This window comes from Mytilus trossulus, chromosome 1 (genome assembly GCF_036588685.1).
Source record: "Mytilus trossulus isolate FHL-02 chromosome 1, PNRI_Mtr1.1.1.hap1, whole genome shotgun sequence".
Taxonomy (NCBI): Eukaryota; Metazoa; Mollusca; class Bivalvia; order Mytilida; family Mytilidae; genus Mytilus; species Mytilus trossulus.
In genome coordinates, this window is record NC_086373.1 from 43134242 (window position 1) to 43278420 (window position 144179).

Below are 144179 nucleotides of genomic sequence, written 5' to 3' on the forward strand. Positions count from 1 at the left end.
TTTTTATTCCAAATCAATTGATATATAATGTGTGCATAAGTTTATCCTATCCTGCAGAAACATTAATTATCAACGTCATATATAAAAAAAATTCCAAAAACCTAAAGGGAGCTTATGTCAATAGGTATAATCAATTCACCAAAGTTTCATGAGAACTGCTGTAAGTGTTTTTGAGTTATTTTCCAAAAACTGAAAAATCCCCCCATTAAACCCAATAACTCAGAAATGTAACAACTAAAATTTACGAAAAAAAAAATTGTAAGGATTCGTCGGAACTCAGTGTCTCGCTTACTTTTGCTGTAAATCGCAAGCTCAACAAAAATGATGAAACAATTATTCAAAAAAATAAATATTCCTCTCGATACTATCTTTAAATTTTTAAGATCTTCTGTCCAAATTTGGTACAAATCGAGATCGATAGTTTATGAATCTTATAATTTAAAAACTTTAACTGCAGACAATGTTAATGTGAACTGGACGAAAAATCTAATTCCGTCTATAAAACAAGAGTGCACACGCTAAAATGTCTCGCCTTCTTTTCTTATTATTGATATTATGTTGATAGTCCTTAATATGATAAACTTGAGAATGGAAATGGGGAATGTGACAAAGGGACAACAACCCGATCATAGAACAGACAGTAGCAGAAGGTCACCAAAATATGCAATCTTAAATGACCTGACAACAGTTAAGTAACTATATCCCCTCTTAATAAGTATATTTAAAGGTTTTATTCTATTCTATTCTATCCAAATAAAGCTTGATTACAATTGTGGCATAAACTTAACATTTATCTAACAAAGAAAACTAAACATTGACCAATGAACCATGAAAATTAGGTCAAGGTCAGAGGAACCATACCAGGCAGACATGAACTGCTAACAATTATTCCATACACTTAAACTTGATCTGAAACTCATCATGGTTAACTGCCACACCAAAAATCAGCCCAATATCTGAAGGCGTTTAGAAAAAAACCTCTGTATAATGGTTTGTTACGGAATGACGGAATGACGGACAAGGGTAAAACTATATGGCGTGTAAAAATATATGGCACCAACAACTTCGTTGCGAGGCCATAGAAAGACCAAAACTCAAAAACTTAACTTTGACCACTGAACCATGCAAATAAAGCCAAGGTAAGATGACACCTACCAGCTAGACATGTAAACCGTTCAATCATTCCATGCACCAAATATAGTAAATATATTGCATACAGTATAAGAAAAACAGACCAATATGCAAAAATTTAACTATAACCACTGAACCATGAAAATAAGGTCTAGTTCAGATGACATCTATCCAGGTGGACACTATCCCTATGTCGAGCTTTCTGCAACAAAAGTCGCAGGCTCCAAAAAAAATAGCGATTAATAGGTGACCAGTTTTAACAAAATTTCCTTCTAGATACTAGCTTTTAATCATTAACAAGCCTCTGTCCAAGTTTGGTACAAATCCAGGATAGTTTAAGAAAATTATTGAAATTTTAAAAACTTTACCAAAAGAGTGAATGTAATGTTTCTGGCAGAAAAAAACTGATAAACATTTATATATATATAGTAGTAGTCTCCCTTGTATTTGTTAACGTCAATCAATTGTTTTATTTATATACAAGTCACATTACCTGCGGAAGCAGTGAAAGTACTAGTAAAAAAGTGATGCATTGAAACCGTTATTATCTTTTAATAATTTTCTTATATGTTACCAGCATACGGACTTTACTTAACTTTTTCTTATATATATATATATAAAACTTATTTTTTCAATCATTATAAGACTGCTATTCGTTTGGGAGGCTTAAATGTGTAGTTTCTGTTGTACCGTTGTCTAATTTATACCGTCCTGGATCGGTTAGGACATTTTTGATTTTTTTGTTTCAGGACTGCTCTCAATGCAGTTATAATATCTCAACTGTCACAACCTTTGGAAATCTAGAGTTGTACCATTTCACATCGTAAATAACTATTTTTATTTTTGGAATATTTCTGTAGTCTTTGCGGTGTGTTTGGAAATTTTAAAATTGTTCCATACACCAAATAAAGCAAAACTCAAAAAACTTAACTTTGACCATTGAACCATGCAAATGAGGTTTAGGTCAGATGACACCTGTCAGTTGGACATGTTCACATACACCAAACAAAGAAACACAGACCAAAACATAAAACTGAACTAATAGTGAGGTTAAGGATGACACAGGCCTTTTGGACATGTACACCTTAACTACAATCCCCTTCCCTTTCATGAATGAGACCTACCGAATTAGACAATTTACCGGATTTGTTATCACATCAGCAACACGACGGGTGCTATAGGTGAAGCAGGATCTGCTTACCCTTCTGGATCGCCTGAGATAACCCCTAGATTTTGTTGAGGTTCGTGTTGCTTATTCTTTAGATTTTTATGTGTGCTATTGATTGTCTGTCTTTTTTCATTTTTATCCATAGCGTTGTCAGTTTATTTTCGATTTATGAGGTTGACTGTCCCTTTTGTATCTTTCGTCCCTCTTTTACAATCATTTCATACACCAAATACAGTATATGGACACCATAACGTAACATGGTTCACTGATCCGTGAATTGTGGTCAAGGTCATGTACAAACCATCTGACAGGCAGGAGGACCTTGCAATTTTCCCACAAACCAAATATAGTTACCCAATTACTAAAAATAAGAGAGAAATTAACATTACAAAAAAACTTAACATGTTTTTCAAGTTGTCACTGAACCATGAAAATTAGGTCAATGTCAATGGAAATTTGAGAGACGGAAAGTTCGTAACATAATGCATCTGTATACAAAGAATGAAACATCAATGTCTTCCACTTTCTAAACAGATAAAGCTTTTAAGTAGTAAGCTAATTCACCAAAGTTTTATGCAAATTGGTTAAAGTGTTTTTGAGTTACTGTCCTACTAGTGGATGCTGGATTGACGTCAGACGAACAATAGTATACCATTATAAATCCCGTAAACGGGCGTATAAAAAGAACTATTTTTTTTTAAATTTTCAACTGAAATGATATTTTTCTCTAATTCTTATACAATTTATTCTTTTCCTGACCTGTTGATAAGTTTTATCTAATCAACTTGTAGTTTGTTTGATCTCAGTTCATCATTGGCTAAAATTCAAAGATGATGTAAAGTTTTCTTGCTTTTCTCTAAGTTTTCTATTTTGACTCATGAAACTTGGAGCTGTCAAGAGCCTCAGAGTTGCTCACCTGATTCTACTTTGGTTTTGGAAATCATGTAAAATATATGTAAAGATATCCTCATAATGATTGAGGCCAAAAATTGATTTAAAATTGGCCCTGTTATTTAATCAAAAGCAGAAGACTTTTGTAAAGTTTACAGAAATAATCAATAAATTCATTGGAATTGTAGAAAATGACAAAAACAAGTCAGCTACAAAGTAACAACACTTGGTTAGCACCTCGTAAGGAACAATCATGCTATGTTTGGATTCATTCGATTCAGTGGTTCTCTAAAAGAAAACATTTGTATATATTTCTTGAGGTCTATGTTAAACAACTTCCCACCTGGCGGCCATCTTGGATGATTGATCACCTACAAATAACAGTTAGGACTGACAATGATAGATGAAATATAATCAAGAAGCTCCTGTATTACTCTTTATAATGGAACACAACTCTTTATCCGAATGAGAACAAATCCTACCGGTATACATGTATAAGGCATCATTTGGCTATTTCCAGCATTAAAAATATCATTCAAAGAATATTAGATATTTATTAACAATAGAATAAAAAGTATCTCTCTCCATATATGAGAACTTCATAAGAACTGAAATCTATCATCATGAAAACCGCACTTCATATATTTTGGCTTTGCAACTACTGTTTTGAAGTGTTATACATCCAGCATAAGTTTGACCTGATTCTGTACTACAAAAAGAGCGTGGATATATTATTCCAACTTTACTTGTTTCACACCACCCAATATAATTCCCAGCACTATTAAGAAAGTATATATTACTGGTCAAGCTAGCAACTACTATATTGTCAAATTGAGTAGCGAATACTAGATTTGGTTTGAAAGATATTTCGTCATCAGAATGGCCCTCGAAGATATTCAAAACATCCCCATTCTCAGTTAGTATCATCACCCTGCCTCTGTTATCTTCAAATAACTTGTCTGCTACACATATATTACCGTTCATTGTTCTTGTTATACTCTTAATATTAGTAAATATTGGATTGCCATGTGTGTCATATTCATAAGTAGATTCATGATTCCCATTACTATCCATTATTATAACAACTCGTCTAAATCCTACAGCTGGGTAAACTACTTTCCCGCTATAAGCACCTACAATTACTTTTCCATCTGCATTAACATGAACAGCTGATAGGGTAAAACCATTTACTTTATACTTGGAATCAGTCATCTCTCCTGTTAGGCCACAGATCTGCTTTAATGCTGATCCTCCAGCAACTACAAGCAGATCTTCAGATGGAGTTAATGCAATACCATAGATTTTGATGTCTGTTTTCTCAATTTCTATCCTCAAACTCCTGTCTTCTATTTTAATTTTCTGTAGTGTGGCATGGTCAGCAATCCACAATGTATTGTCAGAATACGCTGTCATAAAATACACATGTGGAATTTCAGTGTCAAATTGTTTAATAATCTTGATTTCACCCGTTATAGAAATATTTTCTAAAGAACCTATGTTATAAGCAGTTATTTGTCCAGGGAGAAAAATTGGAAGATAATTAAACTCTGTGCACGATGTTGAAACTTTCTCCTTGATTGATTGAACTAACCCTAAACCATCTACAAATACTTTTTTAGCATCCTTGGATTTGATAATATCATCAACTTCTGTTTCTTGAGATTCCAGATTTTCAATTAACATGGCTACTTCTTTTTCTTTCTTTTTAGTAGACAGGTGAAAGGCTTCCCATCTATCCACTATTTCAGATTCTAGTATATCTATGTGTTTATTGACCTCCTTCATTAACAAAATTTTCTGAGTTATAAGTTTTTTCAGGATATTGTCTTGTTTCAAATGTTCTCTCCTATCAACATTCTCTACTTCTGCTTTATTCTTGTTCAGTTCTTCTATATTAGTTCTGATATTCTTTTTTCCCATCTTTAAACTATCAATTTTTATTTCAAATCCCTCTCTGATGGTCACTAAGCCATGACCATTATGGGTTTCAAAGATGCATAGTGGGCAAACTAAACAGTCACATGATTTGCAAAACATGAAACAAATCTGATTTAAATGCTTTGTACAACTTATATTGGAAAAATCTATTTCATCGTCATGTAGGCCAACTTCCTGAATAGAAACAACTTTATGATCCTTAGCAAACTTGAATTTCACATGAATTTTCTCTTTACACTTATCACACATAAGCATGTCACAATTCAGGCACTTCCATTTTATTTTAGAGTCTTCCTCACAAAGATTACAGACAACTGGAATCTGTTTCCCTCCACAGGCCATAACTAATATGAAAAATTCCAATATGTCTGCTTAAATTTACTTCCTTATTTTAAAAAATTCTAGACGTATACCTGTCCTACAAGGAAAAAGTTAAAAATAGATTTAAAAACTACATTAATTATACCATTTAACCAGGCAGAAATCATCAAATTCAAATATTTACATTTGTAGTAGTGATTAAACAAATGAAAAGAAGACATACAATAAAAAAATTGAATGCTTGATTCTTAATTTTATTGGACTTATAAGTAAGAAAATCATTAAGGGTATACTGTCTCTGGTCTGTGACTGCTGCTGTAAGTGTATAAGTGCAATGCTGACTGATAAAAAACGAAGTTTATTTATAAGTAAAATACAGAAAAAATATTTAAAAAGAAATTTCTCCACATGCTATAACTGGATCATGCAGATAAGCTTCTTCAAAGAAGAATGAAACATTCTATAAAGATTTGAAAAAGTTAATGTCAGATGAGAGAATACTTAAATGTATTCTCTTAAAAGTATAATATAAAATAATAATTCAATTTTGCCTTATTCATGTTTAGAATTGCTTTGAACATATGACTTGCTGAAGAAACTAATACTCTTTGTGTGTGCGCATATTAAACAAAGGACACGGATGGATTCATGACAAAATTGTTGATGGTGGTCTTACTTTACTGAACATTCAATTATCTCTATTTAATATGAACTTGGCTCAGTAGTTACAGTGGAAAATATTTTGTAAAAATTTACATTTTACTAATATGAAAACTGTTAACTAGAGGCTCTAAAGAGCCTGTGTCGCTCACCTTGGTATATGTGAATTAAACAAAGGAAGCAGACAGTTCTTGACAAAATTGTGTTTAGGTGATTGTGATGTGTTTGTACATCTTACTTTACTAAACATTCTTGCTGCTTACAATTATCTCTATCTATAATGAACTTGTCCGTGTAGGTTCAGTGGAAAATGTTGGTAAAAATTTAAAAAATTTATGAAAATTGTTAAAAATTGATTATAAAGGACACATGACTTCTAAGGGGGTCAATTGACCATTTTGGTCATTTTGCCTTATTTTTTAGTCTTAAATTGCTGAACATTATTGTTGTTTACAGTTTATCTCTATCTATAATAATATTCAAGATAATAACCCAAAACAGCAAAATTTCCTTAAAATTACCAATTTAGGGGCAGCAACCTAAAAACGAGTTGTCCGATTCATCTAAAAATATCAGGGCAGATAAATCTTGACCAGTTAAACAATTTTACCCATTGTCAGATTTGCTCTAAATGCTTTGGTTTTTGAGTGATAACCAAAAACTGCATTTAACCTCCATGTTCTATTTTTAGTCGTGGCGGCCATCTTGGTTGGTTGGTCGGGTAAAAAAACACAATTTTTAAACAAGATACATCAATAATGATTGTGGCCAAGTTTGGATTAATTTGGCCCGGTAGATTCAGAGGAGAAGTCATGGAGATTTACGAAAAATGGTTAAAAATTGACTATAAAGGGCAATAACTCCTAAAGGGGTCAACTGACCATTTTGGTCCAGTTGACTTATTTGTAAATCTTACTTTGCTGAACATTTTTGCTGTTTACAGTTTAAATCTTTCCATAATAATATTCAAGATAATATCCAAAAAAGGTAAAATTTCCTTAAAATTACCAATTTAGGGGCAGCAATCCAACAATGAGTTGTCTGATTCTTCTAAAAAATTCAGGGCAGATAAATCTTGACCAGATAAACAATTTAACCCCTTGTCAGATTTGCTCTACATGCTTTGGTTTTTGAGTTATAAGCCAAAAACTGCATTTTACCCCTATGTTCTATTTTTAGCCATGGCGGCCATCTTGGTTTGTTGACCGGGTGACAAAACACAAATATTCAACTAAGTACATCAATGATGATTGTGGCCAAGTTTGGATTAATTTGGCCCGGTAGTTTCAGAGGAGAAGATTTTTGTAAAAGAACATGGAAATTTACGAAAAAAGGCTAAAAATTGACTATAAAGGGCAATAACTCCTAGACGGGTAAACTGACCATTTTGGTCCTGTTGACTTATTTGTAAATCTTACTTTGCTGAACATTATTGCTGTTCCCAGTTTATCTCTATCTATAATAATATTCAAGATAATAACCAAAAACAGCAAAATTTCCCTAAAATTACCAATTCAGGGGCAGCAACCCAACAACAGGTTGTCCGATTTATCTGAAAATTTCAGGGTAGATAGATCTTGACCTAATATACAATTTTACCCCTATGTTCTATTTTTAGCCATGGCGGCCATCTTGGTTGGTCGGCCGGGTAACAAAACACAAATTTTAAACTAGATACATCAATGATGATTGTGGCCAAGTTTGGTTTAATTTGGCCCAGTAGTTTCAGAGGAGAAGATTTTTGTAAAAGTTAACGACGGACGACAGACGCAGGACGACGGACGACGGACGCCAAGTGATGAGAAAAGCTCACTTGGCCCTTCGGGCCCGGTGAGCCAAAAATGAACTATTTGATAATGTTGACATATTTTTAGGTCTTATTTTGCTGTACATTATTGCTGTTTCAAGATTAAAACAAGAGGCTGTCACAATGACAGCAAACCGGATGGATTTATTAACATTTATTTGTGTCCTGCCAATATCACAAGAACCATAACTGATGAACGGTGAAAGTGAAAATCGTCAATATCAAATTTGACCTCCATTTTGTCATCAGTATCAACATATTAAAATTTGAAAAGCGTAAGTTGTATGGTTCATGAGTAAATGCACGGACACGACTGGAAAAGCCATTTTTCAATCTTTCAAGAACCATAACTCCTAAACGGTAAAAGTCAAAAACGACATTATTGAACTCCATTTTGTCATCAGCAACAACATATTAAAATTTGAAAAGCTTTGGTTGAACAGTTCATGCGTAAATGCACGGACATGACTGGAAATGCCATTTTTCAATCTTTCAAGAACCATAACTCCTGAACGGTAAAAGTCAAAATCGTCATTATTGAACTTGACCTTCATTTTGTTGTCTGTAACAACATATTACAATTTGAAAAGCTTTGGTTGAACGATTTATGAGTAAATGTACGGACAACATTTGGTTGCCACCCGCCCGACCGCCTGACCGCCGTACATCCCCGAATCAATAACCGACATTTTTGTCACAAAAATCCGCTTAATTATCAATTCAGGGGCAGCAACGGAACAACGGGTTGCCTGATTGGTTTTAAAATTTCAGGGCAGACAAATCTTACCTAATGAACAATTCTATCCTCTTCAGATTTGCTCTAAATGCTTTGGTTAGAAATTATGAGCCAAGAACTACATTTTACCCTATGTACTATTTTTAGCCATGTCGGCTATCTCGGTTCGCGAGCGAGGTTGTCCGACACAATTTTAAAACTAGATACCCTAATGATTGTGGACAAGTTTTGTTTAAATTGGTCTTATTAGTTTCAGGAGAAGAATTTTGTAAAAGATTACAAAAATTGTTGAAAAAATTGTAAATTGACTATAAAGGGCAATTACTCTTTAAGGGGTCAACTGACTATTTCAATCATGTGGACCTATTTGTAAATCTAACTTTTTACAGTTTATCTCTATCTATTATAACCAAAAATGGCAAAATTTCCTTAAAATAATCAATTCAGGGGCAGCAACCCAACAATGGATCTGATAAACAATTTTACCCATTTCAGATTTGCTCTTAATGCTTTGGTACAGAGATATAAGCTAAAACTATACATTCTAACTCTCTGTTCTTTTTTTAGCCATGGCAGCTATCTTGGTTGGTTTGCCAGGTAACCAGACACATTTTTATGACGAGATACACCAATGATGCTTTCAAAGGTGCATGACTTCTTGAAATTAGAGGTTCTAAAGAGCCTGTGTCGCTCACCTTGGTCTATGTGAATATTAAACAAAGGAAGCAGATGGATTCATGAAAAAATTGTGTTTTGGTGGTGGTAATGTGTTTGTACATCTTACTTTACTAAACAGTCTTGCTGATCTATCAGACTGGGTTAGCCAGTAATAATCTAATTCCAAAATGAAAGGAGTTTGTGGAATCAATGATTGTGGTTGTTAAATTTGAGAGACTTTGTTGTGCTTCTTTGTAAAATATTTGCTTGTTTTTGTTCTAATTGAGATTGTGACCAAGTGAGACTGGCTGTATTCCTATTTTGACCATTATACATAATATGTCTGTTTTGTTCAGGCATCGTTGTTAATATTATAGAATTGGATGTGACAGTCATACAAGGTGAGAGGTTTAGCTTTAAAACCAGTTTCAATCTACCATTTTCTACACTTGAAAATGCCTGTAGCAAGTCGGGAATATGACAGTTGTTGTCCATTCGTTTGATGTGTTTTATTATTTAAATTTGTCACTTGATTAGGGACTTCCGGTTTAGAACTTTCCTCAGAGTTCAGTATTTTTGTGTTTATTTTTTTTTGGGGGGGGGTGGGGGGTGGGGGGGGGGGGTGAAACAAAACTAGAGGCTCTAAAGAGCCTGTGTCGCTCACCTCGGTCTATGTGCATATAAAACAAAGGACACAAATGGATTCATGACAAAATTTTATTTTGGTGATGGTGATGTGTTTGAAGTTCTTACTTTACTGAACGTTCTTGCTTCTTACAATTATATTTTATAATGAACTTTGCCCATTAGTAACAGAGAAAAATATTTGGTAAAAATTTACATAAATTTACCAAATTAATGATAATTGATAAAAATTGACTATAAAAGCTAATAACTCCTTAAGGGGTCAATTGACCATTTAGGTCATGTTGACTCATTTGTAGATCTTACAGTTTATCACTATCTATAATAGTATTCAAGATAATAACCAAAAACGGCAAAATTTCTTTAAAAATTACCAATTGGAGGGCAGCAACCCAACAACTGGTTGTCCAATTCATCTGAAAATTTTAGGAAAGATAGATATTGAATTGATAAACAATTTAACTCCATGTCAGATTTGCTTTAAATGCTTTGGTTTCAGAGTTATAAGCCAAAATCTATATTTAACCCCTGTTCTATTTTTAGTCGTGGTTGCCATCTTGGTTGGATGACACATTTTTTAAAACTAGATACCCCAAAAATGATTGTGGCCAAGTGTGGATTAATTTGTCCCAGGAAGGAAGATTTTTGTAAAAGATTACTTAGATTTATGTAAAATGGTTAAAAATTGACTATAAAGGGCAATAACTCCTAAAAGGGTCAACTGACCATTTCGATCATGTTGACTTATTTGTAAATCTTACTTTGCTGAACATTATTGATGTTTACAGTTTATCTCTATCTACAGTAATATTCAAGATCATAACCAAAAACAGCAAAATTTCCTCAAAATTACCAATTCAAGGGCAACAACCCAACAACGAGTTGACAAATTCATCTGAAAATTTCAGGTCAGATAGATCTTGACCTGATAAACATTTGACCCTAGTCAGATTCCCTCTAAATGCTTTGTTTTTTTTTAGTTATAAGCCAAAAACTGCATTTTACCCCGATGTTCTATTTTTAGCCCTGGTGGCCATCTTGGTTGGTTGACCTGGTCACGCCACACATTTTTTAAAGTAGATACCCTAAAGATGATTTAGGCCAAGTTTGGATTTATTTGGCCCAGTACTTTCAGAGAAGATTTTTGTAAAAGATTACTTAGATTTATGAACTAGAGGCTCTAAAGAGCCTGTGTCGCTCACCTTGGTCTATGTGAATATTAAACAAAGGAAGCAGATGGATTCATGACAAAATTGTGTTTTGGTGATGGTGATGTGTTTGTACATCTTACCTTACTAAACAGTCTTGCTGCTTACAATTATCTCTATCTATAATGAACTTGGCTCAGTAGTTTCTGTGGAAAATGTTAATAAAAATTTACAAATTGTTAAAAATTGTTAAAAATTGACTATAAAGGACAATAACTCCTTAGGGGGTCCATTGACCATTTCGGTCATTTTGAATTAATTGTAAATTTATTTTGCTGAACATTATTGCTGTTTACAGTTTATCTCTATCTATAATAATATTCAAGATAATAACCAAATAAGAAAAATTTCCTTAAAACTACCGATTCAGGGACAGCAACCCAACAACAGGTAGTGTGATTCATCTGAAAATTTCAGGGCAGATAGATGTTGACCTGATAAAATTGTTAATCCCCTGTCAGATTTGCTCTAAATGCTTTGGTTTTTGAGTTATAAGCCAAAAACTGCATTTTACCCCTATGTTCTATTTTTAGCTGTGGCGGCCATTTTGATTTGATAGCCGGGTTACTGGTCACATTTTTTAAACTAGATACCCCAAATATGATTGTGGCCAAGTTTGGATCAATTTGGCCAAGTAGATTCAGAGGAGAATATTTTTGTAAATGATAACCAAGATTTACGATAAATGGTTAAAAATTGACAATAAAGGGCAATAACTCCTAAAGGGGTCAACTGACCATTTTGGTCGCATTGACTTATTTGTAAATCTTACTTTGCTGAACATTATTTCTGTTAACAGTTTATTTCAATCATGTTGACTTATTTGTAAATCTAACTTTGCTGAACATTATTGCTGTTTATAGTTTATCTCTATCTATAATAATATTCAAGATAATAACCAAAAACAGCAAAAATTTCTTAAAATTACCAATTCAGGGGCAGCAACCCAACAACCGAATGTCCGATTCATCTGAAAATTTCAGGGCAGATAGATCTTGACCTGATAAACAGTTTTATCCTCATGTCAGATTAGCCCTACCTGCTTTGTTTTTTGAGAAATAAGCCAAAAACTGCATTTTACCCCTCTGTTCTTTTTTTAGCCATAGCAGCCATCTTGGTTGGTTACCTGGGTCACCAGACACAATTTTCAAACTAGATACCCCAATGATGATTGTGGCCAAGTTTGGTTTAATTTTACCCAGTAGTTTCAGAGGAGAAAATTTTTGTAAAAGGTAACAACAACGACGGACGACGGCCGCAAAGTGATGGGAAAAGCTCACTTGGCCCTTTGGGCCAGGTGAGCTTAAAATGGTTGAAAATTGACTATAAAGGGCAATAACTCTTTAAGGGATCAACTGACCATTTCAATCATGTTGACTTATTTGTAAATCTAACTTTGCTAAAAATTATTGCTGTATATAGTTTGTCTCTATCTATAATAATATTCAAGATAATAACCAAAAACAGCAAAATTTCCTCAAAATTACCAATTCAGGGGCAGCAACCCAACAACGGGTTGAATGATTCATCTGAAAATTTCAGGGCAGATAGATCATGACCTGAAAAACATTTTTACCCATGTCAGATTTCCTCTAAATGCTTTGGTTTTTGAGTAATAAGCCAAAAACTGCATTTTACCCCTATGTTCTATTTTTAGCTGTGGCGGCCATCTTGGTTGCTTGACTGGGTTACACCACATATTTTTTTAAACTAGATACCCTAATGAGGATCGTGGCCAAGTTTGGTTCAATTTGGCCCAGTAGTTTTAGAGGAGAAGATTTTTGTAAAAGCTAATGCCAGACGCCGACGATGGACGCCGGACACCAAGTGATGAGAATAGCTCAATTGGCCCTTTGGGCCAGGTGAGCTAAAAAAATGAATTCAAAAGACTCCAAGTCAACCTTGCTATGGATAATTTCTAAGACCAGCTTTATCTTAGGTGAACAGGAGACCACTGAGATGCTACAACATACCTTATGATTAACTTATAATAATAATGCAAACTTAAACCAAGGTAAGGATGATTTTTTTCTTAAATGACAAGCCTGTTTTCAATTTTATTGTCCTTGTGAAATGTGAAATGAGTCTACATTGCAGACTTTTTGGTGACCTTCTGCTGTTGTTTTTTTCTACGGTTGGGTTGTTGTCTCTTTGACACATTCCCCATTTCCATTCTCACTTTTACTTTGGTAAAAAAGAAAATATGAATATGTCTGAGGACAGGCTCAAACTTTACAATATTACAAGTTAAAAAGGAGCATAACTCCAGAACAGTAAATGAATCACTGCCAAATCTCTGTTTTTGTGTTGCAGTTGTTTGCATTGTGTAGGGGTTTCATGAAATAAGAATGAGCAAAACTTAGTAAAAACTGCATAAAGAAAACATTGCAATTTTCCAAGATAAATGGGCACAACTCTAAAATGGAAAGTGACTAGCTACACATATTTGATTCTGCAAGTTTTTGTTTTTTTCATAGTGTATTTGTTTCATAAAATATACATGAAGTAAACTTATCAAAATTAGAGTGGAAAAACAAGGATGAATGAAAAGACAGATAGAAGGATGGATAGATGCCCCAGTTGCCTGCAGCTGGGGAAGAAAAACTCAACCTTACTTCATTATAATTTTGAAAGAATTCAAACTACCCGTAAAGGGCATAGGATGCAGTTTTTATCCCATATTGAAATCTTGCAGACAATTTGCATATAGGCTATTTTTTGCCTGATTAAATCAAATATGTAATAACAAATATATCTTCATATGCTACTTTTTGAGTAAAATGAGGTCCAAATTTTATATATTTGCCAAAATTTGGTTATGTGGACGTATTTTTCCTTTCAACAGAAATACATAATTTTTTTGTTTTAAAAGATAAACACAAGCTGTTTTTTGTTAAATTATTTGTAAATTCTTTTTTATATCAATTGACTTTAAATTTGTGCAATTGGTTTTTTCAAATAACTTATCAAAAATCATGAATGTAAATAAAAACATCATTTTTTGGTGCATATTTTTCAAAATTAAAAAAATTGCACTATTTACGTTTTAATGAAAATTGGCACACATAATCTTCATATGTAATCAAACCAAATGGCATTTTAAAACAGAGGGGTCCATGAAATAGTTTTCAAGTTGGATAAGTTTGAATGATAAAAATCAGTCGAAAAACTGATTTTTTCCAGATAAGTCATAGTTTGACGTTGTGAAAATAACAATTATGTTAGCAACATCATTACCTCCCCTGTATCTTATGCCCTAAAAAGCTGAATAAAATGTAAAATCATAATAGACCTATCTTTTACAATGATTGAAAACTCTATCATATGACACCTACATTTAGAATTAAAAACTATAATGTTTTTATCATGGCAGTCAGTCTTTAATAATATTTGTTGAAGTCAAATATTAAAAAAAAAAAAAAAAATGTGTCCAAAGTACACGGATGTCCCACTCGCACTATCATTTTCAATGTTCAATGAACTGTGAAATTGGGTATTAAAATTAGAAAGATTATACCATAGGGAACATGTGTACTAAGTTTCAAGTTGATTTGACTTCAACTTCATCAAAAACTACCTGGACCAAAAACTTTAACCTGAAACTCCCACTTTCATTTTCTATGTTCAGTGGACCATGAAATTGGGGTCAAAAATCTAATTTGGCTTTAAAATTAGAAAGATCATATCATAAGCAACAAGTGTACTCAGTTTCAAGTTGATTGGCCTTCAGCTTCAACAAAAACTACCTTGACCAATAATTTAACCTGAAGCAGGACGAAGGGATGGACGGATGAACAAACAGACGGACGTACGTACAGACCAGAAAACATAATGCCCCTCTACTATTGTAGTTGGGGCATAAAAATAATACCAATATATTCAGTTCTTTCTATACCTAAAAATTGATAATAACAACAACAAAAAATACATTATGTATTTTCAAACTAAAATATTTAACAATGAGTCTAGTTTAGTATCAAAACAGTTAAAACTGAATTATTCATACATTTACTTGTGTATAAAGAATTGCACATTTCAGATTCAATGTATTCTGTCCTTTGAAATGACAAATAGTCACAAAATTGTCAGATTTGTTGTATAACAGTGTGGAAGTATTTTGAAACTACATTCTGTTTTGCTGTTTATTTTCTGTGCCTGTTTCCATTGGGGTTCTGAAAAACAAAATAAGAATGAACTGCAATTTTTAATATTTCTTGTGTCATCATTATGTACAAACTTGTTTCATGTGTCTGTATCATAGTTAGCAGTAAAATAATGTGAGCATTAGAATTAACAATTCTGTTGCTTACAATTTCTCTCTATTGGTATATTTTTTGCCAAAAAAACATAAAAACTAATGGGTATTATTAACTCTGTTGAGGAGTCGAGTGACAAATAATAAGAACTTGTCTGGCAACTTGTCTGGCTCTTTATTTTGGGTGTTTTAAGACTTTCTTTATCTTGTAGTTTTCTGATCTTGTCTTGTTAGTTATTTATGCTGTGTACAACTTTCTCTTCATGGACATTAGCTTTTGCCAAAAAAAGGAAATAGAAAAATCATAATTGAAGGGAAGTATTGCCTGTAAGGAGTTGTCCTTAGACATCAGCATTTCTGACTTATTTATAGAGATTGTCTAGCTGAGCTTTTGAATTGATGACCACAATTTAAAAAGATTGTATTATTGGTTTATGCAAAATGACATAATTTTGCCTTCTCAAATACAATGAAAGATTTTTATATTTATCAGTGTCACCATCTATTTTCCCTTTTAAAGAAATTTGTATATACCTCTATCTTTCAATTTACCATTGAATGTTATATTCTAATGAATATCTAATATAATAACAATGTGAAACAGTGCCCTAAAATCTGCTCAATTGAACTTTAAAGTGCCTTTTCATTCAACTAGTGAAACTACTTCTCAATCTGATTCAGCCCGCCCCTCCCACGCATTTTCCAAAAAATAGAAAATGAAATACATAACCATAGCTTAAATTTAACTCATCAGCTTTTTTAAAATAGTAACTTCTAAAAATAAATTGACAACTGATCACCTCAAAACAAAACAACATTTCTTTATACATAATTTAAAAGCAGTGTAAGGGAGGTAATTGTCAATGTTGTGATTGAATTAATTCCTGAGCAATTTTGGTATCAATCCTATTTTTTTAACAACTCTAGATAATTGCCCCCTGGCAAGTTTTGTTTTGTTTTGTATGGAAATTGCATGAAACCTAAATATAATTTTTAACTACAATGGTATTTTCACAAGAATTAAAAACATTCCCCCCCCATTATACACATATTTTCCTACCCCTTATCTTCATTCATATGTTGATATAATTCAGCCACATTATCTTTACTTTCCAGTCGCCCTGCAAATTCCACATGTCTTTTTGAGTGGATTGAAGCAATTCTGTTTGTCCATAATGACAAGAGATTCTGTGGTCCTGAAGCTGAAAAAGTATAAATAACCACTTTGCAACAAACAAACAAAAATGTGTGGCTTCAAAAATGAACAGCAATTCTTGACACTAGAAGTAGCAGACGGTCATTTGTATGAACATGTGATGTATGGATGCTTATAGAATTACTTTTCAAATTTCCAATTCACATTTACATTCCAATTTTTAACTGACGGACAACAGAATTATAGATAGCGATCATATGTTCCCAACAAAACTGTCTACCCTCAACATGCTCAATGCAAATCGACAAATTCTTTCAACAATATATATTTATGGTTTGCATATTAAAGACCATGGACAATCATCATTTATTGTTCAACGAAAAAAGTACAAACTTATATATGTTCAAGTATAAGAAGTTGTCAACTATCTATTACATTCTATTGTATGTTTATATAAAATACTATAAAAAACATTATACATTCTGAAATAGCATATTGTTTGTAAACTGGAAGACAAAAACTTGAAAGAAAATATTCTGCTTATATCTTATAATAAATGATAGGGAAAGTACATTTTCATGAGACAACTTCATATAGAAAATAAGTAAGATTGGCACGAAATAGTTCAAAATAACTTTAGTATGTATGGTAGATTTTACAATATTAAAAAAAAATGATATCATGAAAATATTGAATCCCATGAAAAAATCTTAAAATGATACTTTTATAACTTGTATAAATAACATACTACTTCCTGTGCTGGCTGTAGGTTCCTCCAACTTGGCTCGTTTTGATGGAGGACCAGAATCACTTTTGTTGTAGTCTGATTTCTCCCTTTCTGTCATTTTCTGGAATCTAGAAAAAAACAAAATACAGATGAATTTTATTTCATTAATAAAATACAGAGGAAAATTAAACAAAATTTGTCGACTCAATTTTAAACATATCATGCATGCCTCCTGGTGCCTTAGTTTTATAGTAAAATAAATTTGGTTACTTGAATTTCAAATTTGTGTAATTCCATATATTTATTAATGTAAACATGGTTTTTTTATTCCACCTTGACTGATATACCAGTTATATTCTTGTCTAAAATATGAGCAATACTTTCATTGTAAATGAAGTATATTCTTCATGTTTCTTTCTTATTTACATTTAAAAAAAATAGTAAAGCCAAAAAGTTGAACAAGGCTTCAGCAATTTGCACTGTTTTATGTTCTGGTAGTCCTATGCAGATGTGTTTTCATTCAGGTCCATCCACTTTGCAGCACTCACTTGCTGGACTTATTTTCTAATTTGTTCTTAAACTGATAGACATAAAATGTGCACTTCAGTCAACATTATGAAAAAATATACATTTTGTACAAACATCCAGACTCTTGTTCTTCACCTTTCATATTGACTTATTTTCAAACAGGGTTACTTCCCTTACTTCAGTCATAAAAAACATATAGATGCATGTTCATCTCAATAAAAGAATAACAAAACATTCTGTTTTATCAAATATGGACCCTGCTTTTTACTAGTCCAACATGCTCAGGCAGATTTTTACATGGTAGTTCACAAGGTAACAGTCATCAAGAAGACATGTCATCATACACCTACACATGTTTTTTACACCAAGTCACTTTTAAGGAAGCTGGCTTGTCATGTTTTGGAATTTTGGTCAGATTTTCGGAATCCTTTGGTTTTATCCATTTGAATGCATTAACAAATTTTGCCCGGTAACCCGTATTTTTCTTTTTATAATTCTTTTACATGTTTAGTAATAAGCTGTCTGCTAAAATCTATTAAAATTGTAATTACTCTTTAATAGTTTTTGAGGACTTTAACTTGTCAATGATAAAGCTATGAAAAGTCCAGAACATTTTCCCGCCAAAATTTCAATGGCTAATATATCAAAAACGAGCATGGTGACCTTTATATTTATTTTACTCTTTGTATTCCTTTATTAATCCCCTATCAATATTAACAAGTGTTTTGAAAAGTTAATTACTTTGAAACTGAGAAGCAAACTCCCTTAAGTCAGTAAGATAAATTCCTGAAATTTGACATGTTCTTTAAATTCCTGACATTTCACATGAATGATTGATTAATTCCTGATTTTTCTCATAACTCAACCTAGAAAATAGGTACAATGTAATGTAATCTTACTTATCCAGAGTTTTCCATGACTGTTCAACCTGAGAATCAACATCCATTTTTTCCTCTTTTGCAAAAACTTTATCCCCTTTCTTTGGAGATTTATCTTCCGCCGTTGGTTTTTTACAATCTAGGAGACATTCTAGAACTTTCTGGTGGTTGGGTGAAGTATCAGCATAACCTTTGATTAACATCTCTAATTCAGACCACATCTGTCTATATTGTTCATCCCTGTTAAAGAACACACAGCATCGTTTAGTTTAAACATAACTTTAATGCAAAGGTAGCAAAAGGGATTGGACACATGTTATAACAACATGAATGATGTCCTTTCCCTCACACAATGAATAAATAAACTAAAACTGTAGTAGAGAAATATATAAGAAAATAATTCATGGCTAATACATGGCACACTTTGATGTTTCTACTGGTATTTATTGAATACAGCTACAATTATTACCCACAAAGTAGACCTACAGAGGGCTAATCTTGAAACAAGAGTGCACACTCTATAGTCGCCGTCACGTAAAATTGGCACCATGATTTTCGTCAAAATTTTCTAAAATATCGACCGTGTTTACTCGAGATCATGTTTTTCAATTAGCGGGATAAAAATCCAATCCAAATATATACTACTGTCCTACCTTTTATTGTGTTTGCACTGTATAATCCTGACCTTCACATTTTTCAAGATTGTTTTCATTGTAAAACCGCCATCTTGGTTTCTATGAGGATCCCTTACTACATAACATTCGTTACTCTCCAGGTAATATCATTGTCATTGATGATACGATTTCCCGCGCTTTTTACATAGAGATGACGCACAGCTCTGAGAGACACAAGAAAATTGAGAGCACGTGGACTCCACGGCAACACTTCCGGTAATGACAATGTCGGATTCCACCATACAAAATAATCCTGGATTTTGTGAAGGTCAGGATTATACTGTGCAAACACAATAAAAGGTAGGACAGTAGTATGTATTTGGATTGGATTTTTATCCCGCTAATTGAAAAACATGATCTGGAGTAAACGCGGTCGATATTTTAGAAAATTTTGACAAAAATCATGGTGCCAATTTAACGTGACGGCGACTATAAATGTCTCGCCTTCTTTACCTATCAGTGCTGTTATGTTGATAGTCCGCTAACATGTTTAACCCCACCTCATTATTTATGAATGTGCACGCTATTTTGGATTTTTACCAAACTTGGACAGAAGCTTGTTTATGGTCAAAAGCTAGTATCTAGAAGGAAATTTTGTTAAAATTGTGTACCTGTGTATCTGTATTTTACTAATAAATGGACTTTTTCTTCTGCAGTTAAAGTTTAAAACATTTATTACGATTCATAAGCTATTTTGGATTTTTTCCAAACTTAGGCAGAAGCTTCTTACAATCAAAGGTAGTATCAAGAGGAATAATTTTATTGATTTTTTCCCTCTTTTTTGTTGGGCCTGCAATTAACAGCAAAATTAGGCAAGACACTGGGTTCCGCAGAACTCTTACAAATTTCTATTTAAATAAGGCATGTAATTTCCTGCCATGAAAGATTCTAGGTTAAGAAGAAGTTGAAGACATTAAACTGTCCTCTCTCTTATATTTTCACTGCATTTTTTTTGTGCTACACACCTCTTTGGTCCTTTCCCACGAGAACCAGACAACTGGATGGGTAAAGCTTCATTTCTACTCTCCATACCAACCACATGGTAAACAGCTTTCTTACATTCCATTACTTCTTCATCGTCCAGAGTATCCTTGATTATCAGTGATGGTAATGGGTCTATATGCTATAAAAAGTATATATATTTACATTGGTGACATTAAATGGTATTCCCTTTTTATCAGTTTTAAATCTTTTACTATGTTGTAAGGATAATCAAGGCCGTAACTACCTATGAGGCAGAGGAGGCAACTGCCTCCCCTGAATTTTCTACACCAAATTTTTTTTTGAAGTAATAAAATAAAATATTGACAATATGTACACGAAGAACTTGAATTTATATTATAAACAACACAAGTTTACAATTTTAACAGTGTTATCATGAAACGTGATATGTCTGTCATTTTTCTGATTTTTGATCGAAAGTAAAGAATTGAGATATTCTGACAAGATCACGTTTCATGATAACACTGTTAAAAGAACCGTTTCAGTATTTCTTTTTTTTTTTCGTGTGGCCCTCCGTCTGTTATTCAGTATTGATGGGGTCAGTATTCGGACGAGAACACATATGAAACTTTGCTTTCGATAATTTTGAATAAAAACTTAACTATTCACATTTATTTGGGGGCTCAATACACCTTATCGCTATTTGTCCGCCATTACTGGATATCACACAGGTTCCCGTAAGATTTTGACGTCATAAAACAAAATATCTGACGCCACAATGGAAAAGTGATTGTTGTATGCGTCAAAAGTTCAAGCGGCCGGGTCAGCCGGCCGATAAGGCTAATAGCGATAAGGTGTATTAAGCAGAGGAAGTTCCTTTTGTATTGTGAATCTTTTAAGGTATCAGAAATTCGTTACCGGCTGAATCAGCTGTTGGATCGTTCTTTTAAGTCTCCCGATCGAACGAGAACATTATGGTCAATGCCTTAGTAGATAAACACTCCCATTCGTTGTAGCAGGGACTTTCTATACTAAGTATATACTAGACTAGTATAGAAAGTCCCTGGTTGTAGTTATATAGATGTCTGTTCAGCTTTCAACAATATTGAAATTCAAGATCCTCGATAAAAAAAAATATCTTGCGTTCTATAAGCTTGCTTTATATGTTTTTTGAACTTACCAGTTTCTAAAAAAAATATCTTTAAATACAGATAATAATTGTTTGCATGAAAATTGCTCAGAGGATCCAGCAAAACTGATCTTTCTTAAAGTAAGGAAACCAAAGGAAAACGGGTAATTTTTAGCCATATCATTTGAGAAAAAAATCCGCGGTCACAATGTATTTAATGTTAACAATTATAGGTCAAAGTACGGCCTTCAAGATGGATCCTTAGCTCACCCCGAACAGCAATCTCAGCTTGTTTTTGCATAAAAGTTGCATCCAGGTTCAAGCAATACTGATGTTTCTTAAAGTAAGGAAATCGAAGGGAAACGGGTCATTTTTAGCCAATGACTGAGAGAAAAAAATCGGCGGGGGGCTGCGCCCCCAACCCCCCTATCTTCGGGGCCTCAATCGCCAGCCCCGAAACCCCTGCCTCCCCTGAATTCGAACCCTAGTTACGGCCATGATAATTGGGTTGTATTGTTTGTCGTTCAAAAACAACAAGGCTCACAAAACAAGAGGCTCTCAAGAGCCTGAATCGCTCACCTTAATTCTTTTGGTTAAATCTCTCATCAATGATTATTTTGACTTTTCAATTTATTTAAATGTTTTTTGGATCGTCCTATTTTCTTCAAAAGCCAAAAAAAATAATGTTCTATTTTAGCCATAGGAGCTATGTTTCTTGACATACAAGGAAATAAAATATAAAATTTTTACTAGATACTCTGAAACTCATTTAGCCTAAGTTTGGCTGAAATTGATACAGCAGTTTCAAAGGAGAAGATTTTTTAAAGTAAGTCAACATGATGAACAAATTGTGAAAAAAAGTCTTTAAAGGGCAATAACTCCTTAAGGGGTCAATTGACAATTTTGGTCAAATTGACTTATTTGTAGATCTTACTTTGCTTAACATTTTTGCAGTTTACAGTTTATTTCTATCTATAATTATATTCAAGATAATAACCAAAAACAGCAAAATTTCGTTAAAATTACCAATTCAGGGGCAGCAACCCAACAACGGGTTGTCTGATTCATCTGAAAATTTCAGGGCAGATAGATCTTGACCTGATAAACAATAATACCCCAGTCAGATTTGCTCTAAATGCTTTGGTTTTTGAGTTATAAGCCAAAAACTGCATTTGACCCCTATGTTCTATTTTTAGCAATGGCGACCATGTTTGTTGATAGATCAAAACTTCGGATACAATTTACAAACTAGATACCCTAAGGAACATTCAGTTAAAGTTTGGAAGTATTTGGCCCAGCAGTTTCAGAGGAGAAGATTCTTGAAATAGTTTACGACGACAGACGACGACGGACGACGGATGACAGACGACAGACGACAGACGACGGACGACGACGGACGCCAAGTGATGGCATAAGCTCACTTGTCCCTTCGGGACAGGTGAGCTAAAAATCATTTTTTTACAGGTATATCAATGATTTATATATATTTTTCTATAAACTTATACAGATCAAGTTAAAATTTCATAATACATATCACATGCTTGTATGTCTATCTATATCTATATTTATGTTTGTACCAGGTTATAGTATCATCAGGAGCAGTCTTCTGGTGTTATCTCAAGTCAGGAGCCTCTGGTCTTTGTTAGTCTTGTATGATTTTTAATTTCAGTTTCTTGTGTATAATTTGGAGTTTAGTATGACGTCTATTATCACTGAACTAGCATACATATTTGTTAAGGGGCCAGCTGAAAGACACCTCCAGGTGCTGGAGTTTCTCACTACATTGAAGACCCATTGGTGGCCTTTGTCTAATGTGCTCCATGGTCTGGTTGTTGTCGCTTTGACACATTCCCCTTTGCTATTCTCAATTTTATAAGATGCGTACGATTTCCTGTACACTTTAAAGAGTTCATACATCGTAAATTGTTTGGTTTGTTTGTACTTTTTGTAATTTTGATAATATAAAAAATAAAACATAATAATAAATTTAACATAGAAATTTGGATCAAATCTTAGATCATAAATTTGACAGCTAATTTCCCTTTAAACTATATATGGCATATACATTTCTAGAAAGATGTTGACCTTTCCATGTTTCCTTGACAATTTTTTGCAGTCCAAATACCTTTTTCATTTCCGAACTTTTTGTTATAGAAAACCTGACTTAATTCGTCTAGAGAAGTGATAGGAATACTTGAGATTAGCATTTGAAACATTAAAGTATATAGTCACAATTTGCCTTTTCAGAATCTAAAAGATTATGGGTAATCTCATTGATATTACACTAAAATGAAAATAATATTAAGTCATTGGTTAAATTTCCATTGTTTATTACCTTTTTAACCAATCATAACATGTTTGGGTAAGCTTTTGATAATATTACCCATGATGCGTTAGATTCTGAAATGGCCAAAATGTTGATGTTTTTACTCTTACAGATGCCATGTTGAATATGATTGTTTCATTGATAACCATTGGCCAATATCTACTCATTCTCTCCAACCTTTTCTTAGCTGTTGAAATATAACAAAGATTATATTATTGTTTCATTGATCTCAATTCAAAGCAGTAGGCAAATGTGATACATATTCAGCCCAAAAAACAAAATACAAATTCAAAACTTAACATACATGATCTTAAATTTGTGCTATCATGACTTTGATTTATACGGGAGTCGCACGTTAGACGAGGGCGAGCTACCGTGGGTCTGTCTACCATCGAGGCAGGCAAACTTTACCCTCGGTAAAAAAAAAAGTTTACGTAAAAAGATTATAGAAAAAAATCTCAAATATTGATATGCACCCATGTCAACAAACCTTGAATACACATTAAACAAACTATCATTTCAACTTGGAATTATTCTTAATTATGGATTTTGCTTAATTTCTTGTGCTTGAATTGAAAATATTTTAATGTTCTGTGCCAGGCACAACACTTTCTATACAAAAAGCGTTGTAAGGAAAGTGTTATATATATGTGTAGCTCAAAACATTGTAATACAGAATAAACATCCAATTTATTAAAATTTCAAGCACAAGAAATTATACAAATTCAATAATAAAAATAATTCCAACTTGAAATAATGGCCTATTATCTGTTATTTGTAAAATATCTTGATTTACCTTTGTTTTTGTCATTGTCTGAATATATTTTTAATCTATAATTCATAATTTTAGAAAGGCTGTCCACAATGTTAATGCAAAGAAAATATGGATAGAAAATTTAATAAATTCTGCATGGTTTTTCTTTTTTGTGAAATAGGTGCATATGTATGAAGTTATTTTGACATCACAACATTAGAAATCTTATCAATTTAGTTATTTTTTTCATTTTATGCATTTCTTTAAATTGTGTTTAAATTTAATATAGTTCTTGAAACAATGAAGATTCTTTAATGCTATTCCTTTTTACTGCAAATCATTTGATATGTATTTACCCATCTGTGCACTTTCAACAGTCCTTGTGCATAAACTAATCTTCTAGCAGAAACAAGTATCTAGCATTATCCTTGTAGGTATTTTTTTTTTAAGAAAGTGTAACTTAGAAGATAACTGTATTGCATTTTAAGCTCCTATGGCATCAACTGATGATTTGATGGTTGCAAGTTAAGTTTTTCTGGCGACATGTTAGCAGATTCAGTAAACAGGTATTTGCGACCATCAAATCACAAATTGATGCTGTCAGAGTTTAAAATACAATATTGTTATCCTCATTCTAATGAAACTGACAGAAAAAGCGTCCAATCATATATCTAAAAACTGTCATATGTCGTCTGCACTTAAGTGTGCATATTTTCATAGCATCAATTGTGAATTGATGCCATGAAAATTAGTGACATTATCCAATCAAAATAAATGTTACAAACTATGTAGCCTTAGAATTATCAATACCTTTTAATAATGGTACTTCTGTTTGATTAGCAGTCATTTCATGTGTAGCTGGAGCTAGTCTGTTTTCTTTCATAAATTCTCCAAAATCCTGCAATAAAAGGAAAATTCAAATACAGAATGAAACCAAGACAGACTTAAGTTTGAGAAAATTTTTAAAACTGGTGAAAATCTTATCTTTTTTTAGGAAAACAAAAAATAAATAATTGTAATTCAAGTAGAACTTCTAGATTTGGCTGTTCATATTGACAGCTTTATACTATAAGTTATATGGTTCGCTACTGACCCACTACAGATCCATAGAGGGTAAGTAAAATCCATAGGGGGTGAGGCCGGAGGCCGAATCCCCTATGAATTTTATTCACCCTCTATGGATCAGTAGGGGTCAGTAGTTAACCGTATAACGAATTTATCGGACGCTGGACTTTTTCTGCAGCGTTTTGTTGAAAAATAAACAATGAAGCACAACAACATTAATAGATGACGTCGCCATTAACACATCATGAACCCCATATGAAACTTACTTACCCCATACGGTCTCATAGGGGGTCACCACTTGACGGTGTTTAACTAACCACAACGTGATAATTCATCTGTGGTCCGATAAAGTACTTTAACTGTAGTATCTTTGAGTTATATATGGTTTGCTACTGACCCCCCTATGGATCCATAGAGGGTAAGTAAAATCGTTACGGAATGAGGTGGAACTTTGTACGGATATTACTAACCCTTTATGAATCACTGAGGGGCCAGAAGTGAACAGCATAACAAATTTATCACTTACAGGACTTTTCATGTTCATTTACTCACCAAAAAAAACGATGAATTACAAAAACATTCATAGATGACATCGCCAGTAATAGTAAATATGACGTCATGAACACCATGTGAAATCTACTGACCCAAAACCAACGGATAGGGGATAACCATGTGATGGAGTTAAACCAATCATAATGTCATAATTTATCTGAGATGTGATATCGTTAAATATTGGTTCTAAGTATTCATATTTGGGAAAATCATAATGAACTAGATGATATGTATGTATCAAAGAAAAGGATCAATATGCATTCTCCAAACAATTATTTTTGAAGGACAGACAAACAAGAATGTGTCTCTAGTACACGGATGCCGCATCCGAATATCATTTTCTATGTTTAATGGACCATGGAAATGGGACAAATCTCTAAGTTTAAACTACCTCAACCAAAAACGGACTGATGGACGATTGGACACACAAACTAGAAAACATTATGTCCACAAATGAGGCATAAAAATATTAAGCCTATTGATTATTAATATCTAATACAAGGAAAGAAACTATTTTTACCAAAATGACACTTTTTGTAGGTTTATGTGTATAAATATGTTTAGACTCAGATGTACTTATAAATATAATTATTTTCTGTGACTGTATCTTACATTAATTTGTAGGATCCTTTACTATAGATAATTTAGCTGATCTGTTAAAATAACATCTCCATGCCTTATATATCATGTACTGTATTACGCCGCTAGATTAAAACTGACATGGAAAGGTAACACTTGGCCAGCGAAAGCTTCATTTTTATGAGGTCCAGGTGGTCATGTGGTCTAGCGGGACGGCTACAGTGCAGGCGATTTGTTGTCACGATATCACAGTAGCATGGGTTCGAATCCCGGCGAGGGAAGAACAAAAAATTTGCGAAAGCAAATTTACAGGTCTAACATTGTTAGGTTGATGTTTAGACGAGTTGTATATACAATATGTTTAGGTTGTACACACATTTTTAGTTCAGACTTAGATTTACTTTAAACTGAGTTTTATTGTCTGTACTGCTGTGTTTTTGTTTATTCCTTATTGACCATAGCCTATAGGGGAGGGTTGAGATGTCATAAAACATGTTTTACCCTGCTGCATGTTTGACACTCTCCATAGTGAGGAACCTAAAGCCTTTATTAATTCTATTGTATTTTTTATTATTTTGGTTCATTTGTATGCTTTGAAGTTGAATGTGGCATCTGTTTCACTGAACTAGTAGACAATATTGTTTTAATACGGACAGCTAGAGCCTTTCTACAGGTTGTGGATTTTCTTACTGCATTGACAAGATTCCTGGGCTTACGCTGCTTTTTTGCTCTTTTGTCTGGTTGTCTCTTTGACATATTCCCTATTTCCATTCTCTACTCTTTTAAAATTTTTGCATGTTTCTCTCTACAGTTAATAATGATAGATACTCCTTTACTCCTTTTTGCTGAGTCTTTAGTTTTCTATGTTGTGTTTTTGTATACTGTAACTTAGGTTTTTTCCATGGCATTGTTGTTTTTTTTTTTGTCAGTTTGTTTTCAACGTATAAGTTTGAATATCCTTTTGCCATCTTTTTCCTCTCTCCTTAAAATCATAACAATCAATACAAGATGTTACAGAGAAATGAAAATATTAAATGTAAAATTGCTAGTTCAACTAACTAAAAACAAGCTACTGTGCATTTAAAACTGGTGATTTCTTACGTTTATCCTGTAATCAGTTACTCTACCCCCACACCCTTCACTGATAGAGGGTGGGTCTTCTAGGAGGGATCTGGCTGTATTTATGGCATGAACAAAGATTTCTCCTCCATGACTGGCCAGCAGATGGGAGATAACTTTTGTACCAGATTTTCTGGGCTGTTCAAGCATGACAGCTCTACCTAAAATGACAACAAAGACATTTATAATGACAACACAGACATTTATAATTCTACAATTTCATATTAGAATATAATATATTATTGCATAGCAATATAATATTTCCAACAGAAAGTAACCAAAAGTTAGGGTGCAATAAATTTCAATATTGCATGAGTGCAATAAATTTTCAAAATTCATGACGTCATCAATGACAAAAAACTTAGTTTAAACCAATTTTTACTTTCACATATTATATTGCTATACAATAAAAAGGTTTTTGCATGAATATTTGGAAATATTGTCCCTCGTTAAACATATATTGCAATCGCAAGCTCGTGCAATATAAAATTCTACTCGGGACAAAAAAAATGACAGTTCTTCATAATATAGATATATAAGAAGATGAGGAAATAGTGCCAATATGACCAACTCTCCATCCATTTCACAATTTGTACAAGTAAGGCCACACCAATTTGATTCCTTGTTCGACGGACCCGCCCGCACCTATTTTTTTTCAAAACAGATTTTTTTTATTTTTATTATATTCCCGCTTCCCGCATCCGGAAATGAAATCATGTCCATTTCCCGCATCTTTTTTTTGTAAATATAATGTAAAGATCTCAACATTTGTTTTTTAAAATCACAGTGTAGCCTTTATATAACGAATTTAAACCTATCAGCACCCCACAACACTGTAAATATCTGCGAGAATGTTTCAGAATGGAGCCAATTTATTCCAAGCGAGAGTGCTCCGATATAAATAGAAATACCAGTACAGAACAAAACGTTGGTTTCTTTCCCCCTAACTTATATTCCCTATAAAAAAAATGTTTGTAGTTCAAAGAACTTCTGAAGGATTTGCCTTCAACTGCAATTATAATGTATGGTGACGGTCACACCCGCTGCAGGTTTGTGCACCTGTCCTGGTTGATTCAGAGACCTGTCGTTCAGCAGTTATCGTTTGTTGATGTGGTCATTGGTAAATTTTTCCCGTTTGGAAATATAATTTTGATCGTTGGTTTTCCTGTTCGAATTGTGTACAATACTAAGTTGTGGTCCCTTATAGCTTGCTGGTTGGTCTTGATCAAAGCACTGTGTAAAAGGCCGTACTTTGACCTATTATATGTTATTATCAGGTTGGGACTAACCCTCCCTCAGACAAGGGCCTTGAAGGGGTCATTTTACCATGTTTACTGTTCAGTCTGTTGTAGAAAAGAAAATAGAAATACTAAGGATTTGTACAGTGCTACTATACAAAACCTTTGACAACTTAGAATTTTTTACTCAAAAAGAGGAGAAATACATTATATTTTAAACAACTTTTCTAAAAGAGGGATGGGTCCACTTATTTTGAATAATATTAAACTGTTAAAGTAAATGTGTTAACATGGTTAAAGTCCAGGAATATAACAAAATTCTTGGACATGTTTTTACCATTTAATACCAAATATTATAGTTCTTTGAGAAAATATAAGCCCTTTTGTACTTAAAGTGTTTTTACAAAAATATATATTTTGACTTTAATATTTTGACCCGCATAAAAGGGATATTCATAACATTAAGGGGTTGTTCTGAACCTGATTATGACTTGGATGGAGAATTGTCTCATTGTCAGTCACACATACATAGACCAAATTTAATTATTCAATTATTTCTTGTCGAACAGGGAAAAAATACTTCATAAATTAAAGAAATGTCAAGGTACAAGTGATAAATCAAGTTTTAATATAGTCAAAACCTACTATTTTATGTTTACAAAAAAAAATGTAATCGCTCGCCTTTACTTTTTAAGCTTCGCCTCAAAAATTTGCAAATTAAATATTTTTTTATTAAAATTTTCAAATCGGTCGCTCGCCCCAATTTTTGGAGTCCAAAAATCCGTAGAACAAGAAATTAAATTGGTGTGGCCTAAACCACTATATAATAAACCTATATGTCTGGCTGGAAATATAAATGAACATATAAATGTATATAATAATATGTCACTTCTGTTTGAGGTGTAATAAATTATTAATTCTTTCATTCATGTTACAGTCTGAGTTATTTAATAATTTGAAGGTGCATATTCAAGGCTTGCATTACAGACTAATATACAGTTAACTCTCGTTGTCTCGAACTCGGTTGACTCAAAATTTTGGATGAGTCGAAGTTTTCACTTCGTCCTATACTTTAATCGATATAAATATATGTATTTTGACTCCTGATGAGTCAAATTTTGATGAGTCTAATTTTGATGAGTCAAAATTTCGGATGAGTCGAACTAAATTTACTGTCCCAAGGTTAACAAAAGCATTCAAATTCATTATCTATCTCGAACTAATACAAATATGTCAAAACATGACCTCAGGGATTTAAATGGATTGAAGAGTTAATCTGACACACGTGTCATTTAAAATCCGGTCACTGACCACTGCAATTGATTTATGACATGCTTTTTCCACGAGTGTTTACCTGAGATTATCTTTTATAGAATTTTCATAAATAATAAGTGATACATTGTTAATGTTCATGACAAAGTATTTAAAATGTTGACAAAACAATTAATTGTGATTTGCACTAAAGAGCTTGGGTGTGTATAAAGTGAGGATTAATACTTCCGTTGATGATCACCTAAAAACAACTCAATCGGCGTCTTTTATCTTGTTGTATTTTCTATTGAAAAGAAAAAGTGAGATGAAACAAAATGAAGAGAAATCTAAATTTTCTAAAATCTATTGTATCGAGATTAAAAAAAAATTGTCACCTTTTAACGACCTAAATAACTCTAAGATCGATTGGAAATTACTCTTTCGAATAAAGGCCATAGGAAAAAATTGTTACTGAAACAATTGAATAAGTAAAAATAATTTTATTATATTAATGAAAGACCATCGATCTGATACCAGAATATCGATCCCCTACCATATCCATCAGGATTTCTTTCAGCTTTAACAAGCTAAGCATGAGTTGTGTCCCTTGGTCTGTCAAACTTCCGGTTTTCACTTGAGTCGAACTACGTGTATCTCGAAATAATTCTCTGGTCCAACTGACTTTGATAACAAGAGTTGACTGTATATCATTACTTTTGCTTTGTTGGAATGGCTAATTGAGTCTAGCAATAATTTTAAGTCCTCTAAAATATTAATTTGACACTTTTTTCATAGAATACATTCAGGAATCTACATTTCAGAATGAACACAATTTAAATTGCCCAGTATTTATGAATGCTGAAAATATTTTTTTTTACATACATTCAGCTATAGTTTCAGTTTCGTAATTATATATTTCACAATAGGGAAAAAAATTTATCAACAATTTTCTTACCACTGAGTAAAAAGTTTGTTAGGCAAGATGAAGGTCTACTGTTGACATCTACAGGTGTGATTCTGTAGGCTCCTGTACAGTAGTTCAGTTCTGTAAAATATAATTAATCAGAGAAATATACATTAAATATTTTAATATGAAAACAATTCATCATTTCTTTGAAATGTTAAGAGCTTGAGGGGGGCAGTTCATAAATTCAATTTAAAATAACTAATAGAGAAAGGGTTTTCAGTCCAATCCTATAAAGGTTACATTAAAAATACTGTAATTTTTTGTATTATTTTGTTTTCATGAAAAACAGGTATGATCTTGATGTGCATTGTTTTTATTTATAATAAAGTTTTTTCTTATTATAACTTTCTATTACAGCAAACCATTAAAATACTTTTCAATCTGATAATATTACAATTTTGATGGATAAAAAATGAAATGAAATCTACATTATATGTTCATATATTTTACCTATAATATTTGATTTTGGTGTACACCATTTGAGCGTAATAGTTTCTGTAGGTAATCCTTCTTTTGATGGAATGACCAAACCATCTGAAGCAGCTAAAATATATAAAGGTAAGCATTAGTATGTAATAAGATATTAATACTATTTACTCAACTGATTTTCTCCTAAATTAGGATGTCTTGATGACTTTGGACTTACTTGTGATTATATTTTTGTAGTCTTTCAGGATGGTCCAACACAGAAAATAGCAAGATATAGAAATTAAAGTTACTGGGATGGATTTCTAAACATTCCCTTGCAGAAATAAATCCTGACATTTTTTTTAATCAGGATATCTCAAGATTATCCTGGGATATCCTGAAAATATCCTGTAAAGCATTTAGCCCTTTTTCTAGGGAAAAAAATCATGGGAGAATTTCAGGAAATGTCAGGACTTTCAAATCAAGCAGCTTTAAACTAGGGGAATTCTCAGGATATCTCAAGACTTTAAAAAATAAATATAATATAGACCAGGATATGTCAGGACTTTTCCTTCAACATTCATCCAACTTTCAGATACTTTACAAATTCTTTCTGAATGCAAAAAAAAATTAAAGTCCTGGATGATTCCTGGTATTGAGACTTAAGAAATAATATAATCAATATCACAAATTCAACTCAATAAGAAAGAAAATCTTTGGGATTAAAATTATCTGTTGTTTGTTAAAAAAAGTAAATATTCACATGAAAATAGTGTTTTAGGCAGGATTTGTGTAGGGTTAGAGAATAGTCATTAGTGGGAAGAAACTAAAACTATTTTGTCAAACAATTTTGAAATACACAAGTTATTAATGGCATAGTGCAAAGATTATTGGTGTTAATTAAAGATATTAAACATATTTTGACAGTTAACTTATTTACACAGTTACTGCTATTCTTCCTGTTCATCATCACTGGAAGCATAACAAGGACAATATTCCAAAGTAATAGATTTTTGCAATAAAAACAGCAGGGTGTCCAGAAACTCCAAAGCTTGTCTATCATAACAGCCAATTTACTTCAGAGTAATCATTGGTCTATTAGCCTAAGCAGGTTAAGATTATAATTTAAATGACACATCAATAATAAATCACATTCCGAACTATTTTGGAAGTGTTGAAAAACACATAATTTAGTCATTGCCGTATATATGCAAAGTGTTGGTTTTATTTACAATACTGGTGGTACATTTTATTGTTTTAAAACTGGTAACACTGCGTGTGGGACTGTCACTGCCGTCACTGGTTTGCTGCAAGAAGTTTTTTTTACTCTTCCTTTCCCTAAACTGCTAAAGATGTAAATTCTGATTTTCTCCAAGTTCACATATGTGCCTTTCTATTAATTGTCGTCCGGCATATAAATAACTTAGAAAAATATCAGATCAATGATAGATAGGTCCAACGACAGACGTTTCTCAACGTATGTACAACGTAAACAAACCTTGACCTCGTGGTTTTAATCGTACTGAACAGTTCGGCCCTAAAAATACCTTCCAAGTGAGTCCACTTGTTTATTCACATGCACCATGTGCCGTTTAAACTAAAGATTATTTTTGTTATTATACTTAATAAAACTGCATATTAATAAATATTTGTTTGCGACACCCTTGATTTATTTTCATACTTCCGTTACGGTACAGATCAACTTCTGGCCGATATTATCTGGGGCAAGATTGTCACAGTCTCAACGTCAGCGTAAGTGCACTCTTGGGTAATACGTCACCAAAATGGAGATTACGCTGATGGAAACACGGAAAAGACATTTCCAGGCAGAAAGATTTCAGATAAGTGCATTACAAATTTAATTTAACATGACAGACATGTGTATATTATTATAAAATATAATTTGTTGAGGAAATATGATTTTTTTTATGGTTTCTTTGAGCAAAGCAACATCAGAAAGTCTGAAAGCATATTTGAAAATTTATTTTTAATTATATAAACAAAATGAATAATTGTTTCCACATATGATTATTGGTAGTTACCTAAAATTTATAGTTTTTGAATTGTTTGAATTGTTCTTTTGTGAAAATAATAAGTAGCCAGTTTTTTTTAATCTTCAGGGGATAAAAAGGGGGAGGGTTTTGAAATGAATTTGATTCCTTAACAGCTTCCGATGTAGTGTATAAACAGGCAACAACATTTCAATTGAATTTTATTGCTTTAAAACATCTAGAACATTTGATTCTTTGTAGAATTTTTTTATACTTTTAGGGGATTGAATGATTAAATATCAAAATGGAGCTGCCAGTTTTGATAGTAAGACAGATTCCGTGGAGATTTTAGTTACATTTATTCAGCGATTCTACTTGGAAGAACAGAGACAACAAAATATTACAGAAAGAAGCAGAAACTTTACATGTATCCTTTTATATTATTATATCTGACGCATAGTTACTTTAGTTTTAATATTGGGTGGGTACAGGTGCAGATCCAGCCATTTTAAAAAAGGTGTGGGGTTCAAACTATGTACTATAAACCCTTTCATATGCATTGATCTTGCTAAAAATCTTAAAAGGGTGGGTTCCAATCCCCCCCAGAATCCTCTCCTTGACAGTAAAACCTCGTTCGACTCACTAAACAAGCCCCTGTGTACCAAGGCAAACATCTATCTTATCAGTGGCATAATCAGGGGAGGGTTCTAATTTTTTTTTGATAATCAATGCATTTGGATAGGGACATATAGCTGGATTCCCCTTTATCATGGGTTTGAACCCCCCTTTTTTAAATGGCTGGATCTGTCCTTGATTAGAATAAGTAAATATGGATTTTAAATAATTTAAGAAAATATTTGCAACAGAAAAAAATGTGCATTTAAAAATGATACCAGGGCAAACACCTACCTTATCAGTTGTGTATTCAGGGGAGGGTTCTGGTTTTTTTTTTTGTGGACAATCTATACATTTGAATAGGGACATATTGTTGAACCCCCTTTTATTATCCAGGGTTGGGAACACCCCTTTTTGAAATGGCTGGATCTGCCCTTGTTTAAAATAAGGAATATGGATTCAAACTAATTTAAGAAAATATTTGCAATAGAAGAAAAATGTGCATTAAAAAAGGATTTTACTCAAATTTTGTAATTTCTTATAAATAGAATTCATGCAAGACATTTATTGGTCCTGAAGTAAGGACATTCTAAGGATATTCACAGGATATTCTCAGGATATACCAGGACCAACTAAATGTAAGCAAATCTAATCCTGACAAACTAAGGACATTGTCAGGATATTCACAGGATATACCAGGATTATCCCAGGGCTTACTCAATGCAAGCAAATCTGTAAATCCTGACATCAGGATAATTTCCTGAGACCAGGACCTGAGGAATCCTGAGCACAGGATTATCACAGGATTTTCTACTAGGATATTTATGGTCTGGACTGTCTCTGGATATCCCTGGAATATCCTTGTTCCAATACCGTCCCATGTTTAACCCTATCTCAGGATCAGGATATCTCAAGATTGCCCTGTGATTTTTCTCAAGATTATCCTGAGATATCCTGGGGATATCTTGTGATATCCTGCACCATTTTCACAAGGGTTCTTTGAAAACAACATAACATAAAGTTTAAAAGAAGATAGTTTAAAGTGTGTTGTTGTGTGTTTTGAGTATTAAGTTACTTTCCTATCATAAAATATACTCTCTATAATATGTGATTTTGTTTGTGTTGCAACATGCCAATTCACTGCTGTTTTGTGCTCCCAATTAAAAACGTGGATGCATTATAAATGCAATATGATATTGGGTAACCTTCATAAAGGTACATAACATTTTTAAGAATATATCATGTACAAAAATTAAATGCACTGCACAGATAACATAACTATTGCTATACCTGATTTAAGTAGGTCATCATGAGCTTCTGATGGATGCAGCAATTCTACATCATAGTTAGCTGAAGAACTGGCATTTTGTTCTTCCTACAGAATACAGATTTCTTTTTAATTCAAATTTACATTTCTAATATATAAATATGTACAAAATTGATATAATTAATTTTAGCAGCTTAAATTAAACTATTAACAACAGTGCATGTTTTTGCATGCATTTGTATAAACTATTACGTCATGATTTATTCAAATAGCTAGAACGTTGTTTAAAATAATATGCCATCTTTAAAGGCGCACTACGTTTGTGCGCATTTGGGGATTAAAATGTTTTACATTTGCGCGCAGCTTTTGATTACATTTGCACGCATTCATTTTACAGGTGGACTCAAGTAAAAAGATAAATAAAAACTTAATCAAATCATGATTTACTATATTTTCTTTTATTTTTATAATAAATATGACTATTAATTTTGAAAATATTTGTTCATTCAAATTATATATTGTTATTCAAGTTAGTTTGTAAAGTTACACCAAGGCACACACATAGAGTTCACATAGAACACTGAAGTCTGTATCTTGGAGATGCAATGTTAAGGATTGCAAAGGCAGAATAAAAACTGACGAACATTCAACAGTCATTCTTAATGGTAACTGTGAACATAAACAAGAGTCCGATGCTAGAAAACTCGGGAGGCAAATTATCTGCACAGAGGAAAAGATAAAAAGCGACAGAAGACATAACTGCCAGACCTGTAGTCAAATAGTCCGTTGTTCAAAATCCCACTTCCACCTCCTCATTGGTGAGCAGGGGGGACGTAGACTAGAGGAAGGGGTACTTATACTTGCAAATAATTGAACAAATCAATAAATAAATAAGTGTTATTTTCTGTATTTTACCAGAGTTAATCTGAGTTTACCTGTCAAAAAATGCGCGCAAATGTAATCAAAAGCTGTGCGCAAACGTAATGATTTTTTCGCGCAAACGTAAATTACATCATGCCACTGAACTGAAGACCATAACTAGATAGGATCACAGTGTAAATCTCAAAAAACACAACCTTGTCATCAGTAACAACATATTTTTTCATGTGTATTGGGTGAACAGTTCAAAGTTTTGCACTGAAACAACTGGTATTAACCACCTTCCAGTCAATCCACCAGATAACCAAAAATAAAAATGTTTCCTGGTTATTAATACAACATACCTTCATAGGAATACCTGTGACTGTTGTGGAGGCAAGGTCATATTGCTTCTGGCAAAGATGTATCAACTTATTATATAGAGGTGTTCCTGATGGAGTGGCATGTAATTCACAGGAAAAAGAGGTAGAAACCTGTTAAAACAAACATTCTAAAATAAGTAGGGACATCAATAATTCACAAGATATATAAAACATCTATTTGTTCATGTGTCTGTCCCATTCCGTCCAGATTCAATCAGCGGTGGTTTTTCCTTATATCTATATATTTCAAGCTTTTTGACATTTTGGGAAATTTGTGTTGATGACAATTCTTTGATGGTTCTCATAATCTCAGAATAATTCAGAGTTTGATGTTTAGATTTCTTTTGTTTTACTTGAGTTGTTGGCATGCATCTTTTCTCCTGACTTACACCCTAAACTTCTTTTATTCCTATCAAATACAACAGTATTCTTGTAAAACAGACCTGAGAGAACAGCATGTTACTTTACAGGATAGTTAGCCATCTGTCATAAACAACCATATAGTTATGACATAGAGGTGCACCTGAATTTCATTAGGTAATTGTGTATACATTTTGACATAGGTACATCTGCTTTACTTATCTATCTTTTGTGGTCTGTCAAACTAAAAGACATCATTCCTTTAATTAAAACCATGAATAGAATTATATTTCTTTGTAGGTTAACTTCTTTTCTTTGGTTGCTTTCTCATTAACGTTCACCCAGTATCTCCTTTTATTCTTGTTTGCATTGTATTTACCATATTGTCCACATGTGGAGCAGGATCTGCTTACCCTTCTGGAGCACCTGAGATCACCCCAAGGTTTTTGTAGGGTTCATGTTGCTCAGTCTTTAGTTTTCTATGTTGTGTATTCTGTACTATTGTTTGTCTGTTTGTCTTTTTCTATGTTAACCATGATGTTGTCAGTTTATTTCAATCTATGAGTTTGACTTTCTCTTTGGTATCTTTCGTACCTCTTAACGACTTATATGGAAACAGTTATAGATGTTCAGTATGCACTAGTAATAATGTTACCTGTCGAAGGGGTTTATCTGCAATTTTACTGTCATCTCCGAATGGAACAATGTGTATAATGACTAACTCACAATGCTGTATGGGAAGTAATCTGAAGAAGACAAACACAAATCAGTGATTAAACCAATAACTGATGGTTAGGAATTTTCTACTCTATACATTAAATTCCAGATATACATAAATTATCATATTTAAAAATTATCTTTTAATAAATCTAAAATTAAATATTATTATCTACTGCTCAATTCTTGGTAACAAAAGTAGCAGAATAGAACAGTGGTGGATCCATAACTTTTTGTAAGGGGGGGGGGGGGGCCTGCTCCAGTCAAGCTTCAGCGATGCCCTATATTATCAACCAATTTTTTCCCACGAAAAGGGGCGGGGTGGGGGAGATCTGGTGGTGGTGGTGGGGAGGTGTGAGTATTATATAACACAATAATAAAGCAATGGCACTAGATCAAGACATTTCAACTAGTTGATGTTTTAAACCTCCCCTTCTTTTATTTTATCTAAAACAAGCTTGTGTTTAATATTCAGACCAGCTAGAAAACGACATAAAGCAGCAAATACTATATACATGTATGTCATCTTGCCATGAAACTATTATGAAATAAAACACTATTTTGTAGGCAAACTTACCATAACTATTATTTCATGTGTTCTGACTTAGCATTTGTGTTTCAATACTATCAAGTCTTTTTTCAAAAGAAGAAATTAAGTCAATTGTTAGAAGATGTAAAGTAGGATGAGTGGTCTCTGCTGTGAATCTTGACATTTATGTATGTTTCAAAATATTTTTACAAAATACAATAAAAATCATTTATAATAATTCTAAAATCTTATTTCATTTCTTCAGTCATATATTAAATATCATGTCCCATGTGTTTTAACAACAAATTCCATGGTGATATAATAAAAACAATTCTTTAAGTAGGTCTATAATAGGAATAGACTGTTATAAGTTTTGAAAATATATATTTTACTGGAAAATACTAATTGAATCCTAAGAAGCTTTTAGTATTTGTCTCAATGTCTTGATATTTTACTATGGATTAAACTGAACAAACATGTGGAGTATAATCATTTTTAAACAAATTTCAAAGTGCTTTTTCCAATCAGTTTGCTTAAATTTTAAAGCTGTAATTTTAGATTGCTTTCAATAACTGCAATTGTGGGAGGTATCATTTCAACCAATTGACATCTGTATTATATAGATCTGACTCTATTAACTTCTGTTATTCCATTAAAACAGAATTGAAAGGGGAAAAGTATGACAATCAACAAAACCAGTTCCAACACACACATACATACATACACACAGTCTCTCTCAAGCCAGGGGTTGCTGTTGTTTATATTTTAAAGTTATTTGTCCATTAAGAAATTTGGTTTTTGATACAAATCTCTGCTTTTTGCTGTTGAATTCATTCATAAATTTTCTATAACTGTCTGCCAAATTTTTCTTTGAAATTTTACAAACTAAAAATAGTTGTACAGTTTATTAATGCTTTGTGAAAAGACATATGGTTAACAGGTAATCTTTTACAGTTTTAAAGGGAAATAACTGTGTGCCTGATACAACTTTTTTTTTTTTAAATCAATCATTCTTCATCTTTTCAATTATTTTTAATCTACTAATATATCATATACAAAAACTAGACAATGAAGTTATATACATGAATTTCAAATATCTGATATAACTAAAAAGAAGCAATGCAACAACTAAAACACGTGTCTTCAGAGATATAACTATCTTGTTATATCTTCATTCCTTTAATTTCTATTTGTTTCATGACAATTTTGATAAGAAGGTTAAGTTTTTATATTCCCTATTCAACAAAGCATATTAGGATACTTTTTATCATTGAATGAGAAATATTTCTACTTTTGAGTGATTGATTGATAGCTAAGCAGCTGTAATCAAGATATTAGTGTCAATAATAATTCAAATGGGATCAAATATTCCTTTAATCTTTAAAGAAAATTGACATAAAAATAATTTGCTGGTTCAAGAAGGAAAGTTAACTAGATGATAGTGATTATGGGAGACATCACTGTGAGAGGGCCTACTGCTCGGGTTAACAATATAAAAAAAGAAGAAGTGGTATGATTGCCAATGAGACAACTATCCACAAAAGAACAAAATGAAACAAACATTACCAACTATAGGTCACAGTACGGCCTTCAACAACAAGTCTTCAATGTAACGAGAAATTCCAGCACCCGGAGGCGTCCTTCAGCTGGCCCCTAAACAAATATGTACTAGTTCAGTGGTAATGAACGCCATACTAATTTCCAAATTGTACACAAGAAACTAAAATAAAATAATACAAGACTAACAAAGACCAGAGGCTCCTGACTTGGGACAGGCGCAAAAATGCTGCGGGGTTAAACATGTTTATGAGATCTCAACCTCCCCCTATACCTCTAGTCAATGTAGAATGACTTTTTGGAATGAGCAAAGTTGGTTTTCTAATCCAGAATGATGAATGATCAGTAAGATCAAGTAGATAATTATCATATATATAATATACAATTAGCATATTTTACTTTTTAATTTTCTATGTCTTTATGTATCACAATGCTTGGTGTTTTTTCAGATAAAATAAAAATAAATTACAAACAAAAGTTGGTTCTGCACAGTTGGATGACCATGATGAAAGTTGGAAAATTGAGACTGCCACTGGAAAACTAGATTTCATTGAGATGGGAGCCATCTCTTTGGGCCCCGCTGTCAATAATGTGGGGTAAATAAGTTGTATGGATAATCTGATATGAAGCAGTATTTGGAAGTTATTACATAGTCTCACATGTGATTTTAATCTAAGATTTTAAGTTAAAACTGATAAATATTCTCAACTTACTTTCATAGTATAATAGTGATATGACTGCATGATGTGAACTCATTATTGACTACTCTAAGGTGACTTCTGGATATATGGATTGATGTTTGAACAATGTTTAAAGATGCTGCCCAATTGATATTTGTCACATATTTTTAGAATTATGCCTTCAATATATTATGACCCACCAAGTATAAAGTATGAAATATTAACGGTTCTCGAGAGGTAAAGCGGACACAATTTGTTAAGAACAACGAACGGATGGACAGACCAACGGACTGACCTTTGACCTAGGATGCATACATTATGACACATTTAATATATATGTTAAGTTGAAAATGTTTGTCAGGTATAAAGTATGAAATAATAACAGCTGTCCTCTCAAAATATAGTGTGGATCAAATTTGTTAGCGATGGACAGACCAACAGACAGACAGACCTTTGACCTAGGAAGTGATACATACATCATGACACACCCTCTGGTGTTGGTTAAAATGGATGTCAAGTATAATATTTGAAATCATAATGGTTCTCAAGATATAGAGCGGACACAATCTTCACAACAGAACACAGGGTTGTCAACTGAAACCAAAGTTTTTTTGACGTTGACCTTTGACCTAGGAAGTTGTACATACATCATAACACGCCCTCTGGTGGTGGTTAAAATGGATGACAAGTATAAACTTTGAAATCATAACGGTTATCTAGATATGGAGCGGACACGATCTTCACCACAGGACACGGGGTTGTCAACTGAAACCAAAGGTTTTGACCTTGACCTTTGACCTAGGAAGTTGTACATACATCATGACACACCCTTGGGTGTTGGTTAATAATCATGTTAAGTATTAAGTATAAAATCATAACGGTTATCTAGATATGGAGCGGACACGATCTTCACCAAAGAACACAGGGTTGTCAACTGAAACCAAAGTTTTTGACCTTGACCTTTGACCTAGGAAGTTGTACATACATCATGACACACCCTTTGAAATCATAACAGTTATCTAGATATGGAGCGGACACGATCTTCACCACAGGACACGGGGTTGTCAACTGAAACCAAAGGTTTTGACCTTGACCTTTGACCTAGGAAGTTGTACATACATCATGACACACCCTTGGGTGTTGGTTAATAATCATGTTAAGTATTAAGTATAAAATCATAACGGTTATCTAGATATGGAGCGGACACGATCTTCACCAAAGAACACAGGGTTGTCAACTGAAACCAAAGTTTTTGACCTTGACCTTTGACCTAGGAAGTTGTACATACATCATGACACACCCTCTGGTGGTGGTTAATATACATGTAAAGTATAAAGTATGAAATCATTATGGTTCTCTAGATATGGAGCGGACACGAAAGTGTTACGGACGGACGGACAGACGGACGGACAGACGGACGGACGGACGGACGGACGGACAGACTGATCACTATAGGGCGACCCGCCTTTTCGGCGGGGCCCTAATGAGCAAAGCCAATACCGCATAGTCAGCCTAAAGTTTAGTTTAATGACTTTTTCTATTTGTGTAAAGCTTATATGAATGATTATGAAAGGCAAAAATGATGCACCACTAATTAAAACCCTAAACTGCAATGGGGTTTAAAGCCAAAAATCTTTTGTACATCATATATGCACATCAATGGGTTAAAGTTAAACTATATTTTATCCATGACTTTTTATGAATTATTATAATGTTTCTTCCTCAATGACTCACTTTAATTTTTAATGAAAATCAAAACGGACTATATTTGTGAATAATATGCATCTCCTGGAACAACTACATATTTGTTGGAGAAAGAGTATACACGACCAAATATGATATAAAAATTTCCTCATTTTCTTTTATTTACTTATAACATTGAAATTCTCAATTTCTCCATTTTTAATGATAAAAATAAATTGGAGATAATGCCCCTGCTGGTATATCATATAAAAATATAAAGGGACATAACAGATGATCTGTAATCAAAGAGATTGTAAGCACCGAAGTGAACATTGCATTGTATAAAACATTGGTTGTAGTTGATTTAACTTAAATAATGGACAAAGAAAGATAACTCCAATTTTAAAACTTACTTTTCACAATTCCATCATTGATATTTTTAGAACAGATATTAGATTCCTGCAAAATTTTCAGTTATAAAGGGGTATAACACTAACACTGTTAAAGTGAGGCCACAAAATTCAAACTTTATCTGTGGTGTGTGGTTATGATCATTGTGTATAAGTTTTATAACATTTGGTTGAGACATACTTAAAACTTTACCTTGACCTATAATGGTTTACGTTTAATAATTGTGACTTGGATGGAAAATTATCTCATTGGCACTCATACCACATCTTCCGCTTTGACTATATTTAAGAGAATGGATTCTAAAACTTCTGCATTTTTTTTCATTTAGAAAGGGGCATAACTCTAAAACGGTTAAAGTGACGCATCCAAAATTCAAACTTGATCTAGATCTCTCTTTTATAACATAATATAACAGTTCTTTGAGGCAAACTAAAGTTAGAGAACAGAAACCAACTTTGGGACGGACAAGGGTAAAACTTAATGCCCCCTTTGCTACAGTGGGCCATAAAAAATATGACATCTATGATATTATTCAAAACTTAAATTTTTTTAATGTTTTTTTGTCACATGTTTTTTTAAATCATACAAATCAATCTCCTATTTAGAATGGTTGTCACGAACAAGAAGATTATTGTCAATGAAAAACACCATCAATTTCGCAGCAGTATAAAACATCCATGATAACCAACAGTCTATCCTTCAAGTTTGTAATTCTCTGTAATTCTGTACAAAAATACTTCATGTATGTCTGATAAAAACCAATTTACAATGTCACTAAGTTCTTTCTCCTTATCAATGTATTTTATGTCACTTTCAGTAGTATGGAACTGATATAGTCTTCTTGATGATACCATAATACAGATTTCTTAAGTATTCCATAATAGTCATGTTCAAAATTTACAAAATAAACCGTTAATTCGAATCAAAGTGAATTTTGGAAATACATCATTGAGTCAGCAACTCATTGACACAAAAAGACTAAACAAACAACAATATACATGTCAATCTCTTAATAATCAGGGCAGCACTGCATTGAAGCAAAAATGAAACATCATCTATGTCAACTAACCAGCCTCTGTAATTGTAAGAAGATTTTTGCATAACAGCAGAAAAATGTAAAACTTATGTACTTTTAAAAATTGGTCAAGATATAATGGTTCTTCTTGTCATGAATACAATAATTTCAACCTATAAAGCTTTAACTGTTTCCAATTTTGTAAATAGTTATTGCTATTATAGAACTGATGCTTAACTTGTTTTGTGATGAGATATGTTTTTTCTTACAATAGGTCATATATCCTTTCACTAATATCCCTACATTATGTCTGATTGTTGCACAATAAATAATATTAATGTTAAGCATTCTTTATACTTTAGGTTGGCCAAAATGACATTGATTTTTTAACCGAATCTGAATGAAATTTCATAATAGGTTCTTACAAATGACAGCTATAATATTGCAATTGACTACATTTCAGAAAACAGGAAATTAAATTGATTAACATATTTTGAAATATAACAACATAATTGCATTATATCATCAACATTTTTAGAACTGTAATTAAATTATCTAAAATTTTTAATGAATTATCTTTTTAATTGGTTCCTTATTTTGAAATGCAGTTTGTTGTCGTTAATCTTCATTAACTCATAGATATAGTTATTAATTATGGCTTTCCTGTGTTTTCTAAAACGTAAAAATAAATCCAACAAAATAATTCTATGGTATTTTGTCTCTTGCACTGGTGAAGAGTTGTCTCATTTTTTGGCAATCATACCAAATCTTCTAACTTTATAAAGGAGTTTAAAAAAGTTACTGACTACTGATAAAAATCCAAGTTATATAAAGAATATATCTAAATCATGGAAATATCTTATTTACATGTGGAATTAAAATGAGAGTACACAGTTCAAATAGATCATCAGGAAGTTCCAATAAAAGTAGAAAAGCACCAAAGTACCAGTAAGTATATTTATCTAATTTCTCATTATCAGCTCAAATTATGTTTAACTATCATTTCAAAAACTTTCGTTTATTCATTTAATCCTTCTTTTTTTTTTTCTTAACTTTTATCTAAACCAATTTTCTCCCTTCATTCGTAAATGAAATCAATACTCAAGCATTGATAAGGTTAATTTTTAGTATGAGACATGTATCTTTGACGTACACTAGACTGATAATTTAAATGTTCAGTGGCAAATATTTCATTATTTTCTTAATGTGAATCTAAGGCATGTTTTCATTGATAATTAAATTATATTTTCAAAATTTAATTTCTTAACTGATGATATACACATTAAGAAAAACTTATGTAGAAAACAAATCTGTGAAATTCTTTGTCATGTAGAATAGCTTTATTCTGTTTACCATGAACTAATTTCTTATTTCTATTTTTTTTTTAACAATTTTGGTTGTATCTATGTATGATGGTTTTGCAAAATTTTGCTTGAACCTTTTGATCCTATTTTGTTTCATTTAAGATGTTGTTTGTTTTAGTCACATCTTAACAGATTCCTCAAATTCAGATGCAATTTCATAGACAACAAAATCATAAGTGTCTGATACTAAATGAGCAAAAACAATTTCAGTCATGGATATATTTTCTAGTGTGATCTCCAGTTTTTAACAGAAGGGCAAGAACTTATCAAAAAGTTGCATCAGAATAGTACAAAACTAGATATATATATATATATAGATGTGATCTAGTAATACAGATACTGATCCTGTCTACAGCTATTGCATGAGAGATCATATTTTTTTTCCCCAACATTCAAGTACCATAACTCTGTAATGGTTAAAGGGAAAACAATTAAAATCAAACTTCATCTGTCTTTAGTAAATTCAAAATATTCCATTGAAATTTCAAAAAGCATTGCAGTTATTTATTTATTTGCAAACTGAAAGGTACTGAAAAAATCTGCATTGCGCCTATAAAACTATGTTTTTTCTAATCACAGTTTTTAAAGATATTATAACATAAAAGTTTCAAATATTATAGTGAACATATATATATATAATTGCTCCCAACTTGAAGCCAACTGCTTTGCATTCTAATAATATGTGATGATTAATTGAAATATCTTAAAGATGGAAATTTCTAGCTTCAGGTATTGATAACTTTCAAATGTTTCTGTATTCTAACACCAACCAAGAGTTATTGATGTTTTACCTGGCTTGAGGACATTGACAGGATAAAAACAGACATCCAGTCAATAAACAGTGACACCTTGAAAGAGCTCAAGGGAGACAGGATGTTTAAGTACATCTGTTACCCAGAAACATTTGATACTCTTGTGATTGTCTGTTCCAAGAATAACAACTGGTTAGGATGGCCATTCTGAGCAAAATTGCATCATTACTTCCTTATAATCATTCAAAATTCAAAAATAGGCAATAAGGATGAATGATCATGGAGAATTTCTTTAAAATTGTCAAATGATATCAACTTAAAAGAGAGGCCTGATATATGACAGGGATATTCAAACTCATAAGTTGAAAAACAAATTAGTACTTGTTTCCAGACAAAATCACTATTAGTTTGAAAATCTTGTATATCAAATTACAGTCATTTAACTTGCCTATAAATGGTAAATTCATTATATTATAAATCACTGGTCACCATCATCTAATTATAAGTCAATCTTAATCTTGCCTGAAATTCATTGAGATCTCATTTCTTTTTCATTTTCATTAAAAAAAAAATTCTAATGTTTTGCATTGTGTTACTTTGTGTGTCATGTTTTAAAAAAAAAATCTATACATATTTTTTATATAGATTAGACAGTTGGTTTTGCCGTTTGAATGGTTTTACACTAGTAATTTGGGGGCCCTTTATAGCTTGATGTTCGATGTGAGCCAAGGCTCTGTGTTGAAGGCCATACATTGATCTATAATGGTTTACTTTTTAAATTGTTATTTTGATGGAGAGTTATCTCATTGGCACTTACACCACATCTTCCTATATCTATATATACATCTGAAAAATACAAAAATAAAAATATTATTTTATCCATTAAAATAGCATCCATCTTTCATAATAAACTATGTACATTTTTGTTTAGGGGCCAGCTGAAGCATCATCATCTGCCTCCTGGTGTTGGATTTTCTCGCTGTACTAAAGACCTATTGGTGACCTTCATGGTTGTTTTCCGCTCTTTGGTCAGGTTGTTGTCTCTTTGACACATTCCCCATTTCCATTCTCAATTTGATGCTTTAGTTATATAGAAACTTTCTATGTTTAAGAAGGGAACCTATTTTGTTTTGAACTCAACGATAAATAACTATACAATAACAAATTTTTCAAGTCTATTATTCTAAAGTATCCCATAACAGAATTAGATCATTAGCAAACAATACAGAATTTCAAATCCCTTTGGAACATATTGGAAGCCAACCATTATTTAAGTCTTCATAAGGATCTATTTAAAAGAAATAAGAAAGCGAAAAATTCAATATTTTCATCTCATGATACTGAAACTATCATTGATCATTTCTATGAGGTCAGATATTAGTTTTCACATGTCAGATGTGAAATTAACACTTGTAGTATTCTATCAATAATAATTATAATGTCCCATGAACTAGTTTAATGTGGTCAAATATTATTCAATTTATAGCAATTTGGTTGTTTTACAGACTATTTACATTTGTCTTTTTTTTCCATTTTAGAAATTGGTATCATTATATTTTAATTTTTTCCCTTTGGAGTTATTCCATATTGATAGATATTAGGAAGGTTTTTCTATATTCATTTGATTTTGAATGAAACATGCAGCATATACAACTGAGGAAAAATTATATTCACTGTGCAAAAAGTCCAAGCTTTTTAATTAATCTGTACAAATAAAGCAAAATTGTTTGAATTACAATTGGTTTTGGTAAATTTCTCTCTTGAAATTCTGAATAAAACTATAACTGTCTTTTTGGAGGGTAAATATGTGGTTAAAAATTGATATTTATTTTGGCTGATGGCCTCAGTGTCAATATCAGTTTTCCAAAAGTCAATAAAACCACAAAATTACCTTATCAAAAGGCACTGCAGTAGTTTTATATATATCAATGAGACATAAACCTAACAATACAAAAAGCCAAAAAGACATCTACTGTCTAAATAATGTGGTACTAAGTTCTCAATGGACCCAAAGCCTAGGGAAGTTATGAATAAATTCTACAGATACCATTGAAGATTGCAGCGGGCAGCCCATCAACAGAAGAAGAAAACATAATTAAAAAAAAGTTACAAAAAAGAATTACTGTATACACATAAGTATCACAATGCTACTGGCAATTTTAATTAAAATACTATATTATAATCTAGAGACTATTATATATAATACTATTCAAGTCAATAATATGATTCATAAAACAGTTTGGGACTTTTTAAAAATTTGATATTTGTAAAAAAAAAATCGTGTTTTCAATATACATGAATCATAAACCTTAACTTTTTAAAAATCAATATGAAATATATAAAAATACAAATAATTTCAAGAAAATATCATGATTTGTTAATCATCTTGCAATTTGATACTAACTAGCAGATCATTTAATAAGCTCTGAGAGTGACATCTGGTGTGAAAACAGGATCCAACACCATTTATCACAGTTTACAACTATTACTATTGTTTTGCCATGACTATGTAATATTGGAAAGTTATTAACTGTTTTATAAATTGCTTCAAGAAGAATAGTAAGTTATTTCTTTGTGGAAAAACTCATTTAGAAGAAAAATGACCAATTGTTGTTTATATGTGTTTCAGATAACCGACTTTCTTCGCTGTAAACATGGTAAAAGTCCATTTTTGTAAGATTAAACAACAGACAATCACGACTTATTTATACAACACAGATATATCATGACGTGGGAGGATACTGCAATAACATTTTGAAATACATAACTATAAAGTACAACTATTAGGGGATTAGAATTTAAAACATTTTTTTTTAATCTGAATTGAAGAAACGTCTGGCATTAATAAGGTGCAGTATAAGAGTAGCCGGAGATACTTAGGAATAATCAAGCTTATAAGTAAAAAAGTAAATGAGGAATGTGTCCATAGGAACACAAATGATGACCCCGTTAACATATAACATTATAAAGGGACATAACTCAAAAACTGTAAAAGTGAAGCTGCCAAAATTTGAACTTGACAAACTTAAGTTAGAAAATGGAAACGAAAGACTTCAGGAATTTTTTTCATTTGTAAAGGGGCATTATATAACCCTAGAATGTTAATCAAAGTGCTTGCACTGAATGGTAAACATTGCTTTAACTTAAAACATGTATCAGTTTGAAGTAAAATTGAATATTGCATTGTATAAAGCTTTGGTTGTAATTTGTTCAATAACCATTCTGGACAAATAAGATAATTCATATTTTTAGAACACAATTTTTTCTTTTGTAAAAAGGCATGACTACTGATGCCACCAAAATTAAAACTTGACATGTGTTTTGTTGTAATAAGCATTGTGTATAAGTTTCATAACTTTTGGTTGAGGCATAAAAATGACTGTGATGGCAAAAAAACTGAAAAGAACCCAAAGACAGGCAACATAACATTTTAATAAAGAAAACCAAGAGACTCAACAAAAACCAGGGGGTGATCTCAGTAATAAGACAGAGCCTCAGTATAAACTCAACAACAGATTTGTATTGTCCATGTTCATGTGCATTTATACTGTTTTCTTTTTCTGTGTTTGCGTTTAAAAATTTCAATCATTTTTTAAATTATGATAAAGCCTATAATAGAAAATTTAAAAGCAACAATCTTTTATTTTTAAGGATCAAAACAAATCTTTTGGGCTTGTGCCTGATATTTCAGGCATTTTGTTTCATTACAAAATAAGCAAACATAACTCCCACACCAAATTGTCCAAATGTTGATTCAAAGTCCATACATGTACATGTATTAGGAAGAGTGAATCTTTAAATGATAAATGAAGGAGTACTCCAACTAAAAGACAGACAAATAAAAGTTATATCATGATTAAAAGCTACTGTCCTTCTAGCTATGAAGAATTACTACATAAAATTCATTCCTTCATGAAAAATGTCAAGTTGTCGTTTTCCAATTAAATGGTCTATATTTCATGTTTTTCTCTTCCAAGGAAATCATTTTCTGCTTTATGAAGGGAATAAACAGAATTTTATTTGACAAATGGATGGATATCTAAATATACTTATAAAAAGTCTTTTGTAATTTGTCTGATTCCAGATGGGGTTTAATGGCTCAGTATATTATATAATATTGGATTATTTCTGGGAGACTTTTAGTCAGAGATATTGCAATAAAAGAACATCTTAACATTATGAACTACACTGCTTTATATATATCTACTACATTCAATCATATTCCATTTTGCTAGAGGTTAATGGGGGTGTCTGATATGTTACATATAAAATCCAGATTTCCAATAACTTATATTGAAATATGCAATCAACTAAAACTTCACTTTCTAGTGAGGTCAAGGATATTGAATTTTTAAGACTTAATTCTTTTGGCAAAGCAGAATGCAACACTTATTATGATTTTGCATGTTTTCGAACCAAAGTAACATCTCTTTAAGCAGATATAAGAAGATGTGGTATGACAATGACAACCAGGCAACTCTCCATCCAAGTCACAATTTGTAAAAGTAAATTAACCATTATAGATCTATGTACAGCCTCCAGCAGACGGAGCCTTGTCTCACATGGAAGGTCAGGTTACATTTCTTGTAGTGGGTCTCATTGGGGTCTAAGCGTGACGCAGGATTGCCGATTTTATTGTAAGTGTGACACATGAAAGTCAAATTATTGTGTCATGAAAATGGGAAACAAGGTCTAGCGGGACCGGGGAAATGTAAAAAAAATGATAATTGCTTACGTACATAGTGTAAGCAGGATACAAGAATCTGACAAAACAGTAAGCGGGATTGGAACCCCCCAATGAGACCCCCCTTGTACTATACAAAATACACCAATTTCAATTTCAATTCTACAGCAATTCCACATCTTTAAATTACTATGATTATATTTGCCAAACTTTTTTCAAAATTTTTTGGCAAGAGATTTATTATATTTTAGTTTTCTCAATCATACTTTGAAAAAATTATTGTTGCTACTCAAACCAAACTTGCTGAAGTCTGCAAAAATGTATAAGAACAGATGCTTTTTCATACAAATTTGTCATAACTCCCTTTTTATAGCTAGGAATATAGGAATGAACTTTATTGTTTTTCAATATTTTTCAGTGCTAGTTAATTGTTTTGTACCAAAGCATTGTTTTTTTTCAATTTGCTCTTATAAAATCTGTATATTATTTGAATTTTGAGGGAACTGAATCTAACTTTTTGTAAAGAAAACAGTAAATAGTTTCCATTTATTAAATTTTGCGACAAAGAATTTCTGTTTAAGGCAGTTTTCAGAGAAGCAAATAAAATTTTATATTTCTATAACATCAAAAATAATCTGCTGAAACTCAATTATAATACAAAAGGAACAAACCCACGTGCACATTAACCAAGGAACTATCAAATACTGTACTTTATTTTTTTTTTTATCTTATTTCTTTTTACTATAATTACAATATAAGCTGTGACATAAGAACAAAATGTGGTGGGCTGTTTTAATAGATCAAAAAAACTTTTCCATCCTTTATATTAAATGGAATAAACATCCTAAGGGGCGAAATCACCAGACAAAAATAAAATAAAATCATCAGTGAAAGAAAGGAAATTGTTTAACAAGCATTTTGATGTGCATTAATCTTAATGGGTGTTCCCATGGCGACTATTCTAATCCATTGTATCAAAATCAAAACAAGCTTTTAAGGAAATTAAGTACTTTTGGAAAAGTTTCTTTCAGACTATTTCTAATTTAAATTCCTCTTCCCTTATATATAATTGACATTATTTTGTTGTTATTTCAAAATTATAAAGAAATTGAATTAGTTTATTTAAATAAGTGATAAACAAAAGGCGTAATATATCTGAGTGCAGTGATTTTAAACTACAAGATGCAGAATTAGTATAGAAATGTGCACTTACAAAGGTTGTATAAAGTGTTGAGGTTACTAGGCTTTCATTGATCAGCAAAAAGTAGTTAATGTTTCTATTAACCTCATTTTAAAGTGGGTTGGTGGTATTTTATCAAATAAGATATTGTTGATGACACCAGAAATCATTTATAATCAATTTCCTTGCACATGGTCAGTTTGGTCAAGAATGTTATATAGAATCTGTAACAAAAAAATTGTAATCATAAGTTTTAACCAACTTATTTTGCCAATTTTAAAGAGTAGAATAATAACAACTGTTTACCAGAATTTAGAAGGTCTCATTGGCGGATCCAGGGGGTACCCCTTTTTTTTGACGATCAATGCATTTGAATGGGAGCATAAAGCTGGAACACCCCTTTACTCTGGGTTGGAAACCCCTCCTTTTTAAAATGGCTGGATCCGCCCCTGGGTCTAATGCCCTTTCTAGATTTAGCTTTATCTAATGTTGTGCAAAAATTAGTCTTTTTACTTTAATTTACAAAAATTGCTTATGCTGTCAAAATTTGTTGAACTGCATCTGAATTTGAAAAATGATATTACAATGTGTTATTTATACTTCCAGATTTAAAACTAACAAATATCATAAATAATGATAAATTTGCTGAATTTGTATGCTACCCTCCCTCTGCACAGGTGTTCCTTATCAGGTGTTGTCTTGGATATTTGAGGCTTCAACACTTAATACATACTTTTGATTTCTAATATTTGATAAGCAGTATTCAGAATGACAAAAATAAATGAAGGTAATGCACATCAGGCATATCAATTGCAAATATTAGCCTTTCTAATAATTAGTCAATATCCAGTTATTTTGTATAAATAAATATCAACTCTCTACAAAATTCCAGAAGTAGCATAACCTATGGAATTTCTATCATGAATAAATTAACTGCCCATGATTTGAACAAAAAATAAGTTCTGATATAATTTTCTGATAATAATATGTTCTAAATACAACTCAATAAATCAGAACTGCATTAAAGAGTGCATATACAAGGCAATTTTTACAATTTTCAAAATTGACCTTAAGGGCCTTGACCTTAAAATTTGTCATATTTGATCTTGACCTTGTTTAACAATAAAGGAGACAGCAAAAGCTTGTGACAATGCATCGGATTATGGACACAAAACAGGACAATTTATAGAAAGCCAAGGAACATTAGTGGTCAAAAGATATGTACTGTGGATTCATTATTATTCGTTGGATACCAATTTTCGTGGATTTCGTGGGAACATTTGAACCAGGAAATTAAATGTTCAACAAATGACTAATTTTCCTGTGACTTGTATGCAGACTTCGGCAAAACCACGAAATCAAATATCCACGAACATGTAAGTTTTCCTCAATCCACGAAAATTGGTATCCACGAAAATAAATGAATCCACAGTATTTATATATATGTCATATAACATCAATTAGTTCATTTTACTCAATTATGGATGTGCTTCCACAAATTATGAGATTTATTCAAGTAACTTTATTGTGTGGATATCTTTAATAAGGGGAAGCTGTAGATTATTGAAAGAGATGGATGTTAACATACAGAGTCAACAAACTTTCAAAGGACATACATGAGCTAATGCTCTGTGTTGAAGGCACTGACCTATAATGGTTTACTTTTTTACAAATTGTGACTTGGATGCAGAGTAACTTCATTGGCACTGACAAGTACCACATTTATTTATACATGTATCTATATGCAAAACATTTTAAAAGCTCATGATGAGCAGTCATCATAAAACATGGATAATTTCCAGTACAAAAATATCCATCAAAATTCACTGTTTCCTCAACTATTAGAAGCAACAACTGCTAAACAATTCTTGTCATCTTTTGCTGCATATCTATGACAAGAAACTGGCTGATGATATTTTTTTTGTGATGCAATACCCATTAGCCTACAAAAACATGATTTCAGCATATGACAACTAACATACTATCGGCAATCACTTAGTAACAAGTAGCCATACCTAGATTCCTGCCATTTGTTTTAAGCATAAGTATTCTTTGATCCAATAGCAGTAACATGAAAGATGTTATAATAATGATAGGTCTATTTCCTAATTGACTAATGAAGACTGACACCATTTCACCACAGAAACAATGATACTTGTAAAACAAACATGCAGACTATTCCATTCTTAATTACAAGGGGTATGCATGATTTTAATTAATTCATGTACGTAATTCCTTGCAAAATTCCAAATTATGAATAAAAAATAGGGAGTCCTATTAGTAACTTTTGGATAAAGTTCATATTTTCAATGTTCCAAATATTGTGAATAGAAGTATCACAGGGCTGTAATGTAGTTGAGCTCCCCAAACATGTAGAATACTCCTCATATTTCATGGGAGTTTTGCTGTGAAAATAGATATGACAAATATAACTTTGGAATTTTTATATTGTGAATGAAATATCTGGAATAACTTTTTTCAAGACAACTTAACATGGAGGAAAGTTGGGTATGTAAAACTTCATTTAACTCTTTGAAAAAGGCAAATATATATCTTAACATTTCAAAAATTATATAATTTCAAAACAGATCTTTTTTTTTAAAACAATATGGTATGGTCACAGTGACCTACTTGTAATATAGAATATCATTTCCTTGATATATTATATTTAATTATATCATATCTATAAGGCCATAATAAATAATAGGTTTGTTTGCCAAAACGCTACCTACCCAGAAAAAAGCTGCCTACTCAAATTCTTTTATTGTCCTGATTTGAAGAAGTTTTTTTTTAATCAAATAGGCATGAAGACTAATAAACATCTGATACTACAATTTCTTTTTTTGAAAAAAAAAAAAAGAAAATGCCTACCTACCTACCCACTGTATCAACCTTTGGGTAGGGTTTGTGCAAACCAAAATATTTCTAAATTTGTGCCTTTATTAATTGAATAGTAAATTAACAATAAGAGACATCACAATGTACTAGTGACTGAATAAAAAGAGCAATTTAAGTTTCAACACAGGATTTTTTTAAAGACTGATCATAAAATTAAAAATACATCAGCTGACAACATCTAAGAAAATTGGTAAAACCGATACTGAATAATTTTTGTAAATATCAATTGTTTTGATGCTGTGTGCAATATGTCCTTTTGCAAGGATCATTATTTTTTGTAGTCAGTTATATCCACCAGACTCATTACTCTCACTCCATCTTACTCTTAGAAGGAATAATGTTCAATGATGCATGGCAGAAAACACAAATTTTAAATATCACACAAGAAATTCTTTCCATGTAATTTTCGTTTCTATAATATTATTCACTATTTCATCATGTATAATATGCTTAGAATAGCTGTAATAAGTTTGAATGGGGAATTAAATCTGATGCCTACATTGTTGAACCCGTGTGCTATGCTCTCTGGACCCAGTATAGTATGATACATCTCTTAATTAATGGATCCGTAGGTGGCATAAGCAAGTAAAAATTCTTAACCTATCAAACCTGAGCCCACATTATGTCCGTCACAGTCGAATCTGGACATTAGGAAAACAGCAATCAACCAATTATTTTTATTTCTTTAGACATTAAGAATAACTTAATTGGTTAATATCATCATACTTATATTTATATACATATCCACACAAATATGATGGCAAAAGTGATGCAAAGAATTTGTTTTGGTATGTTTTTTGTGTAAAGGGACACACACATACTTACACTGAAAGTGTAAATGAATTTTTATGTGTTTTCTGTGCCAAACTTCTAAATGGTACAAGACTGTTGTTAGTACCTGCAGTGTACTTATACATGCAAGAGTTAGAAGAGTGAGCTAACCAGCATTGTGTAACTTCATAATGTGAAGAAAGGTCAGAAATTATCTCAAAGTGACTCAAACCATAATAAATGATAAACTTATTGGGAAATTTCTGCCTGAAGATTTTTATAACTGGTAATCATCCTGTCTTTTTACAACATATAACTATCATTTTTTCTTGAATCGATCAGTATACTTTTTTTCATTGAAATTCAGTTGGTTTTTTTCGCCTTCTAGTTGATTGACGGAAAACACAATCTTATAGGCTAGTTTAATGTAACATTATATACCAATTTCATCCAATCAAACATTATTAAAGCACTAGTAACTTAATAACTTAAAACTTAAGTTGTGTGGTCTGTAATAACTTTAAAAGTTCTAAATTAAATTTTTCAATTATCCAAAATCCAGATTTTAGTCAAATCCAAAAGCAAGTAGTGTGTATCAAATTTATCAAATTTAGGTCAAAGTGATCCAATTATTTTATCTACTACAGAGCTTTACTATTTTCACAGTTTATGTTTTGACAATGAGACTTTGAAAAGGGGGAATGTGACATAATACTACTTAAAGTCCTAAGCCAACCATATTTCATTTTGGGAGGAATCATATATGTTAACTTTACACATTATGTTGTAACATCATTGTCATTACTAGTAAACACAATTTTGGTCTGAAGTTTATTAAACCTGTCAGACTTTACATCATGTCTTGAAATGGTGTGAATTTTTAATTTTCACTGAAAACAATTTGAATTTACACTTATCATTGAAAACCATTTGGTTATCTTCAGCTGCTAGTGTTTTTGCTCTTTGTATTTTGGATGTGAAATAGCTAGACAGATACATTTTGAATCTTAATTGTCTTATTACTTTTTAAAAAAAAAAGTGCTCCAGAAAAGCACATTTTTCACTTCAACTTTTACATTAAAAATAGGAGGCCACCAATTTGTAAGAAGTTTTCAGTATATTACCCTATATTCTTAACACTTCACATGTTTTCAAACAAGTTATGTCTGAATGCTTCAACTTCAAAAAACAAAGAAAAACCACCTGTGTGTCAATGACCCTTGAAAAGTTCCTGGAAATCATATTAAAGCAAATATATATCGTTTCATCTTGCATTTTTAACTTTCAGCATTCTTGCAACTATTGGTGAAATAATTGTCAATTTGCTTTGTTTAACAAAACACTTTCCCTTGAAGGTTAGTTGATTACCTTTTCATCAAATAGTAATTAACAAAAAGGTGTACAAATATTTATGTAAAAAAACTTTACCAATCCAAGCCTTCTAGCTCATTGTATTCTCTTTCATCTTGGACATATGTTCATACAATATGCTTGTGTTGACTGCTGAAAAATTGTGTAACCAATTCATAATTTAACATTTCAGTTTTTTAGAGCCTCTTTCATCTTTCTTTTTTCTCGATCTTTCTTGCATAAAACATTTACATATTGGAAGCAGTAAAACATAAGTAATTATGTAATGTAAAAACATACATTTTATAGACTAATATCAAAGACAGATTCAAGTAGGACACAAAAGGATGAAACTTGATCATACTTATCTTGACTCTCTATGTCTTTTATAACATTTAATCATCTTAATTATTGTTTTTCATTTCCAATTCCCCTAGTTTTTGGTGACCCTCCCAGTCTTTTTTGTGGCCCTCACATGGCAATCAAATTGTTTTACCAATTTCCCAAACATTCTTTCTATATTTCCTTTGTGCTAATATTTCAACCCTGCCAAATGTTTTTATAATTAACTTAAAGTAGAAGTGTGTTTGGGTGAAGAATATCTAAACACAAGAATGTGTCCCCAGTACACGAATGCCCCACTCACACTATCATTTTCCATGTTCAGTGGACTGTGACATTGGGGTAAAATCTCTAATTTGGCATTAAAATTAGAAAGATCATATCATAGGGAACATGTGTACCAAGTTTTAAGTTGATTGGACTTCAACTTCATCAAAAACGAACTTGACCAAAAACTTTAACCTGAAGCAGGACAGACGGACGGACAGACGGACGAACAGACGAAAACAGATGAACGGACGCACAGACGAATGGACGCACAGACAAAAGGACGCACAGACAAACGGAAGCACTGACCAGAAAACATAATGCCCCCCTACTATCGTAGGTGGGGCATAAAAATAAAAAATTTGAATCTTTTACCACATGAACAAATTCAATTCAAATCTATTCAATGTTTTATTATATCTCATCTCTCAACAAGTACAATCAATATTTATACATTGTAAAACAATACTAAAGTATTGAGATGGGAGCCATCTCTGTGGGTCTGGCTGTGAATAACATGTGGTAACAAATTTGTATTTTTTCATACAGCAAATTGTTTTCAAATGAAGTTTTTGACCTTGACATTTGACCTAAGAAGTTGCACATACATTTCAAAACACCCTTTGGTGTTGGTTAATGTACATGTCAAGTGTAAATATGAAATCATAACAATTCGCATGATAAAGATTAGACACAATCTTTAACATAGGACATGGGGTCCTCAAATCAAAGTTTTTGACCTTGACCTTTGACCTAGGAAGTGGTACAATCATTATGTCACGCCCTCTGGTGTTGGTTAATATCAAGTATAAAGTATGAAATTATAAAGGTTCTCTAGATCTAGAGTGGACACAATTTGTTACAGACTGACAGACTGATATCACTATAGGGTGACTACCATTTGGTGGGGCCCTAATAAAATGTGAGCCATTCTATACACAATTATAAGAGGCTTTTAAATTGACATTATGAAATAAAATATTATTTACAATATATAAAATGAATAAGAGAGAGTAAAACACCTAGTCAAATCACAGAAACAGTTAATGTCCCATTGTTAATGTCTTACCACAGAAAGCCGTACTTTAACCTATAATGGTTTAATTTTTAAATTGTTATTTGGATGGAGAGTTGTCTCATTGGCATTCACACCACATCTTCCTATATCTATTGAATGTTAATAAGTTGATGACTAGATAACTCTGAGGCTCTTATCACCAAAATACTTAAAGTCATAAGAAACGAGTGACCGGTGAAAAATGATGTTCTTCCAATTGTTGAACTAATGCATACAAACATAATAAACTTAATCTTCTGTGCACGAATTTATCATTTTTTTCGTGTAAATTTCGTATAATCGTCATTTTTTTTTTCAATCGGTCAGTGTTGTTGTGAAAATATGGCAGGTAATTAAAATTCGTGTTTTGAAGCCGAAGTTTAACGATGGTCACCTGTTTGTCAACAATCGACAAAAAATAAACAGAAAAGCATGGAAAGAGAACACATGTTTAACATATAAATTCAGATAATAGTTTATTTTAAGGACATCCATGCGTATTGTGATCACCGGATTTTTACGAGATGGGTCACACTGAGGTCACTTTGCATACGGAAAATATGTCGGGGGGGAATTGCTTGCTGGAAGGAAGCAATTAAAATAAAGTAAACTTCTTCTAAATATGAATAAATCAAAGAATTTTCTTCAGAAAAAAATATATGGACATAGGTTTTATAATGAAAACTATCCATTTAGTTATAAAAAACATATGCATTATTTTTTTTTAATTTGAGGTTTCTTATGACTTTAAGTGTAAAAAACACTTGCAAGTCTTATACATTTCAGTTAGAACTCTGCATTTCCGTAGAACTATAATGTGACAATTTCTATCAAAAGACTTTTTCTGAAGATTGTTGGTTTGTTTCTCTTTCATTAAAAACACACAAACCCAATCCTATTTATCTTTCAAATATTCACCATAAAGATACTGTAAAATATCAGCAGGTACCACATGTGCAACTAGTACACTATACTTATTTAATTTGACCTTCCATCACTGCACTAATTCATTTATGTCTCACTTTTGTTGTGTGCTTTCAAATGAAGAAAGACTTTCAGAATACTTCCTGTTATTACAAATTTATGTGGTTGTTCTGCAGTTTTCTAGAAAGCAAAGTGCTTCAGATAAAAGGTTATTTAATTAATAAATTCTCAAGAGGATTAATTAAAGCAACGTCAAAAAACTGCATTGACCCTAATCAAACGTATAGAAATAATAAACTGCATGGAACTTATAATTTTGTTGAATCAAAGCACTGCATGCATATCAAATAGACTATATGTAATGATGAGCCATAAATCTATATCCCTTCTGTAATATGAAACACTATTTTATAAACTAAATAACATCTGCATAACATTATATAGTTAAAATATATGTAATATATTGAATATATTTTGTACCATTCAGAATGTAACACTTGAGAGTCTATACATGTACTGAAAAAATGTGAAACTCTTACTTTGTAAAAAAAAACAGTCTTTATGGTTTACAAAGATATTCTATTTAAAAATTGAAATATTTCACTCAACTGGGACCAAAAATAGAAAACCCCTTCCAAATCGATCACAATATGGCTTATGGCTTCTTGTAATTTCTGGGGCAAGATGATTAAAGAGTTATTTGTCCCTTTAATGTACCGGTACTGGTACATGAATGAAATAGCATCATCAAAATACCAACTACAAGATAAATTCAAAAGAGGAAGTTCATAAACCTGACAAAGTCAACATTAAGACTGTGTCAACCAAGGAACAAACGGAAAATAAATGTCATATTCCAGTCTTCGTACATGCATTTCTGAAGAAAAAAGTGGGTTACACCAAGTTTTATAGCTAGCTAAACGTCCCACTAATATGTCAATTATTTATAGTTGACATTATTGGTAAACGTGGCAATAATTGGGATCCAGAAGCCAAAAAGAGATGAGTACAGTATTTGTCAATGAGACAGAATCCATATAGTACAAAATATAATCAGACAGTAAATTGTAAATAACCACTTTTTAGCATCAAAGTAAAACGATTGTGTTAAAGGATATAAATGTTCAGACTTGTACTTTTAGAGGATTTTTTTTATAGGAAGTTATTGACAATTGTGAATTGCTTGTGGTATAATATGCTTCTAAATGATCTATCTCAACTACAGTAAGTGATCTCTTTAAAAAAGCCTTTCAATATAACTGTTGAACTGATGATCATAATGAGGACATTAATATAACAAAACAATAACATTTGCACTACAATCAGGGTTATCCTCTTAGCAAACCAAAAAGATTGTCTATCATTCCTTATCCTCTAAGCCAAAGCTAAACATTGTCTATCATTCTGGCTTAATGGTCACTTAGTCTGGGTCAAATTTGTTTACTGGGTAAATATATGATAGATTTCTGGACAGTCTCCATGTTTATTATTTACTGATAAACCATGTCAAAATATATAATGTAACTAACAACAACACTAAACTATAAATTACTATAAACAAACATAACACAGATGTACACATGGTTGCCAAACTTTTGGCAACTGTTTCATGTGACATTTACTTGTGCAAAAATTTGTATACATGTACTGCATAGACAGGATTATTAGGTCAATAATGAAGCACTGAAACATAGTGTCAGAAAACTTAGAATTCAGGGTTTCTTAGTCTGGGAGAATAATGAAAATCCAGCTTTAAAATAAACACAGCCTTTCAAAAAACAATGCATTTCTGAATCATATTATGGATCTGTAATTAGAGACAATAATGGACCTACGATGTATATAAAAACAATAAAGACAAAAATGATAATCAGAACATACACGTAAAACTTATGAGCCAACCAGGCATTTACTTTTTCTAGTGTGTTGAGCTGTTGGTATTTACATTTGGGTTGTTTCACATTTTGTTTTGTCAGGCTTCTTGTAGATAAATGTGCACTTTGGTCTGTGTCTCATTGTTGAGGCAATGCTGTGACCAATAGTTGTTTATATTTGACTCTATAAGATCATAGTTGTCTCATTGGCATTCATATCTCATCTCCTTCATAATTTCACAAAAGATATTAATATCAATGATAAGTTGTTCAAGTCATTTCTGATTAACAATAAATCATGAGTGTTTACTGTGGATTTATTCATTTTTTTATTGGTACACATTTTTGTGGATTGAGGAAATCTTGCATTTTCAAGGATGTTTAATTTCTTGATTTTTCCAAAGTCTGTGTAAAACCCATTAGAAAATTTGAAATTCTGTTAACATTTGAATTCATGGTAAACTTAACTGACCCATGAAATCTATCAAAACTGATATCCCAGGAATAATTATGAATCCACTAGTACTGTTTAAATTACAAAGACAACCAATCCTGGTCATAAAAAAAATCTGTCATTGTTATCGAAATGATTTGGAAATGACTGTTTTGCAAAATTGTGAATGGTAGCAGTGTAAACTTTCTATTTGTTCACAGAAAAAAATCTCTACCATATGGCTATTTGGTAAAAAATTAAAAACCATATAATAACACTTCCCAGTGTCCTACACGATCCCTTGGGCAGTGTTGGGTGGGGATTGTTATGGTGGTGGGATAATATTGTAAAGGACACATCTTCATAAATCCTTAGGGAGTGTACATGGATCCGCTGTACCCTTGCAAGTCAATCAAGGGGTGCGTCTCAACTGGCAGAATCTGGAAGTACATACATAAATATGGCTATTTGGTAAAAAAATCAAAAACCATGTGGCTATTTGGTACTTTTGTCAACTGGAAATCACTTGTGAAAAATAAATTTGTTCAAAAATTGTACCCAGTGATAGAAAATATCTTTCCAAATCCCAAAGTATATGGCAGCATTATTGTCATGTAATTCACTGAAGTAAAAAATATTCCCATTTTGACAGGTTTAACCTTGATCTTTGATTTTTTTTTTATCAATAACACCACATGATTGGCAGTTAATTAGAAAGGACAGTAAGTCCCTAGACTCCCTAAATCTTGTATTTTTGTTGTTCCCTTGACATCTTTGTCAAGGTCACAACACATCAAATAGCCCATTGATGAAATTGTATTTTATGTTTCAGTCTCAGATTTGGGTACATATAAACAAGTACCACTTTTCTGGAACCTTTATAAGAAATTGAGGACCTATAAAGTAGAAGTTGTAACTTTAGGATTAAATATAATGATAGTTTGTCTCATTGACATATTTGTTTGCACTACCTATTTTTTTCTCACTGTTAGTTTTAGAACTATGTCCTGAAAAATTTCTGAAAAAGACATTGCTTGTAGGTACAAGCAATAAATAATTTCATTTCTTGACTTCAGAGAATAGATTTACTAAGTTTTGCATATGGTATTATGAATGAAACTGATTAAGAAACAATGAAATGCAATGATGTGTTAATAATCTATCAGGGATTCTCATGCTTAAGCTGTTTAAATTAAATAAATGCACCAAAATATCAATTCTTTCATATGGACACAGTATGGAATAAATATACATTTGTCTATGTTAATTACATCCAACATATGCATACAATAAAAATGTCAGGGGAAACAAAGTTTACGAACTCCAAAAAGGATTTAAAGAAAACAGTTACTAATGAAGTATAATTGCTATCGTAGGGGGAATTATTTGTAGCAGGCCTTCATTATCATGCCTAAATTAATCTTATTGGAAGCTAAATTGAAAAAAACGCCAATAAGATGTCTAACTTGTCTTAAAACAATTTATGATTGTTAAGTGTTCCGTGTAGAGATTTTTTGGTAACAAGGCTATTTAAGAGCATAAAAACGAAGTTCAAGTATAAGTTAGTTCAAATAAGTCAAATCTTTTTTGTATCCCTGTTTCTGGATACTGTAAACCAACTGATTTTCAGGGACACTTTATTTCGCTTTTAGTGATTTAATTTTGCGATTTCCAAATTTACTTGATGAAGATCCAAGTCTTACATATTCACGTTATTTTTCTAATCGCGGAAGTTGCCAAATAAATCATTCACAAAATTTAATTAGTTCACAGTACCTACAAATATGCGTTATAAAATTTTTAAGAAAAAACAATAGACTGACAGACACACAGATGGATGGAGAGACTAGTTTTCCCTCTCCTTTTAAAAATACATTGTAATTCTGAAAAGAAGATTGAACCTATGGAACCGAAATATCACAACACATCTAAAAGACCAACACACGTTTTTCAACATTCAACCAGTATCTCTAAAAAGAAATATAAACAGATATTATCAAAGATCAGCTAACAATTTCAAATTCCCTGAATAATAGAAGAACATTGAGACACAACTTAGAACAAACACTGACAGTTCCAGGGTTTTCATAATAATGTCTAAGGAATTAAACTGTTAAATTCAAGTACTTTTGGGACGAATTCTAGTCAAATCGGCACCTAGTTAAATCGGCACCCGGTCAAATCGGAACTCAGTATAGTCAAATCGGCACCTAGTCAAATTGGCACCTCGTTAAATCGGCACTTTATATTGTCAATTCGGCACCCATGTTAGATTTGTTTAATATACATATTTTAACAGCAATTTCAGGAAAGACAGTAAAAATAAGGAAGGGGTTGTCCAGAAATATTCACTTAATTTTATTCACATTTTTTGGAGTTGATGTATATATATATATATATTTTTCTTAACTAAATGCGTATTTTAGTTATATATACAATGATCATGAAAGTTTGAATTATTGAAAGGGACTCATAGTTTTCCATTGTATTGCTTCTATTTGTCTCATTGGTAAACATACGCTTGTGTAAGGGCTTCTTTGTTTCTTATGAAGTTTTTGAAAAATAAAACATTTATAAATACCTTTAACATTCTACTGTAGAGTTAAAACCACAACCATATTAACTATGTACTTGATTAAATAATTAACCTATGTTTTCTAACTGCTTGATGCTTTTTAATGATGTAATGCATGATAAAATCCAAACCCCAAAATAGATCATGAATTTATACATTTTAAAATCATTTATACATATATAATATCAAATATTTTTGGATGCCGATTTGACTATACTGAGTGCCGATTTGACCAGGTGCCGATTAAACCAGGTGCCGATTTGACTTTTTCTATGGGTGCCGATTTGACCAGGTGCCGATTTGACTTGTACCCTTTTGGGACTAGCCAGAAACAATGTTAGGAAAATGCCAATAATTATAAAAATCTCTAAATAGTAATTCTAATGTACATATTTCAACTTAACATACTGTGGATTCATTTTTATTCATGGGGTACCAAATTTCATGGATTTCCTGGGTATAGGCAACCATGAAGTTAAATGTTTAAGGAATAAAAAAAATTCTATATGCTTGTATGCAGACTTGGGAAAAAACACGAAATTAATATCCACAAACATGTCAATTTTTCCTAATCCACGACAACTGGTACCAACAAAAATAAATGAATCCACAGTAATCATTATTATATCCTATTTTAAGGTATTTTGGTAAAAAGGTTATGCAATCTAAAAAATATTTGGTTCATTTAAACACATCAAAACAATTTCACTTTTATTGTTGAAACAGTATCTTTTTTCTTTGAATTAGAATAAAAGCATGACATCAATGATTGAAATTGTTCACACTTCATTAGGTCTGTATTTTATATAATTTATATATAAACTTTAATTAACACAGAATGAAAGCTGGAAACAGCTTTGGAATAAACACAAAAAAAATCAGTCAGCAATCATTGAAATAACTATGAAAACGTTAAGAATTATTAATTTTTCAAAAATAAAGTCCCTTTCAATTATAAATTTTCTTTTCCTGAATGAGGATATTAATATTAAATTTCTTAGTAGGTAATATTACACAGCAATCCCTTCAGCAGTCTTGTAGTGAAATGATCTCCAACAATAAGGGAGGTTATCTGTTCAAAATGACAACAATTGTAGCTGCTTCTCTGCTAAGCACAATGTTTTGGGAGACAGATTTAAATAAGTTTTTACTAACTTGTTTCTGAATCCCTGTCATATTTGAACTTCATGTAAAATTGCAATATTTTATTCTTGTAATTTTTCATTAATAAATACTTTTTAAACTGAGCACACTGAATTTAGAATAGTTAATTTAGAGTTAAAAAAAACCAATTCAGATTATAAAGCAAACAAGTATAAGAATTGTCCTTTAATTTTTTTGTTTTTTTGTCACTGTTTTTCATGCAATTTTGAAGATGAATACATTTTCTTAAATGTTTAAAATTCTGTACTGGTACATGTATATATCTGAGCCACAAAGGCCTATTCTTTGACTTTTTAACAAAACTATTTTCCTCATTTTTTTTTCTGCTCACTTCCATAGCTAAACATTTCAGAACCTAGGTACTTCGATTCACCCTCTCAGTGAGTTCTAGCCATAAAACCTAATCTTTTAATGGATAAAAATTGGTACTGTTTGTAAAATTTTCTATGTGGAAAGATTGCCAGCATCATTGTGATTCTCTTTCACAAAATTGAACTGTCTCTTTTCAGATTAATCAAGTAACTTATTAAGATTCAACATACATTTTGCTCTAAATTATAATTCAACTGGACCAATGACACAATTTTAAGAGCCAAAACGTCTGCAAAATCACAAGTATGAAATAACCTATATTTTACAACATATTCATTACATTTTTTTGCCCAGACAAATGTGTTTGGTCATGAAATCCTTTGGAAACCATCTAAAGATGCTATAGTATAACAGATATATCCAATTCAAGATGATTAAGTTAAAAAGATCCTTTATCTTTCCTTGACATCCAATTTTCATGTTTTTCTACTAGAAAATAAACAAATGAATGTTTTCCAAGGTCACATTAAACCTGAAAAATGAACAAAATGTAAACTGCATGTGGGCAATTCCTGGAGGATGATCATCAAGGAAATTTAAATGAAAACATTTTAACTTTTTACACTTCGTCATAAAACAGATTAGGATTTATGTAAAAATTTAAATTAAGAGAGACCAAATGTCAAATTCATTACTGCAACCTTCTGTTTAGAGCTACATTAGGTTTTTAGTGCTATCTATGTCATTTGTTCATCTAAGTAATATAATTGGTATTTCATCAACATACTAGTGCTGTCTCTTCGACTCCCTGTCATATTTACTTCTGTCTTTAGGATCTAAAGTGTCTCATTAAACATAGGATATTCACACCGTGTTCATCTCGTTATATTCCATTTAACTACTCTAACTTATCGAAATGCTGAATTTTTTTAATATTTCGTTGAATGTATTTAAAAGTATTTGTGAATATTTAGAGAATTTGTGATTTTTCTTTAATTTTGAAAAATTGAGAAACTAATATTATAAGGATTTATATTGTTCTTAAATGTAAGTATAATTTAATTATAATGTACGTTAATTCAGAAATTAATATGTGCATTTATAATTGCAAAATTACTGGTGAAAATGCAAGTTATACATTTAATGTGATTACAAAAATTTAGTAGAAAAACTACTATTGAAGTTATGTATGCCAATTTTTTATTATTGCAAAACTGATACTGTCAAAATTGAGAATGGAAATGGGGAATGTGTCAAAGAGACTAAAACCTAACCATAGAACAAAAAACAGCAGAAGGTCACCAATAGCTCTTCAATGTTGTATTTTTTTCGCATTTAATAAAAACATCACAATAATTACTAAATTTACAATAATATATATTTCCACTGTTATGTGTCAACAATTTGTTGAAGACTTATATTTTTATATATTTTATTTTAAGTATAATTTATATATATACTAGCATCTCATATTTATTTTACTGAAATCGTGGTGGTTAATGGTTTAAATTTTGGAATCATGTTTGTAGTCTAGCATGCTGATTAACAGTTTGATAAACATCATCATTAAGATTAGCAATCAAATTCAGGATTTTTGGTTTTCAGAGCAAATATAAAGAAAATTTACTCAATTCATTTAAAGAGTTTTTGAAGGAATTGTCCCTCAATGTTAGAGTTGAAGCTTAGTCCAATGCAAAAAAATCACTATCTATCATAAAGGTGCCTCACTCATATGACCAGGGCACATCCTTTTGTGCAATCCCTCTGATTTCCGTAAGTTTGAGATGTGTGGACCAAGGAGGTTATATAACATGGGGGACATAAGTTTAATAATACAGTACAATTAAATTCTGATTTTGATTTTTATATATAATAAGAGACTTATAATAATGTATCATATGTCTCTGGTATAATAGACTTTAAAAACAGCTCTCCTTTAATCGAGATAAATGCTACAATTCTACAGAATCATCTTCTAACCAGGAAACATGTATAATCTCTCATTAGTTCCTGGTTCATATTCCCCTTAGACTGTTAGAATTTTCAGATAAGTCAAAATACTGATAATGCTGGTCTAAGGATGATACTACAATCATAAACTTGCTCCAGATCAGTAAAGAATGTTGCCAAGTGCGGAGTTTTAACAAGTCATGTAAGGTCAGATACTTTTGGTCAGGTTAAACCTATCCCTTAGATATTTGATAACTATATAACAACAGAAATCAATTGTTTACACTAACTGAAACAGACATGTTTAATTACACTGACCATAGGGATCAACTGATAACTAATTAATAAAAATTAGAGCTAATTAACTGGTCAACAACGATCTCTCTAGGTAGTCAAGCCCAATACATATTAATTGGTCTTTAACCAATTATCATATTTTACTATTCTTGATACAGATGTTCATTTCTTATCAATCTATATTTCATTGATGTTCATTTCTGTGATATGACAAATGCAGGGATTTATTATTGTTATATTGAAATTAATAATGTCAGTGGATTAGGCATAAAATTCATGTCAAACTGGTAGGTGATTATTGCATTTTTTATTTATTCTAGAAAAATGATATTTAAGTTTTATGTCTAAAACATCTAATAAGTGTTTAGAAGTCTTCTGATTCTGCTGTTTCAAAACTTTTCCAATATTCAAAATCAATATGTTACCATTGCAAGTGGGATTTTTCTTCAGAGGGAATATGAACATGTACATGTGCAGATGTACAATTTGAACTCTCCCCTGAAAAGTGTATTTCTGCTGTCATGGAAACAGATTCCCTTATTCCATAATATAAATCACTCCAAGGTTTGACTGAGGTATATAAAATTTGTAAGGGTTCCGCGGAACAAAGTGTCTTGCCTACTTTTGCTGTTTATCACAAGCTCAACAAAAATGAGGAAAAAAATAATAAAAGTATTGCTCTCTATACTATCGCTTGATTGTAAGTAGCTTGTCCTAGTTTGGTACAAATCCAAGATAGTTTAAGAAAGTTATAAAAATTTTAAAAACTTAGTTTAACCACAGTACTAATATTTGTGGATGCCACCGACAGAATGTAGGATTGCTATGTCTCGCTTTTTTGACAATAGTCGAAGGCTCAACAAAAATTGTTGTCCCTTGGTTTTCTATTTGAGATTAAAACCCTTGCCAAAGTTGGGTGTCTGTTTGGCTATGGTGGAGGTATAAATTTCACACCCACATATGGTCATATAGATTGATTGTTTGGTTTTAACACCACTTTTTCTCATTTAGAGGCAATCATTTTTTATAATTGGAGGAGGCTGGAGTGCCAAATGAAGAACCACTGACCCTGGTAGAAAAATGGACATTTTTAGTCAATTAAAGTTGGAGTCAAATGCACCTGTCACATGTGGGATCTAACACACAACCTCAGTGTTGACATAGTGTAGTACTAGTTGGACAACTAAGATAAATCAGGCCCCTTTTGTCAGAATGGTGAATCTGATTGCTTGTGTAATGTTTTGAATAAGACCCTGCTATGGATCAAGTCTCACTACCTCCAATACTGAATACCAGCTAGACCACTGAATCTATTTCTTAGGCTTGTACAAATACGTTCTTTATTTGCAGACAATGTACACATATAACCATAACCACTGTTATTAGGAATACATTTGTTTACTGTCAAGTTACAGGTTAACCCTAAATATATCCCAGATGTAAATTAAGAGAAAGTGTTGTCATGGTTCTGTATTGAATTTTTTACAGGTTTTAGATAATCTTAAATTATTTACTGATTTTCAGCTGTCATACTTTGATATGATTCAGGACAGGGTATGTTACTTGTTGCAAAGTCAATTTATGGTTGGAGGTATTTGAGAAATTCTTTCTCTTTTTAAAATTTTAAACTATATATAAGTATTCATTTATGGCTGCCACATGTGGATTATTGAAATTCAACTATTGAATGCATTGGCAAAAACATCAAATATTTTACCTTTTTCTTGTGATTATTGAATATATATACAAGGGGATGACACAAATTATTTAGACCCTTAAATACAAATATTTTAGTTTGATTATAGCTAGAAAATGCTGTACCACAGAACTCATTATACAACAGAAGATGCAATATTGAAAAACTTGCAATGTAGTTTTCATTTTTTATTTGCAATATTATATCATGAACATGCTTTTGGAGTGTTTAAAAAACTAGCTATAGAAGAAATAAAAATAGTCTAAACAAAAATTGACAAAATTGAATAGTTACATGGGATAATCAATATTGCTTGTTTTAGATCATGTTGATAAAAAAAAAGATGTAAATAAAAGTTTTAAAAAAATGTTTAATTTCATACAATCATGACTGAGAATTGAAAGCTCCCATATCATTTTCCAGAACTTATAAATGGTAACATTTTACTGGAATTATAGAGGTAGGATACATCATAGTAAACACATCATAACAATTGGTATATGTTGGTAATTGGTATAAAAATAAGGTGCTGTTACTGTGTTAGATATCCAAATATTTGGATAATTAACAAAAACATACAAGTCATGCTCTTGATACTATAGAATCCTACATTTACAACATGTCCACAGCAATTACGATTTATATGCTTTGTCCTCATTCTCTAAATATATACTGCATGTTTATTTATTAATCCTATTAGCATAAACCGAATTCAGATCATCTTCATTCCATTAGTCAGAGTATTTAATACCTGATATTAATGAAGAATGAATGGGGAGGGGAGATAGCACATTATGAATCATGGCTTAGAAATATCTTATTAACATGATCAATAATATGAAAATATTTAACCTTTCACTGATAGAAATGCCATGGACTGGTTGGTATATTTTTTGGGGAATAAAAAATACAAATATTAGTTCATTATCATATTAAAACAAGTTTTGACCATTGCAACATTCCTTCACAATATTTGAAAAACTACAAAATAATTAACAATTTTAAATGTGCCCTAACAAACTTTGAAATTAAGAATAACTTTGTGACAACTCAGTCAGAGCTGATATATTAATTATGATAACTCAAAAAAGATATTAAGAAATTTCCAATGCATAGGGCTTTAAAAATAACAAATTAAGATTTCCTACAAGAACTGACTATCCAAACATAACATCTTCTTATTTTCCTGATTGTAACATCATTGAATGAGACTTAAGTTCCTGAATTTGTACTTACATAAAGCAACACCATGTCAGTGGCGGATCCAGGGGGGTTCCGGGGGATGGAACCCCCCCTTTTTTTTTGGCCGATCAATGCATTTGAATGGGAGCATATAGTTGGAACCCCCCCCCCCCTTTTACTCTGGGTTGGGACCCCCCCCCCCCCCCCCCTTTTTTATATGGCTGGATCCGCCCCTGCATGTGGTCTGCATACCATTCTGGAATACTTGATATCCCCTCTACCCTAAATTTCACCAATTTGTTGGGGATTTTGGGTTGATCAGTCTTTAGAATTTATTGAAGTGTTTTGTAGGCTCATGTTTTTCCTTATTTTTTTTGTTATCTGTTGAGAATTGTCTAGATATTTTTGTATTATTAAACAGGCATTGGATATCAAAGGCATTAGCCAAGGTTGACATCAAATATTTCTACACTAGAGTTGTCTTTCCTTTGCCAGATTTTTTTTTAAAAAGTATTGAGAAGGAGAGATGTGATGTAGTAATGGAACAACAAATTAATAGATATTTTTGGTATCCTTGAACAATGTTGAAATTTGGTATGCATTTATACATTGTACCATTGTACAAAATATAAATATTTCAATGTTTTAATGTATGTCTTGTTCTATTCCAGGGGATTTCCTCGAGAACATATGAAATATATTGCCCTACGTAAGCTCAACTACATCCATGACCATCTTAGGATGGTGAAAGACAGAGGCTCCAGAAGAAACCAGACAGCACTAAATATCATCACAGAATTAGGAGCTGAAAGTACTGCGCATGGACTTTCTAAGGTAGCAACTTCTATTAAAACCAAACGGAAAGTAATGTGGGCCCTGCTGGTCATTGTTGGATTTACAGCCGCTACTCTTCAACTGTCACTTCTAGTCAAAAAATATTTACAGTTTTCTGTGGTGGAAGTGTCTGAAATGAAAACTGGAATGCCAGTTGAATTTCCAGCTGTGACTATCTGCAATATTCAGGCAATATCACTAACAAAAATCAAACATCAAATGGAGAGAAGACATTCAAAAGTTGTGGACTGGTTCAAATTTCAACAGTGTTCTCGGTTTGGTGAACAACAAATTAGAATGGAGTCAACCCAAGCATTTTTTGAAAATCTAAATAGTGAAGCTATGGCATCAGGTCATGATATCAATGATATTCTCTTGCATTGTCGCTTTAATCAACACAAATGCAATGCAAGCAAATTCACACATTTTTTTGATGGACAGAACTACTTTAACTGTTACACTTTCAACAGTAAACGACTTGCTGAAAAGATTTTAATTCAAGCCACTGGACCAGAGTATGGTTTATCTGTGGTAATTGCTCTTGATAATGATGACCCACCATTGGGAGCATATGGACTGTATGATATAAACAATAACATCGCTCACAGTGCAGGATTACGTGTTCAAGTGCATGCTCCAAATACAATGCCTAGTCCTGTGGATCATGGTTTTGACATTCCACCTGGATTTTCCTCTTCTGTAGGATTAAAAGCTGTGATAAACACTCGATTACCATATCCATACGGAAACTGTACAAACGAACTTTTATATAAGGACAGTCACTATAGCAACACAATCTTTGCTTGTTTACAGTTATGTAAGCAGGAAAAAGTTATTGAAAAGTGTAAGTGCAAGTCATCTGGCTTACCTGATCTACAAAATCGTAATTTATCTTATTGTGGATCAATGAAAAACTGGAGAGAAATTTTTGAGAAAATGGACTGTGAAGACATAGGAGGCCATGATGGCGCTACCAAGCAAAGAAAAAATTACTTCTTGCTTCCAGATTTGAAATGTGAACAAGATATGCTCAGACAACTGGCAAATGATCGAAGTTATGAAGCAGACTGCGGCTGCTACCAACCATGTCAGGAAACAACCTATCAGAAAGCCCTGTCACTATCATATTGGCCTTTAGAATTTTTTCAGCAAAATGCACTAGCCAAATTTTACAATAAAACTCAGCTAGAAAATACATTTTTGAAAGAAGCGTACAATTATCTTCGTGACCATGTCACACAATATGAGGAACTGTACAACGATCCAGAAGCACATGCTGAAAAATTATACCATACAAACATTAACTTGACAGAGCGTCAAAGACTTATACGAGCATCAACTCTTATACATCAAAACTTAATACGTCTAAATATCTACTTGGAAGATTTAAATGTGGTAGAATTTAAACAAAGTGCAGCATATGAAATAGAGGATTTATTTGCCGATATAGGTGGAACATTAGGATTATGGATGGGCATTTCAGTATTGACAATCATGGAATTAATTGAGTTGGTGATACAATTAGTAATACTGCTTTTTAATTCAGAGAAGAAAATTCCACAACATAATGACCCTGTTCCAAATGGTCCTTTCAATGGACTGATGGACCAAAATGATCATTATGACCCCTATAACAAAAGGTCAGATTTTGAAAGTTTTGACAAAGCTGAGTATTTCAAACCAATGTCGGATTTACCTGAGGATTCACCTGTATGACATCATCTAGGCTGACCAACAGCTTAAATTGAACTGAACTTAACTGGTCATCTCAGTTGACCATCAGCTTGAACTGAACTTTGAACTATTCTGGTAACACCTTAAAACAAGTTCAAACAATGCTGATTTTCATTGTGAATCAGGAAAAAGTAAACCACCTATTTCTTAGTTTCTGACAACGAATTCAGTACTGCATTGAATTCAGAAATAAAGAATTTGATTGGAAGTTAAGCATCCAGATCGTCATTGTAAGAATGTGAACATCAGAAACTGAAATCTAAGAGATGAAAGGGAATGACATATTATTTGTATGAGTGAATATATTAACCTAACAAAAGCATCTTTCATTTGAAAGTCAGAAAATATGAAAGAATTAAGTAAATTTCATCAATTCATTTCACATTTTGTAAATGAGTTAACATCCCTTATTATTCATTATGTAAATCTTGTCCAGTTCTTAATTATTCTTGTTTCAGTTTTTTATTTAAGCCTTTTTAGCGGGTTTAACCATACAATTCATTGGTTATTTGAGTTTATAGATGTTTTAAAGTCAAATTACTTCAGTTATAGATTATTATTGATTTAATAGGTTCTGTAAGTGTTCAAAGGGAAATAACTCAAATATTTATCACAGATGTAAGAAAATTTCTGATGCTGGTTCATATAAAAAAAATAATATGCATCAAAATTATTCAGTATTTCTCGACATTATAAGTTTTCATTAACTATACAAAAAAAATCCTTATAGCCCTTTTTTCCACAGGTCAAATGAAAATAGTTAAAGAAATGATTTTTTTTTATTTATTCATTATTTTCAAGTTCTATAAATTCTATTTAGAATAACACCCTTATTAAAGGTGCAATAAAGTCTAATCTTCAGTCTAAGCAATAAATGTCATCAATAGACAAATGCTTTACTGAAACTGTAAAGTGGTTCATTCTAAAATGCTAAGTTTGCCATTTAATAGCAATATTTGCTGAAGAATAATGATTGGAGCCAGTAGAGGGTCTGCCTTTTATAAATAAACACTTATTGGGTAACAATTTTAGAAGTTATCAGGGTATTTCATTCTAGCATAAAACAGTTCATAGTCATAAGTGATATTGATTTTTCGTATAGAATTATGTCAAGTTATTCAATGCAACCCACCTAATAGTATTGGTATATATGCATGTCAAGTTCATTACCAAACTCAAAGGGGTTTGAAAATAAGAGAGTTGAATTATTTATGAGAGATGGATGAACAAACAAGTTGATAACTTACTATATATTGTAGATCTATTAATCCCAGTAGCCCATGCAAGGTTAATCAAGCTGTTTGGGATAACTGTGAATTTTTATAAAGTATGGCTAATCAGCCCGTGTGGATTTTACTTTTTCCACCTGCCCACACTAGCTATAATCTCTTTTTTTGGGTAAAAATATTGATTACAAATGCTTATCAGCTTTTTTCAAGTTATTGTACTTGCAAGTTTTTAGATTTAACAAAAGAAATTCCATGCCCAGAGTGGACAAGGTAGAAATTTTACCCACCCAGTGCCCACTCCCATGTTTGGCCGGTGGACACAGCAAAATCCACCTGAGCTGTAGTGTAAGTATTTGACCATAACAAAATAATAGAACTCTTATATTCCAAATGGGCTCAGAAGAAGGTTGAAAGAACGATATTACTATAAAAAATGGCTGTTAAAACATTTGTACTGTCGTCATCATCAGTCATTTTATGATTGTTTATAATGTATTTGTAGTACCTTTTTTTGCTACATACCGGTAATATATAGACATTTCAATAATTGTACTTTATTTTCAAATTAACACGACATAAATCATAATTTGACATGCATAATGGTTAAATTATAAATAGATGCCAAAATTGTGTTTATAACATTTTTTTTATTTTGATTTAAGTACAACTTGCAGTACAACAGAGTGCTATTTAATCATACAACATTTTAAGGACAGTCGAGGCCCATACTTTCTTTACTATACATTATGTTATCATTAAATTCGAACAAGTCAATCATAATTTTGAATCAGGGAGCACTGCCCACCCCTCTTGTGGAAACAAATCTGGTTGCTTATATAGGGAATCACTGAGGCATGACTGGTCCCCTCTTATGCAGTCAGTGGGCCCCTTTATATGATTCTGCCACTGCACGCTGCCAATTTGAATTTAAGAAATAGCTATGGTACACCTGTAGCTAAAAATATCATAAATCACAAACAAATAATCAATTAAATTAAAATGAAATTCATAAAGAAAACAATCTGACCCACTTTGAAAGCTTTTTGGGGCAAAACATCTCAGAGGAATAGTGTAAACAAAATGCAACAACGGAAAACAACTACTAAGGTCCCTCTTTGGCAGTGAGGCTTGGGATAGGATTTTTTTTCTAATCTTAAGAATCTATTGACCAAAAAAACATAGCATCAAACAAAGTAAAGTATTATCCAGTATAGAAAACATTGTTATTATGTCATCATAAATATCATATTTTACATGTAAATGACAAAACAATTGTAAAATTGTTTCTATGAAAATGTGCAATAAAATTGTGATATTCATCCATTAGCTGTGTTCCGTTTTTAATTATTAATTGTATTCAGTTTGAAACTACCTTGATCACAACTTCCAATTGAATTTGTGAAAGTAGACCAAGACAAAAGTTCAAAGAGAATTAAAAAAGGAATGTTCAAAAAGGGGTACAAGAAGGCGAACAAGAAAAAACACCATTTAAACACCTACACAATAGCAGCTAAACAAAAATTGGTACACAAATGTCAATAATGTAACAATGGACAAGCAAACTTCTAGCAGTTTGAGACTCTGAGATGTGAATGAATGAAACAATGAATTGCTTTGCCGAGCGCAGCAATACACTATGCTGTTGCATATTGACCCCCCCCCCAAAAAAAAAAATACAATATAATAAAATTGAGAATGGAAATGGGGAATGTGTCTCAGAGACAACAACCGGACCAAATAAAAAAACAACAGCAGAAGGTCACTAACAGGTCTTCAATGTAGCGAGAAATTCCCGCACCCCGAGGCGTCCTTCAGCTGGCCCCTAAACAAATATATACTAGTTCAGTGATAATGAACGCCATACTAATTTCCAAATTGTACACAAGAAACTAAAATTAAAATTAAAATTTGTGTTTGGATTACCTCCCTGACACTGCTTTTAAATTGTCTTAAGTAATTGTTCATTAACCAGGAAACCCTGGTTTTTCCTCCTTTTATGCCTCTAATTCCTAAATGGTTTGAGCCATAACCCCCAACGGTGAACCTTCCTTTTGTGTTTATAAACATTGTGTGTAAATTTCATATTCACGTCTACTAAAAAGTTATTGTCCTGTTACCAAATGTGTTCGATGACAACCATGATTATGTGATACCAATATATGACCGCAAATTGTTTTGTGGTCGTATAAAAAGCAATTAAAGATCTGACACAAAATTAAGTAAACAACATCAGGGTAAATGAAAACAATTGAACATTGTAACAGTGCATAGTGATAATGTTACATTTAATTATGTGTAATTCCCACCCTCCCTTTGGTAATATTGGAATTCAAGTCAAACCTTTTTCTAGCATCCCAAATTTGTTATTCATATTCAAATTTGACACACAAGTGTTGGAAAAAGAAATAAAAATCTTGGACAGTACAGAGCAGACTTCCAGGGTGTGGTTCTAATTATCTGGCAATTACAGAATTGGTGAAATAATGTATACAACAACACAGCTAGTCTAAACATACAATCAACTTACGTGTCAGAACCACTGGCTAACTTGTTGTGTTGGTTCATGGCATCCTGCACATACTCCTCAAACATACGTATCTGAGCTTCACTAATTAACAAAAAATAGATTAATCATAAACATTCACATTTTCATCTCAAACAAAAAAAAATACATAAGAACAAACTTTGATTTATTTAAGGAATGACTGTAATATTTTTTCTGTCTATGAAGAAATAACATAAAAAATGTGGTGCACACTGAATAATGCGCGTAGCGGGTTATTTAACAGTGTGCACCACATTTTTTATGTTATTTCCAATAGACAGAAAAAATATTACAGTTATTTCTTATAATTTAATTCTAAATTCCATTTTAAACCGTAGAAAACCATGAAAAAACGTTGATGACATCACGGTCAAATGACTAAATTATGTCTATGGGCTCATAACAAAATAATGTCAGCCAATCAGAAGACGCGTTACATCAAAAATTAAATTATTATCTAAAAATAAAAAAAAAAAGGCATGCATGTATTAAAACACGAAACTTGTAGATGGTCTTTCTACAAATCTTTTATTCAATGTTTTAAACGAGAAGAGGGAGAAAAAAATGACCAATAAGATTCAAATACATATTGACTTTTAGTTGCCACACTTTTAAATCTGACCAGAACAAAATGAGCAATCTTTTTTTTTTAAACTTCAAAACAATATTCTTACAAATTCTGATCAATCAAAACAAGGGATGAAATTGTGAAGTGCAATTTAATAGCAAATGTAATAACAGCAACAGTTCAGAAGCTGCTGTATCGCCCTTATAGAATACTTGAGCTGAAAATCAATAAAGGAATTTACATACTGATGTTTCATTTTTGTTCTTGAGTATCAATTTCCATAAATTTTTTTTGGATACTTAATTTGTTGTTTTGGTTAATTTTACATACAAGTCTATTCAATCTTTGTGCATTTGTATTTTGTTGAACAATTCAATTTGTGGTTAACCTGTATGCATAATTCCACAAAAAATAGTGCTTCATGAATAATAATGAATCAATGCAGAAACTGTCAGCAAAAAGACAACCACAAAGATTGAAAATTATTAAGATCTAAGATTATTGTTTTGTACATAAATCAAGCCATAAGTTTTCTTCTTACATAGCTAACTATGCTGTATGGGTTTTGCTCATTAGTGACGGTCATCTGCCACTTATTTATGGACTGAACATGAATATAACACTTATATCAGGCAATAATTGCTTCTAAAATTCATCTTTGCAGAACACAGTATAGAACACTTACAATCATATTTCTATAAATTCAATAAAAAATGTGTGAGGCTGATTTTTTTCCCTTCAAAATATGATATCCAGATAACCAATTAACAGCATATTTTCTTATTTGTCTGAGACATTGCTGATATAAATAAACCTTTGCAATATATTCCATTGATATCTTGAAAGAATTGTTGACTTGAGAGAATTGGTATTTCTAAGGGACACAACTCCTGTAAGAATTCATTTTCAATTCTGATTTTGGTATTAGGACTTTCAAGCAGATGGTAGAAACAAAGATTGCTAAAGGCCTATATAAGTATATACATGTATCATGAAATAAACAGTATTCCTATATATATTTGTCACATGTGATACAAAATCCCTTTTACAAATCTGTCTTTCCTTCAAATTGTAAAAATCTTACCTCCTTGCAGAAGTCAAACAAATGATTCTCCCTCTGTTCTGTATATCATCTGGACTGTACTGCTGCTGTAACTCAGTCTGTTCACATAATGCTTCAATAGCATGAGAAAGACTGTGTAATAAATCATAGTCATCTTCCTTACTGCACACACTTGGTGGACCTACATGGCCCAATGCTAGCATAACCTGCAATGGTTTGAAAACAAGCCTCTTAGGAACCTCTGTAAAGAAATAGGCATGAGTTCGCCCTACACTTGATTAAGATACAGTCTAGGTCAATCTGATGATTCACAATACAAACAGATGAGTTTGGAAAGTACTATGCATTACAAGAGTTTTGAATAAAACTGTGAGTCATCTCACTAAGGATATCCCCCCCCCCCCCCCATTTCATTATGGCATATTTACTACACTACATTCAAGCTTTATACATCTCTGGATTTGGATTGTGATTAACTATTTAACACAGAATGAATGTGTCACCACTATTTATGACTTTAAATAAAAGGAATACACATACATTTACATATAGCTATATTAAATTGACAGAACATTTAAAGTTATTCCTATATACCCTCCACCCCCCCAAAATTTTGTTTTTTTGGGGTATAATAATGATTAGAGTTATCTGTCTTTGCATATTGTAAGTAAGTGTGTGGAAACAAAAAACAATAACAACATCTTTATAAAGTATGTTCAACAAGAGTGGACACAGATGAGAGTGGAAATTTTTATGCATTAAGAGAGTATTGCATAAACTGTGAGTGAATTCAATTAGGATACCCCCAAATCCCATTCTGGCATATATACTATATATTAGTACATTAAATTCAAGCTTGAAACAGCTCTGAATTTAGATAGTGATTAAATATTTAACACAGCATAGGTTTCTGACACACAATCTTGTGTCACTACTATTAATGAATAATTAAAAGGAATACACATACATTTACATATAGCTTTATTAAACTGAAGAATATTTGAAATTAATAATTATTGAGTTATCTCCCTTTGCATGTATGGAAAAAATATTTACATCTATATAAAGTAAGTATAATTATCTCACTTTAAATACTTCCATCCAAGAAAATCCTCCTTTATGCACATTCTATGGTCTTGTACTAAGGTACAATCTTCCCAAGTTTCATTTTATTTTGAATAGTCGTTTCAGAGAAGAAGATTTTTGAAATAATAACATAAAAAATAGCCAAAAATGTCAAAAAAGGGCATTAACTCATAAAACAGTGGACAGATTTTCACAAAAATCTGCACACAGGCAGCTCTCATCATGCTTAACACTTTCAACCTACCAGAATGTGCATAAACCTAATGGTATTTGAAATATTTGCAAAAAAATGTTGTTTGACCCCTATGTTCTATTTTAAGTAACGACGGCCATGTTTTTTGACAGATCAAAAATCGAAGCACAAACTTTGTGCAGGATAATCTAAGGAACAATCTTGCTAAGTTTCATCCAAATCCATTCAATAGTTTAAGAGGAGAAGATGTTTGAAAAATTGTTAATGAAGACAGACGACGACGGACGCCAAGTGATGAGAAAAGCTCACATTTCCTTTTAGGAAAGGTGAGCTAAAAAATGAACAATTCACTATTACTGCTAGCATAAAACATCTCAACTTTGGAAAAAAAATTAAAATGGGTAGATGTATATGATCCAACAGTCAAAAGATAGATAAAAATGTTGAGGATATATTATGATGAAAGAACCAAAAAAATGTTCTCTATGATCATCACCAGGATCCTTATGACAATTCCATGTATTTTTCAATGTAATCATTACAATACAATGCAATACAAGTTTATTAAAAACTCAGGCACATATTGTGTGTAACAAGAGCAGCATTATGTAGTATACAAAATAATCAATTGCTCTATAAATATTACAAATAAAAGATTGTTTAAAAAGTATAAACTATCCATGTGTTTTTCCAATTTTCTTGTCACTGATCAATTATATTTAAATTGATATACTTTTTGGCAGATTTTTCCCAATGTTAATACATGTAGTTGAACTAAGGAGACTAAGGTGAAACAGTTTCATACAGATAAATTGACAATAAATTTACATACCATAACATATGTTCCTTCATTTCAACTTCATATAAAGCTGACAAATCTTTGAAACAGCAATTGAAACAATTTCTACAGAATTGAACACTTACTAAATGAAATTTGAGTATAACAAAAATATTTGGACAAAGAATAAATATATATTTGACCCAAACCTGTTGTATATTCTGTTCTTTATTTGACCATGAGTTCAGAGACTGCTCTCCAACAACTACCTGGATCTAAAATATCAATTGAAAATGTAATTACATGTAAAATAAGAGTTCAATTATACTTCTATCAGATCCTCAATTACTGGTAAAAAAAATATATATGTATTAATTTTCAAAGATGAAAACGCAAAAATGATAGGAAAATATGATGAATATCACCATTAAAGGGCTATAACTCCTATATAAGAGGTTAATTTATGGTTCATCTTGCCAATTTTGAAGACCTTGCATTTTTTAACATTTATTCTGCTTGCAGTTATCTATCTATTATAGTTTTCAAGAAACAATACAAATATACATTGAACTTAAATTGGATAGGGGCCTCGGTGGCCTAGTGGTTTAATTAGTTACTACTGAAATCACTAGCCAGTCAACACTGAGGTTGTGAGTTTGACCCAGCCTGTGCGGGTGCACTCGACTCCAATCTTAATTGACAAGGATAGTCAGTTTTCCTGTCAAAGGTCATGGTTTTTCCAGGCACAACAGCTTCCTCCACCAATAAAAACTGGCCACCACTAGATAGCCTTAATGTGGTGCTTAAAAGTAGCTTTAAAACACCAAAAATCAATCAATTTAAAATTGGTTAAAAAAAAAAAATTAGGGCAAAAACTCATCAAAATCACATTAAAGTTTGAACTGTTTCCATGCTTTTTTCATATCAACCATAATTCATTTTTTATAAAAAAAAAAATTACCAACACTAATAACACATTACTTTTAGATTTCATGTTTTAATATAAGATCACCTGATAATATTTTGCTCTTCATAATTCATAATAATTTAAGTTTATCAAGGTAATCCTATATCAAACTGAAACATGTCAAATAACGTGTGTTGCTTAGACGTAGCTGTTACTGCTCAAGGTGATAATCTATTCAATAATTTATTAATTAATTATATATTGGATATCAAGAATGTATTGTTCATACTGAAACATGTCAAGTAACGTGTGTTGTTAAGTCCTCACGGTTGTAAACCTCTGGGGTATTGAATTAATTAATTTGATATCTCTTATTGTGCATGTGTTGTGCACGTTTGTTGATCCACACCCACTTTTTATCCCCCAAATCATGTGATTAAATAAAATTGAGAATGGAAATGGGGAATGTGTCAATAATAATAATACTTTATTCTGAAAGCAATACAGCTTATAGGATACATATACACAATTATACACCCATATAAGAATTTTATAAGAGATATATAATATATATAAATATAGGAGTGTGCATGAAAGAACATATATAATACATACATAATACAAAGTACGAAATACGAGCGGAGAATGATATAATACTTAAATAAGTGAGAACAAAAATATTATTTACTGCAATTAAATTCTAACTTTTTCTGCAGATTTTAGAAACATACCTAAACTAATCAATTCTTTAATATTTCTGACAGATAACAACTGGATAAGGTTGTATGTAGAAGGATTCCTCCAATAATACTTTTTTATATACTTTTCTCGAATTTGACTATATTTTTTTACATTCCAAGTATAAAATGGTATTCATCTTCAATAGAGCTAGTATTACAATTTGAACATGCACATAGTCTATTATTTTTATCAACATTATAATATCTGCCTGTTTCTATGCTTAATATATGAGCTGATATATACGATATTTACAAATGTATGGTTTGTATATATAATTTACAGGTCTATCTAAATAAAATTGCAATGTGTGTGTACTATTCATTTATCTATACAAATGACATTTATTTGAATTCTCAAAAAACACAGTTACTTCACTAATGAATGCATCAAGCATTCTTTCTTTTAATTGTAATAGAAAAATATCTTTACAAACTACACTTTGGTTTAACCAAACATAATTAAAAGACAAATCAAAGAGACAACAACCCGACCATAGAAAAAACAACAGCAGAAGGTCTAGCTAAAAAGTCAACAATAGAGAACTTATAAACCATGTATTAAATCTTAATTAAAGTATATCCAAAGACAATAAAAGTATATGATGTTGTATGGTTCAACTAAATATATGATTTACATGTTTTAATTAATAATTTTTGCTCAATCAACATGATCAATTAATCTAAATTTAATTAATATAATAGAAGTGATACAAGAGCTTTTACTAGTTATGAACAATAATCAATTTTATCATTTGAGGTTTAAATCAATGATCCATTTTTATATCAATGTTAGTCTTACTTTTATTTTTTAAATCATATTTGAAAGGAGTAGGTCTGGTAAGAGCTCTTTTTGGCCCCAAAATATAGCAGTTTAACAAAATTGTTAAAATGTACACTTTTAGTTATATATTGAATAGTAGAATGGTTCTGCTACATAAATATTGGCTGTTTTTTACCACACAATGCACATATATTGAGTACTTGCACCATTAAGTCATGACAAATTACTGAATTCTTCGCAATTCCAGCATTTTAGTTAAATTTTAGACGGTTTCTTTGTGAAACGAAAGTGGCCGCATTCGTGTTCATCCAAAATATAAAAAACGGAGGTTGTATTTTATGATCATACATAACATATATAAAGATTGAGGATGAACACGGATGCGGCCACTTTCATTTTTGACAAAAACCATCTGAAAAGTGACATTTTTTCGCATATTTGGTAGATTTTTCATATTTTAGCTTGAATCGGATCGTTTTAAATGACTAAATGAGTTAAAATCTTTCACAAAAAATAATTGAATCAAATGAAACAGACACTTAAGTGTTTAAAAAAGTGGTCAAAATTTTTCGTCATATGAAACTGAAATTTGAGGCCAAAATCGGTCCTTACCGGACCTACTCCTTTATTTAAGGAGGCTCGAGGGTATAAAAATTTCAGAAAAAATCAAACATTGGGTTTTCATTACAAATTTTATGTGTTACCTTTTGTAGTTGTTACTTTATCATATGGTACAAAAATGTTTCAAAACAATTAATTCGTGTGTGCCCCAAATGAGTTTTAAAATGTATACATCATTGAAAAAGTTCCAAATTATCTCCCTTTGGTGAAAAAATGCCATAGTTTGGCTTTAAAATTGAAATATCTTTTTCAACTCATCGGTGACCTATATTTTTTAATATAATTTCCATATAAGCTGTACTTAAACTAAATTATTGTAAAATTTGAGCGATTTCTGTAATAAATTTCTTTTTTTATTTCGATATTAACTTTATTTCTACTATTACTTCAACAGAAAAAACCCACTTTTACACAAATGTATGCTTCTTTCGAAGGCAGATTGTGAGCGCAAATGAACGGTGACCCCACTTTTTTATTTTATTTTTCTATTAACTTTAAGATAAAGTTCATTTATAGAAAAATGTAGAGAAATCCTATATAAATGATTTAGACCCGCGAACCCCCTTAAGGGGTACATCATGTTGCTACATTAGGTATACATGTATAAAAAAATCTAAAATATGATTTTAAAATGAAAGTGAAATAGTGAAATGATAATTCGCTTTTAATGGGTGGTATGGTTTGATTTTGTCAAAATAACCTAAGAAACATTGATGATGAATGATGACCTGCAAGTGAATAATTCTACCTCATTGAATACATGCATGTATTCATGTGAACTTCAATTTAACCCTTTAGCTAGAGATGGATAACGAACACATGAACTGTGTGTGTTGAATTATTTAAAGGAAAATAATGTCAACAGCGTGAGGCTTTGCTGAGCTTTTAAAATAGTTAAAATTTAATTGTCGAGTGTGGAGAAATATCATAGTACACAAGTTATAGTGGTGGAATCTGTTTCTCTAATGATTTTTATCCTTCTTTTTCAAAGATATAAAGAAAGTTGTGTAATTTTTATGTAACGTCATCAGACATGGTTGCCTTTTCTTGACATCACAATAGGAAAATTCAGAAGAAACAAAGACAATTTTTCGTCACAATAAAATTTCGACCAATCATTTGCTGAGAACAAATTTTTCACTAGAGATTAGAAATGTTTTTCTCACACCAGTCAGGAAATGTGAAAATAGCATGATATTAGATAAACATTCTTGTTCATTTCTGTTCTGTTCCTCACTTAGGGACAATTATAAACATAATATTTGCTATTTCCTATTTCAAGCCTCCATATTGATGATATTGATGTTTTGTGATTCATTGAATTTGTATATATGAATTTAGTAATTGGCATTGCTCAAAGACAAACAAAATTCTTTACTTAAAAAAACAAGCATTCTAAAAAAAAGATTACTACAGATCTCATAAAACTGTTGCTGAGACAACATTAACAATCTATCTCAACATATTGTTTATACTGCATTTAAAAATTGTTGAAAGTACCAAAAATCCGCTGAATAGTGAAATCAAACATCATTTTGTGCTAAATGTCTGTGTATTCTCACGTTATTTGTATTGATCTGTTGATAAGATAGTCCAATCATTAAATATGCATATTACAATTGGTTGTTTTTATAACTGAACTGTTTATTTTCAAATATGTCAACCAGGGTATGTACTTGTTTAAATTTACTCTTGCCAAATTATTCAATTTTTAAAACATGCATGTTTCTGTGTGGTCCCAGTTGTTCTTTTCATGATTTTTAAATCTAAACATTTTTAAACTTTGAACTACAACATGTACAAATAAGATTTAAATTTTGATAAACAGAGGTACAAAATGTAAATTGTGAAATAAAATATTATTTATTCTGGCAAATTTTTTCCCCAATATTAAAATCGAAGTCTTAAAAAAGCAAACCAAGGAAATGTATAAGTCAGGGGCGTAGCTTATAAGAAACAATGTGCAAGCAACTACTGCCGAGCGGAGCGAGGTGAACAATTTTTGGGACCCTTTTAAGCAAATTTTTTTTTTTTGGTTTTCGGTCATAGGACGGTAAAAAGAGGAGCTATGTGTAGATAGGATGAATTATGAATGTAAAACTATAAATAAATATTCTGAATAGAGTATTACTTAAACAACACATATTTGTGATACAGAATTTACCCAAAATCCTCCAAAATCTGCTTTTCGGGTCTAGGCAAACTTCTCTATTACTTTAATTGTCAATATTCACACTGCAAATCATTCAAATCCAGATGAATATGCAATAATGCTAGTACCTGTCGTTGTTAATTGTTGGTCGTACATTTGTTTTCAACATACGTACTACACTGATAGATCTTCATGGTAGCACTCGCGAGCTGTTATAAACCAGCGATACGTGTCGGCATCGAGCGACCTCCCAATTGAATTCGTCAAAATTACATGCCAGGTCAGTTTCGTATGTCTCAGACAATGCTGAGATTTGTTCGTTTGTTATATTTCTTACAACACGATGAAGCAGATACAGCGCAAAGAAGCGATTTTCTGATAATACCAGACTCGACTCCACTCTCCAGTTCCCTTATCATATGGTCTATGAACACAAAAAATAATGAGTCTTTCCAATACTGTTTTGGTGTGTTTGCAAGGATGATTGTCGACCACATCACCTCCGCCGATATTTTCAACGATAAGGAAGGGTTCTAATAATTATAATGCCGATTGGTACATCTCATTCCAAACTGATGAACCGTACACTGTAAAATGTGCTCCAATAATACATGTCTTAGACTGAGTATTGCAAATTCAAATTATGTAAAAGGTTCAAGTAACTGTCCGATTTTGTCATAATCTCAAATAAACCTTTTACAATGTATTTTCAAACCAAATGCCGTTATTTGATGATATTTCATTTATTAAAAAAGTGACAACATAGGTGTTTCCTTTAAACTTCAATCTATAAATTTTTATTTTGCCATTTTTTTTTTTGCCTGCCGAATCGATGTGCACGCAACTGCGTGTCAGCGTATAGGAAGCTACGCACCTGTAAGTACACTCATTTAAACTAAGGGCAGAAATTTTTTCTTCCTAAATTCAAAGAGATTTTAAAATACAATGTTTTCTTAAATTAGGTAATAAATGGCAAAAGAAATAGATCAAAATATTCCTCTGTCTATGATAAAAAGAATATTTAACCCATTTCTGTGTTCACTTTTTTTTTTAAAATTTGGATGTTGAATTTGATCATACATGTAACATGTGTAAAAGTATATTTCTTTAAGCTACTGATCATAGAACACACAGATGGTTTATAGCAAGCTTCATACATACATGTACATAAAAGATATCTTTGGTGCAATACAAATGTACAAATGATGCATGATTTTTTATTATTAATTGTTTTTGGCTTTTAACTAGCTGTCAGTAACTGCGAGTTCTCTCAAATCGTATGCTTTTTCGTTATTTTATATTTATATGGAACTTGTCTATATACCAGCTTTGATTATTTGGAACATCTTCTAATTTTCACTTTAAATACTAAATTTGTATAAACTTCAAGATTTACCTGTATTTTTCAAACCTTTTTTTTTTTCAAATGTGATAATTTTCGTAGAGTTAAATGCATGTACTTCGCAGTGGTGTCTTGCTATGGCTTTGTTTGGACTTGTTTGTTTACATTTTAACCTTGAATGTTTATCCCTAATATTTAATTAACTGTGCATTTACATTCAGATATCGCAGATTAAATTTATTCGTTCATAGTTTATTAGTTTACGTTTTTTGATGGAGTTAAGCCTGCCAATTGATATTTTATTGTATGTTTTTCTATGTTGTGATGTTATGCTATTGTTTCAGAAAAAGGAAGAAGGTTTGGTACCATTAAAACGTTATAATCCCGCTGCAAATGTTTGCACCTGTCCTAAGTCAGTAATCTGATGTACAGTAGTTGTCGTTTGTTTATATTATTTATACGTGTTTCTCATTTCTTGTTTTTTATATAGAGTAGACTGTTGGTTTTCCGGTTTGAATGGTTTTACACTAGTAATTTTGGGGCCCTTCATAGCTTGTTTGGTGTAAGCCAAGGCTCTGTGTTGAAGGCCGTACATTGACCTATAATGGTTTACTTTTTTAAATTGTTATTTGGATGGAGAGTTGACTCATTGGCACTCACACCACATCTTCCTATATCTATGAATGTTCAGGAAAATTATATTTGGAAACACTGCAGACTTAAAAATTACTTACTATTATAAACATTGATAAAAGTACACTGTACATATGAAAAGGTATTTTGTATGATTGCACAACACAGCTTGAAACGGGTCTCACTAATTAGCAACAACAAGCGTCAACAAGCGACAACAAGAATTATTTTAGCGACAACAAGCGACAAGAATAGATATAGGAAGATGTGGTGTGAGTGCCAATGAGACAACTCTCCATCCAAATAACAATTCAAAAAGTAAACCATTATAGTTTAAAGTAAGGCCTTCAACACGGAGCCTTGGCTCACACCGAACAACAAACTATAAAGGGCCCCAAAATTACTAGTGAAAAACCATTCAAACGGGAAAACCAAAGGTCTAATCCATATAAACAAAACCAGAAACACGTATATATTACATTAACAAACGACAACTACTGTACATCAGATTCCTGACTTAGGACAGGTGCAAACATTTGCAGCGGGATTAAACGTTTTAATGGATCCAAACCATCTCCCTTTAACTGAAACAATAGCATAACATCACAACATAGAAAAACATTCGATAAAATATCAATTGGCAGACTTAACTCAATCAAAAAACGTATGATTACACAAAGAAGACTATTTAGCGACAAGAAAACACTTTTTTTATTAGATATATATATAGAAATTTATATGTAATGTTTTTTTTAAATATACGAGCAGATATGTCTAATTAAAATGTTTTATTATATAGATAGACGAAGAAATGAAACATTTGTGAGGAAGAAAGAGATTGTGAAGTTTATATTAGTATATATTGGTAGATGAAGAAATTAAACATTTGTGAAGAAAAAAGAGATTGAGCTTCATTTTTTTATTTTTATAAAATATGAAGAATATGTATAAGATAATGTATGCATCTGTTTATCAAAGTCAAAGTATGAATAAACGAATGGAGATATATATGGAGGGGGCATAATGGAATATAATATTTTTATCAATTTTAACTTTCTTGTCGCTAAAATTATTTTCTTTTGCATATTTTTTGCAATAATTAATTTTAATTAAAAAAAATATGTTTTCTTGTCGCAAAATAGTTTCTTGTCGCTTGTTGAGGCTTGTTGTCGCTAAAATTATTGTTGTCGCTAATTAGTGAGACCGCTTGAAACAATTATGTGCCTCATTTATAAAGTTTTGAATTTTTTTATTTTTTTTTGTAACTAGCTGAGATTTAAGCAGAAATACAACTAAAGATTTCATTACCAGTCGTGTGCCGGGAAAAATATCAAACACAATTCTCATATACTCCACCATTGTTTCAACATTGCATGTCCAGAGTGACTTTGTGATTGGAGCAGCTGGGATAACACCTGGTGCCTTAACTTTAGACAGTGCATCATATTCAATGCTTTCTTTGCAAGATTTGGCAAAATGAGGAGATCTATCAAGCACAAACACAGTTTTGTGTTCTATTGGATACGTCATTTTTAGTTTATTTGCAGTTCCTGTGTAAAAGTCTCTCCTGATAACACCTGGCCTAGGTCAACATTCAAACACTATATCATAAATTATTTATGTCTCAATCATCTGACAAATTTTTAAATATAATTTGCATCAAAGTTATGAATAATCATGGATTCAATTACTGGTCAACACGGAAAGTCCTTGTCTAATAATAATCCCTTTTGTCTTTGACAAAGATTGTTAATTTTGGTATTTAACCAGAAACAACTGCATGATATGGTAAATATAGGAAGAAAAATTCATTGTTTTGCTTTACTGGGCGCAGCCATCTTGAAGTACAGCAGGTGCGCGTATTACGTCCCGTAAGAAAATGTTTTTGTATTCAAGGAAAAATCAAATCATATAATGAATATTTCAATGGAATTTTAGATAGAGGGATTTCTATTCGTAACAGTTATTTAAATCAAAAAAATATTATTGATTTACTGCTGTCTGATTGTTTCCAAGACGACACAGAGTAAATCAAGATGTCTACCGAAGGTTCAGAAAATACATGGCAAGGCAGAGATGCCGATGCAAAAGAATACTTAAACGATCATAAGATTGTAGAATTGTTCAATAATTTGACATCACAATTGATTTTTAATAGACCAGGTACACTAAAAAATATATCTGACCTATCTATGTTAATGTTATTTAATCAGTCCTATTAAAAAGAAAAAGAACATTTGTTTATGTTTTTAGAATCAATGTCAGCATTCCTCTTTATTTTAAAACAATGAAGAGAAAAACATATTTTAATTTATGTAATACCATTCACTGACTAAAGCATGATTTAAAACTTTCAAATGGATGCTGGGTGTGAATGTGTTGCATGCCAACGTGAAAAGGGGGATCTCACAAAAAGCGACAAAAAGGATAAAAATACTACATGTATACACCTTATCGATATTTATCTGCCATTACTAGATATCACACAGGTTCCCATAAAATTTTGACATCATAAAACAAAATATCTACAGGCAAAGTGATTGTTGTTATTGCGTCAAAAGTTCAAGCGTCCGAGTCAGCCGTGATTAGCGATAAGGTGTATTTAGCGACAAGAAATTTTTTGAAATCTTAAAAGTACTTATTCTAAATAAATATAATAAAAATATTGTTTAATGCGGCAATACACAAAAATAAAATTATGTATATTTACGTTTTCATTACGTCTTCTCCTTGTTTAAAACCAATGATTTCAGTTCATTGTATTTCACAAATTTATCTGTATTTTACTGGACAATGAATAGGGGGGACGACATTGGGAGTTTTTTTTTTGGTGCAAACAGACCTAGATTGAAAGATAAACAACAACCCATAGATGAAGTACCAAGAATATGTCACACTATCATAGAGATTCAAAATAGTGAAATCACATTTTATACCAGACAGAAACAATATAAACATCGATCACCTTTACTTGTTTTTTAAGCATGTATATAAACATTCCCCCAAAAAAACTACCCAAGAATGACATAATACTCTCCAGATTCACAATTGATTAGATATCGAAAGATGGCAATTGCCAATGAAGGCTAATTAACACAAAGCATGACATGTATATAATAAGAGGGTGATAAAATTATACAAAACATATATCGTTTGCTTTTGATGTGGGTTCAGATCTTTATCTATGGCTATTATATCTATGCAACAACTAAGATTACACAAACATAATTAAACCCAAATAGCCACCACTAGCTTAGAGATGACTTAAGACTTAATTCATACTTGTTTTATAAAGTGAGTTTATTTCAGGTGAAGGTGTCAATTGAACAAAAAACTTTTGAATATTTCTATTTCCTTCAGAAGAGTTTTTTTTAAATGTACGTGACTTAGAATTTCTGTATTTTTTTGTCTTGATATTACATCATTAACATGATTACCTATGGCAAATGTTATTGTTAAAACATATACACATGTATATGTAATTATGCTTTTCCTTTACAGTGATTACTTGGCTATAGAGGGGTTAACTCTATTTTAGAACATGTGCATTTCTTTTTAGATGGACAAATTCATGACCTTCCTGCTTCTCATAATTACAAATTTGTTAATTATGCAATTTTGCAGTGCCACTGTTAGGTTTTGACAAAAATAACTATTAGAATGTAAGTAAATCATAATATATGAGTGCATATCCATTTGCATTATCCGTTATGTTTGATAATCTTTATCTTATAAATTTTTTTTCACAGATGAGCCCAAAAAACACATGATTGAAATATTAGAAAAGTTACAGAAATCTCGAGCTACAAAACTAGATTTTCCATGTCTGTTTGATGACACAAATATACAGTCTATTTATGGAATGTTGGATCCTACAGGACGTGGCTTTATTACACTCCAGCAATACATGGAAGGTATAACAATAAAAACTATTAGTAAACAACATGTTAAAAGCTACATGTACAGAATAAACTGTACTTAAGCAGATCCCAACATATACAAAAATTCAATACTTTTTTTACGAGTACAAATGTAATAGCTTTTTTACTCCTTTGATATTTCTCAATATATGCATACATATACGCTTTTTAAATGTGAATGAATTTAAATAATGACAGTTTTACACATATTCAGTTTATTTTCATCATTACTGCAAGCAAAAACACAGATATTGATAAAAATTCTTATTTTATTGACATTCTTATAAAAATAATCTTTTGTATTTTTTTAAATAATTTTTACATGTGATTATCTGAAGGATGAGCTAGCTTTAAATTAAGGAAAACAAATATACATGTATGGGTCACTTGTCTATTTAGAAATACAAATTACAAATAACAAATTTTAGTTACCCCAGCAGAAACAGTTATCAGTAGCAATTCAGGTTTGCAGCAAACAAAACAATACATACAGGAACATAACTAAAGTGTTTCTGCAATCTTATACATGTGGAAACTGCAATAGAAGCTGTCTATTATCTTATAGGCATATTTGTTGGATTTTCATGAGATTATAATACCACGTACTTTATAGGAATAAAAAAAGACAAAAGAAACTGTATCCTGATTATAACTTAATGTTTATATAGAACACAATGCATTGTACTTTTGATTCGTTTTGAAATGATTAAGCTATTGCACCACCAAGACCTATGTTGTGCTACCTATGCATGTACATTTAAGTTGTATAGTGCAAAAATACTAATGAATTTGATAATTTATGATTTTTGCTTATACTCTATAATTTTTATTCCAGCTTTAACCACATTAGGTATTAAAGACTTTCCAGAAGTCCCAGAGGGTACAGAAGATGAAAAAATTACATTTGATATTTTTTTAAGAGAAGCGTAAGTAAAAATTTCAATTCCTCAGTTTTATCTCTAACAATATTTCAAAAAACTGCTTGATTTATATTACAGTGATGTTCTCAAATGTCATTAAAAAAAGCAATACTAAAAAAAATAGGATGTGCTGATGAAGCATTCTTTAAATGATAATAAAAACAAATGGAAGGAGTTGTGGGATATGCATAAAAAAGACAAAAAACTAACTGGGTGTCAGCACTAGTAAATATATATCTCTCAGAGAGAGGTCAAGGATACCAAAAGAATATTCAAACTCATACATTTCATAATATATAGATATAAGAAGATGAGGTGTTAGTGCCAATGAGACAACTCTCAATCCAAATAACAATTTAAAAAAGTAAACCATTATAGGTCCATGTACAGCCTTTAACACCGAGTCTTGGCTCACAACGAACAACAAGCTATAAAGGGCCCCAAAATTACTAGTGTTAAACCATTCAAACGGGAAAACCTAATAGTCAATATTAAACTGATTTTTCCATGGTAAAAAAAATAATTAAAAGACAAAAAAACATACAAAACACAAGAACCCCATTAAATCAAAAATTAGGGTGCTCTGAAAGGGTCAGCAAATCCTGCTCCTCATTTAGCACCTGTCATGTTACTCATGTACAATGTAAGCACAAATCAGTGATAAGTCTAATTCAGTATGTCACATTCTAGCAAAAGAGGTAGTTTACCAATATGAAGGCACATACATCTGTTCATTATATGTTAAAACTTTCTGTTGACCATGCAGACTGTACATGTATTTCTTCTAAAGATTATACACAGAAAGACACCTAGTAAAGAATAGATAAAACAGATTACTCACTTAAAAAAAGGTTTTTGTTTTAATCATGTTATTGAATTTATTCAATGAAATATACTTACCAATTTAATATACATATGACTTTTTCTATTTTCAGACGACTTGGCCTAACTCAAGTATCATCGACATTCCAATCATAGACATTATCAGTATTAAGAAATTCATAATTTATTACTGTATATTTTCTATTTTCATTGTTATCATTTTGTAAATATATGAATTTTTAATAATAAAATTGTTAATATTTTCTAGAAATTTTGAAAATTGAATTGGTGAACAGAGTTTACAAGAGAGAGAGAGAGAGAGAGAGAGAAAGCGAAACTTTATAAGTCATTATGTACAATGTATTAACATGAGCATGAGAGATAATGATTGAAACTGATTTGTTTTGAAATGATTAAGCTATTGCAGCACCAAGAACTATTTTGTGCTACATCATTTCGTAGTTTACAATCAAATTGATACATCCACATTTCCGGATCTTTTCAGACTTGAAAGATGCATGTTGCATAGCATCGATTTGCTAGATAAATTAAAGTCATTTAAATCCTTTTCATTTGACAACGTTTGCTTTACAAACCTTTTAACCTTATTACCTTGTACATGCCCGTACGACTCGTTTTGTTGTTGCTGCAAACCAGCCATACCAAAAATGGTATCGTTACATGAGCATGAAAGATAATGATTGAAACTGAAAATTCAGCAAGCTGAAGCCAGCCTCTGGTTGTGGGATTTTATATCGCTGAGTTGAAGACCCTTAGGTAGCCTTCTGCACTTTAAATAGGTTAGATCTTTGACACATTTCCTGTTTCCATTCTCAGTTTTATGTAAGCAACCTAACAACCAACAAAATAAACAACTCGTCTAATCAGGCAAGAAGACATTATGAAGTAATACACATAAAAATGTACTTGTGTTTTTTCTGCTCGAAATACATGCATTTCCAGATGAGTAGAACATATGATATAGCAATCTCTTTGTAAGTGCATGCTTTAATATTAAAAAGTCAGGGGCGTTACTTAAACAAGAAACTTTTTTTAGTTACTTTAACTTATATAGGTAAAAAAATTTTTTCAAGCATATAAAATTACCCAATAGAGTTATTTTTAATTTCAATAGAAGCAAGGTCTTAATGTAGTTTTCGAGAATTTTACATCATTTTATATCATAAATTTAAGATTTGAAAGATTTGAGAGGAGAATAGACATAAAGTGTTACTTAAAATAATGACAAAAATGTTACTTGAAAAAGTAATTTTGTACATCTTTGAAATAATTAATAATAACACTTATTTAAGGAACATATGTAATTGTTTTGGGTTACAAATTATAAATAACTTCAAGTCTTAATTAATTCATAAGTTTCTATCTATTTATATCTGTCTACCTTCAAGATTTTGAAGGAAAACGATATTTTAATAGTCCCAAGAGACCAACCTTTGACCAAGAAGCAAAGATATCAAAGATAAGTGCATCAGAAAAGCAATTAGTGTTTCAGAAGGATTAGATTTTATATTGCATGAGAAAATTAACCAGATAATTGTAAAAATTTGTTAAATCTAGTAAAATTTGTATAATTGGTCTCCTATAAAAATAATATTTAGAAAAGTTACTTATATAAGTAATTTTTAAAATAGCCTCGTTTTCAACATTACTTATTTAGGTAATTTTAAAAGTTACTTGTTTAATTAATGCTCCTGACTTAAAAGGAAAAGGAAAAAAAAACTCAAATTCATCTTCTTGTTTGATGCCAACTCAATTCATGGTTGCATACTTGTCTCAAGTGTAGGTCTCATTTGTTATATCCTGAATGAAGAATGATGAAATTGGAATCAATATATTTACATAAATTCAACTTAAGAATTTTGGTCTCAACACCAGACATTTTCTGCTTGAAAACTGACAAAAATGCTGGTACCATTTCAGACATGACAATCCCAGCCTGTAAATGCTGGTTCCATTTCAGACATGACAAACCAAACATGTAGACACTGGTCCCATACCAAACATTGCACACCAAGCCGGTAGATGATTGTACCATTTCAGACATGACAAACCAAGCATGTAGACTGGTTCTGGAATCATTGCTCACCGAGCATTTAGATGTTGATCCCATGACACTTCAAACTAAGCCTTTAGATGATGATCCAATGCCAAACATGACAAACCAAGCCTGTAGATATGCTCCTATTACAGGCAATCATACCACATTTTCTTATATCTATGATAAAATTAGTCTGTATATGCTGATCTAATGCCAAACATGACAAACCAAGCCTGTAAATACTGGTCCCATGTCAGAAATACATGACAAACCAAGCCTGTAGATGATGGTCCAATTTCAGACATGACAAACCAAGCCTTATAGACACTGGTCTCATTCCAGACATTGCAAACCAATAATGTAGATGCTGGTCCCATTTCAGAGACATGACAAACCAAACCTGAAGACGCTGGTCCCATTCCAGACATTGCAAACCAAGCATGTAGATGCTGGTCCCATTTCAGACATGACAAACCAATCATTTAGATGCTGGTCCCATTCCAGACACTGCACACCAAGCATGTAGAAGCTGATCCCAAGACAAACCAAACTAAGCCTTAAGATGCTAATCCAATGAAAAACATGACAAACCAAGCATGTAAATATGTTTGTCCCATTACAGGCACTCATACCAAATCTTTTTATATCTGATAATTTCATAAACCTAGTCTGCATTTGCTTATCCAATGCTAAACATGTCAAATCAAGCCTGAAGATGCTGGTCTCATGCAAGACATACATGACAAACCAAGCTTGTAGACACTAGTCCCATGCCAGTAATCTGTACATGCTGATCCAATGCCAAACATGACGAACTAGGTCTGAAGTTGCTGGTCCCATGCCAGACATTCATGACAAACCAAGCCGGAAGATGCTGGTCCCATGCCAGACATTCATGACAAACCAAGCCTAAAGATGCTGGTCCCATGCCAGACATTCATGACAAACCAAGCCTGAAGATGCTGGTCCCATGCAGGACATTCATGAAAACCCAAGCCTGAAGATGCTGGTCCCATGCCAGACCAAGCCTGAAGATGCTGGTCCCATGCCAGACAATCATGACAAACCAAGCCTGAAGATGCTGGTCCCATGCCAGATATACATGACAAACCAAGCATGAAGATGCTGGTCCCATGCCAGATATACATAACAAACCAAACCTGAAGATCTGGTCCCATGCCAGACATTCATTTCAAACCAAGCCTGAAGATGCTGTAGATGCCGGTCCCATGCCATACATTCATGACAAACCAAGCTTGAAGATGCTGGTCCCATGCCAGACATACATGACAAACCAAGCATGAAGATGCTGTAGATGCTGGGTCTATGCCATACATTCATGACAAATCAAAACTGAAGGTGCTGGTCCCATGCCAAATATACATGACAAACCAAATTTGAAGATGCTTGTCCCATGCAAGACTTACATGACAAACCAAGCCTGTAGATGCTGGTCCAATGCCAGACATTCATGACAAACCAAACATGAAGATGCTGGTCCCTTGCCAGACATACATGACAAACCAAGCCTGTAGGTGCTGGTCCCATGCGAGGCATTGATGACAAACCAAGCCTGAAGGTGCTGGTCCCATGTCAGACATTCATGACAAACCAAGTCTGTAGACACTAGTCCAATGTCATTATAAATCTGTATAGGCTGATCCAATGCCAAACATGACAAACCAAGCCTGTAGATGCAGGTTGTATGACAAACTAAGCCTCTAGTAGATGGTCCAATACCAAACATAACAAACCAAGCTGGTTGATGCCGGTTCAATTCCAGACATGATAAACCAAGTTGAAAGAAAAAAAAATTTGCTTAGTGCTTGGAGCACAAAAATCATGCTTGAAACATGAAATCCAACATTTTGCTTGGTTGATTTTAGAGTATATGTATGAGTACAAAAACCTGACTTGAAAGTTTTATAACTGCAAGGCACATGACAGACCAAGCCTGTAGATGAATATCCCAAACCATACATAATTAAATAGTCAAACATGACACACCGAGCCTGTAGATATTATTCCAATTTCAAACATGACAAACCAAGCCGGTAGACGCTAGTCCCATGCCATGCCAGTAACCTGTAAGCAAGTGGTTTACATTTGTTTCTGTCTGTCAATTGTTGTTGTATGTTCATCATTGCAGCACAAATTAGGCTGTTGGTATTCTTTTTAAAAAAAAATTATCATTTGTCATAACAAAGCCAATTACAGCTTACAATTCAGTATTAGTTTGCTTATTGTTAAGGAAGTATTGTGACCTGTGATTGTTCACATAATTGTCATTGTCACAGAAAGATTGAAATAGAAATAGTGATCTGGCAGCAGCTGTGTTAGTTCACTTCTTAAAAGCAATATATTTGAGAAGGTGGAAGACCTGGATGCTTCATACTTTGTATATACATGTAGATGCCTAATGTTAGAGTTTCCGTCTGTCACACATCCATTGCCCTTGAACTCATTTTCATTGTTCAGTGACTACTTGAAAACATTTTTTTTTATTGTTACCGGTATGTTAATTTCTCTCTTACTATGAGTAATATAATAACTATATTTGGTATATGCGTACCTTGCAAGGTCCTCATGCTGTCAAACAGTTTTCACTTGACCTAGACCTTATTTCATAGACCAGTGAACAAGGTTAAGTTTTGGTGGTCAAGTCCGTATATTAGATACTATAAACAATAGGTTTAGAATATTGGTATATGGAAGGATTGTAAGGTGTACATGTCCAACTGACGGGTGTCATCTAATCTTGACCTCATTTTCATGGTTCAGTGGTTATTATTGAGTTTTGTGTTTTTGTCTGTTTTTCCTCATACTGTATGCAATAGGTCTACTTTATTTGGTGTATGGAATGATTGTAAGTTGTACATCATGTCCAACTGGCAGGTGTCATCTGACCTTTATCCCATTTTCATGGTTCAATGGTCAAAGATAAGTTTTTTATTTTTGGTCTTTTTTCTAATACTGTAAGCAATAGGTAAACTATATATATGGTGTATAAAAAATATTTATTGATGTACATGTCAGTCTCTCAACTTTTATTTGACCTTGACCTTCTATGGTTCATTGCTCAGTGTTAAGTTAATGTGTTTATGTCTGTTTCACTTCAACTATAAGCAATTGGTCAGTTTTATTTGTTGTATGGAAGGATTGTAAGCTGTACATTTCTGCTTGGTGTGGTTTATACAACCTTGACCTCATTTTCTTGGGTCATGTTAAGTTTATGTAATATGTGTAGTAAAGGTTATCATTTAGGACTATCAACATAATATCAATGGTTTGTAAGGAAGGTGAGACATTTCAGCCTGTGCATTCTTGTTTTAAACAAAATTGACATCATTATATATGAGGTGAGGGACAAATAAACACTGCAAAACAGACCTGTACAAATTAATCATAACATACATGTGTACACCAAACATAATTCACATATTGCTTATGGTATCCAAGAAACAGACCTTATTACACAAATTGAGTCATTTTTGTGTTTTCAATACTCCAAAGTTAACCAATCAAAATGTTGGATTTCATGTTTTAAGCATGATTTGTGTGCTCCCAGCACTGAGCAAAGTTTTTTTTACTTCAACCCCTGTTGTCTTGTGGTAGTGAGCATGTCTTAAGTGTTACATTTCTTACATCAGTTTTGATTACTGTCAAATCAAGATTTTAAAGTAGTATTTGATACTTTCTCAATAAGATGCTAAAGTTTAGTAGCACATGCAAAATCTGATTGCACTTGAGTCCAAGTGTGTCCGAGGGGATGACATGTGCCCATATAAAATTAAAAGCACATTTCCTCATCTGCTTAGCATGTCTATCTGATTCAAGGCACAGGGTTAATATTGATAATTAATAATCAAAACACATAATAACTCCTCTACCTTTTTACCACTAATAGATTAATTTCCAACTTTCAAAATCAGAAATAGAGCAAAAACTCTTTTGACTGGCTAGTCTTAAATTGCTTCTGAATTTATTCCCAAGCCATTACAATTTACAAGCAGCAACATGAGTCATTAACTAAGTTAAATATGCAGTGTATTCACTATATTTTATTACAATGAAGTATGGAAAAAACAATCTTCTTCAAAAACAAACAATTTAATAAATGTAACAAACTATACAAAACAATAACAATAATCACCCTTCAAACAACAAAAAATATAACAATAATACATGTTAAGCTAGTAGGTCATACCATCTCATTTTAAATTTTTATTTCACTAAACTAAGTACACATGTACTATGTTAGCGAAGTCAACTTTATGCATATCTTGTTTCAGAATTCATCTAACTTGTGTTTCTTAATGAAGATTTATCAACAATTTTATACTTTTATGTTTGTTAAAATAAGCTTTACTGAAATGCAATTCTTAATAAATAGCAATATATATGTCTCTTGCTCATAAAAATGTCATCACCCCCAACCATCCATAATTTAAATTTTACTTAAAATTTCTAAAGAAAATGCTACCACTTACACTTTGCTAATTTGATAGCTGTATAACTGCCCATGTGATAAATCTAGAACAGCCTATATATAGCATTATTCACTGACTTTTAGAAAAGACAAAGTAACATTTCATTATTATGCAGACAAATTGAGAAAACAATGATTTATATTGAAGTGTAATCCTTCAATCATTTACTCATATACCGGGTAGGTCCTATTATATAATCTTTTATTAATATTACATAACATGCGCTATACACAATAAAATAGAAACTTAAACATCATAATTTGCCATTATAGAATCTAAAACTCTGAAATCTTAAATATAATCACATAGTTTAAGATTGTCTTAGCCAACACTATGGTGTATGCTTTTTACAGTAATACCTAGAATACTTTAGATAATGAAATGAAAATTTCAGAGTTATTCCTAATCTCACTGCTTTTAACCACTTTGAATATAATACAAAATGTACAACTTCTTGATTTGCATAATTGATGGAATATTACATTGCCTCTTTACAGCAAGGTACTGTGATTTAGAATTCATAGATACCCCCCACTTGCAAAATAAATCTTTAAATGTAAATTCTCAATACATTTTTCTTATCAAACATTGCCTGTATCTTATGTTTTATGAGTTAAAATCTAGAAAGATTCTGTCAACTAGTACTTTATCACTTTGGTACAAAGTAAAAAAAAAATTAAAGGTAAAGGTTACTAAGGGTAATAACTCTTGATAACTCTTTCCTATCCAGAAACAAAAGAAACCCTACTTTTCAAATTAAACAAGGGCATAACATTTCAACAGTAAATGTCAAGCAGTATTGGTCAAGCAGTATTATCATTATCATCTGGAAGTTTGTGAAACTCCTTTAAATTGACTATGACACTCTTGAAAGATAAATATCAGAACCATTACAAATGTTTTGGAACTAAAATTCATCCCTTATGACATTATTTAAATTTTCAAGCAATTTATCAAAGGGGCAGTTTACATATCATGAAACCAAACTTGAGTTGAATGGACAACCTGACAGGTGCATCACGAAATACAGCCCATTGCACATTTTGCAAGGTACATTTTTAAGGTGTCTAATAATGAAGTATAATTTACAAAAAAATCAAATTATTTTGAAATTCATTATTGCTTTAAAACAAAATATATTTAACAACAGATTAGTGCCACAATATCTACATCAAAACAAGATAAGTAAATAGATAAATAACCTATTTAATGCACCAATACTGCAAAAAGTCATAAAACAAACACCATTTCATAACTTCTTATCTGTTCATAATAAAAATCTGTATGAACACTGATGATAAATCTCTCTCTATACATAAAATAAAGAGTGCAAATGCTGAATTGTCTAACTGCCATTACTGATTATGATTAATTTTATTCAGAGGCTTTAAAACACTTTTTGTTTCCTTCAAAATAAACTGTCAAAATCTTAGATCTTTACAATAAAAAAAAAGAAAAAAATATCAAATTTAATAACAACAAAATATTTTTTAAACTTTTAAACTGAATACAAAGACACATAACAATAATAACAAAACTAAAGCAATACAAATTCTTCAAATAAAATTTACTGTATGTTTGAATGTTTGAAATTAAAACAAATAACAACCGTACAATTGCTTTCCTTTACTTTTTTTATAAAAAATTAAACAAAAACAAAGATAAAAACTTTAAGTTTGAGCATGGAAAAGTTAAAACTATTTCATCACTTCAGATTTAAGAATCAACAGTTCTGTTTCACAAAACAATATATATATTTCTTGACAACAAAGTCTTATTGTAAAAAAACATTAAAAGTATTTGTTTTTAAACATCACATTTTTTGTACCAAAATTGTTAATATGCACAAATATCTTTAGATTTTCTTTCAAAACATTTTCTTTGAATTTTCAATGCATTTTTACTTCCTTCTGTCCTTCTGAGGCATGTATGAGCTGCTGTTCTACCGGTGTATGTATGGAAACAGTTGGACCACAGAAGTTCACAGGGATACTAATGGGATGATATGCTGATGAAGATGCTTTAGTATTCGTTTCATCTTTAAACACATTTTTGAAATGTGTAGGATGTATTGTCACTGGAACATAATGTGTTCCAAGAGGGTGAAGTACAAAGGCAGGTAAAGGCACCTGTTTTGAATCAAAACGACCATCACTGCCAAAGTCATTCTGATATCGTGGAACTTTGTTTTTCTCGCAATAACTGTTCGTAGAACTATTTTCAGATCCTAAATATCGACTATATTCAGTACCAGAACTGGAAGTTCTATAGCCCATTGATTTTTGCTTTCCTTGTTCATTTTCATCCTCCATCGAATCTGAGGATCTATCACTTTTGTGATGATAAGGACGTCTTTCTTGTGAAAACCTTTTTGTTATATTGTGCTTAAATTTGTAAGCATGTGACTTATGGTAATCAATCTTGTGTCCATTACTACCTTCCGATGAATTCTGGTCACTGGAGCATGAACTACCTCTTGACCCGTTACATTCATCTTTCTCTGCTGTATCTCTTTGAACAGACTGCAGTGTAATGCATGATAAGCTGCCATCTGACAAGGACTGATTACTAGAACTACAGTATCCTGATGTTTGGCTGGATGTTTGTTCTGTTGGCTTCAGTAAGGTACAAAGATGTTCATCTTGTTTTATCATAGCCATGTTGTTTTCAGAAATTCCCATGCCATGCAGCACTTGACCATTGCTCTGTGAGTTAAAATTTGAAATTGCTGCTTCTGACGTCAAGGAATCGTCAGGCTTTACATTTTGGACATCAGATGCAGATTTTACTACAAAAGAAAACAACTAACATGAAATTTTTGAACTATGGTAAATATAAGTTGAGAGAAAAAACTTTACTTACATGTAGATTACATTACAAGAGTCGATTAGAGCTGACAGTTTGTGTATATAGAAGATATACACATCTCTTGTTATTCATAATTAGCAACACTTTTAAAATAAGTATCAAAAATTATCAAATAATTAGAAACTAGTTTATTTATTTTATACATTAAAAATACCCTATCAAAAAGTTATTTCAAATATGCTTACTAAGTAATAAAATATTCTACATTATTTTTATATATATAAAATATAAAAACATGTACATAATCGTATTTGTTGGGAAGCAAAATTGGATTGACAACATTCAAAACTCACCGAAATCTCCTAGAAAATCAAGAATTAGACAATGAACACTGATTGATAAGACAATACTCAATTATGATATTTCAAAACCTCATGGATGTTACCGATGTACCAAGATGTTCCATCTTCTTCAGACATAAAGTGCACAGGCCACAACCTGAAAATCATCTGTTCAAAACAATTCAGGTAACATCCAAGACAAAACCATTTAAATTACAAGATAAAACATTCATCATGCAGAGCTGTAGTGCAAAAACTAGTACTGGACCAGTACTTATCGACTGTTCAACCAATCTTAAACATAACCGAAGATTATTTTGAAAATTGCATCACCAGTTTTTGAATGGCTCACCCTATTTATGAATATCTGTAAAGATATTCAGATAAACTACAGAACAACTGGTCATGAAATTTTCTTAATGACTTTCAGCTATGCCTAAGACTGTGAAGAAGAAGTCACAACTAATATGGAATATATAGAGTATTAGTTTCTACACTCAGTAACATGTACACTGTATAACAGACTATTGTCACGACGGTATCTCATAAAGGAAATAATTAATTCAATGAAGTCTAGTTCATTCACTTATCTGAATATCAAACACAGTCATATAGAAGTCTACTAATTCAAGTTAAAGTCAAAGATATGTCAAAATTTACTTTCAATGAAATCGAAACATTATAGACAATAGCCTGTTAATACAGTTGTTCCACACGTCACACAAATATAACAAGAGAAACATTAAAATCATCATTGTGTATCATATGCATCTGTGAAGCAGTGTTACTGTAGTGCCTGTTGAGGCTTATTACAGAGCACAGATATATGATTTTAAAAGAAATAGATGCATTACCTCGGAAGAACAAAATGCACCCTGAAAACAACTGTATTAGTAGAGAATTACAAAATGTAAAACAAGATGTAAATTTGTATATAAAAAATATTGTCACAAGACATAAATGTCATGAATGTCAAAATTGGCTGAAAACAAAGATATTAGATATATCTGACACAAGCACTTCCTTTAATCCAAGAAAACTGGAATAAAAAGTTTTAATTGGTACAGTATTTAATTGACAATTTTTTTTTTTTAAACTGTTATAAATTTCCACATTTGTCAGACAGAAATGGTGCATTGTTATGGAACTGATTATTGATTCAGTTAATAATGTCAAAAACCCTTTCTTCTTCCCAAAACAATTGTTTTATCAAGATTAAGGACACAAATGAAGGAACCCCGTTTAAAACAGTTCTGAATTTTAATGGCAATGCCTTTAACAATCAATCAAACTGGACCAAAACAATGAGAAACATCTTGAATTTGTATTAAATTTATTAGTTTTGATTAATTGAAATAAAATTAGCATGAGTTACTTCCCTTTTGTCACCATAAATCATAATGAAGGTTCAATTGTTTAAAAAAAATTATTTCAACTTTTAAACAACTACTAGACTTTATGTAAAGAAGTTTTCTGAACAATTTTAATTTCTGTTAGTCTTGCTTAATTCATTAGGAGTACTATCTTTCTCCAAAAATCAAAACTATGTCATACAGAGGACTGAAAACAAAGAAGGAAATTATTATTTTCATGTAAATGTCTGAGGTCAAAGATTTGGTCATAAGTCATGTAAGTATAAGTCAACTGAAACAAAAGTAATGTGTAAATTAAGAAATAATTCTTTCAAGCCATGCTCTATGCTCATTTTAACATGGGAAGGCAATTTGTCAATATCTTTATACCAACCATTGGCAAGATGAGCTAAAAATTGCTCATAGAAGAGACATTTTAATTTACAGCGGTCATAAATCATAACAAGATCAACTGAGGAAAATAAATCTGTAATAAGTGGTTTCTCGTCACACAACAGTGTACATATACAAAGATAGTTATGTATTTACAAGAAATCAAAACAAAATTAGGATTACTTGGATTCCATTCAGTCAGAGCAGGAATGATTGATTGACAAGAACATTTGACACAATTTTGAAACAAAGCACTAAGATTATTGCGGGTGAGTATATTCAAAGTGGTCAAGCAATTTAAGGTAAAACTTTTCCAAGTTGAGAAAGAAAGACAATAGACATCTAGAGATGGCAAAGTTCAAACTGTCCCATTGCGCAAAAGATGAGTTAAATATTAACAACATGTCATGTCACTATACAAATAAGAACAATTCCTACCTGTTGATAACCGGAGAAATTTCTTACTGCTCTGGTCTAAAAAGTTTGTCATTCTCTGATAGAAAGCATCTTTAGGGTCCAGCCCTTCTGTGTCGATCAATTGATGTAGTATCTCCTCCTGACATTCCTTATATCCCATGTAAAACTTTTCCTGACAACATGGATTGGAACCCCCACCATCTGGTGGTAACTCTTTCGCCATCATTTCTACAATTATATCAATACAATAACTGAATACGTGGAGGCTGATGATGTTTAAAGGATAATGATCATTTGATTCAAGTTATTTCTAGGATTTTTGCAAAAAAAAAAGACACAAAAAGAACAGATGTAACAAGTTAAATTCAAACCTGCTACAATGAAACATGGTTATAATGAAATTTCTGGGGATCAGTGGCCCAGTGGTGTAACCTCGCTAAAAACTTTATTCTTAAACAAATTTCGCTACACAATTGTGAAGATTGTTGTATCTCAGTTTGACAGTATATATATCAATGCCACTGAATGTGGCAATAATTAGAACTGGCATACTGATATCTGCAAGCAGAATTTCCTGAAATCACAATTCTCAGTCTCCCTTTTTTGTCCATCACAATAATCTCTGAATTAACAGTACTTATTCATTAAATCATTAAATAACAGGAACTATAATATTCAAATCCTATTTCATGGAAGTATGACTAATGAGAAGGAGTGTTAAGTCTTGCTTGACCTTTTTTTGGTGAAAATATTTTATACACATATATTTTGAATACCTTAACTGTTATAATGTTTCATACCTCTGAAGTTATGCAAGTTCAACAGGTTTCGTATAAGTTTTGATGCCATTTCTATTATCTCTGTCTTCTCTATACGACCTTGACCCTGAAATGAAGAGGCAAGTATGATATTTATTTGCAATTTACCATGTTTTATATTGACATAATGGATACATTTATATATCTACAAATAAAAATGTTTTTTAGGATTCAGAAAAAATTGATTTTTTGTATATATTTGATTTCATGGTTTTGGTCAAATAATACAGAAAAGTCAATTCGACATTTGTACAATGACTGAATGTATATGAATGAACACTTGAATATGAGGTTCTCCTACATGTGGGCCCCTTCATCTACCAAACCAAAATATTCATACTCAAAATAAATCCAAGTACATGTATTCAACCTCAATTCTCCAAAAATAAATCAGAATCAAAGTGCTTATGAGAACTGAAGGACAAAGATTGCTTTCAATTTACAAATTTGTGAATTTAAAATAAAACATTGAATTGTATTTTAAATCTAAACTAGGCAAATTATAAATTTGAGTTAGAGTTATTTTCCTTTGATTAATATTGACATTTAAAGTTGAACCTATTTTTATCAAAGATTTATACACCATGCGTTACCCTCCCCCTCTTTAATTATAAGTATTCTGTACATAGAAAGTTGAAATATCCATTTAGTATTTTACCTGTTTCAAGTAGCTTGGTGGGATTAGTCGACTGAGTTCTGCTAAGCAGTTATTCATGCGATCTCTTCGCCTCTTTTCTATGATTCTGTGGGACATTGGATCCTATAATAACAGATTACAAGTTATAAAACCATAAACAAAATTGTTCTGCTTTTTTGTTCCGTTAACGTTGTACACATGTATATACTATCAACAATTGAACTTTTTATAAAAAGAAACACATTTGATTTTGCAGTGATGTGAGAGCTTTTGCTTTGTGTCAGGTTTAAATGTGATTTTCTGGTAAAAACTGAAATAAAAGTGCTTGTCCCATATGGGCTGTTGTCAAGTGCATGCATGAACTTTGTGTTATGAATTGTTTTCCTTCCTAAACAAAATTAATTTAGTGTCAGCGTCATCTAAAAGTTGACACACCATGCTTATGATAATTAAGGTTTATGACAGACATTGAGGATAGTATTAAAAACTTACCCTTGGTAGTTTAGCTTTTTTTATAGACTGCATCTCCAATTCTTCTGGTGATATGGCAAAATTCAAAGGCCTGTAAAAAAAAAGGACACATTTAGCCTTTACATAGTAAAATTGAGAATGGAAATTGAGAACATGTGAAAGAGACAACATGCCGACAATAGTGCAGAAAACAGGTCAGCGCAGTCACCAAAGGGTCTTCAACACACCAAGAAAATCCTGCTCTTGGAGGTACAATATTTGCCAGAAATTATCTTGAATTAGCAAGTTCTTAGGGCATGAGGACTACATACATGAGGATTGTATATAATTAACATGTACATAGTTTATACAGATATTTTTGGTGCAAATGTTGAAAAAATATATCTATAGGAAACATGAAGAAGTGAATAGTGGTACAAATAATGCTTATAATATATATATAATTTTGAATTAAAACTTTATTATGGTTAACATGGATAAAAAAGACAATATTAATTCGTTAGTAGTAAAAAAAATTAAGATGGTAAAAAAAAACATTAACAGCTAAGCTTTATAATCTAAAATTTTCCAATGTTCATGCAGGAACATAAACACTGTTCCCAGGTTCATGTAATTCTTAGAGCTTAGTTGGCCTGGCTGGTGAAGTATCAGTTCTAAGAAAAGTTGATTATTGTACCTGTACATGTATTGTGACAATGTCAGATTTTTTCTGTTTTTTAGCTCAACAAAGTTTAGTTTTAAATTAAAATGCCTTTGTTGAGACTTTAACAGAGTATTGGATGAGCTTGTGTCTAATGCTATTCTACAAGTAAACATGTACAGAAGCAATTAATTTTCATTTTCAACTTTTCAGTAGTTCAACTTTTTATATAAATTCAATAAATGACTTTTTAAAATTTTAAAAGATAAATTACGTAACCAATGTAGCACATATTTTCAGTCCTTTTTAATTTATCAATATTGAATTGTTACTGAAGGGTAATGTAACTAACCAAACTGTTTACCTCATGTATGAATTAAACTTAAAATGGTAAATGTTAATTTTGTCACCAACTGATCATGTGTAACCATTTTCATGTAATGATTTACAAATTCAAATTTGTTGATTTTAAAACAGAACTCATATGATGGTGGTTTTCAAAGAAATCATTTTGAAAAAAAAAAATTTTATATTTTGGAAGTGTGCTAAATTGCTCACCAAAAGCTGGAGACTATTAAACTTAGTATAATATGAATAGTGCCTGTCAAAAGTATCAATTATATATATATCAACTGATCTACATGTACATATTAGACAGTTGGTTTTCCCGTTTGAATGGTTTTACACTAGTAATTTTGGGGCCCTTTATAGCTTGTTGTTCGGTGTGAGCCAAGGCTCCGTGTTGAAGGCCGTACTTTAACCTATAATGGTTTAATTTTTAAATTGTTATTTGGATGGAGAGTTGTCTCATTGGCACTCACACCACATCTTCCTATATATCTATGTATGCAAGGATTTGTAAACTATACAAATCCTTGATGTATGTAAAAAAAATACACTTATCAATATTTTTGCAAAAATAAAAATGTTTTGCAGTGTAATATTTATCCCAAACAGGTTAGTATAATCAGATAATACTTTTGAATGACTGATCCCAAACCCAGAACTTAAAAAAAGTAAAGTTGGTTAAAATCGAGGATTGAGGGGTGTTGTCAATTCTACAGTTCTAATCCTGAATATCACAATTATGCTTGCATTCAAATCTAAAAAATTTAGTAGCATCATTTCTAGTTTGCAACCTTCATTATTGCATACAAGGGTACATACATATGTCAAATATTTTTCACACTTCTTCAAAATATCCCTTCGAGGACCTCTCACTTCCCAGGTGTACAGACACGTGCCAGTTTTCAGCCTCGAAAAATCACATTTTTATCGATATTTGATTGAAAACATTTAAATATTATTGTTTTGAAACGTATGAAATTATAATTTATTTCAATTTCTTCCAAGTCTTTCAAGTAATTAGAAATTCGTAAAACAAATAAAACATGCGTGATAACACGTTTTGCTACATGGCCTCGTAAAAATCAAAACAAATCTAAATAACATCTTACCTTTCTGCAATCTCGAGCTTTATTCTCTTTGCTGCATGTTCTTCCATGAAAGAATCAGACATTGAATTTTCACATGTATTCATTTTGTTTACATTAGACACAATAACGTCAAACAGCCGCAGTTCCAACTTTTGTAAATAAAGACCACAGCACATCTCACGTGTCATAAAATGTATGCATGTGACGTTGGGCTATTTCTGATTGAAGTCACGTTGGCATTTACTAAGCTCCTCCTTCGAACAAATCTGTCCAGCGGTCGAGATTATAAAGAAATATCATTTTGAAAAGCTAAGATTGTAATTTAGTTTGATTTTAGTAAATAAACTAGTTGAAAGAGTTGAAATGATTAAATATTAAAAACATAAATGTCGGAACACATGCACCAAAATTAATCATTGATTTTTTTCCAACATCGCTAGATGTATCAACATGTGTATGAATTATAAAAATGTGACGTTCGTGTAATGTGTAGACATAGATCATTTTACTAAACTAACGATATCGTGAGTCTAGTTGTACTTAATTTTATTTTCAATCAATCTGGGACTAATTAATCAAGTGATCATCAAATATGTTGGGTTTCAAGTTTGTTTGAATTTTTGAATTCAAAATGTAATGTTGCCTCATTTTGGGTCCCTATTTTTTTTTAAATAAAATACATTCTTCTATGAACGACTATTTCTCACCATTTTTTCCGTGCAAACGTGAAACTGATATACTTTAAATTAAGCCAATTTAATTACCCAACCCCCTTTTTTCGTGTTCATCAATATACAAAAATAATACAACCGAAGTCATAACCGTCATTACAGCCAGGTTTCAAGTGAATAAAACATCAAATTGCGTGCGTGGATGTACTAGATCCTTGGTACCGCTCTTGCGGTCAGGGCCCAGGGGCGTACGTGGTATCCAGCCATTTAAAAAAGGGGGATTCCAACTATATGTCCCCATTCAAATGCACTGATCGTCCAAAAAGAGGGGGTTCAACCCCCGGACCCCCTGGATCCGCCACTGGGGCTGTTTTAAATAGGTTATGTGCACATACATATTTTCCTGTGGGTAGTTTGGAATTATCGGTACAATCATCGTTTAAAAAAGTGAGAAAGAATACCATGTGCATGGGAATAAATAATCCGGATACAGATTACTATTTAAAAGTTTGTAAAAAACGTGAAAACACAATAACAAAAAGAAAAAGAAAAATAACGAAATTAAAAGATAAATAAACACGCAGTCCACAAAATAATACATAGAAAAATGAAAAAATGAGCGACATAATCCCCCCCCCCCCCCCGAAAAAAACCCTAACCAGGTAGTCGGGAGAATCTCAGCAGTTCCTGTGACATTCTCCGTGTTGCTCTTAATAAAATAATAATAAAAAAAATACTTCGAAGAATATATGCAAATCGATCGTACAATATATATAGATGATTTATTTTTAGTCCTTTGTTTGACACTGAGACATCATAATCAAATTAACACAGTGCAAATCAACAAAACCTCGACATATGCAAATACCTTCACAAGTGAAAATGGTAAATATATCGCCAATATTTTTATTGGACGAAGTATTAAACAGTAATATTATGCACAAAATTCAAAAAGGGTGATGGAGTTGTGCGCTTACTGCGCTCCATCAAAATCCGCTAATGTTTTATTATAACACTCAACCAAATTTCATTGAAAGTCCGAAATGAAACAAAAACACAAAGTGTGCCAACCAAATATAAAGAATAGAAAATAATACACATTGACAAAGACAATAATAGGTTGATTGACTTAAACATTAAGGAATATAGAAATGAAAGAACCCAATTTAGACCCTAATAGAAATTTCAACCAGGCCCAACAATATTTGTTTTAGATGGAATAAATTGTATGTATATAAAACAGGAACTCATGTAAAAGAGGGGCGAAAGATACCAGAGGGACATTCAAACTCATCAATCGAAAATAAACTACCAACGCCATGGCTAAAAAAGAAAAAGACAAACAGACAAACGATTGTAGACAAACCACAATATATGAAAATAAAGACTATAATCAACACGAATCACATCCAAAACTGGGGGTGATCTCAGGTGCTCTGGAAGTGTAAGCAGATCCTGCTCTACATGTGGCATTGCTGTATACGTGTCACTGTTTTTGATATCATGTGGTGTTTGCGTTGATGGATCATGTTTGTTTTTGTTCTGCGGTTTGATTCTTGTGTCGACTATTATGTTATTTGTTTAGTCGTTATCAGTGACACATGTGCTTGTGTGTGTGTTTGTGCATGTGCTGTATTATTGTCATGTAGGGTTGTCATTTTAGAGATTCTTTTTTAAATTGTCATAAAGATTGAGGGTTGGCTAGCCATTAAACCAGGTTCAACCCACAATTTTTCTTAAAATGTTCAATACCAAGTCAGGAATATGACAGTTGTTATCAAATAGTTCGTTTCTATGTATGTTGGTGTTTGTTTTTGTTGTATTTTAGTGTTCCCTTTTTAATCTCTTTCATTGATTTTAGTTTGTAACCCGGATTTGTTTTCTCTCAATCGATTTATGACCTTTAAACACCGGTATACTACTGTTGATTTTATTCATGTAAGTACAAACCTGGTTATAAGTGTTATTCGGTAAGTCATATTTGTATAAATGGAACGGGATTCTAGTTACCAAATGGAACATATCTGCTATCATCTTTGAAACGGATATTCCATATAACGGTCAACTAACTCGTAATGGCGATGATTTCAACTTCACCATCTGGAAATCTTGGTTTAATAGCTCTCTCGTGAGCAGCAATCCTCTATCAAGGAAATCATGATAGGAAATACAAGCCCGGGAATATCGTATCAAGTGAGAGTTAAATAATATGTATGCAGGCTCTGCTGGAATATTGCTACATAGAAATGGAAAGTTCACAATCGGGAAGCTAAGCTCATCTCTTTTGACGTAACGGTTTGTTTTTAACCGACCCTCATTATCATTTATAGATATAAGTCGAGATATGACGCAGATTTAACTGTATCTGATGTATCTTTTATCTGGAGTCGAGTTCGATAGGATAGATGCGTTCAACATAATTACAAAATCTAGATTTTTTTAGTGAGAGAACATCATCTTAATAGCGGAAAGTAAAGTTATAGGATACTGCTCACTTCTGTCTTTCTGTTTAAGAAGTTCCTGTATGAAGTCAGCCTCATCAGAATAAAGGAACAAGTCGGCAAGAAGAGGGGGCACAGTTGGTAAAATTATAGTTATTTATCAGTATCAAAGTTTCTAGAGAAACAGCAGATCGAAGGAAGACATATACGTTGACAAGGATATACACTTACATGAAGTTAGATTAACATAGCCAATTATATATAAAGAAATATAACAATGATCCCTCCCACCCAAAAAAAACCAAACAACAAAAAAACCCACAACAACAAAAAAATAAAAACTCAAATTAATAAACGGAACATTGTGAAAACAAAACTTGCGATGAACACAGTTACCCTGGGAGAGCAAGCTTTTTCTGCTCCACTGATGAACACCGACTTGTTGGTCAAGGCAAGTGGAAAATGGGGGATAAATCGCATTCGTTTTTGTGACCACCGAAGTAAAAAGGTTACTCTAGTTTGACCATATCTGTGGTCATCCGTGACACAAAAGTTCCTATACGGTCAGCGACCACTGCTGGTCCACGTGAAACTTGCGAATAGGTGAAGAAGATTTTACCATTAAAAACTGTTTGTTGAATAGTTTCCATGAAGCAGTTACCATCAATAATTCAAGAAATCCATAATAGAATACGAAAACGAAAAAATATGTACTATATATGCGTCGGCCCCGATGGAATGTTGCTACACAGAAAAAGCTTAGAATTAATGAAACATTCTTATTTTCTGTTGTGTTCAAAGTTTCCTAGGTATGAATTAATTTTGTTTTGAGTTTTGTGTGTTGCTTTTTTATACACATTATATAATGAAAACGATGTTACAATGTTGACATTGGATGCGTATGGATCATATCATTACTGTTTGCAGATCATTTTGAATTCCCATTTACAATACAGGAGTCCATGAAGAGATATATTAAATGTAAGGCTAACATTATATATTATCCATAAAACATTTACAGAAACAATGTAAGTTTTGTTGAAATTCCGGAATTTCTAACTCGACCCAAAAAGAAATAAATGTGTCAAAAACTTGGCGCCATTTTAAAAAGTCACCAATAAATACTAGGCTTATAAATTTGTTACGCAAGATGCGCGTTTTTCAACGTAGGACGCGCGTTGCGCAGTTGGAGTCAACTCAAAACCGAGGTTGAAGAGCTTTAAAATTGAAAATTTCGAAAATTTGTGTCAAAAAAGGTTCAGGATTGAAAGCAGTATATGATGTTATAAGTTTTCTCGAAATATGTTCTATAATGGCGTTTATCTCCATTATTGTCTCGCATCTCGGTTCCGAAGTCTACTAGTTTTGGTCGATGTACACGCCATTTGGAAATTACAATTTAACAACAGAGTGATCTTGTCAGTTATTGGTGTGGCCAAAATTATATTGGCTTGAATATTTTAATTAAAAAAAATGGCGAATTAAATCTAGAAAGAGGAGAAAAAGTTATATAAGAATGGTGTGGCAGTACGGATATCTGAGACCCGATGTTGCTATATGATATTTTGATGGTTATAACGCTGATTGTAAAAAAATAAATCAATTATTGCATATATTACTTTAATCTGCATAACGCTATTATCTATATCCACATCTTATGTACGATGTGTGAGATATAAGCGGAGACGGATAAGGTTGGGTTTTTTTTTTGGGGGGGGGGGATAATCGAGAATCATATATTGTCCAGAGCATTGGGGACTAAAAATTTCAAAAAGTTTTGCTGTTTGCCGTCAATTTTATTCATTCCTGTATATAAAATGATTTGTTATTATTAATTATTTTTGACTTTTAACTAGCTGTTAGTAACTGCAAAAACTCTCAAATCGTACTTTCTTTTAATTTCATCAGTTGATACTAATGCTTGTTGGTTATTTAATGGTTACTTATTTAGGGTTGTATCTCGTCTATATACCACTTTGATAAGTGGTTGGTATGACTATAAATTGTCACTTCGCACTATGCACAACAACATTATTTATTTTGTATAAAGTATTTCCGTTCTCCAATTTTACAACAACATTTTTTTTCATTTACCAGTGTATATTATTGTATTTGGCAAGTTTTTCAAGTTATTGTTTTGTTTTTAATTGTTTAACATCTCAAAGTGGTATACTACTGTGATTGTGTTAAGACATTTCAATTTATATTTTATAGTGTGTCTTTCTATGTTGTGATGTAATACTATTGTTTCAGACAAGGGTGAAGTTTGGTACCTAAGAAAATTTACATTTAAACCCGCTGCATTATTTTGCACCTGTCATAAGTCAGGAATCTGATGTTTAAGTAATTGTCTTTTATAAGTGTTTCTCGTTTTTTATATAGATTAGACCGTTGGGTTTTCCATTTGAATGGTTTTACACTAATCAGTTATGGGCCCTTTATAGCTTGCTGTTCTGTGTGAGCCACGGATCCGTGTTGAAGACCGTACTTTAAACTATTTGGTTTACTTTTACACGTTGTGACTTGAACGGAAAGTCTCATCCTTACTACATGTATTTCCAAAAATGTTAAAGTTTTGTAAACAGTTTATGATTGTGAACAAACATGTTAACACAGAAGTGCTGACTACTGGGCTGATGATATCCTTGGGGAGGAAACCTCCACTAGCAGTGGTATCGACCCAGGGATTGTAAATGAACAAATCATAGATCATGGGATTAACATTTTGTACAAACGTAAAGTCTACGAAATACTTATCAGTGACGCTCGGATCCAAAAAGTTACTGACGTTAATTTATTATATACTTCGTACCTTTTTTTGGAAAGGTTAAACTTGTATATTAATTTTTATTCTTCATTGTTATTGCAAACAAATGTTGGAAGTGTAAATACTTACAGAGAATAGGTGTCGAAAGTTTGAGAAAAAATGAAAGCAAATGACACTTTATACATTTTGTACGTCCAAAGCTGTGTTCTGAATATTGATATTTAGATCAAATATATCCGTGTTTTATTCTATTAGACGAGTGACATTAACAAAATGTCTAATATGTCGGAACCATATCATTCATGGTGGCACGGTAGTATTTTCTGGACCATAGGAATAATTATAGCCTTTTCAGAACCTTCACCACTTTCTAAATAAAGGCAACAGTTGTATACCGCTGTTCAAAAGTCATAAATCGATTGAGAGAAAACAAATCCGGGTCACAAACTAAAATCGAAGGAAACACACCATGACCATTTACTCTTTTTTCTATCTTTAAAATAATAAGGCCACTAGTACTTTTAGTTTATCATGCAGTGAATACAAAATTTAAAAACAAATCCTCAAAAAATCATTTTCACCTGTTTGTAAAATTATAATATTTCATATTTTTCTACAACTGTCTGGGTAGGATTTATCCTTCAGTTTGGTAAATTTGTCACTAAATTATCTTCGATTGATACTGTTTTTTCTGTCTAATCACACTGTTTAGATACATTGACTAAGGTAGGGTACACAAAAGAGCAACCTATATTCCGGAATGCAAATACTACCGTGCCACCTCATCTTATCTTATTATCTGTTTCGCCCGGTCGTCAAATACATACTTATACGGTGCAATTTCTACCAAATGACGATCAGCTTAGGGACAAAGTATTTTGTATTTCACAAAAGATGTCAGCATTTTTGTTTACATTCTTATATTCTGTTTCCTGAATAATCAAATGGGTTTGGAAATAGGACTGAACACAATTGATTAAAACACGTATGATAAAACATTATTCATTCGAATATTGAACGAGAAGTAACCAACTTAGCTGGATTTGGCAAAACTTTTAGGAATTTAGGTCCTCAATGCTTTTCAACTTCGTACTTTATTTCGCCTTTTCAACTTTTTTGGATTCGAGCGTCGCTGATGAGTCTTTTGTAGACGAAACGCGCGTCTGGCGTATATACAAAATTTAGTCCTGGTATCTATGATGAGTTGATTTATCATGTCTCTAATTTTTGAAATCACAAAAAAACATATTTTTACTGTATATTCCCGATTATATTAATTAAAGTCCTTAATTAGCTATTTTCAGATCTGGTAAAATATTTCTCCTGATTTTGACATCACTTGAATTGTTATCTGTTAAAGGCATCAGTAGTAGGGGGGCTAGGATGAAAAATTTTGTCCTGCATTTGTTTTTAGCTGTAATCTCTGTCCTGCCTTTTTATTTTTCAATCTGTTCGGTCCTGCCTTTTTTTTTTTAGTTTATCCTGATTTTTTTACCTAAATTGTCGTCCTGTCTTCTTTTTTTTGGCAAGTGTCTCATCCTGCCTTTTTTTTTACTCAAAACTCCTGTCCTGCCTATTTTTTTCAAATTTCATCCTATCCTTCGAATGATATATAACATAGCCGTATGTTAGGTGGGTGCATTAAAGTCGTTAAATGTCCGTCTTTAAAAAATGTCAATCGCCTATATGTAATTTACACTTTTCTTCAAACTTTCCACACCTGTTATCTATTGTTTTGAAATAATAAAACTTGTATTCGATTTAAAGTTTGTTATCGTATTTTATCCAAAAGATGTAATGGAAAAAACTTTGTTATTACTGCTATATAATGTATTTCGGATTCAAATTTATTCCTTTTAGTTAAAACAAAATAACATTTAAGATAACTTTGTACGCTAGCCCCCCCCCCCCCCACCCCCCCACCCGCAAAAGCCTTACGATAAAAGATTAAAAGGCTCTGTATTATTAAAATTATGTACGCAAATTGCCAGAGTAATATATGTAATATTTGAAAATTGAAACTATCCTGGTAACGTTTCGACATTCCACGCCAATGTTTCCAAAAGGAAATAAAGGTATCAAGATAAACTTTTAAGATCAATGTACTTAGTGCGAGCCATAAAGTACCATAAATAATAATAATGGCCAAATTGAGCTCTAATTTTACATATGCAAAACACACTAGATTATAGTTATATCGAATCACTTGACTCTTTATCAATATTACTTACATAGAATAATTGTTTTGTATATATTTCTCAGCTTCAAGTTTGGTGACTCTGATGTACGCTTCTATTTTATCTTAACTTGAAATAACAGATTCCAAAGATACAGTTAATTCTGCCTCCTTAGTATTTTGTTAGATCTGCAAATTGACAGTGAGATAGGTTAAAAACAAACACTTACGATAAAAGGGGAGCTTCCCTATTATACATGTTCGCCATCAGCTGATACCGAAACCAAAAATTGTAGTGAGTTAAATGGTTCATGTTTATATGATGTTGATTAGTTCTACCCTTTTATTCCATTATATTGTTTGAAATTTGAATACATTAGATGGAGAATTACTTCAATTGATCAGTGCACATGAATCTATCAAGAAAGCTAAATAAAATTAAACCATTATTTAATACACCTACTAAATGCAAGTAATATACAATTTAAGATGATGATACAATTTGTTTATGATGTACATAAATCATGAAGCAAGTTTCGTCGCAGGGAAAGCACTGCATATAATTCTGCAATAGAAACAGTGTAGATCCGACATCGTTTTAAAGAAAACCTATTATTAAAAAAAAAAATCATTCGTCTAATGGAATGTTCTACATAAACTCCTCTTGTACGAATCTTTGTATTGACACATTTGCGTTAATCGCGGATTGTTGCATTTTGACTGTGTAGCTACCTTACAGTATATGGTGTTGCAATAGGACGTTCAGATGCTTATATCGCATCGCCAAGTAAGTAACAATCACGAAGAAACGGTAATAGTTCGTGTGGAATCAACGCTTTCATCAATCTGTAAGTTATCGAACAATGACAAAGGACGCAATTTTCGATGTATCTTATTTTCTTTCCTGTGTCTATTATGATTTGCGTATAAATACAGTGTATATGATAATGGCCACTATAAAACAAATATATAATGGTTTATTATATAGAGAATAATACATGGCAAAATCCGTATCATATGTCGTATCATCCCGAGACATCAATATCAGCCCAAGGGCCTTTAGGCCCGAGGGATGATATTGGTCGAGGGTGATACGGCATGTGATACGGATTTTGCCATGTATTATACGCTTTATCATATATTTCAACAGAAGAGTATTATATTATATGAACTGTTTTCTAATCCATAGCACTGGGTTACCTTAGTTCTACCTTTGTCTTGTTTCAAAGGCCTTAAAAAAGAACTGCTCAATTCCTTATCCGAAGTACTAAAAGTAGGGGTGTAATAAAGGGTAGGGGTGCGATAAAGGGTATGCGATAAAGGGTAGGGGTGTGATAAAGGGTATGCGATAAAGGGTGCGCATCAAAGGAGGCTATTTATCAAATATGCAAAACTACTGTATTTACTACTAAACATATGATAAATTAAAATAAATATAGACATTACAGCACAATACAGATTTTTAGATATTTTCGATATACTAAATAGCTTTGATAACTTTTAACGGAATATACATGTAATTGTATATAATTACTTGCATTAGTGTACTTAAAATACTCATTGAATTAAACTTGGCTTTTTTGATAGATTCGTGTAAATTGTTGAGTTGAAGTAATACGTCTAGTGTTTTCAAATGTCAAACAATATAATGGAGTAAAAGGGTCGAGTTAATTTAACATTATAACATTTACAATTCACAACACTACTGTTTTTGGTTTGCGGTTTCGGTTTCAGTATTGGCTTATGGTGAACATGTCTATTGGGAACGTTAAATTGATTATAAATATGAAACATAATTCCATCAACGCATACATATGAAGTGTATGTCTCCCAGTTGCAATTCATTAAGGACAAAAAGAGCAATAACATAAGACGGGATGCATAAGTACAGAGTCACTTCAAATGAATATCATCACAAACAGACAATATTAATAAAGACAAATAAAAGAATATAAGAACACGTTATAACTATTATAAACAACGTCAGTACGCAGAATCTATACTTTAAGACACTCGTGTATTATTTGTGAAGTTGATACGAAGTGTATGCAGTGTTCAGCTGACCTTTTTGATCACACAACATTGCGACCATCTATTTTGCAAATTGAATAGATTCATCATTATCACTGTTTTCCCATCTGACATCATTCTGTTTAGAATTTTGAAAGCCGTCTTGTTACGTTTCTGTTGATGAGTGAATTCATGCAATTTTGTGTACTACGTATTAGATGGTAAGGATTACACAAATTGCATAGCTTATCATAGCGTTTTGTATACTAATGGGTTGTTACAGTCACTGTCTTTTAACCTGAGATCATCTTTCAGAGATAAAAAGGGTTAAAAAAATATTTTTATTTGACAATACGGAGAAGTGCTACGAATATCAAAGTGACTTTCATCCGTTCGTAGGTGCTGTCGATACAGTCAAAGACACCTTGCACAAATACGTTTTACTATTTCAGAGAGGTGAAAATCCAGCTACGGTAAGTTCTTTGACATCCAATAGTGCACAAGTCTTTTGTAGTTATGTATAATCAAATTCTCAAGACGAAAAAAATGAAATTAACAAACGCTAGGGAAAGCTTATAACGGAAAATACGTTATCAAAATGAAATTTCAAAATCAAAAGCTCAAACACATCGAACAAATGAAAAAAAACCTGACATCTTCCCGACTTGGTGCAATAGTGCATGAGCCTTTTGTAGTTATGTATAATCAATTTCTCAAGACAAAAAAGTAAATTAACAAAAATATCGAACACCGTGGAAAGCTCAAAACGAAAAGACCGTAATCAACTTGCAAAATTAAATTCAAAAGCTCAAACACATCAAACGAATGGAAAACAACTATCATAATCCCGACTTGGTTCGGGCATTTTCTTATTTAGAAAATGATGGATTAAGCCTGGTTGAAAGGATTGCTTTTTTTCTTTGCTAGAAAAAAAATATTTCGATCACTCGGACACTTGGAAAATCTCTGTTGTATATGTCGATCTTTTTTCATATTCGGTCATCTTGATAGACAGTTGAACGTGATACATATCGAAGAGGTCGCCCTTTGAAATAGCGATGCTTAATAATGCAATTATTCGATAGACTGAACGAATCAGTGTGAAATCGTAACGCGAAATGTACGTCAGTTAATTTGCTTTTATATAATAAGAACTTTTTATTTTACACAACTTCCCAAGTATACTAAAAAAAGCTTACCGAAGGAAATGTTTCATACACGATAGCCTTAAACTGGAAAACATTATATGTAATAGAAAAATAGGAATAAATTGTAATATTACTTGAGTGCTAATAAGGACCATGCGAGGAGTGATCAACTTTTTTTTACTCGAGATTTTCTCGCCAATGACACCAATTACCTTAGAATTTGTTATGCCTTCCTCAGAAACTGTTTCCTGTTATAAATGTAAGGATGGATAAAGGGACAATTACACAATGACGTACCCTTTAATGTACAAGCATATAAAATACAAATAAGAAGATGTGGTATAATTGCCAATGAGACAACTCTCCAGCAAAGACCAAGATGGCCTTTAACAATGAACAACACCCATAATGATTAGTAAGCAATAAAAGGCATCTAAATAGCAAATGAAAAACAATGCAAAGGAGAAAACTAACGGCCTGATTTATGTTTAAAATTGATAAACGAAAAAAAATATGACGTACAGCAACAAACGACAATTGTTTAAGTATAGTCAGTTTACTCGGACATCACATACAGCAAGAATTTGACAAGCCTAAACATGTTCGCGGGCGCGAAACCCTTCCAAGAACATTAAACAGTGGTGTAACAATATGACATATAAATAAATTATTAAATTTGAATGGTTTTACACTAATCAGTTATGGGCCCTTTATAGCTTGCTGTTCTTTGTGAGCCACGGATCCGTGTTGAAAACCGTACTTTAAACTATTTGGTTTACTTTTACACGTTGTGACTTGAACGGAAAGTCTCATCCTTACTACATGTATTTCCAAAAATGTTAAAGTTTTGTAAACAGTTTATGATTGTGAACAAACATGTTAACACAGAAGTGCTGACTACTGGGCTGATGATATCCTTGGGGAGGAAACCTCCACTAGCAGTGGTATCGACCCAGGGATTGTAAATGAACAAATCATAGATCATGGGATTAACATTTTGTACAAGCGTTAAGTCTACGAAATACTTATCAGTGACGCTCGGATCCAAAAAGTTACTGACGTTAATTCATTATATACTTCGTACCTTTTTTGGAAAGGTTAAACTTGTATATTAATTTTTATTCTTCATTGTTATTGCAAACAAATGTTGGAAGTGTAAATACTTACAGAGAATAGGTGTCGAAAGTTTGAGAAAAAATGAAAGCAAATGACACTTTATACATTTTGTACGTCCAAAGCTGTGTTCTGAATATTGATATTTAGATCACATATATCCGTGTTTTATTCTATTAGACGAGTGACATTAACAAAATGTCTAATATGTCGGAACCATATCATTCATGGTGGCACGGTAGTATTTTCTGGACCATAGGAATAATTATAGCCTTTTCAGAACCTTCACCACTTTCTAAATAAAGGCAACAGTTGTATACCGCTGTTCAAAAGTCATAAATCGATTGAGAGAAAACAAATCCGGGTCACAAACTAAAATCGAAGGAAACACACCATGACCATTTACTCTTTTTTCTATCTTTAAAATAATAAGGCCACTAGTACTTTTAGTTTATCATGCAGTGAATACAAAATTTAAAAACAAATCCTCAAAAAATCATTTTCACCTGTTTCGTAAAATTATAATATTTCATATTTTTCTACAACTGTCTGGGTAGGATTTATCCTTCAGTTTGGTAAATTTGTCACTAAATTATCTTCGATTGATACTGTTTTTTCTGTCTAATCACACTGTTTAGATACATTGACTAAGGTAGGGTACACAAAAGAGCAACCTATATTCCGGAATGCAAATACTACCGTGCCACCTCATCTTATCTTATTATCTGTTTCGCCCGGTCGTCAAATACATACTTATACGGTGCAATTTCTACCAAATGACGATCAGCTTAGGGACAAAGTATTTTGTATTTCACAAAAGGTGTCAGCATTTTTGTTTACATTCTTATATTCTGTTTCCTGAATAATCAAATGGGTTTGGAAATAGGACTGAACACAATTGATTAAAACACGTATGATAAAACATTATTCATTCGAATATTGAACGAGAAGTAACCAACTTAGCTGGATTTGGCAAAACTTTTAGGAATTTAGGTCCTCAATGCTTTTCAACTTCGTACTTTATTTCGCCTTTTCAACTTTTTTGGATTCGAACGTCACTGATGAGTCTTTTGTAGACGAAACGCGCGTCTGGCGTATATACAAAATTTAGTCCTGGTATCTATGATGAGTTGATTTATCATGTCTCTAATTTTTGAAATCACCAAAAAACATATTTTTACTGTATATTCCCGATTATATTAATTAAAGTCCTTAATTAGCTATTTTCAGATCTGGTAAAATATTTCTCCTGATTTTGACATCACTTGAATTGTTATCTGTTAAAGGCATCAGTAGTAGGGGGGCTAGGATGAAAAAATTTGTCCTGCATTTGTTTTTAGCTGTAATCTCTGTCCTGCCTTTTTATTTTTCAATCTGTTCGGTCCTGCCTTTTTTTTTTTAGTTTATCCTGATTTTTTTACCTAAATTGTCGTCCTGTCTTTTTTTTTTTGGCAAGTGTCTCATCCTGCCTTTTTTTTTTTACTCAAAACTCCTGTCCTGCCTATTTTTTTCAAATTTCATCCTAGATTACAGATTGTAATATTTAAATCTTAATAAGAAAGCTGATTTGAAATTTAATATAAATTACAGTCAAAAGCAATTTTTCTTAATGCATGCACAATCTTCATTCTTGGCCATTGAACTTGATTTATCGAAAACAGCACCATACGAATTATTTATCAAGTAAAACTTAAATGACAGACGCTTAGCCTTCGAATGATATATAACATAGCCGTATGTTAGGTGGGTGCATTAAAGTCGTTAAATGTCCGTCTTTAAAAAATGTCAATCGCCTATATGTAATTTACACTTTTCTTCAAACTTTCCACACCTATATTATCTGTTGTTTTTACACCCCAGCTCTATTGTTATACTTCAAAGTTTCTATTTTTGAAACACGAGTAAATTGAATAGATCTATTGTTACGAATAACAATGGATTTTTACCACAGGTTGTGACAAGCGGGGTTACTGGAAACCCCTGCTTCTACATCCCGCAAACAAAGTCCATTGTTATTCGTAACAATAGAAATTGAGTATTCTTTAAATAGCATGACCACAAGAAATTACGTACATTGTTCACTACAAATTGTTTCAAGAAATAAAAAAAAACATTTAAGGAAATTCCAATAGCGAAAAAAAAATTAAGCATTTATTTTAAATTAAAAAAATCCTTCAATTACTCCTTTGCTGAAAGTAATTTTTTTTTTATCCCAGTCATATGTTTCTATTATAAAAAGGGGGGATTCTAACTCTCGCCCCCCTGTTATCCAGTGGCCGATCCGGGGAAGGGGCTCTGCGGGTTGGACCAGATTTAAAAGATCAATGTATTTGACTCATTTGAACCCCCGCCCCTTTCTTTTCAGTTGGGAACCCCAGCTGGATCAGCCCCTCTTCCGCAAAAGAGAGAGTTACGAAATATTAAATCTGTATCTTTGTATGCTGAGCGTGCCTGGAAGTCGGGTTTCTATTGCAGACACACTCATCCCTTTGTAGGTCTGAATATAAATGTTTATTCTTTCTCGAGAAGAGGGGGTGGGGCTTTTTTCCCCATAAAACCGTAAGATAGAAAATATAGTTATGATTACCTTTATTAAACTGATACAGGTAAGTACTTTGGGTTATAATATTGCCTTCATCTTTTAAATTAGTCTCATCTACCAAATCCAACGCTTGCTAAGAAATGTCGTCCGTCTCATACCCTTCCATATTGACAACTGCATACAAGGAGCATGACGTATTTTTTGTTTTTAATATGAATACATGATACGGTCAACCTTGACCTGCTGATCCATATCACCCTAAGGATTTATTTTGAATATGCAAAACAACCTTGACATTGGTAAAACATACTCACTTGTCAAAGTGTGAACGAAGATAACCAAAAAAGGTTACTAATGGACATATGATACGGATTTTGCCATGTATTATTCTCTATTTATTATATAGAGAATAATACATGGCAAAATCCGTATCATATGTCGTATCATCCCGAGACATCAATATCAGCCCAAGGGCCTTTAGGCCCGAGGGATGATATTGGTCGAGGGTGATACGGCATGTGATACGGATTTTGCCATGTATTATACGCTTTATCATATATTTCAACAGAAGAGTATTATATTATTTGAACTGTTTTCTAATCCATAGCACTGGGTTACCTTAGTTCTACCTTTGTCTTGTTTCAAAGGCCTTAACCCTTACGCTGCCACGCCAATTCGATACTTTGCCAAGACAAATTTTGGGTATTCAAAAAACAACTGTAGCTCTTATGACGTCCACAATAAGAGAGCGTCACGGAAAGGGGCACATCCGGAGGTATACAAGCATGTACCGTGCCGCGAACAACAACTGTCTTAAAGTTGGTTTTAAAAATCGTTTTGATCCGAGGAGCAGCAGAAGAATTGAATGTGGGTTTTTTGAAAGTATTTGAGGGGTTCCGTAGTTATTTTAAGCGATGCATTTTTTTCTTTAAATTTGAATCTAATAAAAAATCAGTTAAACCTGAATATTGAAAATCAAACATTTAGGCCTATTTTACATCAAGAATGATCAAGAATGTGTTATCAAAATCCGAACTATTTTAAAATTTACATGTTTATATTGAACAGTTGTAAAAGCTGATTTTGAACATGCATGCGATATCTATTCATAAAAACATTTTTTTTATAAACTTATTGGGGATTTCGGAAATGACATGAACAGTTTATGTTGTGTGGTTTTGAACTAGCTTTCAGTGTGCGAATACTGTCAGATCTACACTGTGTCTTATTTGTGTTTTGTTTATTGATAATTATTTTGGTTTAAATATGCCGAGTAATAAGGGACCCAGATTTAAAATAAAAAATCAAACTTGTTTCTGAATTCCATATTTGAATTTCCTGTTAAATTGTAATACTATTGTTATAATTTTCAATAATACATATTTTGTTTATAAATTGTGTGCCGGTTCACCACTGTCCTATGTGGGAGAAGGGGGAGTGCACCCACACACATATTTTTATTCTATGTTTGTCTGTCACAATTCAGTCCAAATAATGATCACTTTCATACATAGAAAAACCTATTATTTCGAGGTAAAATGCATATTTTCCGCATAAATTATACAATACGTATACACATTCCTGACCTAGTATATGTCTCTGTTGATGTACTTGACTTTGTAAACATTAAGTTTACATAGTTCATATTATAAAAACATTGTTTTTATTTTATTTTCAAAATGTACTGACAAATTACATGACGTCATCAAAAAGAGTGTTATTCGTGACGTTTATGTGTAAGACGTTGAAATGAAGTTGATTGCAGGTACTTGAATACCCTTTATCAGTATTGTAAAGTAACGGTAATAGTTTTATGAGGGGGAAGGGGCATGACCTTTTTCGGGACGTCAGGATCCGGGAATTCTTTTGTCGAAATTCGGGATATCGGAATTTAAATTTCTTTAATTTCGGGACCTCGGGATTTCATGTTTTTAACCCCGGAATTTCGGGATCAGGACCCTCCGTCCCCCTCTCTTTTTATCGATTTGCATTGTGAAAAGTGTAATTCATTGCAAAAGTTCTTATTCCATCATATCAGAGTTTCAGTTTTTGAAATATATTGATATTTGCTGAAATATGTTAAATTTAAAGAAGGTTTTATTTTGGAAACAATATACTAAAATATTTGCTCTTTTGTTGTATAAACTTGGAAGTATTGTGTCGAAGTCTGTACACTATTTTTTGATAAATAGTGCCGAAGTCAACAATATTATTTTCAGGCAGCAGGTCGTCAGCGGAAGAATAAAAGAGCAAACGACCGTTCACTATAACTATGATAAAAGACACAAACATTTATTACAAGGACTTTCAAGCTGCAGGGTTTGCAATTTTTTTTTAAACTATTGGAATAATAAAATAAAAAAAACATAATTAACTTCATTGAAATGAAAAGTCTTATTTAAGAATTTGAGTTCCTCATTTAAACTAGTATCACGTCTTTTCATCATAGTTTAAAAAACAAAATGATATTAAAAAAAGAAAGAGGGGAAAGATGTGCTATGATTGCCAATGTGACAACTTTCCACAACAGACCAAATGACACAGAAATTGATAACTAAACGGGTCATCATAATCTGTCTTCATTTAACATATGCACTAGTTCTATATTTTTTCTTTTAACTTATAAAACCCAGCTCTCCTTGACTGGAATAATTATGTTAGTTTTAAAAAGACTGACGGTTAGTTGTCCTGCTTGCTTCTTTCACATATTTCTTGAAACGGCCATTATTCTACGATGGTTTCTACATGTATGACGTCATATTTTGATATTACGTCAATGTCATATAACCATGAACGGCGGCAATGAGAAGTTTGATAATTGTAATAAACCGAAATATTCAAGTATTTCAACCCCGTGTCGAGCCTCAATGTAATACCGTACAAATCTGTGACGTACCGTGTATTGTTACGATACAGACAAAATAGGCAACCGTTGTCAAGCCTAAATAAAGCCCGTTGGCATTTGAAAGGAGTACAGAAAGCCTAAATATAGGCTTTACGGCATAGTAAGGGTTAAAAAAGAACTGCTCAATTCCTTATCCGAAGCACTTTGGTTACCTTACATTTTACGTGCTGTTGTTTTAAAAACTATTTTGTTTATTATTGTATTTATTTGTGTGTTTTGTATTTTTTAATATGAAAACTTGACGTTCGTGACGTCACACTCAGTATAAAAAAATTGACGTTCGTGACGTCACATACCAAAAAAATGACGTCATTAAAAAAATTGAACTATTTTGAGAAAAAAAAATCTTGAGCAAAAAAAACAACAAAACTTTCTGTATGTAAAAAAAAAAAAAAAAAAAAAAGTAGGGGTGTAATAAAGGGAATGCGATAAAGGGTAGGGGTGTGATAAAGGGTATGCGATAAAGGGTGCGCATCAAAGCAGGCTATTTATCAAATATGCAAAACTACTGTATTTACTACTAAACATGATAAATTAAAATAAATATAGACATTACAGCACAATACAGATTTTTAGATATTTTCGATATACTAAATAGCTTTGATAACTTTTAACGGAATATACATGTAACGTAAGGGTACCCAAATTGCACCTATTTAAAAAAAAATTGCAACAAAAATCTTACAAGATTTCCTAGAGACTAAACAATTTGTATTTTTATGATTTGATACTATGCACATCTTTCAACATAGGTAAACATATTTAGATATACACAAAACGTTCATCAGTAGTTTTATCAACAGATGGACTGTTTACTGAAAAAGCAAAATGTACGAAAACGTCACCATGCGACGTCATCAAAACGTCATCTTTTTAAAATTAGCAAATACAATATATTATAAGTATCCATTTCGTAAAATATGAAGAGTAAGCATGGACAAATATCCAATTGTTCAGAATATTTGAAGAAATTTAACAAAAGCCCGGTTATTAGACTTTTGACGATGTGAATCTAAGCATGGATGCAATTTGGGTACTCCTCATTACAGAATCATGGATAGTTTGGAGGTTGATTCAAACCTATTTTTCAATGACTCAATATGGATTAAAATTTAAATTGGTGTACCTATACAATCAAGAAGGAGAGGGCTACAAAATAAACACAGTATGGACATTATTTTTTTCTTGATCATAAAAAAACGTAGGTGAAAAAACTGTCAAAATAGGTGCAATTTGGGTATCGTCACGTTACTTGTATATAATTACTTGCATTAGTGTACTTAAAATACTCATTGAATTAAACTTTGCTTTTTTGATAGATTCGTGTAAATATTTGAGTTGAAGTAATACGTCTAGTGTTTTCAAATGTCAAACAATATAATGGAGTAAAAGGGTCGAGTTAATTTAACATTATAACATTTACCATTCACAACACTACTGTTTTTAGTTTGCGGTTTCGGTTTCAGTATTGGCTTATGGTGAACATGTCTATTGGGAACGTTAAATTGATTATAAATATGAAACATAATTCCATCAACGCATACATATGAAGTGTATGTCTCCCAATTGCAATTCATTAAGGACATAAAGAGCAATAACATACAACGGGATGCATAAGTACAGAGTCACTTCAAATGAATATCATCACAAACAGACAATATTAATAAAGACAAATAAAAGAATATAAGAACACGTTATAACTATTATAAACAACGTCAGTATACGCAGAATCTATACTTTAAGACACTCGTGTATTATTTGTGAAGTTGATACGAAGTGTATGCAGTGTTCAGCTGACCTTTTTGATCACACAACATTGCGACCATCTATTTTGCAAATTGAATAGATTCATCATTATCACCGTTTTCCCATCTGACATCATTCTGTTTAGAATTTTGAAAGCCGTCTTGTTACGTTTCTGTTGATGAGTGAATTCATGCAATTTTGTGTACTACGTATTAGATGGTAAGGATTACACAAATTGCATAGCTTATCATAGCATTTTGTATACTAATGGGTTGTTACAGTCACTGTATTTTAACCTGAGATCATCTGTCAGAGATAAAAAGGGTAAAAAAAAAACCCTAAAAAGTCTGTGTCAAGATATTTTAATTTGACAATACGGAGAAGTGCTACGAATATCAAAGTGACTTTCATCCGTTCGTAGGTGCTGTCGATACAGTCAATGACACCTTGCACAGATACGTTTTACTATTTCAGAGAGGTGAAAATCCAGCTACGGTAAGTTCTTTGACATCCAATAGTGCACAAGTCTTTTGTAGTTATGTATAATCAAATTCTCAAGACGAAAAAAATGATATTTTCAAACGCTAGGGAAAGCTTATAACGGAAAATACGTTATCAAAATGAAATTTCAAAATCAAAAGCTCAAACACATCGAACAAATGAAAAAAAACCTGACATATTCCCGACTTGGTCCAATAGTGCATGAGCCTTTTGTAATTATGTATAATCAATTTCTCAAGACATAAAAGTAAATTAACAAAAATATCGAACACCGTGGACAGTTCAAAACGAAAAGTCCGTAATCAAATTGCAAAATTAAATTCAAAAGCTCAAACACATCAAACGAATGGAAAACAACTATCATAATCCCGACTTGGTTCGGGCATTTTTTTATATAGAAAATGATGGATTAAGCCTGGTTGAAAGGATTGCTTTTTTTCTTTGCTAGAAAAAAAAATATTTCGATCACTCGGACACTTGGAAAATCTCTGTTGTATATGTCGATCTTTTTTCATATTCGGTCATCTTTATAGACAGTTAAACGTGATACATATCGAAGAGGTCGCCCTTTGAAATAGCGATGCTTAATAATGCTATTATTCAATAGACTTAACGAATCAGTGTGAAATCGTAACGCGAAATGTACGTCAGTTAATTTGCTTTTATATAATAAGAACTTTTTATTTTACACAACTTCCCAATTATACTAAAAAAAGCTTACAGAAGCAAATGTTTCATACACGATAGCCTTAAACTTGAAAACATTATATGTAATAGAAAAATAGGAGTAAATTGTAATATTACTTGAGTGCTAATAAGGACCATGCGAGGAGTGATCAACTTTTTTTCACTCGAGATTGTCTCGCCAATGACATCAATTACCTTAGAATTTGATATACCTTCCTCAGTAACTGTTTCCTGTTATAAATGTAAGGATGGTTAAAGGGACAATTACACAATGACGTACCCTTTAATGTACAAGCATATAAAATACAAATAAGAAGATGTGGTATAATTGCCAATGAGACAACTCTCCATCAAAGACCAAGATGGCCTTTAACAATGAATAACACCCATAATGATTAGTAAGCAATAAAAGGCATCTAAATAGCAAATGAAAAACAATGCAAAGGAGAAAACTAACGGCCTGATTTATGTATAAAACGATAAACGAAAAAAAAATATGACGTACAGCAACAAACGACAATTGTTTAATTATAGTCAGTTTACTCGGACATCACATACAGCAAGAATTTGAAAAGCCCAAACATGTTCTCGGGCGCGAAACCCTTCCAAGAACATTAAACAGTGGTGTAACAATATGACATATAAATAAATTATTAAATTCAGTTCAAAATAGCTCAACTCATTAGATCGATACAAAGTAATTAAAACCTCAACAAAGACACAAAAACATATCTAGGAAAACTTGCAGAATGAGCTATTAAAATTTAGTTCATAGAATAAAATCATGTTTTACTTTTATTGTTAACACGCTATTAACAGTCAGAGAAGAAATGATGACCTTGTGCAATGTCAAAATATAGTAATGGACAGATTGTAAAACCGTGAATGAATATAAATGTATTTAAAAGAATTATTAAGTTGGAATTTGATTTAACCTTAACTATAACAAAATCAACAATTATACCGATAAAACAATATTCAAAGATCTAAACAAACGTTATTCTTAAACAACTTAGAACTGTAAAGATTGCATTGGTTTCCAATGAATTTTAAGAGAAAATGTCAGTATATTAGGACAAATAAACATTTTGAAGTAGGTGGATTACAAAATTACAAAAATAGCATTTTCAGTAAAACAAATCTAAGATGTGACCGTACGAATTTCTTACGACATGATTGAAATTAAAGACTCTCTAAGAGGATATTTGTTTGCCTATTCGACACCACATCATTGGACCTAATGTAGAATTGAAGAATGTTTTCTTCAAAACATTTCATATTATATTGATCTATATATAGTTAGTTTTTAATCCCTACACCCCTTGACTCTCTATGGGTCACCCATATCTATTTTTTAATAAATTAACATCGCATTCTTTATTTTATTTTTAAATTAACAAAATTTAGGTTGCATACTAACTGCCATATTTTTGGTAAATATTTGTTGTCCTCTAAACACCTAAGATTTATGTCTATTTTAATTAAAAAAAAAACACCAAACATTCTTTTAAATGAACTACATCAATCTTGATGTTTTATTGAGATAGTGAAACCTTCTTAATCCGTGGTTGTTCAAACAAGGAATAAGCAATATGAGTTTGTGTTATTTTCGTTTGAGGACTGTGTCCACAAAAAAAATGGATCCTATCCAGTAAATTTATTTAAACTATTTTCAATATCGTAAAACGTTGGGAGAAACATGCAATATTTACGGTATCATACTTTTACCGGTGACCTCAACATTGTCAATAACACTTCCCTTCGAAATGTGTTATCGGAAGGTCCTAAATATCGTGAGCCTAAATCCATCAATTAGAAATACAACTTAAAAATGTTGATGGATTCAGTCGAGGATTATGCCAAGCAATGGGATAAGCGCGAGAATGAAGACACTCTTTCCGAATGCCCAGGCTACGTCAATCTCTAAAGACCCAAATGTTGCAAAACACTTATCCTACCCCATGACAAATATGTTGTCCCCGCAGATAAAGCTCCAAACAACATCGTTTTTGTGTGTAAAACTCATTACATTAACTGCTTGATAAACAAATTAGGTATTGACAATTCACTTGAAAGCTCAACTGACATATACCCTCACGACACTTACCAGAGAGGAAATCCCGGATAATCATAGGTATGTTCTTCCATCACTGTATTGGATACCTAAATTACATTACAACAACGGATCTTCTAAGTGCTCCATGAAACCTCTTTCTAAATTATAAACATCTATTTTATCAGCAACACAAGCTGGGTTTCAATGTTATTGTAAAACTGCCTACTCTAGAGGTGGCGTGAATCAGATGTGGATACTAAAAAATTCCAAAGATCTTTCAGAGTACATGCATTCTAACTCTCTTTCATCTTGCAATGGTATTAAAACATTTGACTTTTCTACATTTTACACAAGTATTCCACATTCCAAACTAAAAGACAAATTGAAACAGTTGGTATTGCTTTGTTTCATTAAAAAGAATGGCCAACGTAGATACAAGTATCTTGTCTAAGGGAGGGATAAATCCTACTTTGTAAAGGATCACTCTGATTCAAACAAAAATTCTCTGAAAGTAGAAACTGACCTTATCAAGATTCTTGATTTCTTGATTGGCAACATATTTGTTACGTTCGGAGGACGTGTTTTTCGGCTGTCGGTATTCCAATGGGAACCAATTGTGCCCCTCTTCCTGTCGACATGTTTCTTTATTATAACAAGGCTGACTTCATACACGAACTTCTAAGGAAGAAAGATAAAAAGTTAGCAATATCCTTTAACTTTACTTTATAGATGTTGTTCTATCACCAAATAATTCAAAATTGTTGAATTCATCTATTCAATGGAACCAGATATAAAGGATACAACATATAAAGTTAAGTCGGCCTCATATCTTGACTTACATCCAGAAATTGACAATGAGGGTCGGTTAAAAAAAAAACTTTTCGACACAAGAGATGATGTTTGCTTCCCAATTGTGAACTTTTCATTTATATTGAGCAACATTCCAGCAGCACCTGCATACGGAGTATGCATCTCCCAATTGATACGATATTACCGTGTTTGTATTTCCTATCATGATTTTTTTGATAGAGGGATGCTGATCACAAGGAAGCTATTAAACCCACCAAGAGTTCTCAATGGTGAATTTGAAATCACGTTTTCTTTTTGTAAAAGTAAATAGTCTAGGGACTTACACTTTCAATATCGAAATAAAAAGGAAATAATAATTATAAATGACGCCGTTTTTTAATTAAGATCATATTGATTAACTTTCAATGCCCAGTCTAACTGTAAAATAAAAGCAACAGTTTCTTTTATTAATATGTTAATTGTCCGAGGGCGCGAGACTAACTTTTTTTAGTATTGAGATAAAAAGGATGTGACAGTAATAAATGAGAGTGTGGCGTAAACATTTCAAGTATCTATTAAAAAGTTATTTGCATCAACTTTCAGTTTATATGTTTTAACTTAAAAATTCTTGTAGCTAAGCCATCTGTTGCGGACCTGCAAGGATCTTTCGGCGATTTTCACACTTTATTTTCACACTAGATAGAGAAGTGCGAAGCTAATTTCTATACGCGTTATGTTGTGAAGCACACGCGTCGCCTTTTCAAATCGGTTGTCAAAACTGCTTGATTCAAAGTCATGTCTTTCCAAAACTAAAGTACAAAGAAACCCATAAAACATTTGTCTAAACAATAACATGAATAAGTAACATCGGTTTGTTTTTAAAATTTCAAAGCTTTCAAAAACTTCACTTTAATCATGTAGATCTATTATATAGTCATTTTATAAAATGAAATGTTCACAAAAGTATGAGTTACTCTAAATTCTAAATAAATATAATGATCTTGTCCCAAGCGTATTGGTTAAATTTATTTGTTTTTCTGTCCTATATTTTCTCCAATTTATTTATATTGTAGTCCTGTCATATAATATTGTCATTTTAATGTTGTAATCAACAACGCCATTAAAGTGGGAGGTTTGGCATGCCATAAAAACCAGGTTCAACCCACCATTTTTATTTTGAAATGACCTGTACCAAGTCCGAAAAATGAAATGGCCATTGTTATATTATAGTTCGTTTCTATGTGTGTTACATTTAAATTTTGTGTTTCTGTTGTGTCGTAGTTCTCTTAAATTTGATGCATTTCCCTCAGTTTTAGTTTATAACCTGGATTTGTTTTTTCTCTATCGATTTATGAATTTCGAACAGCGGTTTACTACTGTTCGTTCCTTCGGTCTTCTAATGGTTCTTAATTTTACAACTAAAGTAAGTATCTAATTTTAGATGACATAAAACAAAAACAACATTATGGTATTTTTTATAAATGAGAGAAAACAAACGTAAAAAATAAAATCACTTAAAAGCAGGACTGTTAAGGTAAATTTGAACTAAATTACGAAAGCAGAAGAAACTTCTTCATATGTCTTCCACTTCCACCATATTTTTTTTTTTATTGTTTATGACTTTTGCTACCCCTTTGTTAAATATTCTAAATTATTCTCCTGCTATTGACAACAATCGATTATTTTTTATCGATATCCAAACAATAAAAGGCAAGATTACCATATTTGCAGATGTTGGTATTTATGACAACTGCAAAAGCTTCATAAGAAGGCTTGTTCATGACCTTTATTATATCAATTATTTTGTTCACATATCGTTGTCAATTTAATGAAATTTTATGCGACTGCCATACAATTGAAAGGTTTCTCTAGCGTTTAAACCAGTTTAAATCCACCATTGCTGTATAAGAAAATGCCTGTACCAAGTCAAGAATATGACAGTTGTTATCCATTCGTTTGATGTGTTTGAGCTTTTGATTGTGCCATTTGATTACTGACTTTCCGTTTTTTTTTTTTTACTTTTAGTTTGTTTAAAATGACAAGAAAAAGTTCTTACCCCTATTGACGATAAATTTGATTCATTTTTTACATAAACATATCGATATACATAAAGAAATATTATGCTTTTAGCGCAATTTTAACATTTTTGACGGAAGGGTTTTTAAAAAATTACAATTTTCTGTAAATATTGCACAATTAACAATTCAATATGCATTTGATTGGAATTATGGTGGTCTATTCTGTTATGTTCATATGATTTTTAGAGAAAACAACCTATACAGGAATCAGCAAAGGGCAATTTGATTACTAACTATTTGGCTTTTTTTCAAATAGACCTTGATTTAACAAAAATGCACCATCAGAATTATTGACGACTGTGCAAAACAAACATTTTCAGACAATAATCCTTAGTCTAACTGTAAAATTAAGTAACAGTTTTATTTTTGTAAAAGTTAATAGTCCGAGGTCTAGAGACTTCCACTTTCAATATCGAAATAAAAAGGAAATAACAATTATAAATGATGGCTTGTTTTAATTAATATAATATTGATATAAAGTTATAATGCCTAGTCTAACTGTTAATCCAAGTAACAGTTTTCTTTTTTTTAAGTTAATAGTCCGAGGTCTAGAGACTTACACTTTCAATATCGAAATAAAAAGGAAATAACAATTATAAATGACGCCGTTTTTTAATTAAGATCATTTTGATAAACTTTCAATGCCCAGTCTAACTGTAAAATAAAAGCAACAGTTTCTTTTATTAATAGGTCAATTGTCCGAGGGCGCGAGACTGGCATTTTTAGTATATGACAGTAATACATGAAGACTATGTTTTTAATTTAAAAATATTGATAAATATTCAATCTGTATTTTAAGTGCAAAAGTTTCCTTTGTTTAAAATTCAATGTTGTGAGGTGACGAAACAAACACTTTTAATATTGAAATAAAAAGGATAGGTCAATTGAATTAAGCAACATTTTGAAATTTAATATTACATGTACTAGTGAATACTCAATATTTAGTCTAACTGTAAAATATTTAAAGTCAATTGTCCGAGGTCGCGAGACTAGTAGTACTTTTAATATTGAAATAAAAAAGACATGACAATTAAGCATGGCGACTTTTGTTGAAATTTCAATAATATTGACACATGTCCAAATCATAGTTTATAGTAAAAAAGCAACAGTTTCCTTTATAAAAAGTCAATTGTCCAAGGTTGGCAGACTAACACGTTTAATATTGAAATAAAAAAAGGTATATATTATACATGACGACTTTTTTTCCTTTTCAATGTTTTAATAATATTGATAGTTTAAAAGAACAACACAGCAACAGTTTATTTCTTAAAAAAGTAACTGGTTCGAGGTTGTGAGACACATAAATGCAACTGCAGTATAACACTGTTCAATAGTCATAAATCAATTCAGCGTAAACAAATTCGGGTAACAATCCAAAACGAGGGAAACACACCAACTATAACAGGAAAACTACGATAAAAAGAAACACTGAACTGCTACAAAATCAAACGCCAGTATACATAGAAACGGGCTAATTGTTAACAAATTCCATATTTTGAACATTTTAAGGAAAATTGGTGGGTTGAACCTAGTTTTATGGCTAGCAAAAACTCCCGCCTATATGACAATAATAAATTGCTGCTAAAATGATATCATTAAGTGACAGGGATTCAGTATAACTAAACAAAAAACATCAGAACAGAAAAACACATAAATAAATGATATACTAGTAGGCCGAAGACCACAATTAATGACCTCCCTTTTCGTTGTCCACGAATATAGTTCCTTTTAATTAGAGTGTATTTTCCTTAATTTTTTTCTTTCCCTTCCTCACTCATTTCTTAGTTTTTTAGGGGAGGAAATGAAAGAAGAGAGGTGAAATAATTTTTTGTATGATGTATTTAAACTGATTTTGAAATGGAATGAGTAATTAGGCCAGGTGCAAAAAGGTAATATTTACAGTTTTCTTGACTTGTCAATAGGAGTATGGATGTGTATTGGCTAAATTTGTAAAAGTGATTGGTTCAATCTTTCTGAATTTTGGATATATATTTAAACTAAGACTATACATTACACACACAAAAAAAATTGACAAAAGTGCATGGTGCAACTTTTTTGAACAAAATTCCGTACAAGCAACGGTACATTGCCAGCTCATCTGCATGTTCTACTAAAGAATTGTCCTTTAGATTGACTAAAATTCTGTCCGCAGTTAAAGAGGGTCTTCAGATATACTGTGAAACTGGTTACTCACGTAGAGGTATTAACCATATGTGAATTCTTAAAAACTCTAAAGAACTTCTGGATAATTGTAAATCTCGGTCTTTTTCTGAAATTAGTTCTATCAAAACATTTGATTTTTCAACCTCGTATACAACAATTCCCCATTTGAAATTGAAAAAACCGTCTAAAAGAAATAACCGACAATGCTTTTCATCATAAAATGGTAGAATACGCTATAAAGGAGTAAGTTCGGTAAGTGCCATATTTGGCCCCAATTATAAAGTTCATTGTTACAAGACAATAATTGTTTTACGTTGACTTAAAGATATGTGAGAAAGTTGTTTTTGAGAGCTGTTTTTGTCAAAGTTTAATTCTAACACGTTGATTTTTACATCCCAAAAAGGTCAAGATAAGGGATTTTGGTGAAATTTGACAAAATCAGCTGGATTTCTACCAAATAAAGGACCATGAAACATAGAGCGCAGGCGTCGACAAGCTTTATATTCAAATAAGAAATGTAAAATGTCTTCACAAACATTATTTTAAAAAATCTTTGTTGTCGACGTATGCGCTCTATGTTTTCTGTCAAATAATCTTTGGAAATTTACCCATTTTCATTGATATTTTCGTGAAAAATCAATATGAGTACAACTTGTGACGTCATAATGAAAAGCAGAAACGTAAAATTTTCAACAAAATGGCTTTTATCCTATCTAGTCAATGTATTAGCTATAAGTTATCATGATATTGGTCAATAAATCCGAACTTGAAATTTACGCTTAAAAAGAGGGTCATTTTAGGACCTTATCGAACATACTCCTTTATCACTTTGGGATACCATAAGGCATATTTCGTTAACAAGGAACAAAAGGGTAAAACATACTACACAAAGGAACAAGTGATCAGTGTGCTGGAGTTTCTTATTGGTCCAAGGACACAGTTATCGTCCTTTGGTTTTCGTTGTCTACGAATATAGTCCCTAGTGTAAACAGTGTATAACTTGCATGTTTTATTTAATACACTTTCCCAACTTATTTCTTTATATTAAATGCATGAAATATTAAGTAGGGGATGTAATTACATGTCAAAAAAATTTGGGTGCTGAAACTTTATGTTAAGTAGTGAATTGGTCCAGTTTTAAAAGGTCAAATTTTATCACGTCTGAAGCTGTCAAACTGAATTTTACACCCCCTTAACACAGAATGGTCAATATTTTGAGTTAGAGCTGGGAGAAGTTTCTATAATTTGATATTATTTGTCTCACTGGTAGTACACTACACTGTAAAAATATTTTTGAGAAAGAGCAGGTGCGTTTTTTTTTATTTGAATTTATTGTCTAAAAGAAATGCACTACGAAATAACTGTGTTCTCGGGCCTATTGACAACATATTTGTTGAATTTGAAGGTAGACTTTTTCAACAAATTGTTGGCTTTCCCTGTGGGAACGAACAGTACGCCTCTCCTTGCCGACCTCTTCTTACTTTCATATAAATCGGAGTTCCTTTAGATCAAAGACGCCAGGTTAATTAATTTCACTTTCAGATATATTGATGATGTTCTTTCCATTAACAATCCGAACTTTTCTGATTGGATTCCATTAATATACCCACCAGAACTATAAATTAAAGAGACAACAGACACGGCTTCCTCTGCCTCATTTTTAGACTTATACCTCGAATATGACATTCACAGTCGAATCTATGACAAACGAGACGATTTTAATTTTGATGAAATTATCAATTTCACCCACCTTAGTAGTAATATACCATCTTCAACTGTATATGGAATATGTATTTCCCAACTTATTCGGTATTCAAGAGCTTGCAGCTCCTATTTAAACTTTTATAAAACGTCACCAGTGTCTGAGCAGAAAGTTGATGAACGTCTCGTCCTTTTTCTAAAAAAAGTTCTTTGGAAGGTACCAAGAACTTGTTGATAAATATTCAGTATCAACTTTACAAATAATACAAGATGGTCTTGAAGCATGGATTTTGCGTACTGACGTTGGTTATCATCTTAATAACGTGTTATAGTATTCTTTTATTTGTCTTATTAATATTACTTTTACTGTTAAGTCAGATTTTTTTAGATATTCATTTGACGTGACTCTTTACATGATTATGTAAAACATCATACTTTGAATGACAAAATCATTTCATTTATTAATATTACTTTTACTTATGGATCTTGTCATACTTTGAATGTTAAAACTATTTTATTCAATAAAACTACTTTTTCTGTTCAGTCTGTTTTTTATGATATACATTTGACGTAACTCTGTGCTTATGTATCCCATCCTACTTTGAACCACACATTTATTTTATTCATTATTACTACTTTTACTGTTAAGTCTGTTTTTTGTTATATCTACTTTACGTGACTCTGCATTTATGTATGCCGTCATACTTTGAACGACAAAATTAAATTATGCCTACCTGTGCGAATTTCAAACGCGCAATTTTACACATCGTTGACAATGTAATGGAATTTGATGCGACTGTCATGCAAGTGAGAGTTTTAGCTAGCTATAAAACCAGGTTCAATCCGCTATTTTTCTATATTAGAAAATGCCTGTACCAAGTCAGGAATAGGACAGTTGTTATCCATTCGTTTGATGTGTTTGGACTTTTGATTTTGCCTTTGATTTTGGACTTTCCTTTATGAATTTTCCTCGGAGTTCAGTATTTTTGTGTTTTTACTTTTTTCAAAAACACTTTTTACTTATTGTTTGACCATTTCTGTTTCACAGACTACCTTTATTTTCTTCTGTTGGATAGCTAGTGGTTAAAATATTGGCCTTTTGAGTCTAAAATTTCATTCAGGTTTTGAACAGTAAAGTTAATAAACTTAAAATCCAGACCATACTGTCTACTTATATAGTTGAACCTGACAGTCTCCAAAAACTAAGGATTTTCTTATTCCAGGCATAAATTACCTTAGCCGTATTTGGCACAACTTTTTGGAATTTTTGATTCTCAATGCACTTCATCTGTGTACTTGTTTGGCTTTATAAATATTTTGATATGAGCGTCGCTGATGCGTCTTATGTAGACGAAACGCGCGTCTGGCGTACTAAATTATAATCCTGGTACCTTTGATAACTTTTTACACCAATGGGTCGATGCCACTGCTGGTGGACGTTTCGTCCCCGAGGGTATCACCAGCATAGTAGTCAACACTTCGCTGTTGACATGAATATCAATAACGTGGTCATTTTTATAAATTTTCTGTAAACAAAACTTTGAATTTTCCGAAAAACTAAGGATTTTCTTATTTCAGGCATAAATTACCTTAGCTGTATTTGGCACAACTTTTTGGAATTTTGGATTCTAAATGCTCTTCATCTTTGTAATTGTTTGGCTTTATATATATTTTGATATGAGCGTCGCTGATGAGTCGTGTGTAGACGAAACGCACGTCTGGAGTACTAAATTATAATCCTGGTACCTTTGATAACTATTTACACCACTGGGTCGATGCCACTGCTGGTGGACGTTTCGTCTCCGAGGGTATCACCAGCCCAGTAGTCAACACTTCGCTGTTAACATGAATATCAATAATGAGGTCATTTTTATAAATTTCCTGTATACAAAACTTTGAATTTTTCGAAAAACTAAGGATTTTCTTATTCCAGGCATAGATTACTTTAGCCGTATTTGGCACAACTTTTTGGAATTTTGGATCCTCAATTCTCTTCATCTTTGTACTTGTTTGGCTTTATAAATATTTTGATATGAGCGTCGCTGATGAGTCTTATGTAGACGAAACGCGCGTCTGGCGTACTAAATTATAATCCTGGTACCTTTGATAACTATTGTTACATCCAGGCTCCATGTTTTATCATATTTAAGCACAGATTTAAGCAAAAAGAAGCATATCTCCAACTCCCATATCATTTATATGCTTTTTAAAATATGCAAATGTGGGAAACGGCCTAAATTGAAAACCTGTTTTTATAAGCATGACATTGTAAAAGACCATTTTATCTACATGTGTTATGTTATACTATTTGAAACTTATATTTCCATTAAAAGTGCATAAATAACATGTTAAAATTTTTTTGATAACTTTTTAAACAACTTCAGAAAATTGTGGTAATGAAAAATATAACATTTGATATAAGGCCTCACTTTATTTGAAAACCTCTATTTTTTGGAACAGGCTCGTATAAAATTAATTTCTGGCCCCTTTTCATAAGTCTGATACATGAAGTATGCTTTCTGTTAATTTAAATAGATGTTTACTTATACAAAGAGACATTAAAAAGTGTTAGTTTTGGTATCTTTTGATTCTAGAAGCTGAAATTTTGATAGTTGAAATTGTTCAAATTCAACGCCACAATTCAGCACCCAAAGTTAAGATATAAAAATGCCACATTTTTAAAATTTGGTATCATATTGCTTTGAAACTTTGTAAACTGTTTTATAATATACTTAGCTTAAATCATGCTAGGTTTTATTAGAATTGGTTTAAGTTTTAGGCCTTGATAGGCCCAAGACCACAATTAATGACCCCACTTTTCGTTGTCCACGAATATAGTTCCTTTTAATTAGAGTGTATTTTTTCTTAATTTTTTATCTTTTCCTTCTTCACTAATTTTTTTAGTTTTTTTTGGAGGAAATGAAAGAAGAGAGGTGAAATAAATTTTTGGGTGTTGTATTTGAACGGATTTTGATTTGGAATGAGTAATTAGGCCAAGTGCAAAAAGGTAATAGTTACAGTTTTCGGAACATCTCTTGACTTGTCAATAGGGATATGGATATGTATTGGCTAAATTTGTAAAAGTGATTGGTTCAATCTTTCTGAATTTTGGATATATATTTGGACTAGGACTATACATTACACACATTACAAAATATTGACAAAAGTGCCTGGTGCAATCTTTTAAATGATGCAAAACTTTATAAAGAACTGATAGAGGAATTAATTGTGGTCTGTGGCCAGTATATAACAACATGTAAACCACAGAATTACAACGGACGCTTTCTGTTAATTTAAGACAGTAAACAGGTACACCACAATAAAATTGCATTAATGAACAACATTTTCGAAAGGTTTGCCAAAACAGCCCAGTTAATCTATAAATCCCTTTAATTTCTTTTCATTGAGTTCAGATTATATATATAAGAGATATAGTCATGTCATATGATTTCATACGTCATATTTTTATATCATCCATATTACATGGGGTTCGATTATAAACACGTTTGCATGTTGACAATTCTTCCTGGCTTAAAACAACAGTCAACGTGAGTAATGTCAAACACGTGCAAAATCGCTGTTAAAAACTATTAGCCATTGTTAACGTGTGGAAAATATGCGTCGCTAAAACTAAAATTGAGTGAATGGCATCTGCCTCTTGGAAACCGAATCTTCGAGTCAAAGGAATTTCATGTGGTATATTAAATGAGTGTCCAGATGCCATATTTAAAATATAAAAGGAAATTGAAATCCTCATAGATCCCTGGATTATAATTTTGTACCCCTGACTACAAAAAACAATCATGATGCAAGAAAACAAAAGTTTAAAAGGCAAAATAAAATTTGAAATCGCAGAGCAATGAGGACCCAAATTTTGAATGATTTTGCCAATTATACGTATAATCTATAAATAATTATCAAAGGTACCAGTATTACAATAATATGCGCCAGACGCGCGTTTGGTCTACATAAGACTCATCAGTGACGCTTAGTTAAAACAAAGTTATCAACGGTACCAGGATTATAATTTAGTACGCCAGACGCGCGTTTCGTCTACATAAGACTCATCAGTGACGCGCAGGTCTAAATAGTTATAAAGTCAAACAAATACAAAGTTGAAGAGCATTGAGGATCCAAAATTCCAAAAGGTTGTGCCAGATACGGCTAAGGTTTGGCTATACTTTTTGGGCCTTTTGGATTATAGCTCTTCATCTTTACTGGGTCGATGCCTCTGCTGGTTGACTATTAGTCCCCGAGGGTATCACCAGCCCAGTAGCCAGTACTTCGGTACTGGCATGAAAATACGGATTTTTTGTGTTATTTAAATTTGCTGTTACGAAATATTAGAAATTGTTATAAATTAGGGAATGTATCTCCCTCATGCAAAGCTCTGATTCCTTTCACGGATTTGGCTATACTTTTTGGACCTTTTGGATTATAGCTCTTCATCATTTATATAAGCTTTGGATTTCAAATATTTTGGCCACGAGCATCACTGAAGAGGCATGTATTGTCGAAATGCGCATCTGGTGCAAGAAAATTGGTACCGTTAATTTTATTACTACCACTGGGTCGATGCCTCTGCTGGTGGACTATTAGTCCCCGAGGGTATCACCAGCCCAGTAGCAAGTACTTCGGTACTGTCATGAAAATACGGATTTTTTGTGTTATTTAAATTTGCTGTTACGAAATATTAGAAATTGTTATAAATTAGGGAATGTATCTCCCTCATGCAAAGCTCTGATTCCTTTCACGGATTTGGCTATACTTTTTGGACCTTTTGGATTATAGCTCTTCATCATTTATATAAGCTTTGGATTTCAAATATTTTGGCCACGAGCATCACTGAAGAGACATGTATTGTCGAAATGCGCATCTGGTGCAAGAAAATTGGTACCGTTAATTTTATTATATAAGCTTTGGATTTCAAATATTTTGGCCACGGGCTTCACTGAAGAGACATGTATTGTCGAAATGCGCATCTGGTGCAAGAAAATTGGAACCGTTAATTTTATTATCTACTCCTTGGATAAGAAAATCCTTAGCTTTTCGAAAAATGAAAAAAAAAAGGCAAACAAGTACAAAGTTGAAGAGCATTGAGGACCCA

The 144179-nt window shown here is 31.9% G+C and overlaps 5 protein-coding genes across 7 annotated transcripts; 2 read left to right on the forward strand and 3 right to left on the reverse strand.

Annotated features, from left to right (window-relative positions):
• Positions 1 to 3811: 3811 nt before the first annotated feature.
• Positions 3812 to 5470, reverse strand: LOC134720794 (uncharacterized). The gene has a single exon (XM_063583345.1). The coding sequence runs from the start codon at positions 5468 to 5470 to the stop codon at positions 3812 to 3814; it is 1659 nt and encodes a 552-aa protein (XP_063439415.1).
• Positions 5471 to 15125: 9655 nt separating this feature from the next.
• Positions 15126 to 89919, reverse strand: LOC134725023 (integrator complex subunit 13-like). The gene is made up of 17 exons (XM_063588509.1): positions 89363 to 89919; positions 81088 to 81153; positions 78843 to 79027; positions 77173 to 77253; positions 37840 to 37930; positions 36807 to 36935; positions 35607 to 35691; positions 31753 to 31845; positions 31291 to 31380; positions 27829 to 28007; positions 25342 to 25429; positions 23888 to 23964; positions 20346 to 20503; positions 18728 to 18946; positions 17322 to 17428; positions 16478 to 16619; positions 15126 to 15334 (listed from the first exon to the last, which is right to left on the reverse strand). Exons 1-17 carry the CDS (start codon positions 89582 to 89584, stop codon positions 15286 to 15288), a joined length of 2061 nt encoding a protein of 686 aa, XP_063444579.1. The 5' UTR covers positions 89585 to 89919; the 3' UTR covers positions 15126 to 15285.
• Positions 54126 to 74791, forward strand: LOC134725033 (FMRFamide-activated amiloride-sensitive sodium channel-like). 3 transcript variants are annotated; one of them, XM_063588529.1, is made up of 2 exons: positions 54126 to 54264; positions 71520 to 74791. In XM_063588529.1, exon 2 carries the CDS (start codon positions 71539 to 71541, stop codon positions 73396 to 73398), a length of 1860 nt encoding a protein of 619 aa, XP_063444599.1. In that variant the 5' UTR covers positions 54126 to 54264; positions 71520 to 71538; the 3' UTR covers positions 73399 to 74791. The 3 variants fall into 3 exon arrangements, with proteins under 3 accessions (XP_063444599.1, XP_063444590.1, XP_063444608.1); XM_063588520.1 differs by lacking the exon at positions 54126 to 54264 and adding an exon at positions 68162 to 68257; XM_063588538.1 differs by lacking the exon at positions 54126 to 54264 and adding an exon at positions 69463 to 69524.
• A 125-nt stretch (positions 89920 to 90044) lies between the features above and the next one.
• Positions 90045 to 93979, forward strand: LOC134725049 (EF-hand calcium-binding domain-containing protein 10-like). Its single transcript, XM_063588549.1, has 4 exons — positions 90045 to 90217; positions 91804 to 91968; positions 92810 to 92900; positions 93830 to 93979. Exons 1-4 carry the CDS (start codon positions 90091 to 90093, stop codon positions 93870 to 93872), a joined length of 426 nt encoding a protein of 141 aa, XP_063444619.1. The 5' UTR covers positions 90045 to 90090; the 3' UTR covers positions 93873 to 93979.
• A 5841-nt stretch (positions 93980 to 99820) lies between these two features.
• LOC134725059 (uncharacterized) lies at positions 99821 to 109800 on the reverse strand. Its single transcript, XM_063588562.1, has 6 exons — positions 109600 to 109800; positions 107524 to 107593; positions 107053 to 107154; positions 106377 to 106461; positions 105598 to 105804; positions 99821 to 103053 (listed from the first exon to the last, which is right to left on the reverse strand). The coding sequence occupies exons 1-6, from the start codon at positions 109764 to 109766 to the stop codon at positions 102155 to 102157; spliced, it is 1530 nt and encodes a 509-aa protein (XP_063444632.1). The 5' UTR covers positions 109767 to 109800; the 3' UTR covers positions 99821 to 102154.
• Positions 109801 to 144179: the final 34379 nt, after the last annotated feature.

Bases quoted from the DNA above. Each gene is read 5' to 3' on its own strand.
- LOC134725049 (XM_063588549.1), top strand. From the start codon at position 90,091: ATGTCTACCGAAGGTTCAGAAAATACATGGCAAGGCAGAGATGCCGAT. The intron at 90,218-91,803 runs GTACACTAAAAA...TTTTTTTCACAG, and splicing joins ATTGATTTTTAATAGACCAG to ATGAGCCCAAAAAACACATG. The intron at 92,901-93,829 runs GTAAGTAAAAAT...TTCTATTTTCAG, and splicing joins GATATTTTTTTAAGAGAAGC to ACGACTTGGCCTAACTCAAG.
- LOC134725059 (XM_063588562.1), bottom strand. From the start codon at position 109,766: ATGACACGTGAGATGTGCTGTGGTCTTTATTTACAAAAGTTGGAACTG. The intron at 107,155-107,523 runs GTAAGTTTTTAA...CTGTTATTATAG, and splicing joins AAAAAGCTAAACTACCAAGG to GATCCAATGTCCCACAGAAT. The intron at 103,054-105,597 runs GTAGGAATTGTT...TTTCTTTTGTAG, and splicing joins ATTTCTCCGGTTATCAACAG to TAAAATCTGCATCTGATGTC.
- LOC134720794 (XM_063583345.1), bottom strand. From the start codon at position 5,470: ATGGCCTGTGGAGGGAAACAGATTCCAGTTGTCTGTAATCTTTGTGAG.
- LOC134725023 (XM_063588509.1), bottom strand. From the start codon at position 89,584: ATGACGTATCCAATAGAACACAAAACTGTGTTTGTGCTTGATAGATCT. The intron at 36,936-37,839 runs GTAACATTATTA...TTGTTTTAACAG, and splicing joins CAGATAAACCCCTTCGACAG to GTTTCTACCTCTTTTTCCTG. The intron at 18,947-20,345 runs GTGTGTAGCACA...GTTCTTTAACAG, and splicing joins CGTGGGAAAGGACCAAAGAG to GGATGAACAATATAGACAGA.
- LOC134725033 (XM_063588520.1), top strand. From the start codon at position 68,178: ATGACAAATGCAGGGATTTATTATTGTTATATTGAAATTAATAATGTC. The intron at 68,258-71,519 runs GTAGGTGATTAT...GTTCTATTCCAG, and splicing joins ATAAAATTCATGTCAAACTG to GGGATTTCCTCGAGAACATA.